General features: G+C 38.0%; 1 protein-coding gene across 1 annotated transcript; it reads left to right on the forward strand.

The window, feature by feature from the left end:
- The first annotated feature begins 17310 nt into the window (after positions 1 to 17310).
- STPG4 (sperm-tail PG-rich repeat containing 4) lies at positions 17311 to 116656 on the forward strand. Its single transcript, XM_053709347.1, has 7 exons — positions 17311 to 17534; positions 20593 to 20655; positions 23739 to 23990; positions 41176 to 41240; positions 45455 to 45509; positions 72356 to 72460; positions 116493 to 116656. Exons 1-7 carry the CDS (start codon positions 17319 to 17321, stop codon positions 116607 to 116609), a joined length of 873 nt encoding a protein of 290 aa, XP_053565322.1. The 5' UTR covers positions 17311 to 17318; the 3' UTR covers positions 116610 to 116656.
- The last annotated feature ends 27523 nt before the right edge of the window (positions 116657 to 144179 follow it).

The following is a 144179-nucleotide window of genomic DNA, read 5'->3' on the forward strand; positions in this document are numbered from 1 at the left end:
GTACTATTGCACCTTAAGTGGGTGAGACTCTGTGACAGAGGAGGATTCTGGAGTTGCTGTCAGACACGGAAGTCTTAGCCCGCCCTGGAAAGGAAAAAGGGGGCAGGAACTGAAGCGAAGCTGGCTATGCACCATGTGAGTTAAAAACAAAGTAGGGACACTCTGGATCTTGACATTAAAAAATAGGCATTCATGCATGTCTAGTTTAATTTTTTTAAAGTGGTTTTAAAAAAAGTTCAGTGTTTCACCAAAGCTCATTAAGCCGGGAAGAGTCCTGTCCTTGCAGCTTCCTGCTTTCTCTCTTATTGGAATTCCTTTTACTTCCAGTGATAGCTGGGATGAGGTTTGCAAAGGAAATACATGTGTACACACAAAGGAAAATAGTCCTTGCAATTAAAGGTGTTAGTGAAACATCTTGTAGAAGGATAAGCCCAATTAGTAGGCTAAGCCCAATTACTTTACTTTATACACCAATAGTATGTGTAGTCTGTTTATCTATGTTGGTGTCTGTATGTCTATCAACTTATGGCCAGCAGGCCAGGTTCTCTGCAGAATGTTGACTTGTGCAAGATAATGTATTTGCTGCAGATTCAACGTTACCAGTTTCATCTGAAAGTAAAAGGTGACCTGTTATGCTTTCAATGTTACTGTGCCCTCATGCCTCCTGATTCATCTGCCAGTGTTACTTGCTTCACATTTACTTGTTATACATGTTAATGGTAAAAGAAAATGACACATGGGGGCCCATATATCAAGCTCCGGATCGAGCTTGAGGGCCCATGTTTCTGGCGAGCCTGCAGGTTCGCCAGAAACACCAGTTATGAAGCAGCGGTCTAAAGACCACTGCTCCATAACCTGTCCTGACGGACACCGCCGCAACTCAACCCGATCGAGTATGATCAGGTTGATTGACACCCCCCTGTTGGAGGCCAATTGGGGGCGGCGTTGCACCAGCAGCTCACAAGAGCTGCTGGTGCAATACTGAATACGGAGAGCATATTGCTCTCCGCATTCAGCGAGGTCTGTCGGACCTGATCCGCACCGTCGGATCAGGTCCAATAGACCTTTGTTAAATAGGGGCCATGGCATGAGAACCTAGAGCAGTGAAGGGGGTAAGTTGCGCCGCAATGGGCAGCAGATGTAAATATATATATGTATATGCTTATATACATACAGTATATATTTATGTGTTAATATGTGTATATACACATATTAACACATAAATATATGTGTATATAAGCATATACATATATATTTACAGGGAACACACAGTTCCTCATAGACCACAATGTAAAGGCACTTTTCGGTGCGTTTTGTTTCTAACACCCCACACCTGCCAACTTTAACCCCTAAAAACTGCTTTGTGCAGGGTTTTTTTAAATAAAAAAATAAAATATATTTTAGTTACAACATAAGCCATTCAATTTATTAATAAAAATAATGACTCATAATATCGCATCTAATAAGATCTCATATATTTGAGTTTTTATAACTTTTGTGTGTGCAATTTTTTTTAAATAATTTTTATTAGATGGTGTTATTATGAGTGTAACTATAATTTGCAATGTATTTGTGATGTGTTTTGTGACACTTTTTTGTTTTACGAAGCAGTTAACCACAGCTCGGAGGATGCGATAATCATTCTAGCGCAAATCCCGATTGCATTCAAGCGATCACATTTATTTTCAACTTGTAATACCAGTGGTAAGCCAGACGAGCACAAACCCCTGTGATAAACCCCTTATCGCTTGGGCGCAAATGTTTGTGCTCCACTCGTAATCTGACCGTTAGTTGTTTGCTGCAGTTGTTTTTTAGTAAGCAAACTTTACCCTTCATTTGCCTTCTTTAGGAGAGACAATCCTGGTTTATTACTGGCCTAGAAAGAGCTATACAGTATCATTTAGTTAGAAAAACTTTTATAGTTTTGCAGTTCCTTATCTGAACACGTCTGCTAAGGCCAACTAGGGACAGAATATTGTAATGTTCACTTCCAAATCTCAGAACTGGAAACCCACAATTTTTATTCTGCCTGTTTTTCCTATAATTAAATTCTGAAAATTGTAGTTTTTCCAGTGACCCCAGAATGGCTGGAGTGCATATATAGGAATTCAGTTCCTATATACTTACAATTCTTTTATGTTATTTTATAGAACTCTGGTAAAGAAAAGAAGCAACTCTCAGAGAGAGATACGTAGTGGGTATACTCATTTAGGGTTTGTATATGTCTTTTATTTTATATTAAATGGATAAGCAAAACTGTTTTCTTTTATCTATCTGTAATGTGAATGAGGCAAAATGAGAGTAAAGGAGAAAAACAGACAGTAGGAAAACACTGCTTAGCAAAACGTATGTGACTCTTCCTTTTTTGCTTCGAAACTCAATGAAGCCTTTATACCTGTTTAATATTCACAATGAACAGTGCACAATTCCAAATGGGTAATTTAAAAGGATAGATAATATTACTGTGTCAGTGGCATATGTACATATGCTACATGTGACTAGAGGGTCAGGACTCAAACATCATGACTGCGCAGAGAGTTGACGGTGGTGTTTATTACATAATTGAGACTTCATTTGTGTCATACAAGCCACTGCTGACTCTTTGCGAAGATGTGGTGTTTGAATGCAGGTACACGGGGCACTCACAGCATATGTACATATGCTGCTGAAATACAGTAATAGCTTTAATTAGAAGCACATTTACTAATGAAGGTATATTGCTGAAATGCTACTATTTCAAATTTTAATACACCCATGCACATTTCAATTTGACCTTTGTACTCATTTAAGGTTAATGTATAAGTATATTATTACCACCAATGTGAACACTGTCAATCGTCCATGACACCTTAATGGAACTTAAAAATGATATGCTTGATTTTGTTAGTGTGTAGTTTTTCATTACTAACCCAAGAATTGCAGTTCCCAATCAGGAAACTGCTGGTGAGAGAATTAGGAGAGGAGGTTGCATGTACCCCCAATCACCTGCAGTGTCCTGCTCGAGAACAGCAATGTTTGCTGCAACCAATCAAGACCTTACCTGTGTGTTAGACCCTTTGCCAGGGTAAACGCGGAGTTAGGATCAGTAATACAAACATTACATGCTCCAATAGCCTCTATTTATCAAGGTCTGTTGGACCTGATCCGACAGTGCGGATCAGGTCCGACAGACCTCGCTGAATACGGCGAGCAATACGCTCGCCATATTCAGCATTGAACCAGCAGCTCACAAGAGCTGCTGGTGCAACTCCGCCCCCTGCAGTCTTTGTGACCGCTGCTTCATAACTGCTGTTTCTGGCGAGCCTGCAGGCTCACCAGAAACACGGGGCATCCAGCTCCATTCGGAGCTTGATAAATATGCCCCAATGAATCAAGTGACAGGTCGTGTAAGTTTTGCATTAGAATGTTCCTTTAATCTTCTTAGGTAATCTTAACTTTGTATATACTAAGGAAAAGTACAACATATAGGCACAAATTTATCTTGACACAGCTGAATTTCTTCACAGAGATTATACCAGGCCTTGCTCCACCCAAAATCACAGTTATTCCTAACAAATGGCCATTAGTTTTTGGGTTGGCTGACACAAATGTTTGAGTATGAATAGTAAATCTTAAAGTGACAGTAAAGTTCTGTGAACTTGTCCGGTTGGGATCACAGAAAGTGAGCAGCATCTGCCTGTGCAATGCCCCCCTGCGCACAATATCCCAATGGTGTGCGAATAATCCACCAGCCAAGTGCTGGCTTAAAGGTTTCCAAGCAGTGGTCTGATTACTACTGCTTCTTAACTATCAGCTGCAGGATTGCTCATGCACCTTGATAAATGGAGGCCTAAATGCACATGACTACGATAGAACATGCAATTTTAAACAACTTTTCAATTGACTTATTTGATCAAATTTGCTCTCTTGGTATCCTTTGTTAGAGAGTAAACCTTGGTAGGCTGACAGGAGCTCAGGAGCATACACATGTTTTTAGCAGTCCATAGCAGCACTGTTTGTAACTATGTATAACATTGCTCTATACTCTTTCTCTGCTGTTTCACTTAACTCTCTTCTGTTTTTCTACTCTCTCAACTTTTCTCTCTTCAATTTCTCTTTTCTCTCTCTCCCCAATCTTTCCTTCTCTTTCCTTCTCTCTGTTCACTTTCTCCACTCTCATCTTTCTTTCATGTTTACTCTCTCTACTCCCTCCTTTTTATTTTTTCTTCCATCCTCCTCTCTCTCTCTATATATCTTCTGTCTCCTTTCTCTGTCTTACCACTTTCTCATTCTCTTTACTTTCGTTTTTTGCTATTAACTCTCTCGTTCTCTATGAAGGGGCAGATCTGAGGTCTGATTTGGGCATGGGGCTGACAGAGTGGGTGCAGGTCAAGGTGTGTGAGCTTAGGTTTGATGGAGGAACTGGGTGGACAAAAGGGTTGGAAGTTCAGGGTTTCATCTGAGTACTATTTTGGGTATGTAGCTGACTTGGGTGTTTTAGGGCCAGGGTTTTTGCCAGCACCCTGGTATTTAAAAATTTAAACTGAGTTCCCTTCTGTGGAACTATATATATATATATATATATATATATATATTTAGAGGGTTTATCTGCACTCTCACAAACAAATGCAATAGCAACTATGGTGAAGGTAATAGAATAATGCAGGAAACAGATCGACCACACTCACTGGATTTAGCAGACAAAAAAACTGTTTTTTGTTTCATAGTTGACATTCCGGCATGCAAAAACCCCTACCTCAGACCAAAAAAAAAAAAAAGGTATTTTATTTTAGTCCGAGGAAGGGTTTTTTCCACCCTGAAACATCACCTATAAAATAAACATTCTGTCACAGATTCTCACCCACTTAAGGTGCAATAGTCCTATTTTCAGCTGACGGGAGCTAAATAATCCCAGAGCAAGCCACACAATTTATTCATAAAAATAATGACTTGTTTACCCTTCACTTTGGATTGACCAAGGTGACAAAATCCTCAACAACGATAAACAAAAGCAATTTCACTAAGTCAAGCAGATATCCTCAATAATAATAAACCCTCTTAAAAGGTTATTGTCCATTCCTCTAGAAGGCAACTTCATTGCCTTGTGTAAAAAAAGCTTTTTATAAGAGTTATTCGCCCATTTGTGAGTGCGCAATAAATAACCAGCCATTACAAGTGGCTGGTTATTGCTACCAATAGCTTGTGGTAGCAATTATCACTCAGAAAATTAACCAGACTGCCCCAACTGCCCCCAAAATAAAGGGTCTTTTAGTTTTTTATAGAAAAAAAATGTAACAGTTTTTTTCTTCATAAAAACCTAGGCAGTTTTTAGGGGTTAAAAGTGGCGGGTGTGGGGTGTTAGAAAATAAAAAAACGGCAGTGAAAAGTGCCTTTATATTGTGAAACTGTGTGCTCCCTGTAAATATCTATGCATATGCTTATATACATATACATTATATCATGCAGTGTCTCTGCATGAGAACGAGGCTCCCATTGGAGTCTATAGAAGCCCACTCTCGTAAGCGTAATGCTTCCATGCAATGCAAACGCAAAGTCGCATTTGCATTGCACCTAACTTGTAATACCAGCCCTAAATGAGCAATTTGTATAGTGCAGAAGTATCACAGGCTGTGCCTTGTTGTCTATTGTTTTGCTGCACAGCTACAGATTTTTAAAGACTGCAAAATAAATACTACTTTTAATTATTGCTTGCATCTATTTGATAATTCTGGCAATGTAGATTTTTTTTTAAATAACATAACATAATATTGAGAAATTTAAAAAAGTAAAAAAAAATAATCTTAGAAATGTGTGTGCTCTATTTTATCTTCTGTGTTCAAGATCTATGGGTATGTGCACATGCCCAAACTGAAGGAACATAAATATCCAGCAAATTTTATACTTTATTCTTACCAATACCTTTTTTTTTTTTACATGTTCTAAGGGGAAATACATAGAACTAGTCCCACCTGTTTATGGTACTCTGAGCTCACAACTCAGGTGTAATATATAATGTGTGCTTTTGCTATTAAATAAAAATAAAAAAACAACTATGAATACAGTATAAGATATACGGTCAATGTACAAGGATTATGCCAAAATAATTTTAAAATTATATCTCTCCATGTAGATGCAATATCTAAGAAACAGTCAAAAAATATATATATTTATGTAAGCGACAATCTTGTTTTTATATAGATACCTCCAAAATGTTACAGAATTATGTAAGAATATTAAAGGGCCACTGTAAGTAAATATTTTCTATGCCTGTTACTAACTAACTACCCCAAATACGCTTTTTATCAATAGCATTTCATTAACATATCTCTACCGTATATCAGAAATCTTGTCTGCAAATTTCATTGTTTTCCAAACCCACTCCGTGAGTATCCTTTGCTCTGTACCAATCCGTTTACAATACCTAGGTTTCAAAATGGCACTTTAAACACAATTTCATTGTGTTTATTTTGAACACGCAGTGTTCAAAATAGTGGGCAGGATAACGTGACATCATCGGGGAATAAAAGATATAACTTTTATAACGTTATGAAACTTCGTTTTGGAGAAAATATAGGTCAGTAGGTTTTAATTAATGTTTATTAACTTTAATATGTTAGTTGTTTGGCTTAAAAATTATAACAGAAAGTAATCCTTTAAGTAGTAAAAAAATTACATTTTTTTAAATAATATTTTAAGTCTATAAATTATTTTCTTATTTTATTTAGTTGTGCTTCTCTGGACTGTTTAAAGGGATATGAAACAGCACTCCATCTGTAAAAACAAATCAGAGTAAACATAAAAAGAAACAGATTGTATTAAAAAACAGCAAAGAATTTATGTGTTTTCTTGCAATATGAGCAGTTAGAATTTTCCTTTGTAGCCATTGCCCTCAGGAAGATTAGAGAGCAGACATCTATTGAACTCAAGCTGCATTCTGCCTTTTCTGAGCATGAGCAAAACAGACTTACCTTTCCTCTTGCATTCACTAAACATTAAGCCAGCTCAAGGTATGTTAGAAGATGTATTACATCAAGCTATATATACAAAAGGAAAAACGAGTAGCAGAGTATAATATCAGAAACCCTGATAGAGAGGAAAAGGTCCTACCTATTAGGTGGTCTAGGATGCAGACATGAGATTATTAAATTCAAGGACAGAAGAGAAGCATCCCTAAAGCACTCCAAAAGAAAAAAACACTTATAATCAAATGAATTAGGTCTCAACTCAAAAGACAAAAAGGAGGTTAAAACTTAACTTTTAATATCAAAAAGAGATAAAAATAGGAAATACTCATAAGAAAAACACCATTAAAAAATCTAAAAATCATTAGGCGAAGGCATGTGCGGTCAGGATAACAAATAAATACAGTAACAATAATTAAATACCTATCATAGAGACCCAAATATCAGACAAGTACAAAATGGCTAACTATCCCCATTGAAATGTGTAACACGAAATGACGAAGCACAAACTATGGTCTATCAGTGACTTATAAACCTCCCAAGGAAGCAAAATAGGATGGCGATCTGCTATACTCAAGTGTAACTCCAGTGCAATTATTAAAAAAATTCTGGGTTTTCCTGTACTAGTCTGAATACACAAAACAAATCAAAAACCATATTACCAGTTACATACGATATCCATAAAGACCCTTGGCCAGGACCTAACCATGCCAGAATGCCTTTGTTTATTGATTTTTAGCTTTTTCTTAATGGTGTTTTATCTTATGAGACTTTCCTATATTTTTTTTGTTATCTCTTTTTGATATTAAAAGTTAAGTTTAACCTCCTTTTTGTCTTGTGAGTTGAGACCTAATTAATTTGATTATTAGTGTTTTTTCTTTTGGAGTGCTTTAGCGATGCTTCTTTTCTGTCCTTGAATTTAATTATCAAGCTAGATATGCCTTCCTGTAGGAACCCCAGCCCCCTTGTAGGGCTGTGATTGGAAGTAAGTGACACTGCACAAATTAAGCTAAAATAAAAGGTAAAAATCCTTTTGAAGCATGAATACTATATTTTGCAATTATTTCTATTAAGTATAATCCACTGCTCAGTGCTTATTTTATTAGAAAAATGAAACGATGTTTTATATCTCTTCAATTTAACAACAGTTCATTGTAGTCATCAAATAATTCAATTCAAAAGATGGTAATACTCACATAGATTCATAATAGCCTACACTGGTAATCACATCTCATTATTCCCGCTGAGCTCTCATGTGTTAATGGCAAAGTTTGAACAGATAATAGTTGTCATCTCAAGAGAAAAAACAAACAAACATTGCTTAATAGCAGGCTGTAGCAGTTTCTTTTTACCATAATATACAATGCAGAATGCTTCAGGACTCAAATTATGGACCATGTGACGTAACAAGCTTTGACATCTGAAAAATAGTTTACTGAAAGAAACATTCTGGGCAATTGTCTTGACTATCCAGTTATGTCACACCAGCAAAATGCTGCAGGGATCTTTGTAGAGATACCATGTATCTTAGTTACTGGAGGAAACAGACAAGATTTCTGGTGGGATGAATCAGTGGATGGAAACTTTCAAAATAGTGCAGGATACAAAGGTAAGTGACACTCAATAAGTAAAATTAATGGCAATATACAAGCAAAGTTAAAACTAAGGAGCTGAATTATCAAGCTCAGAATAGAGCTTGATGCCCCTGTTTCCGCTCGAGCCTTCAGGATCGCCGAAATCAACAGTTATGAAGCAGCAGTCTTAAGACCGCTACTCCATAACTGGTCCACCTGCTCTGAGGCTGCGGTCTTTAATCCGCCCAATCTGATATGATCGGGCTGATTGATACCCCCTGCTAGCGGCCGATTAGCCGCAAATCTGCAGGGAGCGCATTGCACAAGCAGTTCACAAGAATTGCTTGTGCAATGATAAATGCCGACAGCTTATGCTGTCAGCATTTTTTGATGCGCGGTGGACATGATACACTACATTGTATCATGTCCATCCACACTTTAATAAATCGGTCCCTAAAGCTCTCTTATCTGGCAAAATTCTATAAAAGATGTTACAAGACCTTTTATGGATTCTTTTAAAGGCATATTTTACATTGGGAACACTCATTAACAGGAGTTTATGATATATGTTAAACTATAATAATATAATATAATATGTTTTATGGGAAGAAGAGACACTTTAAATATAATGATCAGTAAAATAAGCTGATGATTTCTCTCCACGCTGCCGAGTTTTTGAGAATCGGACCCTAAGGGCCTGATATTCAAAACCTCGCTGCTCAGGCAAGATATTCTAAGAAGTCTTGTCGGTACGGCGAGGCCCTTAAAAATTGATTTAGAAACAAAAATGATAGCTTGAGACATGTTTATGTTGCTATGTAGTGTTCTTTACGTGAAACAGAGACTTACATTACAATACAAGAGTTTGCGTCATTTCTCTCCATGTCTGGGAGGGTTTGAATCTCAGGCCCTAAGTGAGAAGAAATATTTATGGTTATTTTAAAATATTATTATTGATATAGATAAGCAAGGAGATTGTATCTTAGTGAATAAACAAATGCTTTTATTAATACAAAACTAACGCAGAGCTTTTCAGACTTAGCAAATGGATACCTGGTGTTTTTTTGCAGCAAGGTACTTATAAAACACTTCTGCTGATATGCTAACATCATAAAGCAAATGCAGTCTTATTATATTCACTATTAAAGGGACAGTCTACACCAGAATTTTTTATTGTTTAAAAAGATAGATAATCCCTTTATTACATATTCCCTAGTTTTGCACAACCAACACAGTTATATGAATACACTATTTACCTCTGTGATTACCTTGTATCTAAGCCTCTGCAAACTGCCCCCTTATTTCAGTTCTTTTGACAGACATCCATTTTAGCCAATCAGAGCTGGCTCACCTGAACTCCACGTGCACGAGCGCAATGTTAGCTATATGACACACATGAACTAGCACCCTCTAGTTTGTGAAAAACTGTCACAATGCCCTGAGAGAGGCGACCTTCCAGGGCTTAGAAATTAGTATATGAACCTCCTAGGTTTAGCTTTCAACTAAGAATACCAAGAGAACAAAGCAAAATTGGTTATAGAAGTAAATTGGAAAATTGTTTAAAATTACATTCTCTATCTGAATCATGAAAGTTTATTTTGGACTAGACTGTCCCTTTAACTCTATTTACTGCATATGGAATGTATACTGTAATTTCGCTTGATCTTTTTATTGCAATAAGATCTGATTGTTGAGGCAGAGAAAATATTAATAGAATATGATAATTCTGAATGGTAGCAGAAACAAAATAAATATGATATTAATGGACAGGCAAAGCAAGTTATGAATTAAGAGAACATAAGTACATTTCAAAGTGGTGTGTAAGAATTCATCTAGTTTTAAAGCATAGAACACAAAATCTATCATATAAATTTGGGCCCAATAATAAAGAGAAAAAAAATACAGGGCGTTATTATTTTAAGCTACTGAAAAGGCGACATATCAAAAACTGTTATGTTTGCAAGGATAGGTTTTAACATTAAAAGGATATGAAACCCCAAATTATTCTCTTGTAATTCAGAGCATAGAATTTTTTTTAAAAGTCTCCAACTTACTTCTATTATCATATTTTATTATTATTATTATTATTATTATTATAATACTTATTCTGCAGCGCTGTCCATGGATACAATTAGTTTAAATAAAACAATATAAGACTTGTAAGAGACAGGACAAAATTTACAAACACATACAGGAGGAATTGAGGGCCCTATTCCCGTGGGAACAATCTAGAAGGGTAGGAGGTTGAGAAACAGGAGGTGAGGACTGCAAGATTGAGAAAGATGTTAATACAGAGTTAGATGAGGGAAATGTTAGGTAAGTGAAATTAATTTATTATTGAGTTGGGTGGTAGGCTTCTCTGAACAGAAAAGTCTTGAGGGAACCTTTAAAGGAAGACAGATTAGGGCAAAGTCTGACAGCACGAGGGAGTTTGTTCCAGAGGGTAGGTGCTGCACGACATAAGTCCTGCAGTCTAGCATGAGAGAAGGTGATAGTCACGGATGCAAGGAGCAGGTCATTGTTGGATCTTAGTGGACGGGCTGGAGTATACTTGTGTATTAGAGAGGATAGGTAGAGGGGAGTGGCGTTGGTGAGAGCTTTGTATGTAAGGGTGAGAATTTTTAATTTAATTCTGCTGTGAATGGGGAGCCAATGAAGGGACTCGCAGAGAGGTGCAGCAGATACAGATCGACAGGAAAGGTGGATCAGCCTGGCAGAGGCATTTAGGATGGATTGAAGGGGGGAGAGACTGGAAAGAGGAAGGCCAGAGTGTAGGTTATTGCAGTAGTCAAGTCGGGAGATAACAAGGGAGTGGATTATTTGCTTTGCGGTGTCAGGGCTCAGAAAAGGGCGAATTTTGGAAATATTGCGTAGATGGTTGCGGCAGGATGTAGAAAGCGATTGGATATGGGGGACGAAGGATAGATTTGAGTCAAGTGTGACTTCGAGGCAGCGGACTTGGGGTGATGGGGAAATGATGATGCCGTCAACAGGGATAGAGAAGTCAGAAGTCGGCGTAGAGCTTGAGGGGGGGATAAGAAGGAGCTCAGTCTTGGACATGTTAATCTTTAGGTGGTGAGAGGCCATCCAGGAAGAAATACCAGATAAGCAGTCGCTGACATGAGAAAGGACAGAGGGAGAGAGAGCAGGGGTGGAGAGGTAGATCTGGGTGTCATCAGCATAGAGGTGATATTTGAAGCCATAACTGTTGATAAGTTTACCCAGCGAAGAAGTATAGATGGAGAAGAGTAGAGGACCCAGAACAGATCCTTGATGTACTCCAACAGACAGAGGCATATGAGAGGAGGAGTCGCCAGCAAATGACACAGAAAAAGACCTGTGAGAAAGATAGGAGTGAATCCAGGAAAGAGCAGTGTCACAGAGGCCAAAAGAGCTAAGGGTCTGTAGGAGGAGGGGGTGGTCAACTGTGTCGAAGGCAGCTGAGAGGTCAAGTAAGATGAGTATAGAGTAGTGGCCAATATTTTTAGCAGAGAGAAGATCGTTTGTAACCTTGGTAAGGACAGTCTCAGTTGAGTGTTTTGGGCGGAATCCAGATTGCAGTTGGTCAAGCAGGGATTTGGCGGACAGGAAGTGGGTTAGGCAATTGTAAACTAGTTTTTCAAGGAGTTTTGATGTTAGTGGAAGCAGTGATATGGGGCGGTAGCTTTCAGGAGAATTAGGGTTGAGGGAGGGTTTTTTGAGTATGGGAGTGACTTTTGCATGTTTGAAAGAAGATGGGAATGAGCCGATAGATAGATAGATAGGTTGAAGATGTGGGTAAGAGCAGGAGTGAGGGTGGAAGATAGGGAGGGTATTAGATGGGAAGGGATAGGATCGAGTGGGCAGGTAGTGAGGCGTGAGGAAGATAGTAAGGAAGAAACTTAATTCTCAGTGGCTGGATGGAAGATACAGAGGGTGGCAGAGGGAGTAATTGGGCCTGTTGTTGGAATATTGCAGGTTGGTGTTGGGATGTTGCTTCGGATAGTACGTGTTTTGTTTAAAAAGTAGTCTGCCAGGTCTTGAGCACTAAAGACAGACGGGGTGGTGGAGCAGGTGGGTAGAGGAGAGAGTTAAAGGTGTAGAAGAGTCGTTTAGGGTTTGAGGAAAGAGTAGATATGAGAGAAGAGAAGTAGGTTTGCTTGGCTAAGTGAAGGGCAGAAGTGTATGAACGAAGAATAAACTTATAGTGTATGAAATCAGGTTCAGAGTGAGTTTTCCTCCAGACACACTCAGCAGTACAGGAGCATTTTTGCAAATAGCGTGTTTGCTGAGCATGCCAGGGCTGTAACTGACGGCATGGTGTTTTGCGCAGCTGGGGAGGGGCAAGTGTGTCTAATGCAGAGGTGAGAGTTTTGTTATAGTGGGCTGTAGCGAGATCAGGGCAGGTTATAGTGGAAGTGTGAGGGAGGAGATTTTGAATGATGTTTGAAAATTGGAGCGGATCCACAGCATGTGTATTTTTACAGGTGTGGGGGCGGGATGGAGAAGTGGGTTTAGCTGTTGCATTAATATTATAGGTGACCAGGTGATGGTCTGAAATGGGAAAAGGGCGGCAGATGGTGTCAGATATAGAGCAGAGGTAGGAAAATACCAGGTCAATGGAGTGTCCATCACGGTGAGTCGGGAATAGGGTGGATTGTGAGAGACTGAAGGAGGATGTGAGTGAAAGAAGTTTAGAGGCAGCAGTAGCAGATGGGTTGTCAATGGGAATGTTGAAGTCCCCAAGAATTAGGGTTGGTATATTTGAAGAGAGAAAGTGAGGAAGCCAGGCGGCAAAGTTGTCAAAGAATTTGGGAGGTTGGTCCAGGAGGGTGATATATGACTGCCACTTTGAGGGAGAGGGGGGAGAATAGGCGAATACAGTGGACTTCAAAGGAGGAGAAGGAGAGAGATGGGATTGGAGGTAGGTATTGATAAGTGCAGGAGGAGGAGAGCAGGATCCCAACACCGCCGCCATGTTTCTCCCCTGGCCAATGGGTATGGCTAAAGTGAAGACCACCATGTGTGAGAGCAGCAATGGAAACAGTGTCAGAAGGAGATAGCCAGGTTTCTGTAATTGCTAAAAGGGTGAAAGCATTTGATATAAACAGGTCATGAATGGCTGTAAATTTGTTGCAGACAGAGCGAGAGTTCCATAGTGCGCAGGTGAAAGGAGTGTGTGGTGTGGGATGCATTGGATGGAAATGAGGTTATGTGTGTTGCTTTTAGTAAAGTTTCTATAAGGAGTGCGTGATTGGGTAATGGTGGGAATGAGGGTGGGCCCAGGATTTGGAGAGATTTCGCCTGATGCTAATAGCAGCAAGATGGAAAGTAAGAGTAGGTGAGAATGAGACTTATAGCAGTGGGGGTATTTCTGTGAGGTGGTGCAGTTTAGTGACATAGATTTTAAAATAGAAAGTAGTTCATGAGAGCTAAGGTATGAAGAAGAAAGGAGAAGGGTAAGGTATGAACATGTGAGCATGCCTGTGGAATAGACATGAGACTGTTAAAAGGAAAAGCAGTCCTGAAAACATAACAGAATGTTAAGTGCAAAAGATTGTTTTTGAATGGAAATATTTAGCTTGCCTCAAACCTTCTTCAACTCTTGTTCAATTCTTGTCTAATTCTCAGCGCTGCCACTTAAAGATGGTCACTTAGACAGATGGCAGAATCCATCAAACACAGAGGGTTTTAAAGGGACGTACCAGGAGTTAAAAACAGTGTAATCAATCCAGCAAACACAGAGGGTTTTAAAGGGACGTACCGGGAGTTAAAAACAGTGTAATCAATCCAGCAAACACAGAGGGTTTTAAAGGGACGTACCAGGAGTTAAAAACAGTGTAATCAATCCAGCAAACACAGAGGGTTTTAATGGGACATACCGGTAGTTAAAAACAGTGTAATCAATCCAGCAAACACAGAGGGTTTTAAAGGGACGTACCAGGAGTTAAAAACAGTGTAATCAATCCAGCAAACACAGAGGGTTTTAAAGGGACGTAGCAGGAGTTAAAAACAGTGTAATCAATCCAGCAAGCACAGAGGGTTTTAAAGGGACGTACCTGAAAGTAAATGAGAAATAGCAGGGTTAGATTCAGTAGATGTTAGGCTTAAATAAGTAGCAATCTGTGCAGTTGAAATTCTTGTCTAATTCTCAGCGCTGCCACTTAAAGATGGTCACTTAGACAGATGGAAGCATAGAGAGATGGAATTCTCTGCAAACGCTCAGGCCCCAGCTTTGTTCCCATGGTATTCTTTGTTGAAGAGATACCTATGTAGGCATCTGAAGCACTACATGACAGGCAATAGTGCTGCCATCTAGTGTTCTTGCAAAATGTTATGTCCTGGTGCTAGGACAGTGCAAACTAGTTTCACAATAGTGCTGAAAAAGGGAAACAGAAACACGAAAATGCAGTATAATAATAACAACAGTGTTTATTATGAACTTTTTGCAATAACATAAATCAGTAATCAGCTTATAAAGCAAGGCAGTGATTAAATTATAAGTGCATAACTTATCTTTGGGTGTCAGATAAGGTATTAATACAATGCAACAATGCTGAGAGTCATCGTTCAGTGGAACACAGGCAGATGCTGTATCAAACTTCTCTCTAAGATCTCTCCTGCCCCCTTCTCAGCAATTCTAATAATTAAACCACAATTTAGCAGGCTTTTCTAAAGTTATGTCAATCATATTATTTCATATAGCAAGCATTTAGCAAAAATAAGAGTGTTCTCATAACAATTGAATATTCTCACACTAGCGCGGTAGCACTATGTCTTTTGGAATGTGACATCCCAGTCTTTCTAGATAAAAAAACAGAACGGCAGAGAAAAATATAAGTTAACATTGCTTAAAGGCATTTCTCTTAAAGACATAAATGTGTTTTTATGTGATATATATATATATATACATATATATATATATATATATATATATATATACATATGTGTGTGTGTATGCATACTGTATATATCTGTTTATCTCAAAAGCAAAGTTTTAATATAAACTGCTAATACATGAACTGTTTGATTAATCATGTGTGCTAGAATCATGAAACATTTTCAATCCCTTACACAAATGGATAGCATTCTTGCAAAACTGCTGCCATATAGTGCTCCAGACTCCTGAGCTTATGTTCCTGCTTTTCAACAAAAGATACCAAGAGAACAAAGAAAATGTGATACTAGAAGTGAATTACAAAGCTGTTTACAATCACATGATCTGTCTGAATCATGAAAGAAAAAGGTTGGGTTTTATTTCTCTTTAAAACTAATCTATGGTACTGCATAGATTACTGTTTATGGTGACTGTTTCATTTGCCACATTTAAACGAGTTTCTTTCTTTTTGCCTTTAAAAAATAGGAATTTTAATATGTATTTTTAATGTATGGGCCTGTGAGGAAAAACATCACATAATAATTAGACATGTGTGTTTCGTTTTGTTCCGAATTTAAATTCGGACAAATTTGTCAAATTCGGAGATTCGGATCGATTCGAATTACCGTAGCACCGAATCTAACAAATAAATCCAAATTAGTTCGGATTTATTCGTAACATTCGGATGGCCATGGACTAATCAAAATTACATTAGTATTGTGCTGTATATTAGGTTATATCACTCTGCTATGGGTTACACCTCATATTACAGTACATAATACTAGTCTAAAACACAGCACATCCCACATAACACATACCGAACTTCTGAATTTACGAATCGAATCCGAACCGAATACATCCGAATTTATTCGAATCCGAATGAATCCGAACGAATCCGAAACGAATGCATTCGAATGTATCCGAATTCGAATCGATCTGAAATTGACATTCGACAACATCCGAATCGAACCGAAAAAAAAACAAATTTTTTCGCCACGCACAAGTCTAATAATAATAAAATGTCTACAAAACTGTTCACAAAGGTGTCATATTTTAATTGTGTGCCATATTTATTACAGAAATTGAGAGTGACTTTCAGTTAATGGGAGCAGTTAAACATTTATTTTATTTCAGTTTACACCGCAGGTAATAACAACTTTCGGCTAGCCGAAATGTACAAAAAAGGATATTTACCTCTACAAAGTGTAAAGTCACATCTATGACTAAGCGCTTGTATTAGTGCAAAACGCGTAAGAGAGGATCATGGGAAGGAGCTCATGTAAATACAACCATTCCTTTAAACGCTAGAGCATTTGCAGTGTGTGGTTCTGCAGCTTCTGGTAAACATCATGAACTTTGTAATCAAGCTTCTGATTATGACACACTAAGGATGGAGTTTTTCCATGAGATAGTTGTGCAATGGTCGATGAAAGTGATTTCTATTTTATTAATAGCTGGAAATGTGTCCACTCGTAATACTGTGTCATTTTATACACAAAATTGTGATATACCAAAATAAAATGTGATAATTAGTTAGACTCCAAAAATCTAGATTCTATATATTTATGATTTAAAGGGATATTGAACACAATTTTTTTCTTTCATGATTCAGATAGAGCATGTAGTTCTAAGCAACTTTCTGATTTACTTCTGTTATCAATTTTTCTTAGTTCTCTTGGTATCTTTATTTGAAAAAGCAGGAATGTAAGCTTACAGGGGGCGGCGTTGCTCCAGCAGCTCTTGTGAGCTGCTGGTGCAATGTTAAATTTAGCGAGGTCTTGCGGACCTGATCCGTACTGTCGGATCAGGTCCGCAAGACCTTTGATAAATAGGGGCCTATATGTGTAAATATATGGCAGCTTGTAAAGAAACCCTTGCTAGTGTTTAGCCACTGACTATACACATATTGTAATGATGTGTCTGTCTGGTCAACAGTTATCTCATGAAATGAAACCATTGCATCCAAAAGCACAAAGAAGAGTAAGCCAGGGCAGTCTTGGTTCTGAGAATGTGATGAATATGGATCAGTGGGATGTGACCCAGTTAGATATTTTACATAACTCCTCTTCTACTGCCACTGAACGCAGTTCTTCTGTTTCTGAGGACTCTGCCCAGACAAATACTGCTGATCTGCACCTGGGTGGAGCTTCTAACAAGATAAAGGTAAGAATATTATCATCTGTGTAGGATTCTATGGGGATTCCAATCTAGTCACATAGGTTAGAAATATGAAGGAGCTCAGGAGCTAGTGGGGTGATTAATTGATACTGTCAATGAAAGGTTAATCTTATGGTGACCAGTGATTGTTCAGCTGTTTACACCCAGAAGCTTGATCATAAAAGAAACTTGATCAGTAAAAAGAATTTATATATTAGGCTTTTAATAAGGAAATCAGTAAACTGACCTGTTGTCACAACAAAATATTAGATTATTACTTAGAAATGCTGTTTATATGGCCATTTAATGAATACAACGGGAGCAAGTTAATTTGTGACAATGCGTTTTATTTAAATACGTTTAAACACCTGGTATGTCAAACAAACATAAACTACATTGTAATTAAAAGATTTGTCTTAAGCAGGGTGAATAAATATCAATCACCTAGATTACAAGTTTTGCGCTAAATGGTGCAAAAATAACGCCAAAAAAGCTGCGTTATTTCACTCTTCATATCACTGCCATTACGAGTTACTGAAAAGCCTCCTTCTGCTGTGCATTAAGCTTCATACCGCACAAAAGCCGAGGGCTGACTTGATGTGCTTGTGCACGCTTTCCCCCATAGACATCAATGGGGAGAGAGTGTTAGAAAAAAAACTAACACCTGAAGTGCGGAATGGCGATCGCTATAACGCAACCCCATTAATGTCTATGGGGGTAAGAAAGTTACGTTTAAACCTAACACCCTAACATAAACCCCTAGTCTAAACACCCGTAACCCACCGACACTAATAAAAGTTATTAACCCCAATACGCCATTTCCCGACATAGCCAACACTATAATAAAGTTATTAACCCCTAAACCGCCGCTCCCCGACATCACCGCCACTAAATAAAATGATTAACCCCTAAACCTCCGTCCTCCCACATCGCAAAACACTAAATTAAACTATTAACTTCTAAACCTAACACCCCCGTAGCTTTAAATTAAAATTACAATATAACTATATTTAAATAAATAAAAACTTACCTGTGAAATTAAAATAAACCTAACAAACTATAAATTAACCTAACCTTACTATTCTAATAAAATAAAAAATACCAATTAAAAATCCTAAATTACAAATGAAAAAAAAACTAATCCTACGAAAAAATATAAAAAATCTAACATTACAAAAAAAAAATAAACACTAAAATTACGAAAAATAAAAAACACTAAGATTAGAAAAAATAATACACAAAATTATCAAACAATCAATTACACCTAATCTAATAGCCCTAAAAAAAATAATTAAAAAAAAAACACCCCCTAGCCTACAATACATAGCCTACAATAAACTACCTATAGCCCTTAAAAGGGCTTTTTATAGGGCATTGCCCTAAGTTAAACAGCTCTTTTACCTGTAAAAAATACTAAGTCCCCCCAACATTAAAACCCACCACCCAGCCAACCCTCCAAAATAAAAAACTTAACTCTAAAAAAACCTAAGCTACCCATTGCCCCGGGGCATTTGTATGAGCATTGGCTTTAAAAGGGCATTCAGCTCTTTTGCACTGCCCTTAAAAGGGTATTCAGCTCTTTTACAATTTGCCCAAGCCCTAATCTGAAAAAAAACCCACCCCAAAAAACAAAAAACTAGCACTAACCCCAGAATATCTACTCCCGGTTCCTGAATCCAGGCGGCGAGAAGTCTTCGTCATGAGAGAAAAATTTAGGATATCATGTCCCTTCAACCTAATAAACTGGAGATAGTTCACCTCCCAATAATTTCATAAGTGCTGCAGTAAATTCACACACTAAGGGCCAGATTATGAGTAAACCGCAAATTAACTCTTCCGCTTGAGTGATAATTGCGCTAGTAGTTAGTTTGTTGTAAAATGTGCATAAACCTCTTTCAATTTTATATAGAAGCATTTTTGCAATATACTTCCATTTTACTATTACTATTACGAGTTGAAAGTTAACTGTTTTCATTCTCGAGCTAACCCGACAAGCGCAAAAAGCTGAAGTTAGAATATCGCGTGAGCGTTCACGTATTCCCCCATACAAGTCAATGAAGAAAAAAAGTGGAAAAAAAACTAACACCTTACTCTCGCGCAAACCCGATCGCATATTCTAATTTGCGATAACCCAACATGAATGTTTCACAAAAACATATTCCCCTATGTGGAGAACATTGGAATGTGGAATATTTACAGTAAATACAAAGTTAAAACCTTTCATCTACTTAACTGCAAAGGTCGCTAATGCACTTCTATATATGCCTATAAATGTGTACATAAGTATTTATGTGTTTATATGTGTATATTTGTCTGTAAAAACATATATACACATATAAATACATATATTCATGTATCTCTATGTTAAAGCCCTTTGCCTGCCTTTTTTTTCTTCTAACACCTGAGATCTCATATCTTTCAGCTTTTATAACTTTGTGTGCAACCTTTTTAAAATATTTTTATTAGATGGTGTTAATATGAGCTTAACTGTAGTTGTTAATATATTATTGATGTGTTTTGTAACACTTTTTTGTTTTGCGAACCAACAAACCTTTTCTAGTGTAAATCACGTTTGAGCTTAAGTGAACGCATTTACTTTCAACTTGTAAAACCAGCAGTAAGCACGACAAGTGCAAACTCCCGCAATAAATCCCTTATCGCTCGGGCACAAATGTTTGCGCTTCACTTGTAATCAGACCACTAGTTGTTTGCTGCAGTTGTTTTTCAGTAAGCAAACTTCACCCTCTGTTTGCCTTCTTTGGGACAATCCCGGTTTATTACTGGCCTAGAAAGAGCTATCCAGTATCAGTATTTAGCAAAACTTTCATAGTTTTGCAGTTCCTTATCTGATCACATCTGCTAAGGCCAACTAGGGACAGAATATTGTAATGTTCACTTCCAAATCTCAGAACTGGAAAACCCACAATTTTTATTCTGCCTGTTTTTCCTATAATTAAATTCTGAAAATTGTAGTTTTTCCAGTGACCCCAGAATGGCTGGAGTGCATATATAGGAATTCAGTTCCTATATACTTACATAACATTTATTTTATGTTATTTTATAGAACTCTGGTAAAGAAAAGAAGCAACTCTCAGAGAGAGATACATGGTGGATGTACTCATTTAGGGTTTGTATATGTCTTTTATTTTATATTAAATGGATAAGCAAAACTGTTTTCTTTTAACTACAGTATATTTAATGTGAATGAGGCAAAATGAGAGTGAAGGATAAAAACACTAGGAAAACACTGCTTAGCAAAACTTATGTTCTTCCTATTTTGTTTAGAAACTCAATGAAGCCTTTGTACATGTTTAATATTCACAATGAACAGGGCACAAATATGTCATTTAAAAGGATAGAAAGGTCAAAATTAAAATGTGCATAATCCTATTTCAATTTTATATAGAAGCATTTTTGCAATATACTTCCATTTTACTATTACTGTGTCAGTGGCATACGTACATATGCTACATGTGACTAGAGGATCAGGACTCGAACATCAGCCTTATGGTGGTCATTGAGACTTAATTTGTGTCATAAAAGCCACTACTGACTCTATGAGGCCGATTTACCAAATGTCTATTGGACCTGATCCGACAGTGCGGATCAGGTCCGACAGACATTGCTGAATGCGGAGAGCAATACGCTCTCCGTATTCAGCATTGCACCAGCAGCTCACAAGAGCTGCTGGTGCAATGCCGCCCCCTGCAGACTCGCGACCAATCCGCCGCCAGCAGGGAGGTATCAATCAACCCGATCGTACTCGATCGGGTTGAATTGTGGCGATTCCTGTCCGCCTCATCAGAGCAGGCGGACAGAGTTATGGAGCAGCGGTCTGAAGACTCGCCAGAAACACGGGCCCTCAAGCTCCATCTGGAGCTTGATAAATGGGCCTCTTTGAGAAGATGTGGTGTTTGAATGCAGGTACACGGGGCACTCACAGCATATGTACGTATGCTGCTGAAAAACAGTAATAGCTTTAATTAGAAGCACATTTACTAATGAAGGTATATTGCAAGACATGCTACTATTTCAAATTGTAATGCACCCATGCACATTTCAATTTGCCTTTGTGCCCCTTTAAGGCTATTGTATAAGTATGTTATTACCACCAATGTGAACACTGTCAATCGTCAATGACGCCTTAATGGAACATATTCAAATGTAAAAATGATATGCTTGATTTTGTTAGAGTGTGTAGTTTTTGCATTACTAACCCAAGAGTTGCAGTTCCCAATCAGGAAGCTGCGGTTGAGCGAATCAGGAGAGGAGTTTGCATGTACCCCCAATCACCCGCAGTCTCCTGCTCGAGAGCACCAATGCTTGCTGCAACCAATCAAGACCTTACCTGTGTGTTAGACCCCTTTGCCAGGGTAAACACAGAGTTAGGATCAGTAGTAATAGAAACATTACATGCTCCAATGAATACGTTCATGTAAGTTTTGCATTAGAATATTCCTTTAATCTTCTTATGCAGTCTTAACTTTGTATATACTAAGGAAAAGTACAACATATAGGCACAAATTTATATTGACGCAGCTGAATTTCTGAGCAGAGATTATACCATAGCCATTAGTTTTTGGGTTGGCTGACATAAATGTTTGTGTATGAATAGTAAATCTTAAAGTTACAGTAAAGTAAAAATTAAGGGTCCGATTTAACAAAGCCTGGACGAACAGGGGTCACTTTTGTGAACTTGTCCGGCCGGGATCACAGAAAGTGAGCAGCATCTGCCTGTGCACTGTCCCCCCATGTGCATGATATCCCAATGGTGTACGAGTAGGGGATGTCAATCACCCCTGGCAAACATGTCCAGGATGATTTTATTCCACCAGCTAAGAGCTGGTTTAAAGGTTTGCAAGCAGTGGTCTGATTACCGCTGCTTATTAACTATCAGCTGCAGGCTTGCTCATCACATACGCATCTTGATAAATGTACATGACTCAGATAGACAATGCAATTTTAAATAACTGTTCAAATTTACTTATTTTATTAAATTTGCTCTCTTGGTATCCTTTGTTAGAAAGTAAATCTAGGTAGGCTGACAGGAGCTTAGGAGCATGACTGTGTATTTAGCAGTCCATGGCAGCACTGTTTGTAACTATGTATAACATTGTTATAAACATTTTTCCAAACATTGCTGCCCGATGACACGTGCACGCTCCTGAGGAAACCTAGGATTACTTTTTAACAAAGGGTAGCAAGAGAACTAAGCAAAATTGATATTAGAAGTAAATTGGAAAGTTGCTTAAAGTGTCATGCCCTACCTATTCTTTGTCTCACTACTTCTTCTTCTTCTCTCTCTCTCTCTCTCTCTCTCTCTCTCTATCACTGTATCGATATGTATACTGTGTAATCTATACACTTTGGCTAATATAGCAAATAAGAAACCAGGGAAGAGTTGAATGGTTGCCTTTGGGCCTGAGACTCCTCCTCTGTCACAGATTCTCACCCACTTAAGGTGCAATAGTCTTATTTCTGCTAAAGGGAGCTAAATAATCCCAGAGCAAGCCACAGAAAAATGTAAGCACCATGTGTTCCACACAGTGCGGGGTGATCACACAGCAAGACTGCTGAAAAGCTGGCATTAAAGGGACACTCAAGTCAAAATTAAACTTTCATTATTCAGATAGAGCATGCAATTTTAAACAACTTTCCAATTTACTTCCATTGTGCACAGTCTTTTTATATTTCAACTTATTGATTCACCAGCTCCTACTGAGCATGTGCAAGAAGTCACAGAATAAGCGTGTATGCATTTGTGATTGGCAGATGGCTGTCACATGGTACATGTATGCATTTGTGATTGTCTGATGGCTGTCACATGGTACAGGGGGAGTGGAAATAGACATAACTTTTAAAATTGGCAGGAAAAAAATCTGCTACTCATTTGAAGTTCAGACTAAGTGCTATTGCATTGTCTTATTATCTTGCATTTGTTGATTATGCAAATTTACTGTGTTGACTGGTCCTTTAAGTGTATTGTAGAAAGTGTTACTGCCCATTACTAGAGAATCTCACTATCCCTCTAACCAGACTGTGCTCCAGCTTCTCCTACCAACAGTAGCAGTGTTTACTGAAGTGTTTCTGTTCTCTGTCCAGGAGGAACATAGTTCCACCTTCAAAAATACTGCAGGAACTCCGTTCCCATGAGTTCCTACTGGACTTGACCTCTGCATGTAACTCAAAATGTCTAATTTCTTTTCCAAGGAATCTCCTTCTCCAGGAGCTTATGAAGTACGGGATTTTCTCCAGGATGCACAACTAAATCCTGTAAAACCAAGTTATAACTTTAAAGGACAAGGCAGAAAAAAGAAGCCAGACACGGGACCCTCAGGAGAAATGCTTTTGCCAGGGTGCTACAATATACCGAATTTTCTTTCTTTTTCTAAAAAGCTTCCAATTTCCTCTTCATTCAAGAATACATCAAGACAGATTGCAGTGGTTGGCTGCAAAGATAAGGTAACATGAAAAATACATTTGTTTGTATTAAATGTGTGTATATCTATGTATAAAACATTTTGGGCCCCCATACTTGGCTGAATTGATATTTATATCTTATTTTAGCTGCTGCTTTGGAACATTTCATATATACATAGTATCCCAGCAGCAGTTTGGGTGTTGTGACATCATCACATGGTGTGAGATGACATCACATAGCAATGAGGAAATGGCCCAAGACTGAGGCACTTTCTCGTTACCTGTGGTTTGGGGATCCTTTTATAGAAACTTTATCGTTGCCTATGCACAGCATAGATAAATGTGCCACCCCTGATGCAACACCAGCCACCAATAGAGATGAAGACTATACTATGAAAATAAGGGATCCCTTGTCTTCTCAGAATGCACACCAGGTAATTTATACATGCAGGACAGCTACTGAGAAGCCCATGGGGCATATGTATCAAGCTCCGTATGGAGCTTGATGCTCCGTGTTTCTGGCGAGCCTGCAGGCTCGCCAGAAACAGCAGTTATGAAGCAGCGGTCACAAAGACCGCTGCTCCATAACCTGTCCGCCTGCTCTGAGCAGGCGGACAGACATCGCCGGAAATCAACCCGATCGAGTACGATCGGGTTGATTGACACCCCCCTGTTGGCGGCGAGTCTGCAGGGGGCGGCGTTGCACCAGAAGCTCTTGTGAGCTGCTGGTGCAATGCTGAATACGGCAAGCGTATTGCTCGCCGTATTCAGAGAAGTCTGGCGGACCTGATCCGCACTGACTTTGATAACTTGGGGCCCATATCTCTCCCTCTTTATTTAAAGGGACACTAAAGTCACAATTAAAGTGATGTTAAAGGGACATTATACACTAATTTTTTCTTTGCATAAATGTTTTGTAGATGATCTATTTATAAAGCCCATAAAGTTTTTTGTTTTTTTAAATGTATAGTTTTGCTTATTTTTAAATAACATTGCTCTGATTTTCAGACTCCTAACCAAGCCCCAAAGTTTTATGAGAATACCGTCAGCTACCTTCTCCAGCTTGCTCCTGTTTGTGTAAAGGGTCTTTTCATATGCAAAAGAAGGGGGAGGGGGGGGAGTGTCTTATTTCCCACTTGCAGTGGGCTTTCCAGCTACCTTTTCAACAGAGCTAAACTGAGAGCTTCTAAGTAAGTTTTTAAACCATTTTATACTGGATTTTTATATCAGTATCTGTGCATCTTATTCTTTATAGTAGTGTCTATTACATGCAGTTATATGAAAATGAGTGTATACTGTCCCTTTAAACAGTAAATACATGTTAGGCATAATGATGTATTCAAAGCAAAGATTAACCTTACATTAATATATAGATGTGTTTTTAGTGTACATTTTGAAAATATAAGTGTAAATATTTAGTTTCTATAAAGTACATTAGGTTCTATAAAGTAAACGGCGCAGCCATGTTTAATATCCCTTTGAATTTTGATGATTCAGATAGAGCAGCAGTGGTTCTCAAACCAAGTGACCTCAAGGCCCAGTAAGTTTTAGCCGGATGTGTCCAGGGCCCTGTAGTGTATATATTTGTGTGTGTGTGTGTATGTATATATATTGTAAGTGGGGGAAGAAAATATAGCATGCAATTTTAAACTGCTTTCCAGTTGACTTCTATTATCACATCTGCTTCACTTTCTTGGTATTCTTTGTTGAAGAATTGTCCAGGAGATGCAATGCACTACTTAGAGCTAACTGAACACATCCTGTGAGCCATTTTTATAGATGTGCAGCCACCTATCACCAGAGACCTTCCAGCAGTGCACTACTGCTTCTAAACCTAGCCAAGGTCAACTTTCCAACAAAGGATTGGAACGTTTTTTAAAGAGAATTGTTATTGTTTAAAAAGATAGATAATCCCTTTATTACCCATTCCCCAGTTTTGCATAACCAACACGGTTATATTAATATACTTTTTACCTCTGTGATTACCTTGTATCTAAGCCTCTGGAGACTGCCCCCCTTATTTCAGTGCTTTTGACAGACTTGCATTTAAGCCAATCAGTGCTGACTAGTAGGTAACTCCACGGGCATGAGCACAGTTATCTATATGTCACACATGAACTAACGCCCTCTAGTTGTGAAAAACTGTGAAAATGCATCCAGATAAGAGGCAGCCTTCAAGGTCTAAGAAATTAGCATATGATCCTACCTAGGTTTAGCATTCTACTAAAAATATGAAGAGAACAAAGCAAAATTGATGATAAAAGTAAATTAGAAAGTTGTTTAAAATGCGGTTATAAGGGAGCAGTGCTGTGTATTAAAACATCTAATTAGGGAAAACACATGGAAAAAGACCCACTAAGTAGTACACTAATAGCACTCAAGAGTCAAAAAGAAGACATAAGTAAAATTACTAACAACAAGATATTAATTGTGTCAACTGGAATGAAGTACTTGGACACTAAAATTAAATTATGTATTCAAATTAAAATATAACTTTTATTAGGTTAAAACTTAAAAAGCAGGGATCTGAATTAAAATTACAACCTGGGGCAGGAACAGTGCCGAGAGCGGCGAAACATGTTAGGGCTTTGGTGAGGAGTCTAGGGAACTCCGGTGTTTTAGGTACAGCAACCTGGAGGCACGATTAGCGTGATCTTGTCTCTATTATATACAATATTCCGCTTACTTGATCTCTTATACCGCTGGCCTAAGGATAAATGCTCCTGGCTTATATAGTGGGTTTGAGATTTGAGACACTCTGGTTTGTGGGCTATTATCTACATACTGCGCCTTCAAATATAAGCCTATAGGTTTATAATACCGGATCATTGTTATGGTTTATACGTTTTAAAGGCATAATTACTAGCATTGTAATTGATGCTTAATTTAGATTTTTTTTATCTAATTTAGTATAAACATGTCACAGACATATTACGAGGCTCATTCAAGGAACCCAGGTTCAATAAGATGAGATGATAACAGCTGTGACTACAATCAGCTGGCATTTTAAACGTAACACTCCGTTTGGTCAGCCCCTACTCGCACATTGCGCTACAAATATATAAGCCTACAGGTCTATCTACAATATCTTATCTCTTATGATTTATATATTTTAAGTGCACAGTCACTAGCAGTGTATTTAAATGGTTAATATTTAAGCTGTGACTATATCATCTAATATTGGTATCCACTTGCTATTTGAAGCACTGTTTAAAGGGACATTCTAGTCAAAATTTAAATGCACACAGATGAATTACATTTTGGAATAGAAACATATTTACAATATACATGTATTGACAAAAATAATTCTAGTAAAAGTTATAACTGTTTTAGTGCTAACATTTTTCTCAGCATGTGCATGTGAAGCATAGCTAGATATTCTCAGTGCATCAGCATTTTAAATACTGCAGATGCTCAGAGAGCCAGTGGGGCTTGTATCATGTCAGCAATGTACAAATGGAGTCATTGTCAGATGGTACAAGCACCTTACGCTCAAGTGCTGTGCTTAAAATGCTGGTGCACGGTGCATACTTAAATACACTTTTGAAACAGCAGTAGCTTTTATTAGAAGCTTTTTTGCTTATACATGTCTATTATAAAAATGCTTCTATTCAAAATTGAAATGCACCCATGTGGATTCCAATCTTGGCTGGAATGTCCCTTTAAGCACGATATTACAACTATTAGTACATAAGCTCATGCTGCCTTTTTACTTATAACAGACACATCGTTAGATACTACAGGCTCTGTTTTTGTTTAATGCATCAGTTTTTGAGAGCATATTCATGAGCTATAATCGCAAGCTGTTGTTTGTTACTGTATGCACCAATCCCCTTTTCTACATAATATACCTTACTGTGCTAGAAATATTTATTGATATTAGCCTCATACCGAGTGCCCACCTCAATCTGGCTTTTCAGATATATTATATTGATATCTTTGGTGAGTCAGATAATTGGATACTTCTGTATAATCAGTCTTAGCGGAGAGAATCGCCACTGTTCCTGCCCCATGTTGTAATTTTAATTCAATTTTTAAGTTTTAACCTAATAAAAGTGATATTTTAATTTTAGTGTCCAAGTACTTCATCCCAGTTGACACAATTGATATCTTGTTGTTAGTACTTTAACTTATGTCTTCTTTTTGACTCTTGAGAGCTATTAGTGAATTACTTTGTGGGTCTTTTTCCACGTCTTTTTCCTAGTCTGATTTAAAACCTGGACACATACTTTTTCATTCCTCCTTTTTCTGATACTTGTTTTTCTTCTGAACTTTTAAATCTTTGAAGTTTCCTTTTCTTTCATGTAATTAGCAAGAGTCCATGAGCTAGTGACGTATGGGATATACATTCCTACCAGGAGGGGCAAAGTTTCCCAAACCTTAAAATGCCTATAAATACACCCCTCACCACACCCACAATTCAGTTTTTACAAACTTTGCCTCCGATGGAGGTGGTGAAGTAAGTTTGTGCTAGATTCTACGTTGATATGCGCTCCGCAGCAAGTTGGAGCCCGGTTTTCCTCTCAGCGTGCAGTGAATGTCAGAGGGATGTGAGGAGAGTATTGCCTATTTGAATGCAGTGATCTCCTTCTACGGGGTCTATTTCATAGGTTCTCTGTTATCGGTCGTAGAGATTCATCTCTTACCTCCCTTTTCAGATCGACGATATACTCTTATATATACCATTACCTCTGCTGATTCTCGTTTCAGTACTGGTTTGGCTTTCTACAAACATGTAGATGAGTGTCCTGGGGTAAGTAAATCTTATTTTCTGTGACACTCTAAGCTATGGTTGGGCACTTTATTTATAAAGTTCTAAATATATGTATTCAAACATTTATTTGCCTTGACTCAGAATGTTCAACATTCCTTATTTTTCAGACAGTCAGTTTCATATTTGGGATAAATGCATTTGTTTCAATCATTTTTTCTTACCTTAAAAAATTTGACTTTTTCCCTGTGGGCTGTTAGGCTCGCGGGGGCAGAAAATGCTTTATTTTATTGCGTCATTCTTGGCGCAGACTTTTTTGGTGCAAAAATTTTTTTCTGTTTCCGGCGTCATACGTGTCGCCGGTAGTAGCGTCATTTTTTGACGTTTTTTTGCATCAAAAATGTCGGCGTTCCGGATGTGGCGTCATTTTTGGCGCCAAAAGCATTTAGGCGCCAAATAATGTGGGCGTCTTTTTTGGCGCTAAAAAATATGGGCGTCATTTTTGTCTCCACATTATTTAAGTCTCATTATTTATTGCTTCTGGTTGCTAGAAGCTTGTTCACTGGCATTTTTTTCCCATTCCTGAAACTGTCATTTAAGGAATTTGATCAATTTTGCTTTATATGTTGTTTTTTTCTTTTACATATTGCAAGATGTTCCACGTTGCAACTGAGTCAGAAGATACTTCAGGAAAATCACTGCACAGTGCTGGAGCTACCAAGCTAAGTGTATCTGCTATAAACTTTTGGTATCTGTTTCTCCAGCTGTTATTTGTATTGCATGTCATGTCAAACTTATTAATGCAGATAAAAATTTCCTTTAGTACTGTTACATTACCTGTTGCTGTTCCGTCAACATCTAATTTTCAGAGTGTTCCTGATAACATAAGAGATTTTATTTTTTAAATCCATTAAGAAGGCTATGTCTGTTATTTCTCCTTCTAGTATACATAAAAGTCTTTTAAAACTTCTCTTTTTTCAGATGAATTTTTAAATGAACATCATCATTCTGATGCTGATAAATCTTTGTATTTGTTCAAGATGGAATTTATTCGTTCTTTACTTAAAGAAGTGTTATTTGCATTAGAAATAGAGGATTCTGGTCCTCTTGATACTAAATGTAAACGTTTAAATAAGGTTTTTAAATCTCCTGTAGTTATTCCAGAAGTGTTTTATCTCCCTGATGCTATTTCTGAAGTAATTTCCAGGGAATGGAATAATTTGGGTAATTTATTTACTCCTTCTAGACGTTTCAGCAAATTATATCCTGTGCCATCTGACAGATTAGAGTTTTTTGGGACAAAAATCCCTAAGGTTATGGGGCTGTCTCTACTCCTGCTAATGTACTACTATTCCTACGGCAGATAGTACTTCATTTAAGGATCCTTTAGATAGGAAAATTGAATCCTTTCTAAGAAAAGCTTACTTATGTTCAGGTAATCTTCTTAGACCTGCTATATTTTTAGCGGATGTTGCTGCAGCTTCAACTTTTTGGTTAGAAGCTTTAGCGCAACAAGTAACAGATCATAATTTTATAGCATTATTATTATTCTATAACATGCTATTAATTTTATTGGTGATACCATCTTTTGATATCATTAGAGTTGATGTCAGGTATATGTCTCTAGCTATTTTAGCTAGAAAAGCTTTATGGATTAAACTTGGAATGCTGACATGTCTTCTAAGTCAACTTTGCTTTCCCTTTCTTTCAAGGGTAAATAATCATTTTCGTTCCTTTCCTCACAACAAGGAACAAAAGCCTGATCCTTCATCCTCAGGAGCGGTATCAGTTTGGAAACTATTTCCAGTTTGGAATATATCCAAGCCTTATAGAAACCTATAGCCAGCTCCTAAGTACCTATGAAGGTGCGGCCCTTATTCCAGCTCAGCTGGTATGGGGCAGATTACGTTTTCTTCAAAGAAATTTGGATCAATTATCGTTCTTAATCTCTGGTTTCAGAAACATTGTTTCAGAAAGGTACAGAATTGGCTTCAAGTTAAGGCCTCCTGCTAAGAGATTCTTTTCTTTCCCGTGTCCCAGTTAACACAGCAAAGGCTCAGCATTTCTGAAATGTGTTTCAGATCTAGAGTTGGCTGGAGTATTTATGCCAGTTCCAGTTCTGGAACAGGGGCTGGGGTTTTATTTTATCTCTTCATTGTACCAAAGAAGGTCAATTCCTTCAGACCAGTTCCGGATCTATCATTATTGAATCGTTATGTTAGGATACCAACATTCAAGATGGTTACTGTAGGACTATCCTGCCTTTTGTTTAGCAAGGGCATTATATGTCTACAATAGATTTACAGGATGTGTATCTGCATATTCCGATTCATCCAGATCACTTTTAGTGTCTGAGATTCTCTTTTTAGACAAGCATTACCAATTTTGTGGCTCTACCGTTTGGCCTAGCCTCAGTTCCAAGAATTTTTTTCAAAGGTTCTCGGTGCCCTTCTTTCTGTAATCAGAGAATAGGGTTTTGGTATTTCCTTATTTGGACGATATCTTGGTACTTGCTCAGTCTTCTCATTTTCGAAGAATCTCATACGAATCGACTTGTGTTGTTTCTTCAAGTTCATGGTTGGAGGATCAATTTACCAATCAGTTCATTGATTCCTCAGACAAGGGTAACCTTTTTAGGTTTCTAGATAAATTCAGTGTCTATGACTCTGTCCTTGTCAGACAAGAGAAGTTAACATTGATATCAGCTTGTCAAAACCTTCAGTCACAATCATTCCCTTTGGTAGCCTTATGCATGGAAATGTTGGGCCTTAGGACTGCCGCATCAGATGCGATCTCCTTTGCTCGTTTTCACATGCGACCTCTTCAGCTCTGTATGCTGAACCAATGGTGCAGGGATTACTCAAAGATATCTCAATTAATATCTTTAAACCGATTTTACGACACTCTCTGACATGGTGGACAGATCACCATCGTTTAGTTCAGGGGGCTTCTTGTTCTTCCGACCTGGACTATAATCTCAACAGATGCAAGTCTTACAGGTTGGGGAGCTGTGTGGGGGTATCTGACGGCACAAGGGGTTTGGGAATCTCAGGAGGTGAGATTTCCGATCAATATTTTGGAACTCCGTGCAATTTTCAGAGCTCTTCAGTCTTGGCCTCTTCTGAAGAGAGAGTTGTTCATTTGTTTTCAGATAGACAATGTCACAACTGTGGCATACATCAATCATCAAGGAGGGACTCACAGTCCTCTGGCTATGAAAGAAGTATCTCGAATTTTTGTTTGGGCGGAATCCAGCTCCTGTCTAATCTCTGCGGTTCATATCCCAGGTATGGACAATTGGAAAGCGGATTATCTCAGTCGCCAAACGTTGCATCCGGGCGAATGGTCTCTTCACCCAGAGGTATTTCTTCAGATTGTTCAAATGTGGGAACTTCCAGAAATAGATCTGATGGCTTCTCATCTAAACAAGAAACTTCCCAGGTATCTGTCCAGATCCCGGGATCCTCAGGCGGAGGCAGTGGATGCATTATCACTTCCTTGGAAGTATCATCCTGCCTATATCTTTCCGCCTCTAGTTCTTCTTCCAAGAGTAATCTCCAAGATTCTGAAGGAATGCTCGTTTGTTCTGCTGGTAGCTCCGGCATGGCCTCACAGGTTTTGGTATGCGGATCTTGTCCGGATGGCCTCTTGCCAACCGTGGACTCTTCCGTTAAGACCAGACCTTTTGTCTCAAGGTCCTTTTTTCCATCAGGATCTGAAATCCTTAAATTTAAAGGTATGGAGATTGAACGCTTGATTCTTGGTCAAAGAGGTTTCTCTGACTCTGTGATTAATACTATGTTACAGGCTCGTAAATCTGTATCCAGAGAGATATATTATAGAGTCTGGAAGACTTATATTTCTTGGTGTCTTTCTCATCATTTTTCTTGGCATTCTTTTAGAATACCGAGAATATTACAGTTTCTTCAGGATGGTTTAGATAAGGGTTTGTCCGCAAGTTCCTTGAAAGGTCAAATCTCTGCTCTTTCTGTTCTTTTTCACAGAAAGATTGCTATTCTTCCTGATATTCATTGTTTTGTACAAGCTTTGGTTCGTATAAAGCCTGTCATTAAGTCAATTTCTCCTCCTTGGAGTTTGAATTTGGTTCTGGGGGCTCTTCAAGCTCCTCCATTTGAACCTATGCATTCATTGGATATTAAATTACTTTCTTGGAAAGTTTTGTTCCTTTTGGCCATCTCTTCTGCCAGAAGAGTTTCTGAATTATCTGCTCTTTCTTGTGAGTCTCCTTTTCTGATTTTTCATCAGGATAAGGCGGTGTTGCGAACTTCTTTTGAATTTTTACCTAAGTTGTGAATTCCAACAACATTAGTAGAGACATTGTGGTTCCTTCATTATGTCCTAATCCTAAGAATTCTAAGGAGAAATCGTTGCATTCTTTGGATGTTATTAGAGCTTTGAAATATTATGTTGAAGCTACTAAGTCTTTCCTGAAAGACTTCTAGTTTATTTTTTATCTTTTCAGGTTTTAGAAAGGCCAGAAAACTTCTGCCATTTCTTTGGCATCTTGGTTGAAATCTTTATTTCATCTTGCCTATGTTGAGTCGGGTAAGACTCCGCCTCATAGGATTACAGCTCATTCTACTAGGTCAGTTTCTACTTCCTGGGCGTTTAGGAATGAAGCTTCGGTTGATCAGATTTGCAAAGCGGCAACTTGGTCCTCTTTGCATACTTTTACCAAATTCTACCATTTTGTTGTATTTTCTTCTTCTGAAGCAGTTTTTGGTAGAAAAGTACTTCAGGCAGCGGTTTCAGTTTGAATCTTCTGCTTATGTTTTTCATTAAACTTTATTTTGGGTGTGGATTATTTTCAGCAGGAATTGGCTGTCTTTATTTTATCCCTCCCTCTCTAGTGACTCTTGTGTGGAAAGATCCACATCTTGGGTAGTCATTATCCCATACGTCACTAGCTCATGGACTCTTGCTAATTACATGAAAGAAAACATAATTTATGTAAGAACTTAGCTGATAAATTCATTTCTTTCATATTAGCAAGAGTCCATGAGGCCCGCCCTTTTTTGTGGTGGTTATGATTTTTTTGTATAAAGCACAATTATTCCAATTCCTTATTTTATATGCTTTCGCACTTTTTTCTTATCACCCCACTTCTTGGCTATTAGTTAAAATGAATTGTGGGTGTGGTGAGGGGTGTATTTATAGGCATTTTAAGGTTTGGGAATCTTTGCCCCTCCTGGTAGGAATGTATATCCCATACGTCACTAGCTCATGGACTCTTGCTAATATGAAAGAAATGAATTTATCAGGTAAGTTCTTACATAAATTATGTTTTTATACCCAACAGTCTCCTCTGTATATGGTAATAGTCCTTCATGAGCAAAGGCACTTAAAGGGATACTAAATTCAAAAAAATTTATTTAATGATTCAGATAGAGCATGCAATTTTAAGCAACTTTCTAATTTACTCCTATTATTAATATTTCTTTATTCTCTTGCTATCTTTATTTAAAAAGCAGGAATGTAAAGCTTAGGAGCCGGAACATTTTTGGTTCAGAACCTGGGTTACGCTTGCTTATTGGTTGGCTGAATGTAGTCACCAATAACCAATCACTATCCAGGGTGCTGAACTACATTCATGCTTTTTAAATAAAGATATCAAGAGAACGAAGAAAATTTGACAATAGGTGTAAATTAGAAAGTTGCTTAAAATTGCATGCTCTATTTGAACCATTCAAGAAAAAAATTGGATTTAGTGTCCCTTTAAATGGAAGTGTAGTTACTACTCAGCTATGTCTTGCAAATGACTAAGGCCTAGATTTGGAGTTCGGCGGTAAAAGGGCTGTTAACGCTCCGCGGGCTTTTTTCTGGCCGCACCATAAATTTAACTCTGGTATCGAGAGTTAAAACAAATGCTGCGTTAGGCTCCAAAAAAGGAGCGTAGAGCATTTTTACCGCAAAAGCAACTCTCGATACCAGAGTTGCTTACGGACGCGGCCGGCCTCAAAAACGTGCTCGTGCACGATTCTCCCATAGGAAACAATGGGACTGTTTGAGCTGAAAAAAAACCTAACACCTGCAAAAAAGCAGCGTTCAGCTCCTAACGCAGCCCCATTGTTTCCTATGGGGGAACACTTCCTACGTCTGCACCTAACACCCTAACATGTACCCCGAGTCTAAACACCCCTAATCTTACACTTATTAACCCCTAATCTGCCGCCCCTGCTATCGCTGACCCCTGCATTACACTTTTAACCCCTAATCTGCCGCTCCGTAAAACGCCGCCACCTACGTTATCCCTATGTACCCCTAATCTGCTGCCCTAACATCGCCGACCCCTATGTTATATTTATTAACCCCTAATCTGCCCCCCACAACGTCGCCGACACCTACCTACACTTATTAACCCCTAATCTGCCGAGCGGACCTGAGCGCTACTATAATAAAGTTATTAACCCCTAATCCGCCTCACTAACCCTATCATAAATAGTATTAACCCCTAATCTGCCCTCCCTAACATCGCCGACACCTAACTTCAATTATTAACCCCTAATCTGACGACCGGAGCTCATCGCTACTATAATAAATGGATTAACCCCTAAAGCTAAGTCTAACCCTAACACTAACACCCCCCTAAGTTAAATATAATTTTTATCTAACTAAATAAATTAACTCTTATTAAATAACTTATTCCTATTTAAAGCTAAATACTTACCTGTAAAATAAATCCTAATATAGCTACAATATAAATTATAATTATATTATAGCTATTTTAGGATTAATATTTATTTTACAGGCAACTTTGTAATTATTTTAACCAGGTACAATAGCTATTAAATAGTTAATAACTATTTAATAGTTACCTAGTTAAAATAATAACAAATTTACCTGTAAAATAAATCCTAACCTAAGTTATAATTAAACCTAACACTACCCTATCAATAAAATAATTAAATAAACTACCTACAATTACCTACAATTAACCTAACACTACACTATCAATAAATAAATTAAACACAATTGCTACAAATAAATACAATTAAATAAACTAGCTAAAGTACAAAAAATAAAAAAGAACTAAGTTACAGAAAATAAAAAAATATTTACAAACATAAGAAAAATATTACAACAATTTTAAACTAATTACACCTACTCTAAGCCCCCTAATAAAATAACAAAGCCCCCCAAAATAAAAAATTCCCTACTATTCTAAATTAAAAAAGTTACAAGCTCTTTTACCTTACCAGCCCTGAACAGGGCCCTTTGCGGGGCATGCCCCAAGAATTTCAGCTCTTTTGCCTGTAAAAGAATAAATACAATACCCCCCCCCCCAACATTACAACCCACCACCCACATACCCCTAATCTAACCCAAACCCCCCTTAAATAAACCTAACACTAAGCCCCTGAAGATCTTCCTACCTTGTCTTCACCATCCAGGTATCACCGATCCGTCCTGGCTCCAAGATCTTCATCCAACCCAAGCGGGGGTTGGCGATCCATAATCCGGTGCTCCAAAGTCTTCCTCCTATCCGGCAAGAAGAGGACATCCGGACCGGCAAACATCTTCTCCAAGCGGCATCTTCGATCTTCTTCCATCCGGTGCGGAGCGGGTCCATCTTGAAGCAGGCGACGCGGATCCATCCTCTTCTTCCGATGTCTCCCGACTAATGACGGTTCCTTTAAGGGACGTCATCCAAGATGGCGTCCCTCGAATTCCGATTGGCTGATAGGATTCTATCAGCCAATCGGAATTAAGGTAGGAATTTTCTGATTGGCTGATGGAATCAGCCAATCAGAATCAAGTTCAATCCGATTGGCCGATCCCATCAGCCAATCAGATTGAGCTCGCATTCTATTGGCTGATCGGAACAGCCAATAGAATGCGAGCTCAATCTGATTGGCTGATTGGATCAGCCAATCGGATTGAACTTGATTCTGATTGGCTGATTCCATCAGCCAATCAGAAAATTCCTACCTTAATTCCGATTGGCTGATAGAATCCTATCAGCCAATCGGAATTCGAGGGACGCCATCTTGGATGACGTCCCTTAAAGGAACCGTCATTAGTCGGGAGACATCGGAAGAAGAGGATGGATCCGCGTCGCCTGCTTCAAGATGGACCCGCTCCGCACCGGATGGAAGAAGATCGAAGATGCCGCTTGGAGAAGATGTTTGCCGGTCCGGATGTCCTCTTCTTGCCGGATAGGAGGAAGACTTTGGAGCACCGGATTATGGATCGCCAACCCCCGCTTGGGTTGGATGAAGATCTTGGAGCCAGGACGGATCGGTGATACCTGGATGGTGAAGACAAGGTAGGAAGATCTTCAGGGGCTTAGTGTTAGGTTTATTTAAGGGGGGTTTGGGTTAGATTAGGGGTATGTGGGTGGTGGGTTGTAATGTTGGGGGGGGGGTATTGTATTTATTCTTTTACAGGCAAAAGAGCTGAAATTCTTGGGGCATGCCCCGCAAAGGGCCCTGTTCAGGGCTGGTAAGGTAAAAGAGCTTGTAACTTTTTTAATTTAGAATAGGGTAGGGAATTTTTTATTTTGGGGGGCTTTGTTATTTTATTAGGGGGCTTAGAGTAGGTGTAATTAGTTTAAAATTGTTGTAATATTTTTCTTATGTTTGTAAATATTTTTTTATTTTCTGTAACTTAGTTCTTTTTTATTTTTTGTACTTTAGCTAGTTTATTTAATTGTATTTATTTGTAGCAATTGTGTTTAATTTATTTATTGATAGTGTAGTGTTAGGTTAATTGTAGGTAATTGTAGGTAGTTTATTTAATTATTTTATTGATAGGGTAGTGTTAGGTTTAATTATAACTTAGGTTAGGATTTATTTTACAGGTAAATTTGTTATTATTTTAACTAGGTAACTATTAAATAGTTATTAACTATTTAATAGCTATTGTACCTGGTTAAAATAATTACAAAGTTGCCTGTAAAATAAATATTAATCCTAAAATAGCTACAATATAATTATAATTTATATTGTAGCTATATTAGGATTTATTTTACAGGTAAGTATTTAGCTTTAAATAGGAATAAGTTATTTAATAAGAGTTAATTTATTTCGTTAGATAAAAATTATATTTAACTTAGGGGGGTGTTAGTGTTAGGGTTAGACTTAGCTTTAGGGGTTAATCCATTTATTAGAATAGCGGTGAGCTCCGATCGGAAGTTTAGGGGTTAATAATTGAAGTTAGGTGTCGGCGATGTTAGGGAGGGCAGATTAGGGGTTAATACTATTTATGATAGGGTTAGTGAGGCGGATTAGGGGTTAATAACTTTATTATAGTAGCGCTCAGGTCCGCTCGGCAGATTAGGGGTTAATAAGTGTAGGCAGGTGTCGGCGACGTTGAGGGGGGCAGATTAGGGGTTAATAAATATAATATAGGGGTCGGCGGTGTTAGGGGCAGCAGATTAGGGGTACATAGGGATAACGTAGGTGGCGGCGATTTGCGGTCGGAAGATTAGGGGTTAATTATTGTAAGTAGCTGGCGGCGACGTTGTGGGGGGCAGGTTAGGGGTGAATAAATATAATACAGGGGTCGGCGGGTTTAGGGGCAGCAGATTAGGGGTACATAAGTATAACGTAGGTGGCGGTCGGCAGATTAGGGGTTAAAAATTTTAATCGAGTGGCGGCGGTGTGGGGGGAGCTCGGTTTAGGGGTACATAGGTAGTTTATGGGTGTTAGTGTACTTTAGGGTACAGTAGTTAAGAGCTTTATAAACCGGCGTTAGCCAGAAAGCTCTTAACTCCTGCTATTTTCAGGCGGCTGGAATCTTGTCGTTAGAGCTCTAACGCTCACTGCAGAAACGACTCTAAATACCAGCGTTAGAAAGATCCCATTGAAAAGATAGGCTACGCAAATGGCGTAGGGGGATCTGCGGTATGGAAAAGTCGCGGCTGAAAAGTGAGCGTTAGACCCTTTAATCACTGACTCCAAATACCAGCGGGCGCCCAAAACCAGCGTTAGGAGCCTCTAACGCTGGTTTTGACGGCTACCGCCGAACTCTAAATCTAGGCCTAAATTATCACAATTAGGGAAGGAAATCACACGAAAACAATCAAGAGCTTAAAATAGCAGTTGGATACAACTATTAAACATTTCCATGCAGTATAAGAATGCTTTCAAATTTTGCCTCTCTCACATTTGTAATCATAAGGAACAACATGTATATCCCTGGGACTTTAGTTATTGAAAAGAACAATATCTGGGAGAAGGTGCTTTTTGTGGCAATCTGATTTATCATTGTTGTCCAGAGACAGATTTGCATTTAGCGCACATTTGATCGCTTCCGTTTTTAAGGGATAGGGACATTGGAGAGAAATCGAGCTTGTGCACAAATCTGATCTGAACAGGCCGCTGTTAGGATGAAATTTAGCCCCATTTTACAAAGATAAGAAAACATATTGTAGGCTCACCTGCTTCTGTCAAGGCAAACCCCATAGGAGAGTTCTACTCTGATGCTTTTCAATATGTTATAATATGTACATTTACCTTAAAGGGACAGTAAACCCAAAGTATTTATTTCATTATTCAGATAGAGAATACACTTTTAAAAAAAGTTTCCAATTTACTTCTATTATCATATTTGCTTCCTTCTCCTGTTATTCTTTGTTGAAGAGATACCTAGGTATGTAGCATGCACATGCCTGAAGCACTACATGACAGTAAATAGCGCTGCCATCTAGTGCTCCTGCTAATGTATAACATGGTTGCAAAACTGCTGCCATATAGTGCTACAGCCACGTGCACACTTCTGAGCTTACATCCTTGCTTTTCAACAAAGGATAACAAGAAAACCAAGAAAATTTGATAATAGAAGAATATTGGAAAGTTGTTTAAAATTGTGTGCTCTATCTGAATCATGAAAGAAGAAACAAATGGGTTTTATGTCCCTTTAATTGTGTTTGCAGCTTTTATTAAACCACTCTGTGAGACCAGGGAGAGCCCATTTGAGTGACAACCCTTGGACACCTTGCAGATGGATTTATGTGTCCTATTTCTCTGCACAGTAAACAGAAAATAGACATCTATAAAATGTCACCAAATATCCGAACCCCGTAAACAGAGCCAGAGATTCTTTTGTTGCATCTCTTGGGAAATATCTTGTGTTTAGCACCTTCAACTACCAATATTTATAAAATATTATGTGTTCATTCATTTCAAAAGGAGAGAACAGTATATGTTAATAATTGAGTATGTATACATATATAATATAGATATGTATATTAGAGATAAATGATAGATAGATAGATAAATGATAGATAGATAAATGATAGATAGAAAGATAGATTGATAGATGAATGATAGATTGATAGATAGCTAAATAGATAAATAAATTATTAATTGATAAATAGATAGATATATAGATAGATAAATAAATAATAGCTAGATAGATAGATAAATGATAGATAAATAATAGATAGGTAAATAGACAGATAACTGATAGATAGATAGATAGATAGATAGATAGATAGATGAATGAATGATAGATTGATAGATAGCTAAATAGATAGATAGATAAATTATAAATTGATAGATAGATAGATAAATGATAGATAGATAAGATAGATAGATAGATAGATAAATAATAGATAGATAAACAGATAGATAAATGATAGATAGATAGATAAGATAGATACATAATAGATAAATGATAGATAGATGAATGAGATTTATAGATAGCTAAATGATAGATAGATAGCTCGCGCGTAACTGTTAATGCGCCACTCGCAATCTGGTCCAAGAAATCAGTAGAAGAAAAAAATACCTTTGGTAAACTCAAATTATCATTTTATATTATGTATAGAAAATAATCCATGTAATTTAAAATTATTATTTCCCATGACTTATGTGCTCATTGTTTCTTATATTTAAATACCTTAATGTCCTCAGGATTAGCAAATGCAATTAATTTCTATTTTTTTTTTTTTTTTTAAAAGTACTTTATTTCTATGTATGTTCAGCATTTTTTGTTGTGCAAAAATTTTTCTAATAGTGCACTATGCAGAGAAAAGTCGGTTCTTTCTATTTAAAAAATTAAAAATACTAAACATATTTTCAATGTTAGCAGAAATACGAAATGTCATACAATCTATTGTTGCAATTGTAGTTGTAATTTTTTTTAAAAAAAAAAGAGTTATAAATGAATATTCAAATTTATATTACTTGACAGCTTTAGTATATGTTTCAAGTGTTATACCTTTTCCATATCATCTTTATACATCCTTTTTTTATCCAATTCACTTACTGGAAAGTACTATAACCTTCTGAGCCCATCATAACACTTCATAACACTTCAAAACACTTCTTTGGTGGTTGTAATAATTAGATATGTTGGATAAAGTGTCTTTAAACATGGGGAGATTAGAAAGATTTTCTTATAGTAAGATATGTGCTGACATATATTATCTTGTGCACTAAATGCAGACTTTGCTACTTTGTATTGCATTATCTTGTGCACTACATTATATGCAGACTTTGCTACTTTGTATTTCAGTGTGCTAACTTTGTCTATTTATATGATTTGCAGGAAATTAACACTGATCCATGTCAGTATGACCTCTCTGCACAACCAATAAAATATTTTTCTTGCAAGTAAGTATGTAATTCAGAACTTTTCTGATTTTATAAAACTTTGCAGCTGTGCCAAATCTGATTTGTGTTCATAGGATTTTAATGGGTCATTATAGTGTTAAAATGACATGCTCTAATCTGTGGTCTGTGGCTCCCAAGCAGGACTTTAAGTTTGTGTTTAACCCCCTAGCATTACAGCATCACTAGTGTTAAAATTAGACATGCTCTAACAGATCAGAAAATATAATTTTAACACTATAGTAGCCCTTTAAAGGGACATGAAACCCCCAACATTTCCTTGAAACACACACATTTTCTTTTTAATAATTCAGTTAGAGCATTCCATTTTTTTTTTAAATTCCAGTTTCCTTAGTTCTTGTCATATTCTTTGTTGAAGAGAATACATAGGCAGGTAGTGTGCACATGCCTGAAAAACGATGGGGCAGCAGTTTGTGAAATTAGCATATATCACAGTATTATTAACCGTTGGATGTTGGCTGCCTTACTATAATGTAATACTTGTTTAATATAAAAGGGTTGGCAGTGCACTATACATAGTGACCAATGACACAACCTCTCAGAGCTGTGTGCACTGTAGTTAATAATAAGCCTATTGTCCTGTATTCAGATATTTCTAAAGTTATCATTTTATAGTTTCCTACAAGTGGGCCATTTAGAAATGCTGTTCCCTTTAGCTGGTTTAATGCCATTTCTTGACAAAAAAGGGTAAAATCAAATTGGTCACATAGGGGCATTATGTAATAAAAAATGTTATATATCATAGTTATTTGCATCTAATTAATAGTATAAATGATGGAAATCCCCACGGAACAAACACTTCTGATTTCATCACACCAGTAAACTTTCTTAAATATACAAACAAGCCAAAGTTTTATGAAATACTAAAGCTGATGTGGTGCCACTCTTCAAAAAGGGAAGCAGGGATGATCCAGGAAGCTATAGACCAGTTAGTCTGACATCAATAGTGGGGAAGATATTTGAAGGGATTATAAGGGATTATATTGATGAGCATATTCGTGTAAACAAGATTATGAGTTCTAATCAGCATGGCTTTAGGAGAAATAGATCATGTCAAACTAATCTAATTAGATTCTACGAGGAAGTAAGTAAAAATATAGATAAAGGGGAATCAGTTGATGTGATATACTTAGATTTTGCAAAGGCATTTGATACAGTGCCACATGAGAGATTAATGCACAAAATTAAGGGACTGGGAATAGCTGAAAATGTTAGCTCATGGATAAATAACTGGATAAAAGATAGGGAGCAACGAGTAGCAGTAAATGGATCATACTCAGATTGGACAAAGGTAATCAGTGGCGTCCCCCAGGGATCAGTACTGGGCCCTGTTCTTTTTAATATTTTTATAAATGACTTGGAGCAAGGATTAAATAGCGACATCTCTATTTTTGCAGATGATACTAAGTTAAGTAAGGTCATTAGGTCAGAGCAGGATGAACTCTCTTTGCAAAGGGATTTGCTAAAATTAGAACTATGGGCAAGTGAATGGAAAATGAGATTTAATACAGAAAAATGGAAATTTTGGAAGTAAAAATAAGCAGGCTATGTATTTTTTAAATGGGACAAGACTTAGCCAAACACAGGAGGAAAGGGATTTGGGAGTAGTAATAGATAACAAGCTAAAGATGAGTGCACAATGCAGGGCAGCGGCTTCAAAGGCTAATAAGATACTAGCATGTATTAAAAGAGGCATTGATTCAAGGGAGGAAAGCATAATTCTGTCATTATATAAAGCCCTGGTAAGACCTCACCTTGAGTTTGGAGTGCAGTTCTGGGGACCGATTGCTAAAAAAGATATTGCAGAACTAGAAAAAGTTCAGAGAAGGGCCACAAAGCTAATAAGGGGATTGGAGAAATTAACCTATGAGGAGAGGCTAGCCAAACTGGGTCTGTTCTCTTTAGAAAAAAGGCGCTTGAGAGGTGACATGATTACTTTATATAAATATATTCAAGGCCCATATACAGAGATGGCAGAAGCTCTTTTTATTCCAAGAAAATTGGTTCTAACAAGAGGTCATAATTTAAGGTTGGAGGAAAGGAGATTTAATCTCCTGCAACGGAAACGTTTTTTCACTGTAAGAGCAATAAAATTGTGGAACTCATTACCAAAGGAGGTAGTGAATGCCAATACCATAGATACATTTAAAAATAGTCTGGATAAATTTCTGTATATAAACAAAATTCATGGATATGATTGCTAGTATTAAATGGGTCACATTTTAATGGGGTTATTTAAGCTTAACTGGAGCTTTTTGTAAGTATTTTAGATTTGTATAGGTTGAACTCGATGGACTTCAGTCTTTTTTCAACCTTATCTACTATGTTACTATGTTACTATGTTATCCATTCCTTGAAAAACAGCCATCCTAAAATCTGCCAATGGGCCTGCTATACCTACTTGCAAGTCTGAGCGTGGTTCTTGTTTACTGTCATGATTGATCACCTATCTGCACTCTTTTTTAAAGGGATATGAAACCCAAAAATGTATTTTATGATTGAAACAGAGCATACCATTTAAGAAAAGCTTCCAATTTACTTCTTTTATCAAATTTTCCTTGTTCCCATGATATTCTGGGATACACTACATGGCAGTAAATATGCATATGGATATCATTCTTGCAAAACTGCTGCTAAATAGTGCCCGAGACACATGCATACTCCTTAGCTTACGTCCCTGATTTTCATGAAATGTTACCAAGAGAACGAAAAAAATGTGATAATAGAAGTAACTTAGAAATTATAATTGCATGCTCAGTCTGAATCATGAAAGAGGCAAAGGGTAATTAAGTGGAGAGAGAAAAATTTACGTGACACTCGTGGTAAATGTTACTTTCCTAAATAAAGTTATTATTCACTTGTGGTATATATTAATTAAACTCTCAGATAGATGTGGCTTACACAGTAAAATATTACTTAGAGTAAAAGTTGACTTTAATGGACAACAGGTAAATAAAAAAAAAAGGTTAAAAACAAGAACAAGAGATAAAAATCAGGTTGTACAGTACAATAGTAAACTCCTAGGATTACATTAAAAAACCCTCATGGATCCATGGGGAAAAAAAATATAAAAACATGTACAGATATACACAGACTATAGCAATAGTAATAATGCACTTTGCTGCACTAAGTTTAAAATATATTATATTATTATATTATTATATAATAAAATGTTTCCATCTCCACTTAATTACCCTTTGCCTCTGTCTAGAGGCGCCTGGGAGATAACCACTTTAATAGCATTTACCTCCCTGGTGGCTACTAGGTACCACCACCCTTAGGCACATAGGGGTCTAGTTGGCGCGGGTCCAATAATTTGTTCCTATGAATCATGAAAGAACAATTTTAGGTTTCATATCCCTTTAAGCTTGTTTTCCTTAAAGGTAAGTTCCACCATGTTTGGACAATAGGTAAAAAACAACAACAGTATAACCATCATAAGCAAACAGAGGTGGGATGGTGAGCTCTATTCAGCTTATTACCTGCCCTGGGCTCTTCTTCTTCCTTATATCATATGGACCATATAATTTACTTGTAACTGGGGAAGGGAGTCCCACCTATCATAAATACTTTTTTCTTGATTTGTGGGATCTATACCACTCATAACTTCACACTAAAAGTTACAGGTGCGCTATCACTGGGTATAGAATGACAAAAGCTTTATGAAAAATAGAAATTGCTGTTTATTTGGTTACATATTGTACACTTAATAAAAGGGAAGCAAAGCCACAATTAGACTTCCATAATTTAATAAGAGCACATCATTTTAAACAACTTTACAATTTACTTAAATTCTCAAAATTGCTTCGTACTCTTGCATCCTTTGTTGAAGAGTAAAACTAGGTAGGGTTGTAAAAGTAGCGTGCATGTGTCTTTTTTACTTTATGGCAGCAGTATTTGCAACACTGTATAACACTGCTTATATGTTGCAGAACATTGCTGTCATAGTATGAAAGACACATGCACGCTCCTCAGCTCTTATAAACCTATTTAGATTTACTCTATTAACAAAGGATGCCAAGTGAATGAAGCAAATTTGATAGCAGAAGTGAACTGGAAAGTTGTACAAAATTAAATGCTGTGTCTAAATCATGAAAGTTTAATTTTGTCTTTACTGTCCCTTTAAATGTTTGTCAATTGTAAAATAAAATTTTATTATCCATTAATAAAAATGTTTTATAATATTCTTTTTGCAGGCAATTTATGTTTCGGTCTACAGTTAAGAGATTTCCATCAGCATGCTTTGCCCCTGTAAGTAATTCAATACCCCCAGCTCAGGCCATTGTTATGTGCTGATTTCTGCTAATTTATTTTTTACATCATACAGCTTTAAAATATTATACAAAAAAGAAGCAGCAATTCACAAATGGGCAAACATATCAACACTTAATTCAGAAAAAAATGAATATAAAAACCTAATTGTAGCATTTTCAATGGGTACAAATGGGCTTGGCCAATCCAGACTTTATCACGGTCTGACATGTTACAGCCAATTACCCATAACCATAGGCTGATAATCACTATTCCCCATCTCCATTTATGCATCTTTTAATACATCATTGTTATAAATATTTAAAGGTACAGAAGCAATGGACCCGATTACAAGTGTATATATACAGTATATGTGTGTATATATATATATATATATATATATATATATATATACACGCACACAAGTGTATATACAGTACTGTATGTGTATATATACTTATAATCATATATACATATACATACACTTGTATATATACACATATATATAAATACACGCACACAAGTGTATATATGTGTATATATACTTATAATCATATATACATACAAATACACATGTATTTACACATATATATATATATATATATATATATATATATACTCATACCCTTTCCATTCAAATACCTTGTCATATAGTATATGCCCTTTAACCTTTATAAAACTTTTTACATTATATTTATATATAAATAATTTTTTTATCAGATAGTGTATATATAAGTGTAACACTTTATTTTAATGTGTTTATGATGTGTTCGGTGCACATTTTAAAAAAACTTTTACTCTTTATGCTAGGTCTCTAACGCGCTAAGCTGACACGCGCACTTTTAGTTTGTCCTTGATCAAACACATTTACTTTCAACTTGTAATACACTCACAAGTAAGCGTGGGTGCGATATATGTTATAGTGACCCATGCTAACAACAACACACCACTTGTATTCTAGCCCAATATGTGCTAGCGATATTGCTAATATTGATTCAATATTTAATTTTACAATTGATCTATAAATGTAAACCAGATATTGACATATGAATAACCATATCACATATGTCCTCATATTACTCCCAATACAATACTCATCATCATGTCCTATATTTACCTAATTCTTATTACTGACCAAAACCAGAATTTCAAAATGAGGACAATTTTATAGAAACTTTTTTTCCTTATTTTCAATCGCTTGAAACTTGTTAAAGTTCATAAATAAAATATCCTGTAAATCTATTTAAACTTGATGGCTAAAGATATTAGTAAGTACATCTTTTTATACAAGGGGCAGACAATATAATTGACCAAATTCTCAATTCCCTTCCTGGCAACCTCACATGTTAAATAATAATTCTTTCAAAAGTAGAAACATCTTTTTAGTGGAACTCAATGAAGTGTTGAGCCATGGTAGAACAAGGATTATCATGTAACAAGCTGTGGGCTTGCTCAATTTATTGGATGTTGTCACGACCAAGCTTCTACATAGCACATGTTGGGTGTCCGCACTCTCCCTGGTGCACTACTTTGTGTTGGCTTTCAGGCGTGCTAATTCTGAGTATGGCGTGCTATTTAAGGCCTTCTTAGCATTCTCTCTTTGCCCGTGTATTGAAGTTACTTAAAGGTGCTCTAATTGTCTTTGGATTGCTACTGTGTTTTGACCCCTTGCCTAGACTTTGACTTTTTTTTTGGATTCTGCTTGTAACCTCTGATCCCTGGGTTTTCTTCAACTATTCTTTTGTATCCTGTCTGGTTTGGCCTCTTTGTCTGGACTGTACTATTCTTTTGGATTTTGATTTGGTACCTCTTTTGTTTGTAAGTGGCCGAACCTGCCTGTCTGACTACATCTTGGCCTATTACTACTGGTCATGTCCTGTGCTCCATCTGTTTTGCTGGGACCTTGTGTTTTACTTATTATTTCCCAACCTAAGAGATGTACATTACCTTACCAAGCCGTGATATATCACTAATCTTAGTTCTAGTGCCATGATCATAATTCCAACATAATGTTAGGAACACTGTGTACATGGGATTAAATCTTTGATAAAGGGAAAGCAAAAAGCATCAAACTATACTATGGGGGTTAGTTAGAAAGCTAAACTGTAAGTGCTTTTATACTTTTGTACAACAAAGGATGAATTTTAATGGACTTTTACTCTCCTCATAATATTTTATTTTGGGCTAGTGTGGATTGTGATTTATGCTTTGCCACTGGAACAATTTCTATCAGCTTTACAAATTAACAAGCTCTACGTTTGTTTCTATTATATTTAATTGTTTAAATTGTAACATGAGGCCTGATGAAATTTTCAACTTTCTTATAAAACTTGGGTACAAAATATTACCTAGGGTATGGAACTTAATTATCATACAATTTAGCTTCCCTCAAAGGAAAAATACTTATATTCTAATAAAAACCCTACTTCTCTCGGTAATTACTTCTGAAAGTTACTCTCTATGTTAGTGTGACATGTCAAGAAGAACTCAATAGAACATAGTCCTAAATCATGTTAAGTGGATAAATATATAGCTGTAACATCCACTGTAGGCCATCAGTAGCTTTCCTGTCACTTAAAGTAATCTGCAAAGTGCAACAAATCCTTAAATGTCTTTCAAGAAATTAGGTAGGACTAAAACTAAGGACTGTAAAAGACAGTCAACCTAATCAGATAATGGCTCCAATAATGAGCTGATGCAGACTATTGCTCTTCCTTTAACTGGTCTAGTACCTGTGGTAGGTTATGGAAAATAGGTATAAATGGGCATTTAATATGAATATAATTCATTGTGGCATAATCTACAAATCCCAAACTCAGGCCATCATGAAATAATTCTCAGTTCATAGCTGAAATGGTTAGTGGAATTGCAAGACAATGATGCTTTAGAATCTGTATCGGTCAAATGTCTAAGAGCTTCTGATATGTACTAATTTTTTATATATGATAACTATACCTTTATCTGCTTGTCTGATTACTATGGAGTCATTAATGTTTTAAAAATTCTATAACACTTTGCTCAGCAGGAGTTAGATTGCCATTGGTTTTATACATCTTTTCAGCTGAGTCAGTTAGGCCTCCTTTACACTCCTTTGAAACAATTCTAGTTGATTCCCTCTAGCTGAAGTAAGATAAAAAAATCAGATTTTGATCTTAAAAATCTAAATTTCTTAATTTAGTATTTGTAACACAGTCTGATTCAAAGTTTAAGGTATGATTAATAGTATAAAGTGCCACATGTACTACCTACTCATCTGCATTTGGAATGTGGAAAATACATTTTAGTTTCATGACATTCCAGATCCCCTCCTGGACCTCATGTATAACTCTATTTTTAAGGAGAGTTACCATATCCTTTATTGGCTCAGGAATGTCAACATTTAAAGTTATTTAATAGCATAATTTTTATTTCAATATTTTGAGCATGCCAAAGGGGAGGCTATTTAATAGCAAATATCTGTTTAGTTTGTTAGGATAACCCTGATATTTTTAACTTGAAAAGACATTTCTTAGCTTTTAATATCTAGCATTCACTGTGATATATTTGTTATACTCAGTCCCTTTTTAGCAAACATATCACAAATAAATTACTTGGCAAGGCCTTGGTAAATATACTGTGTGAAAGTATCAACTCCCTCCTGTGGAATGAAAATGGACCTTTGGGAGCTGTTAAAGGGGCGCAGGAGTATTTCTTCCTTTGCTGCATGTAAAAAAAAAATTGATTTTTTTTTTTTTAAATTTAATACAGATTTTGGTTTTCTGTATTTATGGTTGTGAGTTGTTAACCAATAAAACAATGAGAAACCTGCTTTTCAACAAGAGATCAAGTCATATGGTCTATTTGCACTTTGTTAGCTTCAAAACCAAAATATCATAAAAAAATAAACATTTTTGAAATTTTTAAATAGTGCTTTTTATATGCATAAGATCCCTGTCCCTGTTGCAATTATTATCAAGTCTCCCAATTTTGATTCAGTTACCATGGCAACACCAACTCAGACACAATGACCCTTTAAAACATTTTTTGTAAAATTAGATGTAAAAATATGGCTTATTTAAGGTAATCATAGCTAGTTTGTAATATAGATTTGTAATTAAAAAAGGAATTTCATAAAATTATGTTTGTAAACAATTTTTTAAGTTTAAAAAAAAAAGTATTTAATTATCCTTGGTATTAATGGCATTATGTACTTAAATAGGTTGCTGAAAATATCAGGTTTCCTCAGCTTCTGCTCATCAAGTCTAGTGTAATGTGTGCTTTAAATGCCACCACATAGAGGCAACTCCCAAGTTACTTAGAAGTTAAGTCAGCCACCCACAAGCAACTGGTATAGTACACAATCTAATATCAGCTAGCAAGAAGCAGATGGGTGGAATTCTCACATACCCACTTTTTAGGATAACAAAATAATGAAATTGACAGAATGGCAGCCAGTGCAGAGATCATAGAGCTCCTAACAGTATTGTGGGATTGTAACAGTTTTGGAGCTCTCCCCTGCTGTCCTTCCTCTGTTTTAACTGTCCCAGTTTCTCAAATTAAAGTAGTGACTGCCCATACTCGGCCCATGCCACCAACCAGCTAACCCAACCTATGGACTGCCACAACCCCTGTCAGTAATGGCTCTACCCATAAGACACACAGAACTCCACCCACAATCCTACCTCAAAGTGTAGGCCTCACAGTTCCAGAAGCCCTCAGGGATATGTTGAGATTATGGTGGGAGGTCAAACTAATGTTTGAGTTAAAGAGTGATTCATGCAGCAGCATTTGAGCCCTGAGTGTTACCATTGACCTTCATGTATGTTCTGCATGTTTGTCAGGGAATTGTGCAATGAGGCAGCAGCTGACCAGCACTAACTGCTATAATAGCCCTAAACCGCTGTTTGCAACTACTAAAGTGTTGGTATTGCTATTCATTTTTCAAGACCACAAACACTCATTTGTATGGGAAATATATATTTGTATACTGAAGATACTATCAAACAAAACATAATCTTATATTATGCCTTTAAATACAAATTATAATGTGCTTTCTTATAAGTATCAATGTGCTCCTCTCAGAGGTCTCCTTACTTATAGCTAGTGTCCTTAAACTTTACACTGTATGGCATCCTATTGAGTGTCTTATATTGCAGCTTCGGGTTTCTTTACAGAAGGAAACATAAATGGCTCTTTCTGTTCTTTAACAGTTTATTGCTAGACAAATGGTACATTGAACCATTATCCTGCCACTCATAGAAATGGGTTATCAATAACTTATCATTAAGTGACCTTTCATACAATGATTTGGAGTCATATATTCCTTAAAGGAATATTCAATATTAATCTTCCTTTAAATGTTTAATTAAAGGGACAGTAAAGTCCACAAAAAAAATATTTTTTTCAAATAGGGCATGTCATTTTAAACAACTTTCCAATTTACTTTTATCAACAATTTTGCTTTGTTCTCTTGGTATTCTAGTTGAAAGCTAAACCTAGGAAGGCTCATATGATAATTTCTAAGCCATTGAAGGCCGTCTCTTTTTTATTAGCTTTTCACAGCAGGGGAGAGCTAGCTCATGTAGGCCATATAGATAGCATTGTAATCACGCCCGTGGCTAGTGGCAGACACTGCACTAATTGGCAAAAATGCAAGTCAATAGATAATAACTAAAAGTCATGTGATCAGTGGGCTGTCAGAAGATGCTTAGATACCAGTTAGTCACAGAAGTAAAAAGTATATTAATATAACAGTGTTGGTTATGCAAAATTGGGGAATGGGTAATAAAGGGATTATCTATCTTTTTGAATAAAAACAATTCTGGTGTTGACTGTCCCTTTAAGGAAAATAAAACAATATTTTGCTGGCTTTTCTGTAAAATACTTCTGAACAGTGTGTTTTCAGTGCCTCCTATCAAATTTAGGGCTAGATTACAAGTGGCAGGGATTTTGTGGTTCTATGCATGCGTCAGATGTAGCACATGTATTACACGGTGAAAGTAAATGTGTTAACTGTTCGCTTGAGAGCAATTTAATTTAACACTCGCCTGGTTAGCATGACTTCATAGCTCTGGTTAAGTGTTAAACTCATTATACCAGCGCAACCCAATGAGCGCAAAAAGTTTACTTCTAGCACAATTAGCAATCGAGCATAAGCGCTAAATAGTGCTCCACTTGCAATCTGGCCCTTATTTTGCAAGCTTAATTCCTGATATAGAGCCAGATTACAAGGGGAGCACTATTTAGCGCTTTCTCTAGAGCGCTAATTGTGCTAGAAGTAAAATTGTGCTGAAGTTGAGTTGAAAGTAAAAAGTTTGTGCTCTTGAAACAGCCAGCTTGTGCGTGCGATATGGTTGCATTGAGCTCCATACCGCACACAATACAAGCACTGTTTTGACATGCTTGTGCACGCTTCCCCCATAGACATCAATGGGGAGAGCGGGTTAGAAAAAACCTAACACCTGCGATCATGGAATGAAAAGCTCTGTAACACAGCCCCATTGATGTCCATGGAGGAAAAAAAAGTAACTTTTAAACCTAACACCCTGACATAAAACCCTACGTCTAAACACCCTTAATCTTCCGCCCCCAACATCGCCGCCACCTACATAATGTTAGTAACCCCTAATCTGCTGCCCCCCAATATCGCGCTACCTAAATAAATTTATTAACCCCTAATCTGCCACTCCCGATATCGCCACCACTATACTAAAGTTATTAACCCCTATTCCCCTGTATCCCAACATCGCCCACACTATAATAAATCAATTAACCCCTATTCTACCACTCCCCGACATTGCAACAACTAAATAAAGCTATTAACCTCTGGCCTCCCACATCACTACCACTAAATAAATCTATTAACCCCTAAATCGCCAGCCCCCCACATCGCAAAAACATAAATTAAACTATATTAACCCCCTAAACCTAACCCTAACATAACCCTAACCCTAAAACCCCCTAATTTTAACATAATTAGAATAGAGCTAATTATTAACTAAATAATACATTTAAAACTAAATTCATACTTACCTGTGAAAAAAAAACACCCCAAAATAAAAAACCCTAATCTATAATAAACTACCAAGGGCCATTAAAAGGGCCTTTTGTAGGGCATTGCCCTAAAGTTAACAGCTCTTTTGCTAAAAAAGAAAATCAAACACCCCCTAACAGTATACATACCCCCACCCCCCAAACCCACAAAATAAAAATAAAGTAAAACCTAATCTACCCATTGCCCTGAAAAGGGCATTTGTATTGGCATTGCCCTTAAAAGGGCATTCAGCTCTTTTGCTGCCCATTAAAAATAAAACATGTCTATTCTAAAAAAAACAAAAACCCAAACTGATTTTTTTTTACACAAAATAACAAACGAATTATCACAAATTATAACAATTATTCCTATTCTAATACCCATTTAAAAAAAAATCAAACACCCCAAAATTCTATTGGCTGATTTAAATAGCCAATAGAATTTCAGTAGCTTTCATCTTTTTGGCTGATTTGAACAGCCAATAGGATTTCAGTAGCTCTCATCCTATTGGCTGATTTGAATTTCCAAAATCAAATCAGCCAATAGGAATGCAAAGGACACCATTTTTAATCGTGTACCTTGCATTGAAGATTCAGTATACAGCGGCGACCATATGAAGAGGATGCTCTGCACCAGATGTCTTCAGGATGGAGTCGCTCCGCTGGGGTAAAGATAGAAAATACTGCCAGGATGAAGATAGAAGATGGAGCCGCCTGCTGCCTGGATGAAGATGGAGCCGCCGGGATAAAGGTCCTTTGAGCGGGACTGGGTGGGTGGTGGGTTTTACTGTTGGGGGTCTGTATTTTTTTACAGGTAAAAGAGCTGTTTAACTTAGGGCATTTTAAGGGCTCATGGTAGTTTATTGTAGGCTAGGTTTTTTGTTTTTTTTTGGGTGGGCTTTTTTATTTTTATAGGGCTATTAGATTAGGTATAATTCAATTTTATTTTTCATAATTTAGCGTTTGTTATTTTTGTAATTTAGTATTTTTTATTTTTTGTAATTAGATATTTTGTAATTTTTATAGTAGTTATGATTTTTTTTAATGTGTAATATAGTTTATTTAATTTGTTAGTTAGTTTAATTTTAGTTTAATAGTTATATTAATTTAATTGTTAGTTTAAACTTAGTTTTTTTAATTTGACAGTTAAGTTTTAATTTTAATATAAAGTTAGGGGGGCGTTAGGTTTAGGGGCTACTAGTTTAACTTAGTTTATAGCGATGTGGGGGGCTTTCGGTTTAGGGTTTAATTTAGTATATTTCATTGTGGGGGGCTTGTAGTTTAGGGATTAATAGGTTTATTATAGTGGCGGCAGTGTAGGGTTAATAACTTTAGTATAGTGGGGCGATGTGGGTGGGCTGCAGATTAGGAGTTAATTATGTTTAAATAGTGTTGCAATGCGGGAGGATGGCAGTTTAAGGGTTAATAACTTTAGTATAGTGGTGACGATGTCGGGGAGCGGCAGAATAAGGGTTGCAATTTTTTATTAGTGGCAGCGATGTCGGGAGCGGCAGATTAGGGGTTAATAACTTTTTTTTTTTTTTAATTATTTTTATTGAGGCAAAGTAAAATACAATTATGTACAATGATGAAATCAGATCAACAATACAGGGAAATACCAACGAAAAGAAAAACCAGCATCAATAACAGAAGACCCGGCAATCATTGATCATACTTCATTCAAAATATATCGAAAATGTGTCAAAATAAAACAGTAATCAAAGCCTCTTGTTTTTGTTTTTTTTATGCTTTGTGAATAATGTTCTGCATCTTGTATCTTCAGACTAGATAATAGCAAAAATTCAATTCAGGAAAACCTGGTCTAAGTATAGAGAGGGGCGCGGGGAGAAGAAAAGAGAGAGGGAGAGAAGAGAGAAAAAAAAATAAATAAAAAAATAAAATAAAAATAATAATAATTCCCACAGACCCCCCCCATTTAGAAGGAACCTAAAAAGTTATTCAAAATCTAGTTGTTACCATAGTCCTAATATGACTATTTCTGAGTATCTAAAAGGGTATATTAGTTGATTTATTTCTTCTGGAGTAAATATTTTAATAAAGGCTGCCCATTTTTTTAAAAATGAGATTACTTCCTTTTCCGAGGTTAGAGATACGTCCATTTGTTCAATAACACATTGTTTTTTCATAAAATTTTTAATTTCTTGAATACTAGGTATTGAGGAATCTCTCCATTTTCCAAAAATTAAATTCCTCGTTGCCAGAATTGCCCCATTCCTAATTTTTTTTTGCTCCAAAGAGGATTCTGCTAAGAATACCACCCCTGCCAGCGAGAGAGAGAAAGTAGGAAGCTTCAATGTATTAATTAGCCAAAATTCTACCTTTTTCCATAATTGCCTAATCCTCGGGCATGACCATATCATATGGACTATATCCGCAGCTGGAAGAGAACACTTAGGACAAACATTGAAGTCATAATTATGCCATTTGAACCCTTTGAGCGGAGTATAATATGTTCTATAAAGTAGTTTAATGTGTGACTCCCTCCAGTTTGTGGATAGTGTAGTCTGAGCTAAAATATCTATAGAATTTTCCACCTGTTCTGTCTCAATGTCTAAATCTGGTGCTAATAGATTCCACTTTTGAGTTATCTGTTGAAGATTAAGTACCCCATCTTGACTTATCAACAGGTCATACCAGCACGATATAGATGATAGTTCGTTTTTAGCCAGAATGGGCCAGTTATCTAACTTTCCCCACGACCATGACCATCTGAACTTCTGTATTAACGAAAATAGATAATGCCTAGCTTGAAGATAAGCAAAGAAATCTTTATTGCTTAGATCAAATTCCTGTTTCAACCTTTCAAAGGTTTTGATCGATGCAGTACCCTGATCTATAAATTGAGACATAAGAAAGAGACCCTTTCTCTGCCAAATTTGAAATACTTGTGCTTGAATACCCTCCTGAAATTCTGGATTGCCACATAGTCCTTGAAACTTTGGAATAGTTAAATCAATATCGAGTTTGCGTCCTAATTTTTTCCAGGCTTGTATGACCTTATATATTGATTGAATACCCCTCACTTTTTTTGGGATTAACTGTGTCGGGCAGTGAATTAAAGCTGAGGGATTATAGGGAAATATAATGCTCCTCTCCAAACTATTATTAGTAAAATAATCCTTATTTAAGATCCAGTCTATTGCAATGCGCGAGAGGAAGACCAGGTTATATTTGTTAAGATCCGGAAGAGCCAATCCGCCATACCTCTTAGGAAGGTGGAGTTTATTTAAGGAAATTCGAGGTCTCTTGCATTTCCAGATAAAGTATCGCAGCGCCCTGTTTAAACTTTTCCAATCCCTGACTTTTAGCGTCACTGGAATATTTTGAAGAGGGTAAAGAATTTTAGGTAATAGAATCATTTTAAACAGAGCAATGCGCCCCGATAAGGATATTGGAAGCTTTTGCCAGCTTAACATATATTCTTTAATTTTGGCTAGGATGGGAGAGATATTGAGATTATACCATTCTTGTGGATTTGATGAAATATAGATCCCTAAGTATTTAAGATGGCTCAGCACCTCCCTAAATGGTGTCTTGTCAATTGAAAGCTCATTCTTCCTTACCCACAATATCTCTGACTTAGAAACATTTAGCTTATAGCCTGAAAAGGAACCAAATGCATTAGTTATCGAGATCAATCTCGGAATGTTGACTGCTGTATTGGACATATAAATTACCACATCATCAGCATATAAAGCAACTTTTGGTTCAACTGAACCAATCCTTATCCCTTGTATCCTCTGTCTAATTCTAATAGCCAATGGCTCAATCGCTAAATCGAATAAGAGTGGTGACAGAGGGCACCCCTGCCTTGTGCCCCTTTGTAAGTTGATTGGGTCGGATTCCAGTTTATTAATAATCAGTTTAGTTGTGGACTTAGAACAAAGGTTATTAATGAAAAGAGGGAAATTATCCTTAAAACCAAACCGCAATAAAGAATCAATAATATGGTGATGAAAGACCGAATCGAACGCTTTTTCTGCGTCTAATGCAATTATTGCTACGTCAGATTGATTTTGGGTTGTGGTTTCCGGGCAATTGTGAAAATAATCAAGAACTAAGCATAGTTCTCTGATCTTGGCTGCTATATTGCGCCTAGATATAAAACCTGCCTGATCTTTATTAATAAGATCCCCTATCACTTTTTGAAGTCTTTTAGCCAAGATTGATGTCAATAACTTGTAATCCGAGTTAAGTAGTGCTATAGGTCTATATGACTCTTTATTCAGAGGATCTTTCCCCGGTTTCAAAATTAATGTTGTTATCGATGCTGTAAAAGACATGGGTATAGATTTATTATCGACAAAGAAGTGATTAAATACTCTTCTTAGATGGGGTATTATAGTTGGGACAAGGAGCTTGTAAAACTCGTTAGGGAGAAAGTCTGGGCCAGGTGATTTATCTAAATGGGCTTCTTTAATTGCCAAGGTAATTTCTTGATCAGAGATAGGGGCATTAATTTTACCTACTGCCTCTTCATTTAAAACTGGATGGTCCAGTCCTTCCCAGAATAGCTCTGAAACTTCTTCATCTGATTCCCTATGTGAGTAGAGATCTCTATAATAAGTGAAAAAAACTTCGATAATTTCCCTAGAATTTTGAAGTATGGATCCTTGTTCTGAGAGTGAGTCGATAATAGAGCTTCCCTGTATGTTCTTAACTAAGTTCGCCATTAGTTTACCTGCCTTATTTCCATGCCTGTAAAATTTAGCTCTCATTTTATAATCCTCTTGGATTGCAGTGTGCAGTAAAAAATTGTCTCTCTCTCTCTTAGCAGAGGTGTATCTCCTCCAATTTATTGATGTTGGTTGGGATATATATTTACTATGACTATTGGTTAGTGCTCTCAAAACTTCGTTCTCTCGAAGAGCCGCCTTCCGCTTATAATCTGCCAAATAAGCAATAATTTCCCCCCTCATTACAGCCTTACCAGCTTCCCATAATATATTTGGATCATTAACAGTGTGAGCGTTTAAAGTGAAAAATTCATTCATTTTGGCATTCAGCCATGTCTTGAATTTTATATTTTTTGTTAAAAATTTGGGGGGAAAAAATCGTCGTGTAGTAGATTTTTTTCCATTTAATGGTATTTTTAGTATAATTGGAGCATGGTCAGAGACAGTGATATGCATTATTTTTGATGTTGTCCCAATTCTTAATAAATTCTCGCTTACTAGAAATAGGTCAATTCTGGAAAAGGATCTTACACTCTTAGCCTTACACGTGAACTCCCTTTGATCCGGGTTGTGAACTCTCCAAATGTCTTTGAGGGCTAAGTTTTTAAATAAAGTTTTAAACATTTTGCCTTCAAGCTTATCTCTTTTGGCCATGCTTTTAGTGGATTTTTGCCTGTGTCTATCTATCTGGACCCTGGGGGTCATATTAAAATCCCCTGCTATGATTATATAGCCTTCACCTACTTGTAATATTTTAGTTTGGAGATTTTCCCAAAAACTTCTTTCAAAGTTATTCGGGGCGTAAAGATTGCATAGCGTGAAAATTGAGCCAGCCATTCTTATTTTTAGAATCAAAATTCGGCTTTCGGGATCTTTATATTCTGCCAAAATTTCGTGCGGATTTTTTTTACCTAGCAGAATGGCTACACCCCTCTTTCTGCCTATGCTTGGTGTAAAAAACACCTCGTCTACCCACGAGAACTTCAACTTTTCGGATTCTTCTGCACTTAAGTGTGTCTCTTGTATAAATGCGATATCAGAGTTAAGTTTCCTTAATTGGGAGATTATCAACTTTCGTTTCATTGGGGTTGAGACCCCTCCAACATTCCAAGAAGATAAAGTCAACCTTTTTATGTTAGACATAATTTAACCCTTTTTTTCTTGCTGTTCCCTTCTAAAGAGATGGAGAGAGAAGAGAGAGAAAGAGAAAAAAAAAAAAAAAAAAAAAGGGGGGGGAGAGCCTCCCCTCTCCCCTAGTGTTCTCCCCGCGCCAGTCATCTACATGACAATGCTTATTCGATACTAACGCCTGACGAGTACTAGTAAAAATAGTGGAAGCCACCGAGTACAAGTCACAGTTATATATTAACAATATCATCAAACAATTCAGATTTAGTCTACCAGACAATTAAACCAGTAACTCAAATTACTTGGCAATTTTTCCTACAAAAAACTTTTCTGCCTCTGAGGCAGTGTCAAAGAGATATATCTGGCCCTGAAATTCTACTTTCAACCTAGCTGGGTAAATAACCGTTGCAGTGAAACCTTCCTTAATCATCCGGCCACAGATTGGGGAGAGCTCCCTTCTTTTCAGGGAGGTTTCATAGGCAAAATCTTGAAACACTAAAATTTTGTTCCCATCTAAAAAGATAGGAGCATTCTTGCGAGAAAATTGCATGACCTTGATCTTATCCTGAAAATTCAAGTATTTCACGATTATAGGTCTAGACCTCAATCTGTCACCGTTTGATAGGGGAAGTCTCCCCAATCTGTGAGCTCGCTCAACCATTAGGGGCAAAGTTTCTTGGGGAATCTTTAAGAGTTGAGGTAAAACTTCAGCTGCAAACTGGACTAGATCTGTGCTCTGAAAGGTTTCTGGGACCCCAATTATTCTAATGTTATTTCTTCGAGATCTATTTTCTAGGTCCTCGATCTTATTCTGAAGGGCCTTGAGAGTTGAAGAATGTGCCTGTAGTTTGGTATCATTTGTGACCGAGTGATCTTCAAGGTCAGACACCCTTTGCTCTACTTCTTGAATCCTTATTGAAAATTGCTTAACTTCCATAGATAGTGTGTGCAGATCTTGCTTTATTTCCATTCTAAGTGATTCAAATTTGGGGTTCAGAGCTTCTAAGATATATTTTACAATTATTTGTGAGTTAATAGCCTCTTTTGATTTTGTGACGGGGTCTAATTCTGAGTGTAATTCAGCTGTGGTTTCAATTGAATTTGTATTCCTCTTGTCTCTGGGTCTGGAAGCCATGGTTGGTGAGAAATTTTTAGTGTGTGTGGGTGGGTTTAAAAATGTATCCATAGATAAGTACTAAAAAAAGGGGGAGTAGTTTGTGCAACAATCAGTGAAGAAGGGAGGAGGAAAGAAAAAGAAAAAAAAAAAAAAAAGGGGGGAGGGGGAAAGAGAAAGAGTGGGGGAAGAAAGAAGGGGGAAAAGAATAGGACGTGAGAGTGAGTGTTTGTGGGGAAGTGAGGTGGGGAATTGTCTGTGAAGGGAAGTGAGGGAAAAAAAAAAGGGGGGGGGAGGAGGGAGGGGAGAACCCCTCAAATGACCAGTGTCTAAAAAAAAAACAGTGTTAAAGCCAAGGGTTCACAAACCCAGAGATCAATAATTTTTTTTTTTCTTTTTTTTTTTCTATTTTTTTTTCTGAAGTTCAATTATATGGTCCCTCTGCTTGTAAAAGTAACTCAGTGCCTGGTCTTAAACCTAATAATTAGCCTCTTTGCTTATTGACGCTCTTCATAAAGGTTCAGATCTAGACAATAGCCCTAACTCTTTTTTATTTACAAATACATTTTTACTTGTAGATAATCTTGTGTGTACAGCTTGCAAGAGGTGACAGGGCTAGCACCTCTTGGGAGTATGGGAACTAGATACTTTTTAATTAAAGTGTAGTGGGTTTTACAAGTGGATACCTTTGCAACTTATTTAGATTGTTGCCTTTACAATTTTCACTTTTATACCATGCAATATTAGTGCCCCCTTGTAAAATAGCATTATGTAATAACTTTTCAAGTATATAAGTGTCTTGAGGTTATTCAACATGCAATGGACATTAGTAAAAAGCTGTTAGTATAAGCTGTGTGCTGTCCTTTTAGTTGCAAGCTATTAATGCAGTATGCCTATTGGGGCATGCAAACTATAACCAGGTCAAGTTAGTATAAAGCAAACTGTAGCGTATTATTTATAGCAAGTTTACAACCAAGTTAATCAGCCTTATATTTCAAAAAATACTTTCTCTAAAGCCGTTAGTACATTGGTAACCATTACCAGAAAGAATTAATGCTTTCAACTCAAATAGCTTTAGGTTGTTTACATGCAATTCCCTTAGCTCCAGTTAATGTGTCCAGGTATTCCCCAAAGCTTCAGGTGCTATGAGAACAGAGTTTTAAGCCCCCAACATCTGCAAGTCATTTCTTAGCAATAAGTGCGTCCTGTCCGATGTGTGAAAAAAACACACCAATTAAGAGTAAGCTCTGTTAGTGTAGAACAGTCTTTAGCAAGCTTGTTTAGGGCAAAGTCAAATGTAAGTTAATAAGCGTTGGGTTCAGACTAGGGGAGCTATTGCAATAATGATAGTAAGCAGTACTTATCTTTTAGTTCCTCAAGTTCCGTGTGGTGTAGTTGTAGTTTCTCAGGGTCATGCAAAATCAATTACCCGCCTACTTCAACGCTGTTCAGGGCCAGGTCAGAAGCGATACCTTGTGCCTCCCCAGTATGGGAGCCGGCTCCTTGGAAAAAAGTGAGGGCTGCACAGGTGAGAAAAAAAAGCAGCTCTTCACAGCAGCTTAACACGGATCCGGGATAACAGCCTTCCTTCAAGCTGCAGCCTTTACTCCAGTGCGGTAAGCAGCCAGTTCTCCGTCAGTCCGGCCGTGCGTTGCCTTGCCTCCGCCTTCTCTGCGTACACGCTCGATGGCCTTTGACAGGTATGTGTGCCGCAGAGGACCTAATTGAGAAGAAGGTGTTCTGTATCTCTGGGCGGCAGAAAAGCCGGTAACTTGACCAAAATTCCGGTGATGCCTCCTGTGTTATTTTTAGGCTGTCTACCCCCCTCACGCAGCACCGGTGGGAGGGGGGGACTGCCTTTTGATATCCTCTTCTGTGTGTGACCTCTCTGCGAGATGGTCTTCGTGAGGTTCACCACACCGTATAGTAGTCTGTAGCGCTAGATTTCAACAGCGCTGTATGAGTTCCTCCAGTGATGTTTCTGCTGGTTGCGATATTCCCCCCACGGCTGCTGGGGCACCTGGCGCGTATTCTACCGCCAAAGGTCAGGGGTTAATAACTTTAATATACTATTTGCTATGCGGAAGGGCCTCGGTTTAGGGGTTAATAGGTAGTTTATTGGTGTTTAGTGCACTTTGTAACACTTTAGTTATGAGTTTTATGTAACAGTTTTGTTGTGTAAAACTCATAACTACTGCTCTCAGATGGCAGTACGGATCTTGCCTGTATAGGCTGCAACGTAAGCTTATTAGCCTGAACGCAAAACTCGTAAAGGCTGCGCTATGGAAGTCCCATGAAAAAACTTCATTTTTATGAGTGCGGGACTGACGTAGCGTTACAGGCTAAAACACGAACGCTCAACTTGTAATCTAGGTGTATGTGCAGAACATTGGAATGGGAAATATTTACAGTAAATACACAGTATAACACTTCATTAAATATGAATACTACATAAATATGCTTTTACATGTTTTTTATCTACTTAACTACAAAGGGCTCCAATGCACTTATATATATATATATATATATATATATATATATATATGTGTATACATATGTACGTATGTGTTTATATGTGTATATATGCTTGTAAATACATATATACACATATAAATACATAAATACATATGTGCACATACGTATATATATATATATATACAGTATATATATATATATATACAGTATATATATATATATACTGTATATATATACATATCCATCTTTAGACAATATATATGTATGTATCGCTATGTTAAAGCCCTTTGCAAATTCTTTTTTGAATATTTTTTATTACATGGTGTTATTATGAGTGTAACTGTACATTGTAATGTATTTTTATGTGTTTTGTGATCCTTCTTTGTTTCGCAAAACAGTGAACCAGAGCTCGGAAGTTTTGGTAATCATTCTAGCATAAATTGCAATTGCACTTACTTGATTGCGCTTACGCTAAACTCATAATACAAGCGCAAGTTAACCTGCGCGCAAACGATTGCGAAAACCAGAGCGCAAATATTTGTCCTCCACTTGTAATCTAGCCAATAATGTCCCTAAGTTGTCTGCCTAATATAGTTGATTAGGGCATCTTGCCTCTCACACAGTGGGTTGGTGGCATTGTAACTCCACTTTTCTTTCCCTCTTTGGGTTATAGGAATCTAACCCTATATTTACATAGGTTGGACATCCACCTAAATCTTCAACGATCCCAGAAATATTATTTTTTATACTGATTATTAATATCAGGGCTTTACACATCTAGGTGGTCCTAAAATGTTTCTTTTGGTTCCTGAGTAGGGATGGGCGAATTTTTCACAACATTCTAAAAATTAAACGAATTTTAATACGTTTGTTCGTTTTGAATTTCGAATGTTTGTACAACATTCTAAAAATGTTTAATGTAATAGTATTTCTCATTTTAAATGTAATATTCTATTTGAATTTATCTAAATATTTGATATGAATTATGCAATATTCGAATTAGAAAAATTTGTATATTTTTAATAGTATTTCAAATGCTTTCTTTAAATGTAATATTCGATTTGAATTATGCAATATTCGAATTCGAAAAATTAAAATGTATATATTTGTAATAGTATTTTTAATGCTTTCTTTAAATGTAATATTAGAATTATGCAATATTCGAAATAGAAACATTCAAATTGATATATTTGTATCTATTATGTATCAATTTAAAAAAATTGAAATTTCGAATGTGGACATTCAATCTAATTATGAACATTCGAAATTGAAAGTGACATTCAAAAACTGTAAATAACATTCGATTATAGAATTTTTAAGAATATTTGTTCTTATGTAAATCGAATTTATACAGTAACATTCGTTCTAACATTCGAATTAGAATATTAACACATTCGACCATCCCTTATCCTGAGCTTGTCAAGACATCGCCTAAACATAAATCTTAGCAATCAGTTATATTTATTGTAGTTGGAAATGTATTTACAGTGCTTACTACAATCCATAAAATAGGTGGTGAAGAGTTACTGTATATTTATTGTTCGTAGTTTTAAGGAAAAATGTGTATTTTTTAAGACTGATTCTTTATGATAGGGCTTTATAAATCCAGGGAGTCAGTGCTCTAACATTTTGCTTTTTAGGGGTTTCTTCTACATAAATTACTAAATACAAACCTTGACTAAGATTGACTAGTAGCTGTCCTCTCTTACTTTTATATAAATATGTCAATCACTGCTGTGTGTGTGTTGACAAATTTGAAAATTTTAATCCAAAAATGTAGGAGCAAGAACTATGATTTGAGAGATGTGGCTCCCTGGATTTGTAACCCCCATTAGTTTTTACATTTATATATTTACATGCTATATAAAAGCACTATTCTTTTCCAGTGAGTACTTGAAGGATAACAGTGTTTAAAATATTACTCCACTGTATTAGGTGAAACCCCTAAAACATACACTCATGTAAATATTAACCAAATTTGATCATCTGTACCACTCAAAATATCAAATCTTATGTACATGTTGAAATCCTAATCAAAATAATAATAATAATAATAATAATAATAATAATAAAAAAAAAATGAAAAAATATGATGCAGCCAGCCTACATTTCCCTCCAAATAGATTAGTGCTGCTTTGATGATTATTATAGTTTTTTCCTGTTATCATATGCAATATTTATTCTACAATTAACCAAAGATAATAGTGTTCAGTTGTGAATTGCATACAAAAACATTCTGACTTTTATATTTTTGAACATTTTTTTCTTTGGCATTACTCTTTGCAGTATTGTTATTATGTTATGTCTGTTAAGTATGTATAGTAAGAAAATTGTTATATCTTCTTTGGTGCAAGTTTTTTTTTATATTTTGTTAACATATTAAAATATTGTTTGTAAAAGGTGCGAAAAATATCAAATTCAGTAATACAACAATGCTAGTGTGGCAGGGGCAGATCTCTGGGCTCAGTATAATTTGGTGCAGCAGCTGCAGCAAAACATGGAGGGTGGGTGAAGCGTGACCCTGGACTCCTTTTGCCTAGGGACCCTGTGGATAATCAGTCCACCTCTGTGGTCTTCAGTTTTTATTTAAATTTAGCAGTTATGAGGACTAGGAATATTCTAAAAAAGAAGTAACTTATTTTACAAGTCTGTGCTGGGATCTTTACGAAACCAGGATTAAAGGGACACTGAACCCAAATTTCGTGATTCATATAGAGCATGCAATTTTAAGCAACTTTCTAATTTACTCCTATGATCAATTTTTCTTTGTACTCTTGCTATCTTTATTTGAAAAAGAAGGCATCTAAGGTTTTTTTTGGTTCAGAACCATGGACAGCACTTGTTTATTAGTGGGTGCATTTATCCACCAATCAACAAGAACAACCCAGGTTGTTCGCCAAAAATGGGCCGGCATCTAAACTTACATTCTTGCATTTCAAATAAAGATACAAAGAGAATGAAGAAAAAGTGATAATAGGAGTAAATTAGAAAGTTGCTTAATATTGCATGCTCTATCTGAATCACAAAATAATTTTTTTGGGGTTCAGTGTCCCTTTAAGCCATTATTCTTGGTATGGAGTCTTAACCCACATACTAATAGTGAGGCTTTGATACAATGTGGACCAAATATAGGGTGTCCTAATGCTGTATTTCTTCTGTATCATACCAGAAGAGTCTACTAAATGCCTGCTTACTCCTCACTCTTACCCACATGGTTATCTCTTGGCACCAGAAGTATAACTAGGAATCCTCTCTATAATATTGAGTTGTCATCCCAAGGAACAAAAAAAACACAGGTTTCCTTGGCTATAGCCACTTCAGATCCTAAAACGACCTTTAGGAAATAATTGATTCTCAACAGAGAAAAGACATGTGTGGAGCTGGAATTTGAATAGTTAGTTCTATTTTTAGTGATGAAATAGCTTTATTTCACCGGACTACGTGATACATTGTAGTAGATTTATCTCAAACCCTTAAATATTGATATTATTATCAATAATTTATCAAGCTCCAACAAATTCTGCAAAAGACATGGCAGAGATATAACTTTTGTTTTTCAGTTTATTGTAGGGACAGGAAAAAAAATCCCTATAAGTTTAAAAGAAGCAGAAGAAGAAATAGATAAATAAATTAACTGATAGGTTTAAGTTTAACCTAAACCTTAATTTGAAAAACTATAAAACTTTTTTTTTTTTACTTTTATTTTGTTTTAATGTTAAAGCTCTTGAAACTTGACTATAGTAACACAAAACTCATCTAAGCAGCTAAGCTTTTTATTCAAGTAGCAGTAGCAGAAAATTGTTTTCTTCTGATAGAACATTAAATTGAGCCTTTCATAGTTGCAAAGGCAGTTGGATTCCCCAAAGTAATGAGTTCAAGATGAATGCTAATGCTTTTTATTATTATTATTTTTTATTTCTTCTATTGAAATAGAAACTGAAGAGGAAATTGTATTTTCAGTGTATGCTTCAACCTTTTACATCTGAAATAGATTTAGATAATCACACGGGACTACTATTTTGAACAATTAATAACTTCTCCACCTGACAGTGATATTATCTGTTTAACCCCTTAGTGACCACAGCACTTTTCACTTTTCTGACCGTTTGGGACCAGTGCTATTTTTACATTTCTGCGGTGTTTGTGTTTAGCTGTAATTTTCCTCTTACTCATTTACTGAACCTACACATATTATATACCATTTTTCTCGCCATTAAATGGACTTTCTAAAGATACCATTATTTTCATTGTATCTTATAATTTACTATAAAAAATATATAAAATATGATGAAAAATTGAAAAAAAAAAAACCCACTTGTTTTAACTTTGACCCCCAAAATCTGTTACACATCTACAACCACCAAAAAACACCCATGCTAAATAGTTTCTTAATTTTGTTCTGAGTATAGAAATACCCAATGTTTACATTTTCTTTTTGCAAGTTATAGGGCAATAAATACAAGTAGCACTTTGCTATTTCCAAATATTTTTTTTTTCAAAATTAGCAATAGTTACATTGGAACACTGATATCTGTCAGGAATACCTGAATATTCCTTGACATGTATATATTATTTTTTAGTAGACAACCCAAAGTATTGATCTCGACCCATTTTGGTATATTTCATGCCACCATTTCACCGCCAAATGCGATAAAATAAAAATAATTGTTCATTTTCACAAACGTTAGGTTTCTCACTGAAATTATTTACAAAACACTTGTGCAATTATGGCACAAATGGTTGTAAATGCTTCTCTGGGATCCCCTTTGTTCAGAAATAGCAGACATATATAGCTTTGGCGTTGCTTTTTGGTAATTAGAAAGCAGCTAAATGCTGCTGCGCACCACACTTGTATTATGCCCAGCAGTGAAGGGGTTCATTAGGGCGCTTGTAGGGTTAATTTTAGCTTTAGTGTAGTAGACAACTTAAAGTATTGATCTAGGTCCATTTTGGTATATTCCATGCCACCATTTCACCGCCAAATGCGATCAAATAAAAATGTTTTTTCACTTTTTCACAAACTTTAGGTTTCACACTGAAATTATTTACAAACAGCTTGTGCAATTATGGCACAAATGGTGGTAAATGCTTCTTTGGGATCCTCTTTGTTCAGAAATAGTAGACATATATGGCTTTGGCGTATATGACTTTGGGGTTAATTAGGTAGCTTGTAGGGAGCTTGTAGGGTTAATTTTAGCTTTGGTGCAGAGATCAGCCTCCCACCTGACATATCCCACCCCCTGATCCCTCCCAAACAGCTCTCTTCCCTCCCCCACCACACAATTGTCCCCGCAATCTTAAGTACTGGCTTTTTTTTTTAAATATATATTCTGCCTTGTAGGATCCCCCCTTAGCCCCCAACCTCCCTGATCCCCCCCCAAACAGCTCTCTAACCCTCCCCCCTCTACCTATTTGCAGCCATCTTGGGTACTACCCGTACCCAGTTTACCATATAATTAGCTTTTATTTTTTAAATAAAAATAAAAAACACAATTTTTCTGTAGTGTAGCTGCCCCCCCTCAATAACCTACCCCCACCCCCTCCCAGATCCCTTAAATACAATTTCCCCCCCCCCTCCTCTCTCCCTCACAGTTTGTCTCATAGTGTAGCATTCTTACCCGCTACCCCTCTGCTGAATATCGTCCAGCGATGGCAGCCCACCCGCCTGCCTGCAATGGCTCCCACCCACCACGATCGGCACCATTGCTGGCCGATGCAGAAAGGACATCAGATGCCTATTTTTTTTTATTGTAGGATGCCTCAATATCTAAGCATCACTGCAATAACATGAAAGTGGCTGGAAGCGATCAGGATCGCTTCCACCACTTGAAACCCCTGATGACGTACAGGATACGTCGTTGGGTGTTAATAACCATTTTTTGTAGGACGTACCCTGTACGTCATCGGTACGTCATCGGTACGTCATCGTCGTTAAAGGGTTAAAATACTATGTGCTTTTAGTATTGCTTTTTATTATTAAAGAAAAATTCTGTTCTTAAAAAGATATGCTGTAAATTAATTAATACATATACATTTTGCATTACTCATTCTATCTACAATATGTGCTTAACCCATGCATAAGCTTACAGATTTTGAACAGGAAATCACTGGTGCTCCTGTTTGCAAGACTGATGGTGTCAGAGCAGGTCTTTACCTATGTTTAAAGGGACATAATACTCATATGCTAAATCACTTGAAAGTGATGCAGCATAACTGTAAAAAGTTGACAAGAAAATATCACCTGAGCATCTCTATGTAAAAAAGGAAGATATTCAGTTCACCAAAGTAAGTGCTGTGTAAACAGATATACTTCAGCTGCTGTAAAGGAAAAATTTAGACATATGCGATTCGCTTCGTCCGAATTTCGTTTTCGTCTGAATTTTGCCTTATTCAGTGATTCGAATGCATCCGAATTTCCGAATCGGCACCATAAATAAACTCCCAAAAAATTTCTGAAAATTAATAAATCAGTTTCTGAATTTTCGGGTCAAATTCTTTATTCATATTCGGAATTTTTCATTGTTCTAATCTAAACCGCAGTTTCCCCACATCGCCGACACTAACTAAATCAGTATATAAAGCTATTAACCCCTAAACTGCCATTCCCCGACATTGCCAACACTAAATCACAAAATAAACCTATTAACCTCTAAACTGCCGTTCTCCGACATCGCCAACACTAACTAAACCTATTAACCCATAAACCACAGTTCTCCGACATCGCCGACACTAACTAAACCTATTAACCCCTAAACCACAGTTCCCAAACATCGCCAACACTAACTAAACTTATTAACCCCTAAACCACAGTTCCCTGACATATCCGACAGTAACTGAAACACTAAATAAACCTATTAACCCCCAAACCGCCATTCTCAAACATCGCCAACAGTAACTAAACCTATTAAGCCCTAAACCAACGGCCTCCACATTGCAACAACCTAAATTAAACTATTAGCCCCTAAACCTAACACCCCCTAACTTTAACATAATTAAAAAAGACCCAAATTAAAGTTACAATTATTAACTAACTACCTTTTTAAAAATAAATACAAACTTACCTGTGAAATAAAAATAAAACGTAAGCTAGCTACAATATAACTATTTACTAACTACATAGTTAAAATAATTACAAAATTACCTGTGAAATAAAAATAAAACCTAAGCTTAAACTAATAAAACCTAACATTACTAAAAATAAAAAATCTGAGATTGCTAAAAAAATTAAAACTACAATTACAAAAAATAATAAACACTAAAATTACAAAAAATAAAAAAAATACCATTACAAAAAAATAACAAACAAAATTTTCCAAAATAATAAAAAATATTCCTATTCTAATACCCCGTTTAAAAAAAAAAAACTACCAAGGGCCCTTAAAAGGGCCTTTTGTAGGGCATTGCCCTAAAGTTAACAGCTCTTTTGCAAACAAATAAAAACAAACACCCCTGAACATTACAAATCCCCCCCCAAACCCACAAAATAAAAAAAACCTAACTAGAAAAACCTAATCTAGGTTTGTATGGGCATTGCCCTTAAAAGGGCATTTAGCTCTTTTTCGGCCCATTAAAATAAAAAAGCCCTAATCTAAAAAAAAAACCACCCCAAAAAAATAAAAAGAATACCTAACACTAACCCGAAAATCAGTACACACAGTTGCTGAAGTCTGGCAAAAGATCTTCATCCCAGCGGCGAAGCATCTTCATCCAGGTGGCTCCATCTGTATCCATCGCGGGACCGGCATCTTCTATCTTCATACCAGTGGAGGCAGAGCGGTCAGTGGATGAGTGGAGGTCCAGGCGGAGGTCCAGGCGGAGGTCCATCGGTCCGATGTGAAGGTCCTCTTCATGAGATCGTCCGCCGCACACTGAGGATTCAATGCAAGGTTCCCATTTTATATTGGAGTACCGTTGCATTCCTATTGGCTGTAAATTTTTAATCAGCCAATAGGAATGGGAGCTGCTTAAATCCTATTGGCTGATTTAAACAGCCAATAGGATTTAAGCAGTCCTCATTCCTATTGGCTGATTTGAAAGAGAAAAAATGTTTTTTTGGGGTGTTTTTTTTTTAGATTAGGGCTTTTTTATTTTAATGGGTCAAAAAAGAACTGAATGCCCTTTTAAGGGCAGTAAAAGAGCTAAATGCACTTTTAAGAACAATGCCCATACAAATGCCCTTTTCAGGGCAATGGGTAGATTAGTTTTTTTAGTTAGGTTTTTTATTTTGTGGGTTTGGGGGTGGGGGGTTGTAATGTTTGGGGGTTTGTGTGTTGTATTTTTTTCTAGAAAAAGAGCTGTTAACTTTAGGACAAGGACAATGCCCTACAAAAGGCCGTTTTAAAGACTATTGGTAGTTTATTATAGATTAGTTTTTTTGTTTTTTTTTAAACGGGGTATTAGAATAGGAATATTTTTTATTATTTTGAATGATTTTGTTTGTTAATTTTTGTAATAGGATTTTTTTTATTTTTTTAGATTAGGCATTTTTTTATTTTTAATGGACCGAAAAAGAGCTGAATGCCCTTTTAAGGGCAATGCCCATACAAATGCCCTTTTTAGGGGAATGGGTAAATTAGGTTTATTTTTATTTTGTGGGTTTGGGGGGTGGGGGTTTGTAATGTTAGGGGTATTTGTTTTTATTGTTTTGCAGAAGAGCTGTTAACTTTAGGGCAATGCCCTACAAAATGCCCTTTTAAGGGCCCTTCGTAGTTTATTATAGATTAGGTTTTTTTAATTTTGGGGTGTTTTTTTTTTGTTTGTTTTTTTAAAAACCGGGGATTAGAATAGGAATAATTTTTATTTTTTTTGGATAATTTCGTTTGTTATTTTTTGTAATGGTAGGTTTTTTTTAATTTTTTTGCAATTTAAGTGTTTATTATTTTTTGTATTGTAGTTTTAATTTTTTAGCAATCTTAGGTTTTTTTATTTTTAGTAATGTTAGGTTTTTTATTTTTAGCAAAGGTTTTATTAGTGTAAGCTTAGGTTTTATTTTTATTTCACCGGTAAGTTTGTATTTATTTTTTCTTTTATATCAAGAAATTCTGTTCAGCTGTGGAATTGATTATGTATTGTTGTACAACTTAGGGGGAAGCAGTAACCCCTTCTACATGCACCTAATATGTATAGAAGATTGGTGAATGACTCTTTTAGTGCTGTGCCAAGATTCAAATTCATGATATTTTAAACAGATTTCCAATTTACTTCTATTATCAAAGTTGTTTAGTTGTCTTGGTATTTTCTATTGGAGAGTAAACCAAGGTAGACTGATGTGAGCTCAGGAGCGTGTGTCTTTAGTATTCTATGGGATCAGTGCTTGCAACTATGTATAATATTGTAATTAACATTGTTCTAAATGCTGCTGCTAAAAGGCTAAAACAAGTGCACACTCCTGAGCTCACCTAGGTTTAGTTTTCAGCAAAGGATACAAAGTAAACAAAGAACATTTGATAATATAAATTGAATTGAAAGTTGTTTAAAGTTGCATGTTTTATCTAATCCTAAAAGTTTCATTTTGACTGTCCCTTTAACCTTTTTTCATGCAAAAAATAATATTTTTAAATTGTGTTCTTTCTTGTTCATAAGATAACATTTTCCCTTTAACCCTTTAAGGACACAGCTTTCTGTTTGCTCAATTGTTTTATGACGGAAAAATTCCGTCATATGTCCTTAAGAGGTTAAAAGGGATTTAAAACACTAAATATATGCTAGATAGAATGATGCATTCAGAGAAAAGATTAGTCGGAGAATATGAAGATTTATATTTTTAAAATTTCATTAGCCTTTTTTAAATAGGGACACCCCCGACACCATAAGTTTTAGTGTCTATAAAACAATAGTATATGCCATGTTGTAACTTAGGTTACCTTCTCTGCTGTGGCCAATTAGGGGCAGTTTTAAATAGGTCACTAGAGTGTGCAGCCAATGGCTGTGTGGAATATAACAGGGTTTTGCACTTTTATTTTTAACAGGAACTGAAAAGTTCACAATTTCAGAATTGAATGACTGGAAAAGGGGACAAAATAAATAATGAAAGTGTATTGCAAACTTGTTTTTATATATACAATTTATCATTTTATATTACCATCTCAAAGTGTTTAATGTCCCTTTAAACTATTGCCTTGCAAATGTAATAAAACTCTTACTTGATTATCTGTGCATCGTCTCTAATAATAGGCCTCTTATATGCAATCTTTATACACTCAAAGGCAATATTTTATTTTCTGTATTCAAATCAAGATTTATATTCATCTGTAAATCTACTCTATGCATTCGACAGTAAACTAATTTAATCATACTTTCCTTACCAGTTTGAATTCCTTAAGCTATATTGATTTTACTATTTATAGTGTTTGTTCCATAGTCACATTAGATTAAATGATTAAAATGTAATTTTTATCAATTTATTTCTATTTTTATATTAGAAAGATGGACCAGGACCAGGCGATTATCATCTGAAAAATGATCCTTCTGGTGGTATCTCATCTTCTTTCAAGTCAAAAGTGCCAAGATTTGTACCATTTATTATTGTAAGTAAAAAAAAAAAAAAGAGAGAGTTGCTTGTATGGAAATCTGGATCTAAATATTTATGTTCAAGTCCTCCACGTAACCTCATAACATTCAAAATGAATTAAGCCACCCTTCCTTGTAATCAGCAGTTTGTTTAATTTAAAAATGTATCTAATATTTGGTTAGACATTTGATTCCTTTTTTTGTTGTTGCAAAAAGTAAAACAAAAAATGTTTTTTTTTTATTTTAATGAAATACAGGTTTAGTAAACCTCCTAATATTTCCCAGATAGTTTCTGGAACCTGGAGGCTAGGGGCTGAGTCTGTGAGACCAGTAAGTTTGTAGTGCAGAGTAGGTGTCTCTGAAACTTTGTATATACTAACGAGGGGCATTCTCTGTATTCTAAAGGCATTGTACAGGAATTTTCACATAAACCACAGTACAATGAATATTCACAAAGACTTATTTTACTAAAATACTATAACAGCATAGTATACTATCTTCATTTTAATTAAAGTGAAGGTCCATTTTGATGAATTAGTGCCCGGTTTTTAATAAACCTATTAAAAACAAGGGCACTTTAAATCATCAAAATTGACATTTCGCTGTTTTCTTCAAAAACTTACCTTTTAATCCTGGCAGCTGCTCCAGCAGTTCCTCCGCCCGTCGCAAGCCGTCTTCGTGGGTCCAAAATGACGAATCCAGCTTCCTCCAATCACAGTGTTGCATCAGGCCAAGATTCCCCCGGGAGGAAAGCTGTGATTGGAGGAAGGCTGATTCGTCATTTCTGACGTCTGCAGAGGCTTCCGACGGCCGGGGGAATAGCTGGAGTGGCATTCTGGATTAAAAGGTACATTTTTAAGAAAACAGTGAAATGTCAATTTTGATGAATTAAAGTGCCCTTGTTTTTAATAGGTTTATTAAAAACTGGAAACTAATTCATCAAAATGAACCTTCACTTTAACTCATGTAACTCTCTGCAGTATACTACCCTTATTTTTCAAAACGCCTGTAATCTGTTAATTGCTGGAACACTCACTAGTGAAACTCAACCTTATTTAAGGGAGAGGGTTGAATCTTTTCTTGTGCTACTCAATTATTTTTTCAGGCTCATTTAAAGGGACATTAAGGGCCAGATTACAAGTGGAGCGGTAAATATCATTAGTGATCCACTTTGTAATACCAGCGCACAATAATGTGGGCTGGTATTACAAGTTAAACGCAATGCGAATGCAAGCTCTTCTATCCTCTTTCTGATGCTGTCACAGACGGCATCAGAACCTTGCACAGTGAAGGGGGTAAGTAGCGCAGCGATAGACAGCATTGTAAATTATATATTTATATGAATATATACATATATATTTATGTGTTAATATGTTTATAGAGTTCCCATAGAGACCGCAATGTAAAGGCACTCCCACCAACTTTAGATCCCAAAAACAGCCGAGTGCAGTTGTTTTTAATTAAAAAAATATATGCTACTTTTTTTTTTTTAATTAAAAACTACAATGCCCTCTATTTTGAGGGCATTTGGGGCACTTTTAGAAAATTAACCAGAGATCAATCACTGGTTAATTTTCTGAGTGCTAATTGCTACCGCGAGGTCACGGTAGCAATAACCAGCCACTTGTAATGGTTGGTTAATTATTGTATTATTGCAAATTTGCCCATTTTTAGGAGTGCAATAATTTAGCATAAGTATGTGTAGTAAAAATGTTTAAATGTTTAAATTTTTATTTATTTCCCCTTTTCCTGTAATTTTACTCTGATCATGCACTTTCCAATCGTTCTGGGTTTGCAGTAATAAGCATGCCATGTTAAAACCTAGGTTTCCCCTTATCCAATCACTTTTGATGAGGAACATTAGGGACACATATAAAACAGACAATAAAGTGTCCAAATACTTAACCGTGCAAACAATGGCTGAGGGTAAACCCTGTTAGGGGAAACCATGTTTTATATCTGTTCCTGATAGTCCTCCACAAATAAATTAAAGGGATAGGAAAGTCAATTAATCTGATAAAGAATGTAATTTTAAGACACTTTTAAATTCACTTCAATTTTCAAATATACTTTGTTCTCTTGGTATCCATTGTTCAAACAGAATATATACATATCCTACACTATTCTGGTAAAAAAGAAAAAGCGCAAATCCGTTTCAGGTGATTTATTAATAACAAATTCAAATTAACAAATGCTTACTTACACATAAATAAGCATTGACATGCTCAGGAGATCCCCCTCTGGTAGTTCAACTAGAAATTGCAACCACAGGCACAAGTTTGTTTATTTACAGGTGGCGCTGCACTGGAAACAACAAACGGCAGCTCCGCACAGTGTCCCTGTATCAGCGTCCGGATACAACCACACTAGAGTCCTATGTAGGCAGTGACTTGAACAGACACCGGAAGTACGTCACCTGGTGTATTCCCCTTAGCACCTCTACGCGTTTTATTCAATGATGGTCAAACTTCTTCAAGGAGGATTTCAACAGTGCGGATGTTTGTCCATAGGTGTGTGCACCTTTTAAACCTGTCCGTTCCTGGATATTGTCCAATAACGATCCTGTGCCCCGGTTGCCTCTGTGGGAAAATTTCAGTGATCTCTATTTGATTGACAGGTGCATCATCCAATAGAGACTGCCCTATTGAGTCCTACACAGGACTCCAGTGTGGTCGTATCCGGATGCTGATTAAGGGACATTGAGCGGAGCTGCCTTTTGTTGTTTCCAGTGCAGCGCCACCTGTATATCCACACACTTGTGCCTGTGGTTGCAATTTCTAGTTGGACTCCTGAGCATGTTAATTTGCGCTTTTTCTTTTTTACCAAAACTTTTTTTTTACCAAAATACCAAACTTAAAGGAGCTGCATCCGGTTTTCAACCAATTATTATCTCATTTATGGACTAAGTATCATTTTTTATTTATTTATTATCTTTTAATATCTATTTTTATTATGACATTTTTTAATAGTGTATGCATTATATGGATTCTATTTATATTTTATGACTCCTCATCAGTAGTTTATTTTGTATTGTTTTATATATCTGTGTATATTATTGTTACATGAATTTATGGGCTTGGGGTATATATTGAATTAGGCTTACTATATTTTAGGGGAGTAAATTCACTGGGGCACTAATTTGGGTATTGATTCAAGCGCTGATTTAATCTTTGTGTGACATATCCTACACTAGTGGGTGCTAGCTGGTGATTGGTGCCTGCACACATTTGCCTCTTGTGATTGGCTCACTAGGGGCGAGATTACATATGCGGCATCGCCGGCAAAAGCCGGCATTGACAGTTTTTTGTTGGGTATTGCAGTCACATATATGGTGCTGCATATAAATGCGGCGCGTATATTTCACCCATTGCCCGCTAATTTTACTCCCATAAACTAACATAGAACCGCATTGCAAATCGGTATCACATATTCAGCGCAATGACTTACGCGGTGAAAATGGTGAAATTTTACTCAATTTTCACTGCATTTTTCACACAAAGGCAGGTACAGCAAGCCTTGCGCTGAAAATGTGAGCACCGTAACTCCCTGGAAGTATTAACAAACACCTAACGCATGCGCAGTATCTATCTACCTGTCAACTACCACCCCCACTGCAATAACTAGTAAAGTGTTTAACCCTTAATCCGCCAACCCCCACATCGCAATATGCCTAATAAAAGTATTAACCCCTAATCCGCTATCTCCCCACATCGCAAAGTAACTAATTAAGCTATTAACCCCTAAACCGCCAACTCCCCACATCGCAATAAACCAAAATAATCTATTCATTCCAAAATCATCAACCCCCTACAATGCAAATAACTAATTTAATTACTAAGCCTCCTAACCTAACACCCTCTAAATTAACCCCAATTACCTAAAATTAAAAAATAGTAAATTAAAATTAAAATAAAAAACCTAACATTACTTTAAAAATAAAAAAAACTATTATAAAAAATTTTCCCCCCCTTCTTCCAAAATCTCCACCCCCAATATCTCTATAACTGTCGACAACTCCATCATTACCCCTACCCCGCACGCCCAATGTCTCGGGATCACATTCGACTCAGATCTTTCCTTCACTCCTCACATTCAGTCATTGGCTAAAGCCTGCCGCTTCCACCTTAAAAACATCTCTAAAATTAGACACTTCCTTACACAAGACACAACTAAGATTTTAATCCACTCTCTCATTCTTTCCCACCTTGATTACTGCAACTCTGTCCTCTCTGGTCTCCCCACCTGCCACCTAGCTCCTTTACAATCCATAATGAATGCCTCTGCCAGACTCATCTTCCTTACACGTCGCTCTTCATCTGCTGCGCCTCTCTGCCAATCCCTTCACTGGCTTCCTCTTGCCTCTAGGATCAAACACAAAACTCTCACTCTGACATACAAAGCCCTCAACTGCACTGCTCCCCCCTACATCTCCGACCTTGTCTCCAGATACTCTCCCTCCCGTCCCCTTCGCTCTGCTCATGACCTCCCTACTCTCCTCCTCTCTTGTCACCTCATCACACTCCCGTTTACAGGACTTCTCCAGACTGGCTCCCATCTTATGGAACTCTCTGCCTCGCTCCACAAGACTCTCTTCTAGTTTTAAAAGCTTCAAGTGCTCCCTAAAGACTCTACTGTTCAGGGACGCATACAACCTACGCTAACCTTTCCTAATACCAGTTCCTCTCCTCCACTGCAATCCCCTGAACCCTCTTAGCTTGTAAGCCTAATGGTCCAGCTGTTAGTAGATCACCTTCTTAAGAGCTGACTACAACAGTGCAACTATTGGCAGGGCCCTCTACCCTATAATTGTTTTGTTGTACTCCCCCTTTGTTTATAGCGCTGCGGAATCTGTTGGCGCTCTACAAATAACCGATAATAATAAAAAAAGTCTAATATTAAAGAAAATAATAAACCAAATTATCAAAAATAAAAAAATTAAACCTAATCCCTAAAAATCACTAAAAAAAGTATGGACATTGCCCTTGAAAGGGCATTCAGCTCTTTTACTGCCCTTAAAAGGGCATTCCGCTCTTTTACAAGCCCATTAAAACACTAATTTAAAAAAAAATAAAAAATTTTTTTAGCTACTGAAATCCTATTCAAATCAACTAATAGGATTTCAGTAGCTCTAATCCTATTAGATGATTTGAATTTTTCAGCCAATATGAATGCAAGGTACCCCATATTTAACCCTTTGAGTGCTAAGCACTTTCCCACCTGGGTGCTAAGATTTTAGAAGTTTTTTTCTATTTTTTGAACAGACCACTGTTAGGCGATTACCTTTCCAATGGTGGGTCTTGGGGGTCTGTAGCTGCTTAGATGCCTGAGATACAGGCTTCTAAGCAGCATGCCCCCTGCTCCTATACTTAACATTGTTAAGTATAAATAAAGTTGCGCAGTGACGTCATCACGTTATTGCGCGTGACATCACCACGCAAAACGGGAACCTCCGGCGATATCTGTCAATCTACAGGCACGATCGCCCAGATCTCCCTCAAAGTGGAAAGGGCTAGTGACGGCTCTGAGCGGGCATTAGCACCAGAGTGGGAAACTCTGTGATGGCTCAGAGCCGTCATTAGCACTCAAAGGGTTAAACGGGTATCTTGCATTTCATCTTCAGTGTGCAGCAACGATCGTACGAAGAGGATCTCTACGCTCGATGGCTCCGTGGTCACCTCTGCTCCGCACCGGCTTGATCCTGGATGAAGATAAAAGAGGTCGCCGCGCTTGAAGAAGATATCACCGCCTCCAAGAAGACTTCACCACCTGGAAGAAGACCTTCTCAGTCGGACTTCAGGAACGATGAGTACCTATTTTTCAGTAGTTTGGCGGTATTTAAAAAACTGCTGATCTACTGGGATTTTTACGCACAACCATCTCTAGGGTTTACAGAGAATGGTTTGAAAAAGAGAAATTATCCAGTGAGCAGCAGTTGTGTGGACGACAATGCCTTGTTGATGTCAGAGGTCAGAACAAAATTGGGCAGACTGGTTTGAGATGATAGAAAGGCAACAGTAACTCAAATAACCACTCATTACAACCAAGGTATGCAGAATACCATCTCTGAATGCACAACAGGTTGAACCTTGAAGCAGATGGGCTACAGCAGCAGAAGATCACACCGGGTGCCACTCCTGTCAGCTAACAAGAATAAACTGAGGCTACAATTTGCACAGGCTTACTAAAATTGGACAATAGAAGATTGGAAAAATGTTACCTGGTCTGATGAGTCTCGATTTCAGCTGTGACATTCAGATGGTAGGGTCAGCATTTGACATAAACAACATGAAAGCATGGATCCATTCTGCCTTGTATCAATGTTTCAGGCTGGTAGTGGTGTAATGGTGTGGGGGATATTTTCTTGGCACACTTTGGGCTCCTTAGTACCAATTGAACATTGTTCAAATGCCACAGCCTACCTGAGTATTGTTGCTGACCCTGTCCATCCCTTTATGACTACAGTGTACCCATCCTTGGATGGCTACTTCCAGAAGGATAATGCACTATGTCACAAAGCTCAAACTATCTCAAACTGGTTTCTTGAACATGACAATGTGTTCACTGTACTTCAATGGCCTCCACATTCACCAGATCTCAATCCAATCGAGCACCTTTGGGATTTTGTTGAACGGGAGATTCACATCATGGATGTGCAGCTGACAAATCTGCAGCAACAGCATGATGCTATCATGTCAATATGGACCAAAATCTCTGAGTAATGTTTCCAACACCTTGTTGAATCTATGCCATGAAGAATTAAGGCAGTTCTGAAGGTAAAAGGGGGTCCAACCTGGTACTAGCAAGGTGCACCTAATAAAGTGGCCAGTGAGTGTATAGATATTTGCATATTATTGTCAGACTAATCCTTGTTTTTAATCTATAAATACAGGGTATATGTATCATGTTTCTTTAAGGTAGCATTCATTCTTTAACTTAAAAACAAAACAAAAAAAATATCATTTTATATTGTGACTTGTATAAATATTTATGAATGCTAAAAATGTATTTTCTAAGTAAAATAACCAAGAATCAAACAATGAATCCGACATCTCAGAAATCATTCTAAAATGACTGCCAAGAAATATTTAGGAATTTATATATTTTTATTTGGCTGTTGAGACACAGGAAATCCAATCCATCATTCACAGCTGTTTCATGGCTTATCACCTTATTAAAACGTAGGTACGTTCAGCTGCTTTGCAGTCTCTCCCATTTCCAACAAATGCAACACAACACAAAGGTCAATCCCTTTAAACTAGTGGCTTGAAATAATGTTGGCAACGCAGCAAGTGTAAATTCTTGCGTCTTCCACTGTCTTAGTGACAATCACATAACTGTTAAGCAAAGGCACTTAGAAGCTTATGGTATTCTGTATGAATGGGATAAATAGGATTAACTTCTTATGGTCCAATTTGACAAAAATATGTTTGAGACTTAAGAGATTCTAGCAATTTATATGCATTATTGTTTATACCATATTTCTCGTAAGGTTAAGTTATACCTAACATGCAAAAAAAAAATCTACTTCTGTTCTGTTTCAATATAGGAATTCACACCAAGTATGTATGCAAAGTCAGTGATCTCCAGAGTGAACGATAATATTTCTTAGGTACATTTAGGTGTGTTTTTTTACTCTCTATAATATAAAATATGACATCCATCTATATATATATAATTTATTTATTTAATGAAATACATACATTATACTATTATCAGGGTGACCATATTGCCGCTTTAAAAAGGGACACATATGAAAAATACATATGTCAGGGTTCTTATACAAAACATTTCTATAAACAGCCCTGATATATGTATTTTTCATATGTGTACAATTTGGTCACCCTAACTATTATGCTACATTGCCTATATTTATTAAAGGTACATGAAACACAAATTTGTTTCATGATTAATAGAGTGTGTGATTTTAAACAACTTTCCAATTTACATCTATTTAATTTTCTTTGTTTTCTTGGTATCAATCATTGAAAAACATAACTTGGTAGGTTAAAGGGACATTATACACTCATTTTTTTTCTTTGCATACATGTTTTGTAGATGATCTATATATATAGCCCATAAAGTTTTTATGATTTTTTTTTAAATGTATAGTTTTGCTTATTTTAAATAACATTGCTCTGATTTTCAGACTCCTAACCAAGCCCCACATTTTAGGAGACTACCGACCGATATCTACTCCAGCTTGCTTCTGTTTGTGTAAAGGGTCTTTTAATATGCAAAAGAAGGGGGGGGGGAGTGTCTATTTCTTTCATGTAATTAGCAAGAGTCCATGAGCTAGTGACGTATGGGATATACATTCCTACCAGGAGGGGCAAAGTTTCCCAAACCTTAAAATGCCTATAAATACACCCCTCACCACACCCACAATTCAGTTTAATGCCTATGTTGAGTCGGGTAACACTCCGCCTCAAAGGATTACAGCTCATTCTACTAGGTCAGTTTCTACTTCCTGGGCGTTTAGGAATGAAGCTTCGGTTGATCAGATTTGCAAAGCAGCAACTTGGTCCTCTTTGCATACTTTGACTAAATTCTACCATTTTGATGTGTTTTCTTCTTCTGAAGCAGTTTTTGGTAGAAATGTACTTCAGGCAGTGGTTTCAGTTTGAATCTTCTGCTTATGTTTTTTCATTAAAATTTTATTCTGGGTGTGGATTATTTTCAGCAGGAATTGGCTGTCTTTATTTTATCTCTCCCTCTCTAGTGACTCTTGAGTGGAAAGATCCACATCTTGGGTAATCATTATCCCATACGTCACTAGCTCATGGACTCTTGCTAATTACATGAAAGAAAACATAATTTATGTAAGAAACTTACCTGATAAATTCATTTCTTTCATATTAGCAAGAGTCCATGAGGCCCGCCCTTTTTTGTGGTGGTTTTGATTTTTTTGTATAAAGCACAATTATTCCAATTCCTTATTTTATATGCTTTCGCACTTTTTTCTTATCACCCCACTTCTTGGCTATTCGTTAACTGAATTGTGGGTGTGGTGAGGGGTGTATTTATAGGCATTTTAAGGTTTGGGAAACTTTGCCCCTCCTGGTAGGAATGTATATCCCATACGTCACTAGCTCATGGACTCTTGCTAATATTAAAGAAATGAATTTATCATGTAAGTTCTTACATAAATTATGTTTTTTCCACTTGCAGGTGGGCTTTCCAACTACCTTTTCAACAGAGCTACTAACTTGAGAGCTTCTAAGTAAGTTTTTTAAACAGTTTAATACTGGAGATTTTTATATCAGTATATGTGTATTAATTCTTTTATAGTATATAAATAATAACATAAAAATTAATAATTAATAATAAAAATAATAATATATATAACATGACGTTATATCAAAATTGGTGTATACTGTCCCTTTAATGAGCAGCGGTGCATTACTGGGAGCTAGCTGTTGATTGGTGGCTGCACATAAAATGCCCTCTTGTCATTGGTTCACCAGATGTGTTTAGCCAGCTACCAGTAGTGCATTGCTGGTGCCATAAACAATTTTAATCGCTAACCTGCGCTCAAAGTAAAATTTTAAAATTGACGGGTTAGCCACACGCATTACAAAATGAAAGTTAAAAAGTAGCACTATAGTGAAAGTCCAATGGTTGGTAACTTCAGGACATTAGATATCTGGACCATGTTAAGTTCTTCACATAAGGGCCGGTTTATGATGCTGCAGCATGTTCCCGCGAGCACTCAGGTGCAACCGGAAACATAAGTTAAGAAGCAGCAGTCATAAGACCGCTGCTCCTTAACTCGGTTCCGCCACCTCTGAGGTTTCGGACAGCAATCATCCCAGTCGGATACAATCAGAATGATTGCCTCTCCCTGCTAGCTGCTGATTGGCCGCGAATGTGCAGGGCCGGCATTGCACAAGCATTTCACAAAAAATGCTTGTGCAATGATAAATGCTGACAGCGCATGCTGTTGGCATTTATCGATGTGCGATGGACATGATATGCAACAGCCGATCATGTCCTCCCGCACAATGATAAATTGGCCTCATAGACTTCAATGGGGGATCGCTATTTAAAAAAAAAAATAGCTAACCTATCACTCATATACATTAGACCCACAGCTATAAAGCAATAAATATAAAGGTAGTTATGAATACTTTACATTCCAATGTTCTTCATATAGAAGAAAAATATAATTTATGCTTACCTGATAAATTATTTTCTTTCCTGGCATGGAGAGTCCAATAATCCATTCAATTACTAGTGGGAAGTCAACTCCTGGCCCCCAGGTGGAGGCAAAGAACACCCCAGCAAAGCCTCAAGTATCTCCCACTTTCCACAATCCCCAGTTCATTCAGCCGAGGAATCATGGAAAGAGAAGAAGACAAAAAGGGTATAGAGGTGCCTAAAAATTGAGAAAATTACAAAAAGCCGTCTTGAAATAAAGGGGCGGGTCGTGGACCTCTCCATGCCAGGAAAGAAAAGAATTATATCAGGTAAGCATAAATTATTTTTTCTTTCCAATGGCATGGAGATTCCACAAATCCATTCAATTACTAAGTGGGAACCAATACCAAAGCTAGAATCCACAGAATGGAAGGGAGGTATACACAAGACAGGCAAGCCTAAACAGAAGGCACCACCGCTTGAAGAATTTTCCAAAAGAAGCCTCAGCTGAGGCAAAAAACATCAAATTTGTCAAATTTGAAAAAAGTATGCAATGATGACTAAGGTAGGAATCCTAATTTAGTACTGAGGACCGCCTTATCCGAATGAAAAAATAAGATAAGGAGAGTCCACACTCTAGAGCCAAAAGCTCTGAAACTCTACGGCAAAATAAATAGCCAGCAGAAACAAAACCTTCAAGGAAAATAACAATATCAACAGAATGCAACAAGGCCCATTTATCAAGCTCCGTATGGAGCTTATGGGGCCCGTGTTTCTGGAGAGTCGGCAGAAACAGCAGTTTATGAAGCAGCGGTCTAAGACAGGAATCGACTACATTCAAACCTGATCGAGTACAATCGGATTGATTGACAACCCCGCTTCTGGCGGCCGATTGGTCCGCGAGTCTGCAGGGGGCGGCGTTTGCACCAGCAGCACTTGTGAGCTGCTGGTGCAATGCTGAATACGGAGAGCGTATTGCTCTCACCACATTCAGCAAGGTCTTGCGGACCTGATCCGCACTACTGTCGGATCAGGTCCGCAAGACCTTTTGATACATAGGCCTCATAGGCTCAAATGGAGCCTGCTGCAGAACTTTGAGAACCAGTTTAAGACTCCAAGAAGGAGCAATTGACCTAAACACAGGCCTGATTCTAACCAAAGCCTGAAAAAAGATTGAACATCTGGCAAAATTGCCAGACGCTTCTGCAGAAGAATCGACAGAGCCGAGATCTGACCCTAGGGTACTAACTGATAAGCCCTTCTCCAGGCCTTCCTAAAGAAAGGACAGAATACAGGAAATTCTCACCTGACTCCAAGAAAAACCCCTAGAACTGCACCAATGAAGATATTAACACCATAATTTATAATAAATCTTGCAAGGGATGAAAATTTAAAGTCTGACGACCCTGGGGTCTATCTTATCCTGTGGTAAGAGAATTCCTTTCCCACCAGTAACGGTGAAAATTATCTCAGCCAGACCTGGGCCAAATAATTTCTTACCCTTAAAAAGGTAGAGACATTTGGGCATATTAATCAAGCATCCGTAATGGAGCTTGATGCCCCATGTTTCTGGCGAGCCTGAAGGCTTGCCAGGAAACACAAGTTATGAAGCAGCAGTCTGAAGACCACTGCTTCATTACCTGTCCGCCTGATCTGAGGTCGTGAATTGACGAATACGATCGGGTTGATTGACACCCCTTGCTAGCGCTCGGGGAATCTACAGGTGGCATGAATCTGCAGGGGGCGGTATTGCACCAGCAGTTCACCCTGATCTGCTGCAATGATAAATGCCGAGAGCATATTCTGTCAGCATTTATTCGATGTGCAGCGGACATGATCCTCAATTATCGGATCATGTCTGCTCACACAATGTTAAATCGACCCTAGAAGCTTGGATTTGGAAGACACAATCCGCAGAACAAAACCTTAACCAAAGGGCTCTGCGGGCTCGTATCGCAAAACTAGATATCTTGGCTCCCAGCCTGACACTTGCATACTGGCATCACAGATAAAAGTATTAGCCAGCTTTAAAGCCTTGATCGTATCCTGAATCTCATACTATCGTAGTCTCCTCTGAAATTAAATCAGACAATGAGTCACACACCATTAAGAAGCTGCACCAGCAACTATTCTAAAAACTAGAAACTGGTTGCCACTGCAAAACCTGATGAAGAAATTTTTTCTTAAATAACCATCCAGTTTCTTATTCATAGGGTCTCTAAAAGAGGAACTATCCTCAAGAGGAATATTTCTCTTAGCTAAGGTAGATATAGCACCCTTTACTCTAGGAACAGTGAGCCAACAGATCTTGCACTGAATCAGCCACAGGAAACATCTTTTAAAACACAGGAGATGGGTTAAAAGGAACACCCGGCTTCTCCCATTCTGAGAAATATGTCAGACATGCAATCTGGAACAGGAAAAGCCTCCACAGATTTAGGTTTGCCATCAAATACTCTATTCAGTTTATTAGCCTTTTTAGGAGCCTCTGTAATTGTTTCAGATGTCAGAATTTGGAGTGTGGCCAAAGCGCCTAACTTTAACGGAGGCTGGGTCTGATTTGGATATAATTGGATAGTCATATTCAAATGATTTTATACATTTATTAAATTGTTGAGGGTAAAATTCTACGGATTTGCAGAGCCTGTACAATTCAACAAAGCTTATACATACACTATTCATAAAAACATGGATCCATGTACTTAATACAATGTTAAGATAATTTGTTAACAGTGCTTAAAACAATTTACAATCGCTCAGCCCGATTACGAGTTTTGCGTTATGGCTGCCCTCGCTGCTAACCTGCAAGTTATTTCCCACCGCTCACCTTTAACATTGCTGGTATTACAGGTTTTCAAAAACCTGGCATTTGTGGGCAATATGGCAGCGGTTGAGCTCCATACCGCACACAAATACCAGGCTCGCTGTGAGCTGCTTTTACGTGCTCGTGCACGATTTCCCCATAGACATCGAATGGTGGAGAGCCAGTTAAAAAAAAAAAGGCCTAAATTTATGTTTAAACCTAACACCCCTAACATAAACCCAGAGTCTAAACACCCCTAATTCTTCCGCCCCTGACATCGCCGCCACCTACATTACACTTATTAACCCCTAATCTGACGCCCCTGACATCGCCGCCACCTACATTACTCTTATTAACCACTAATCTGCTGCCCTCAACATCGCCGCCACGTACATTACACTTATTAACCCCTAATCTGCCGCCTCCGACCATTGCTGCCACCTACATTACACTTATTAACCCCTAATCTGCCGCCCCCAATGTCGCCGCCACCTACCTACACTTATTTACCCCTAATCTTCCACCCCCAACGTCGCCCGCCGGCCACTATATTAAAGTTATTAACTCCTAAACCTCATGGCCTCCCACATCACTAACACTAAATAAAATATATTAACCCCTAAACCTAAGTCTAAGTCTAACCCTAACTTTAATATAATTAAAATAAATCTAAATAAAAATTACTATTATTACCTAAATAATACCTATTTAAGACTAAATACTTACCTATAAAATAAACCTAAGCTAGCTACAATATAATAGTTCCAATCAGCCAATAGAATGCAAGCTCAATCCCCTATTGGCTGATTGGATCAGCCAATATGATTGAAGCTCAATCCTATTGCTGATTGCATCGGAATTCAAGGGACGCCATCTTGGATGACGTCATTTAAAGGAACCTTCATTCTTCAAGAACCATCGAAAGAAGAGGATGTCCGCGCCGGATGTCTTGAAGATGGAGCCGCTCCGCATTGAAAGGATGAAGATAGAAGATGCTCTCTGGATGAAGACTTCTGCCCACCTGGAGGCTGGAGGGATGACTTCTTGCTGCTTGGATGAAGACTGTTCCCGGCTTCGTTGAGGACTTCTTGCCGCTTGGATGAAGACTTCTCCCGGATGGATGAGGATGGATGTCCGGTCTTCAAAAACTGTAAGTGGATCTTCGAGGGGTTAGTGTTAGTTTTTTTTAAGGGTTTATTGGGTGGGTTTTATTTTTAGATTAGGGTTTGGGCAACGTAAAAGAGCTAAATGCCCTTTTCAGTGGCAATGGGGAGCTTAGGTTTTTTAGGTAGGTTTTTATTAGGGGGGGTTGGTTGTGGTGGGGTAGTGGGTTTTACTTTTGGGGGTGTTTGTATTTTTTTATTACAGGTAAAAGAGCTGATTTATTTGGGGTAATGCCCAGCAAAAGGCCCTTTTAAGGGCCATTGGCAGTTTATGTGTAGACTAGGGTTTTTTTATTTTGGGGGGGGGGGGGGCTATTTTTATTTTTATAGGGCTATTAGATTAGGTGTAATTAGTTTAAATATTTGATAATTTCTTTTTTATTTTGTGTAATTTAGTGTTTATTATTTTTCGTAATTTAGAGTTTATTATTTTTTGTAATTTAATTTATTTAATGTTAGTGTAATGGTAAGTTTTAGTGTAAGACAGGTTAGGTTTTATTTTACAGGTAAGTTTGTATTTATTTTAGCTAGGTAGTTAGTAAATAGTTAATAACTATTTAATAACTAATCTACCTAGTTAAAATAAATACAAACTTACCTGTGAACTAAAAATAAAACATAAGCTAGATACAATATAACTATTAGTTATATTTGTAGCTAGCTTAGGTTTTATTTTACAGGTAAGTATTTATTTTGTTATAAATAGGAATAATTTAGGTATTAATTGTAATTTTTATTTGGGAATAATTTAATTATGTTAAAGTTAGTGGGTGTTAGGGTTAGGGTTACATTAGGGTTAGGTTTAGGGGTTAATAACTTTAGTATAGTGGCAGTTATTTGGGGGGGCAGCAGATTAGGGGTTAATAACAGTAATCTAGGTTGCGGCGATGTTAGGGACAGCAGATTAGGGTTAATAAGTTTTGTAGGGTGGCCGAACGACATTGGGGCAGCAGATTAGGGGTTAATAACAGTAATGTAGGTTGTGGCAATGTTAGGGACAGCAGATTAGGGTTAATAATATTTAACTAGTGTTTGCGATGCAGGAGTATGGCGGTTTAGGGTTAATATGTTTATTATAGTGGCGGCGATGTCCGGAGCGGCAGATTAGGGGTTAATAATTTAATTTTAGTGTTTTGCGATGCGGGAGGGCCTCGGTTTAGGGGTTAATAGGTAGTTTAAGGGTGTTAGTGTACTTTTGTAGCACTTTAGATATGAGTTTTATGTTACAGCTTTGTAACATAAAAGCCATAACTACTGACTTTCAGTTTACGGTACGGATCTTGTAGTTATGGGCTGTACCGCTCACCTTTTTGGCCGGACAGGCAAACTCGTAATACTGACGCTATGGGAGTCCCATTGAAAAAGGACTTTTGAAAGCTGCGGTAGTTTCGTTGCATGACGGTCAAAAAAGTGTGCGGTACAGCTATACCTGCAAGACTCGTAATAGCAGCGGTAGTGAAAAAGCATCGTTATGAAGCATTTTCACTCATAACGCAAAACTTGCAATCTAGCCAAAATGTCTGAAAACAATACTAATAATAAAAAGTTGGACAACAATAATTAATGCTTGACAGATTGCAGTTCTCGGCAATGATTGGCAATAACTAGAAGATCAATTCTTCCTTTAATACTTTTGGTTAGATCATATACTGTATTAAGCTCATCTGCGTATCAAAATGAAAAATGATGAAAAAAGTGACGTGGGTTAAATCTGTGATTAAAAAATTGAAGAATATGAAAACTTGTCCAAAAAATAAAAATATAAATATAAACAATAAAGTGTCCTGTTGTCCTGCACCTTGGTATTTCTGTGTCCTGCACCTTAATAATCCGATACAGGGATATAAAGTTATACAGGGAAAAAAGTGATATAAAAAGTGATGATCAAATTGATAAAAATACAAAATTAACTCTGTGGTGTGTGGACAGTGTCAATGATCGCCTTGGTGTGAAATAAGTAACTGGTGCAGCGTAATACCGCTGAAAACCTTAATGTACAAGTCACTTGGAGCAGCGTAGTCTCGCTGATAAATTAATGTGCACAATCCCCAATTTTATTGCTTAGTGCTTAGTCTCCCTGTAGATTGTATGAGAAATCCCTCTGTGAAGTGTATGGGTAATCCCTCTGGTTAGTTTACAGATAACAAACTACCCAGAAACAACAGGGAGAACACAGGAGCTCCTATGTTTTCCCTGTTGTTTCCGGGTAGTTGTTTGCATTTAAATTACATTGCATGTTTCAAGGTATTTAACCAGGAAGGACTCCAATATGTACATATATATATATATATATATATATATATATTATATATATATACTGTATACACTGTGTGCAGAATTATTAGGCAAATGAGTATTTTGACCACATCATCCTCTTTATGCATGTTGTCTTACTCCAAGCTGTATAGGCTCGAAAGCCTACTATCAATTAAGCATATTAGGTGATGTGCATCTCTGTATTGAGAAGGGGTGTGGTCTAATGACATCAACACCCTATATCAGGTGTGCATAATTATTAGGCAACTTCCTTTCCTTTGGCAAAATGGGTCAAAAGAAGGACTTGACAGGCTCAGAAAAGTCAAAAATAGTGAGATATCTTGCAGAGGGATGCAGCACTCTTAAAATTGCAAAGCTTCTGAAGCGTGATCATCGAACAATCAAGCGTTTCATTCAAAATAGTCAACAGGGTCGCAAGAAGCGTGTGGAAAAAACCAAGGCGCAAATAACTGCCCATGAACTGAGAAAAGTCAAGCGTGCAGCTGCCAAGGTGCCACTTGCCACCAGTTTGGCCATATTTGAGAGCTGCAACATCACTGGAGTGCCCAAAAGCACAAGTTATGCAATACTCAGAGACATGGCCAAGGTAAGAAAGGCTGAAAGACGACCACCACTGAACAAGACACACAAGCTGAAACGTCAAGACTGGGCCAAGAAATATCTCAAGACTGATGTTTCTAAGGTTTTATGGACTGATGAAATGAGAGTGAGTCTTGATGGGCCAGATGGATGGGCCCATGGCTGGATTGGTAAAGGGCAGAGAGCTCCAGTCCGACTCAGACGCCAGCAAGGTGGAGGTGGAGTACTGGTTTGGGCTGGTATCATCAAAGATTAGCTTTTGGGGCCTTTTCAGGTTGAGGATGGAGTCAAGCTCAACTCCCAGTCCTACTGCCAGTTTCTGGAAGACACCTTCTTCAAGCAGTGGTACAGGAAGAAGTCTGCATCCTTCAAGAAAAACATGATTTTCATGCAGGACAATGCTCCATCACACGCGTCCAAGTACTCCACAGCATGGCTGGCAAGAAAGGGTATAAAAGAAGAAAATCTAATGACATGGCCTCCTTGTTCACCTGATCTGAACCCCATTGAGAACCTGTGGTCCATCATCAAATCTGAGATTTACAAGGAGGGAAAACAGTACACCTCTCTGAACAGTGTCTGGGAGGCTGTGGTTGCTGCTGCACGCAATGTTGATGGTGAACAGATCAAAACACTGACAGAATCCATGGATGGCAGGCTTTTGAGTGTCCTTGCAAAGAAAGGTGGCTATATTGGTCACTGATTTTGTTTTTGTTTTGTTTTTGAATGTCAGAAATGTATATTTGTGAATGTTGAGATGTTATATGGTTTCACTGGTAAAAATAAATAATTGAAATGGGTATATATTTGTTTTTTGTTAAGTTGCCTAATAATTATGCACAGTAATAGTCACCTGCACACACAGATATCCCCCTAAAATAGCTATAACTAAAATCAAACTAAAAACTTCTTCCAAAACTATTCAGCTTTGATATTAATTAGTTTTTTGGGTTCATTGAGAACATGGTTGTTGTTCAATAATAAAATTAATCCTCAAAAATACAACTTGCCTAATAATTCTGCACTCCCTGTATATATATATATATATATATATATATATATATATATATATATACAGGTAGCCCTCAGTTTACGCCGGGTTAGGTTCCAGAAGGAATGGTTGTAAATCGAAACCGTTGTAAATTGAAACCCAGTTTATAATATAAGTCAATGGTGGAAGTGAGGGAGTTAGGTTCAGGCCCCTCTCAAAATTGTCATAAGTAACATCTAATACATTATTTTTAAAGCTTTGAAATGAAGACTTTAAATGCTAAACAGCATTATAAACCTAATAAAATATTCACACAACACAGAATATATAATTAAACTAAGTTAATTGAACAAAAACATTTGCTAAACAGCATTATAAACCTAATAAAATAATCACACAACACAGACTTTACTTGCAATTTTCTGCAAACAGTTCTTTTTATGCATTCCTTACTGGACTGATTCTAGACAGGAAGATCTTGTTCCTTTGAAATCTGCTCGATAGCTCAGGTCTAGTTAAACTGATTAATTTCAGCTTGCTTGGCTTGCATATCTTTGCTGCAACACAAGCGGACAGTTCCACCCTACTGGGTATTTTAATCAATTGCACTGCTTCTCAATGCTTTTCAATAGCAGTCACATGACTGAAAAAAAAGGTTGTTATTCTGAAACGGCGCAAATTGAACCGTTGTAAACCGAGGGCCACCTGTATATATATATATATATATATACATATATATATACACAGTATGTTCATATGTATATGTTTGTGTGGGTGTGTGTGTATATGTATGTTTATGTGCACATAAATGTACATGTATACACATGTCTACACATATATATATATATTTCTTTCATGTAATTAGCAAGAGTCCATGAGCTAGAGACGTATGGGATATACATTCCTACCAGGAGGGGCAAAGTTTCCCAAACCTCAAAATGCCTACAAATACACCCCTCACCACACCCACAAATCAGTTTTACAAACTTTGCCTCCTATGGAGGTGGTGAAGTAAGTTTGTGCTCGATTCTACGTTGATATGCGCTCCACAGCAGGTTGGAGCCCGGTTTTTCCTTCTCAGCGTGCAGTGAATGTCAGAGGGATGTGAGGAGAGTAATTGCCTATTTGAATTCAATGATCTTCTTCTACGGGGTCTATTTCATAGGTTCTCTGTTAATCGGTCGTAGAGATTAATCTCTTACCTCCCTTTTCAGATTGACGATATACTCTTATTTATATACCATTACCTCTGCTGATTTTCGTTTCAGTACTGGTTTGGCTTTCTACAACATGTAGATGAGTGTCCTGGGGTAAGTAAGTCTTATTTTCTGTGACACTCTAAGCTATGGTTGGGCACTTTTTCTAAATATATGTATTCAAAACATTTATTTGCCTTGACTCAGGATGTTCAACATTCCTTATTTCAGACAGTCAGTTTCATATTTGGGATAATGCATATGAATCAATCAATTTTTTTCTTTCCTTAAAATTTGACTTTTTCCCTGTGGGCTTTAGGCTCGCGGGGGCTGAAAATGCTTCATTTTATTGCGTCATTCTTTGCGCGGATTTTTTTTGGCGCAAAATTTTTTTCTGTTTCCGGCATCATACGTGTCGCCGGAAGTTGCGTAATTTTTGACGTTTCTTTTGCGCCAAAAGTGTCGGCGTTCGGATGTGGCATCATTTTTTGGCGCCAAAAGCATTTAGGCGCCAAATAATGTGGGCGTCATTTTTGGCGCTAAAAAATATGGGCGTCACTATTGTCTCCACATTATTTAAGTCTCATTATTTATTGCTTCTGGTTGCTAGAAGCTTGTTCACTGGCATTTTTTTCCCATTCCTGAAACTGTCATTTAAGGAATTTGATCAATTTTGCTTTATATGTTGTTTTTTCTATTACATATTGCAAGATGTCCCACGTTGAAAACTGAGTCAGAAGATACTTCTGGAAAATCGCTGCCTGGTGCTGGAGCTACCAAAGCTAAGTGTATCTGCTGTAAACTTATGGTATCTGTTCCTCCAGCTGTTGTTTGTACTGTTTGTCATGACAAACTTGTTAATGCAGATAATATTTCCTTTAGTACTGTTACATTACCTGTTGCTGTTCAGTCAACATCTAATACTCAGAGTGTTCCTGATAACATAAGAGATTTTGTTTCTAAATCCATTAAGAAGGCTATGTCTGTTATTCCTCCTTCTAGTAAACGTAAAAAGTCTTTTAAAACTTCTCATTTTTTCAGATGAATTTTTAAATGAACATCATCATTCTGATTCTGATAATGGTTCTTCTGGTTCAGAGGATTCTGTCTCAGAGGTTGATGCTGATAAATCTTCATATTTATTTAAAATGGAATTTATTCGTTCTTTACTTAAAGAAGTCCTAATTGCATTAGAAATTGAGGATTCTGGTCCTCTTGATACTAAATCTAAACGTTTAGATAAGGTTTTTAAATCTCCTGTAGTTATTCCCAGAAGTTTTTTCCTGTCCCTAGTGCTATTCTGAAGTAATTTCCAGGGAATGGAATAATTTGGGTAATTCATTTACTCCTTCTAAACGTTTTAAGCAATTATATCCTGTGCCATCTGACAGATTTAGAGTTTTGGGACAAAATCCCTAAGGTTGATGGGGCTGTCTCTACTCTTGCTAAGCGTACTACTATTCCTACGGCAGATGGTACTTCCTTTAAGGATCCTTTAGATAGGAAAATTGAATCCTTTCTAAGAAAAGCTTACTTGTGTTCAGGTAATCTTCTTAGACCTGCTATATCTTTAGCTGCAGCTTCAACTTTTTGGTTAGAAGCTTTAGCGCAACAAGTAACAGATCATAATTCTCATAGCATTATTATTTCTTCTTCAACACTGCTAATAATTTTATTTGTGATGCCATCTTTGATATCATTAGAGTTGATGTCAGGTATATGTCTCTAGCTATTTTAGCTAGAAGAGCTTTATGGCTTAAACTTGGAATGCTGATATGTCTTCTAAGTCTACTCTGCTTTCCCTTTCTTTCCAGGGTAATAAATTGTTTGGTTCTCAGTTGGATTCTATTATCTCAACTGTTACTGGAGGGAAAGGAACTTTTTACCACAGGATAAACAAATCTAAAGGTAAATTTAGGTCTAATAATCGTTTTCGTTCCTTTCGTCACAATAAGTAACAAAAGCCTGATCCTTCACTCACAGGAGCGGTATCAGTTTGGAAACCATCTCCAGTCTGGAATAAATCCAAGCCTTTTAGAAAATCAAAGCCAGCTCCTAAGTCCACATGAAGGTGCGGCCCTCATTTCAGCTCAGCTGGTAGGGGCAGATTATGTTTTTTCAAAGAAATTTGGATCAATTCCGTTCACAATCTTTGGATCAGAACATTGTTTCAGAAGGGTACAGAATTGGCTTCAAGATAAGGCCTCCTGCAAAGAGATTCTTTCTTTCCCGTGTCCCAGTAAACCAGCGAAGGCTCAAGCATTTCTGAAATGTGTTTCAGATCTAGAGTTGGCTGGAGTAATTATGCCAGTTCCAGTTCTGGAACAGGGACTGGGGTTTTTATTCAAATCTCTTCATTGTACCAAAGAAGGAGAATTCCTTCAGACCAGTTCTGGATCTAAAAATATTGAATCGTTATGTAAGGATACCAACATTCAAAATGGTAACTGTAAGGACTATCCTGCCTTTTGTTCAGCAAGGGCATTATATGTCTACAATAGATTTACAGGATGCATATCTGCATATTCCGATTCATCCAGATCACTATCAGTTTCTGAGATTCTCTTTCCTAGACAAGCATTACCAGTTTGTGGCTCTGCCGTTTGGCCTAGCTACAGCTCCAAGAATTTTTACGAAGGTTCTCGGTGCCCTTCTGTCTGTAATCAGAGAACAGGGTATTGTGGTATTTCCTTATTTGGGCGATATCTTGGTACTTGCTCAGTCTTCACATTTAGCAGAATCTCATATGAATCGACTTGTGTTGTTTCATCAACATCATGGTTGGAGGATCAATTTACCAAAAAGTTCATTGATTCCTCAGACACAGGTAACCTTTTTAGGTTTCCAGATAGATTCAGTGTCCATGACTCTATCTTTGACAGACAAGAGACGTCTAAAATTGATATCAGCTTGTCGAAACCTTCAGTCACAATCATTCCCTTCGGGAGCCTTATGCATGGAAATTCTCAGTCTTATGACTGCTGCATCGGACGCGATCCCCTTTGCTCGTTTTCACATGCGGCCTCTTCAGCTCTGTATGCTGAACCAGTGGTACAGGGATTACACAAAGATATCTCAATTAATATCTTTAATACCGATTGTACGACACTCTCTGACGTGGTGGACAGATCACCATCGTTTAGTTCAGGGGGCTTCTTTTGTTCTTCCGAACTGGACTGTAATTTCAACAGATGCAAGTCTTACAGGTTGGGGAGCTGTGTGGGGGTCTCTGACAGCACAAGGGGTTTGGGAATCTCAGGAGGTGAGATTACCGATCAATATTTTGGAACCCGTGCAATTTTCAGAGCTCTTCAGTCTTGGCCTCTTCTAAAGAGAGAATCGTTCATTTGTTTTCAGGACAGACAATATCACAACTGTGGCATACATCAATCATCAAGGAGGGACTCACAGTCCTCTGGCTATGAAAGAAGTATCTCGAATTCTGGGTATGGGCGGAATCCAGCTCCTGTCTAGTTTCTGCGGTTCATATCCCAGGTATAGACAATTGGGAAGCGGATTATCTCAGTCGCCAAACATTACATCCGGGCGAATGGTCTCTTCACCCAGAGGTATTTCTTCAGATTGTTCAAATGTGGGGACTTCCAGAAATAGATTTGATGGCCTCTCATCTAAACAAGAAACTTCCCAGGTATCTGTCCAGATCCAGGGATCCTCAAGCGGAAGCAGTGGATGCATTGTCACTTCCTTGGAAGTATCATCTGCCTATATCTTTCCGCCTCTATGTTCTTCTTCCAAGAGTAATCTCCAAGATTCTGAAGGAATGCTCGTTTGTTCTGCTGGTAGCTCCAGCATGGCCTCACAGGTTTGGTATGCGGATCTTGTCCGGATGGCCTCTTGCCAACCGTGGACTCTTCCGTTAAGGCCAGACCTTCTGTCGCAAGGTCCTTTTTTCCATCAGGATCTCAAATCCTTAAGATTGAACGCTTGATTCTTAGTCAAAGAGGTTTCTCTGACTCTGTGATTAATACTATGTTACAGGCTCGTAAATCTGTATCTAGGGAGATATATTATAGAGCCTGGAAGACTTATATTTCTTGGTGTCTTTCTCATCATTTTTCCCTGGCATTCTTTTAGAATTCCGAGAATTTTACAGTTTCTTCAGGATGGTTTGGATAAAGGTTTGTCTGCAAGTTCCTTGAAAGGACAAATCTCTGCTCTTTCTGTTCTTTTTCACAGAAAGATAGCTAATCTTCCTGATATTCCATTGTTTTGTTCAAGCTTTGGTTCGTATAAAACCTGTCATTAAGTCAATTTCTCCTCCTTGGAGTTTGAATTTGGTTCTGAGGGCTCTTCAAGCTCCTCCGTTTGAACCTATGCATTCATTGCACATTAAATTACTTTCTTGGAAAGTTTTGTTCCTTTTGGCCATCTCTTCTGCCAGAAGAGTTTCTGAATTATCTGCTCTTTCTTGTGAATCTCCTTTTCTGATTTTTCACCAGGATAGGGCGGTGTTGCGAACTTCTTTAAAATTTTTACCTAAGGTTGTGAATTCCAACAACATTAGTAGAGAAATTGTGGTTCCTTCATTATGTCCTAATCCTAAGAATTCTAAGGAGAAATCATTGCATTCTTTGGATGTAGTTAGAGCTTTGAAATATTATGTTGAAGCTACTAAGAATTTCCGAAAGACTTCTAGTCTATTTGTTATCTTTCCGGTTCTAGGAAAGGTCAGAAGGCCTCTGCCATTTCTTTGCATCTTGGTTGAAATTCTTTAATTCATCATGCTTATGTCGAGTCGGGTAAAACTCCGCCTCAAGGATTACAGCTCATTCTACTAGGTCAGTTTCTACTTCCTGGGCGTTTAGGAATGAAGCTTCGGTTGATCAGATTTGCAAAGCAGCAACTTGGTCTTCTTTGCATACTTTTACTAAATTCTACCATTTTGATGTGTTTTCTTCTTCTGAAGCTGTCTTTGGTAGAAAAGTACTTCAGGCAGCTGTTTCAGTTTGAATCTTTTGCTTATATTTTCAGTTTTTTTCTTTATAAGATTTAAACTTTATTTTTGGGTGTGGATTTTTTTCAGCGGAATTGGCTGTCTTTATTTTATCCCTCCCTCTCTAGTGACTCTTGCGTGGAAGATCCACATCTTGGGTAGTCATTATCCCATACGTCACTAGCTCATGGACTCTTGCTAATTACATGAAAGAAAACATAATTTATGTAAGAACTTACCTGATAAATTCATTTCTTTCATATTAGCAAGAGTCCATGAGGCCCACCCTTTTTTGTGGTGGTTATGATTTTTTTGTATAAAGCACAATTATTCCAATTCCTTAAAATTTATGCTTCACACTTTTTTTCTTATCACCCCACTTCTTGGCTATTCGTTAAACTGATTTGTGGGTGTGGTGAGGGGTGTATTTGTAGGCATTTTGAGGTTTGGGAAACTTTGCCCCTCCTGGTAGGAATGTATATCCCATACGTCACTAGCTCATGGACTCTTGCTAATATGAAAGAAATGAATTTATCAGGTAAGTTCTTACATAAATTATGATATATATATATATATATATATATATATATATATATATATAAATGAATGAAGAGAATGCACTCTCTGGATTTATAAATCACCAAACTTTACTCCGATGTTTAGAGTTTTTCACCCCTTCCTCAGACAACCTCGAAACGTCATGGAGTAAGTTTGGTGATTTATAAATCCAGAGAGTGCGTATGAATATTTTTGAGTGTTTGTGAGAGTGCTACAATTTCCACATATATATATATATATATATATATATATATATATATACACACACACACACACATAATAGCCTTCCCCAGTCAGACACCTAGTCATATACCATATCTATTTTAGCCCATGTAAAACATTTTATTTTAATGTGCTTATGATGTGTTTTGTGAACATTTCTTTAACCCCTACAGTTTATGCTATTATATATTATAAAGGTAGTTATGAATACTGTACATTCCAATGTTCTTCACATAGAAGAAAATGTTATTTTTACATAAATTATATTGCATGTTTCAAGGTATTTAACTGGAAAGGACTCCAAAATGTACATATACATATACATGTGCGTATGTATATGTTTGTATGTGTGTGAATATATGTGTATATATTTATGCTCAGGCAGCCCACGGCAGAACGCTGTTTTGCTGAGAGGTGACGTTTTCACCTCTTAGCCAATAGCCATGTGGGGAGAATCCAGCTTGGTGCCTGCTGGAATGCATGGCTATCTCCACCACAATTTGCTATTTGCTAGTGGTGGAAACGTCATCTCTTAGGAAAACAGCATTCTGCCGTGGGCTGCTTGAACAGCTCTGTGCGGGGAACACTTGAAACAAATAAAGGAGCTTTCAGCATGAAGTATTTTATGCTTCATGAATAAAACTCCCCATTATTGTTCCAATGATCAATCCTAGCGTTTCATCAAATGCTAGGATTGACAATCACTTTAAGGAATCCGGATTATTATTGTTATGTGTGTATGTGTAAGGATGTGGATAGATATATATATATAGAGGCAGCAAAAGGAAAGGCACTCGACGGGTCTTTTAAATATAAAATCATTTATTTCAAGTGATTTTATATTTAAAAGATTTGTTGAGTGCCTTTCCTTTTTGCTGTCTATTAAAAATTTTGCGTAAGTGCACCACGGGCAGAATATAACTTATGAGTTATCGTGAGTGCTGTACCCTGGCTGGACTTATATATATATATATATCTATATACACATACATGTATGTTTATTCTTTTAGTGATTACATAATCAGTGACAAGCACAACTTTATGTGATATTTAATCAAGATACAGAGGTACTGATACTTATTCTATTCAAAACAGTAATTGTTTCCCTTCATTTTGTGCTAATCCCAAATCCTGTGATTACTTCAACTAGAAAAGGATCAGTTACAAGCGCCAATCTGTGTGATGTTTAATTAAGATACAGAGGCCCTGAGACATATTTCCTGTATTTCTTCCAAATGTGGTAACACAATTCCATAATTATCCCTGCATTTTGTGCTGATCTAAAAACATATAATGGATGTAAATGTCACATCTTGGGCCTCCCTCCCCCTACCTAGTAATTTATCTGCAAACATGCAACTCTTTATCCAAAAGAGATCTTGGAGTATTTCCCCTAGTAGATTATTCATTATTACTGAGGTTAGTATTTGTAGATATAAAGGGACACTAAATAATCATGCACATATTCAACATGGTGGCATCCATGACTAGAGGTAGGTGGGGACTAACTGCAATATTATGCTTATAAAATGTATTTAGGGCTAGAGTGGAGCACTAATTATCGTGTGCCTGTTTAAATAACCAGCCATTACAAGTGGCGCTCTGAAAAGTATCCATAAATCAGATCTCTGGTTAATTTTTAAAATATGCCCCAATTGCCCCCAACATACAGTATTAAGTTCCTTAATACAATGAAAAAAAATTGTAGCATCTTTATTTTTTTTTAAATAACTGCACAAAGCAGTTTTTAGGCATTGAAAGTTAGGAGATGTGTTGTGTTAGAAAAAAAACAGCACTGAAAAGTGCCTTTACATTACGGTCTATGGGGAACTGTGTGCTCTCTGTAAATATACATGTATATACTTAAATTCATATATATATGTGTATAAATATGTGTATATACACATATACATACATAAATATACATGTATATACTTGTCTGCTTACCAAAATAAATTCAAGTTACAGTTAAATAATGAATATGCAGTCTCTCATCTTTAATTTGAGGGTTTTCACATCCAAATTGGAGGAAGGGTTTAGGAATTACAGCTCTTTAATATAAAGGCTTGGATGTCTACAGAAGACAACAATGGTGGGTGATCGTAGTATGGTACAGAGTAAAGAAAAACCCCTTCACAACATCCAGCCAAGGCAAGAACACTCTCCAGGAGGTAGTCATATCATTATCCAAGTCTACCATAAAGAGAAGAATTCACAAGAGCAAATACAGAGGGTTCACCCCAAGATTGCAAACCATTCATAAGCCTCAATAATAGAAAGACAAGGTTAGACTTTGTCAAAAAATATCTAAAAGAGCCAGCCTAGTTCTGGAACAGCATTCTTTGGACAGATGAAACTAAGATCATCCTGTACCAGAATGATGGGAAGAAAAAAGTATGGAGTAGACTTGGCATGGCTCATGATCCAAAGCATACAATATTATCTGTAAAACACGGTTAAGGCGGTGTGTTGGCATGAGCATACATGGCTTCCAATGGCACTGGGTCACTAGTGTTTATTGATGATGTGACAGAAGACAGAAGCAGCCGGATTAATTTTGAAGTGTATAGGGATATATTGTCTGCTCAGCCAAATTCAGCAAAGTTGATTGGACGGAGCTTCAATTTAGAGATGGACACTGACCCAAAACATACTGCAAAAGCAACAAATTAGTTTTTTAAGGTAAAGAATTGGAATAATCTGCAATAGTTGAGTCAATCACCTGATCTCAACCCAGTTGAGCATGCATTTCACTTGCTGAAGACAAAACTTAAGGCAGAAAGACCCACGAACAAACAACAACTAAAGGTAGCTGCAGTAAAGGACTGGCAAAACATCACAAAGGAGGAAATCCAGCGTTTAGTGATGTCCGTGGGTTCCAGACTTCAAGCAGTCATAGCCTGCAAAGGATTCTTGATAAAGTATTAAAAATGAAAATTTTATTTATGATTGTGTTAATTTGTTCAATTACATTTGAGCCCCTGAAATAAGGGGACTGTGTATGAAAATGGTTGTAATTCCTTAACGTTTAATAAGATATCTTTGTTCAAGCCCCTGAATTAAACATGAAAGTCTGCACTTCAATTGCATCTCAGTTGTTTCATTTCAAATCCATTGTGGTGGCTTACAGAGCCAGAATTATGAAAACTGTGTCAGTGTCCAATTATTTACGGACCTAATTGTATAAATTTAAATTTGCTGCCCATCGATGTGCGACTTACCCCCTTTGCTGTGCTACGTTCTCATGCCGTGTCTCAATGGGAGCCTATGGAAGCGCGCTCTCATGAGAACAAAGCTTCCGTGCAATGCGAATGCTGGTATTATGAGTGGAGCTCTCCACTCATAAACTGGCCCTTAGCTTTTAATGTCCTGTTAAATTAGATACGGTAATTAGATAGGTATGGATTTAAGCTGAGGACACCAAATTCAAGCAGATTGTATTATTGTTTTTGTACCTGAAAATGTGTATTTTAAGATGCAATACATTGCTTTTATGTAAAACTATTTTGTCACGCCAGACAAATCGAGTCTTCTCTGTAAGTCAGAATAGCTTGTGTGCAAACATGCATTTTTATATTTAGTTTAAATGTTGCTTATAATTAACTTAGTGGCAATTCTAGGCGGGAACCAAGGATACAAAACACCCCCTTCTATTTTGCACTCCTATTGGGGGGGGGGGGAAAGGAGGGTAAAAGGGTAAATGTTATTACTCCCTGCCCCTGTACTTTTAGGCCTACAACTGCCTTACCACAACCCTAGACCACTGACTTCTGCCTTCAGAATACATGCGGTTCAACCTCCCCCTGCCCTGACCCTGCCATTGAACACCTGTGACTCCCCCCATAATAAGGTTTCTGGAACCGCCACAAAATAATGTTATATTTGACAGGTGTTGGTATTTTTCACATAAAGTTTTCTGGAAGTGACTGGGATGCACAGTTAGCTGTGCTTAAGGTAGCATAAACCATAAATAACCCACTAAACTGAAAAGTTCTTTATATGTTTATTTTATTATGTTTGTATACCACATGCTGAACAATACATAGCTGAACAATGCAAGCAGCTAACAACATTTTATCTTTACCATTTCCTTCATGTAAGTGGCAAGAGTCCATGAGCTAGTGACGTATGGGATATACATTCCTACCAGGAGGGGGCAAAGTTTCCCAAACCCCAAAATGCCTATAAATACACCTCCCACCTCACTCATACCTCCGTTTTACAAACTTTGCCTCCTTTGGAGGTGGTGAAGCAAGATGTGCTTGATTCTGCAGTGAAAGGCGCGTCTAAGCATTTTGAAGCCCAATTCCTCTCAAAGTGCAGTGTTTGTCTGAGGGATGTGAAGGGAGTATTGCATGATGATACAATGTTTTCACCTATGGGAAATCTATTCTAGGGCTCTCTGTAAATCGGTCGCAGGGATTCATCTGCTTCCTCCCTTTAGAGATTGACATTATACTCCTCTACCATTACCTCTGCTGATATGTTTCAGTACTGGTTTTGTCTGCTATATGTGGATGAGTGTCTTCTGGTAAGTATATATCATTTTTTAAGACACTCTAAGCTATGTTTGGCACTTTATATTATAAAGATTTTAATATATATTGCATATATTTGCAATGAGTCAGGTCTGTGTATATTTCCCTTTGCAGTCTAACATTTTCAGCATGGAGATTATGTTTATGGTATTTAGGTATTTTTTTCTTACCTGGGGTTCCAGTTAGTTGTAACTTGGAGTCTGCTTTTCAAAATTTTCATGGGCAAATTAGGCTCACGATAACTCAAAATGCTTTTTATTGCGTCATTTTTGGCGTGAAAATGTTTGCTGCGAAGTTGCCCCTGTCATGACGTGAGTCGCGCAATTTTTTGCGTCTTTGTTGACGCAAATTTTTTTTGGTGTGAAGTCGCGCCTGTTATGACTCGAGTTGCGTCATTTCGTTGTGTTAGCTTTGGCGCCAAAAGTTTTTACTTCTTCATTTGCATCATCTTTGTTTTGCGTCATTCTTGGCAACAAAATTTGTTATATTAAGTTTCTCCCTCTTTTGCCCGCTGCTCTCATTTTTTTTATAGAGGGCTATGATATTTGCTTTTGCTTTTACTTTGTATAAGAATTTTATCATAAACATTTTTTTCCCATTCCTGAAACTGCTATTTTGAGGAAATTGGATATTTTGTTTAAATGTTATTTTATTCTTTTTTGTTACATTTTGCAAGTTTAAATCATTTTGTAAGAGTCCCAACTTTCAAGATGGTGACTATAAGGATTATTCTGCCTTTTGTTCAGCAAGGTGTCATGTGCACAATAGACTTACAGGACGCTTATCTTCACATTCCGATTCATCCAGACCACTATCGTTTTTTGAAATTCTCTTTTCTAGACAAGTATTACCAATTTTTTGCTCTTCCGTTTGGCCTAGCGACAGCTCCAAGAATTTTCTCGAAGGTTCTCGCTACCCTTCTATCTGTAATCAGAGAGCAGGGTATTGCGGTGTTTCCTTATTTGGACGATATCTTGGTACTAGCTTAATATTTTCATTTAGCAGAATCTCACATGAAACAACTAGTGTGTTCTCTTCAAAGACATGGTTGGAGGATCAATTTACAAAAGAGTTTCTTGATTCCACAGACAAGGGTCATTTTTTTAGGTTTCCAGATAGATTCAGTGTCCATGACTCTTTCTCTAACAGACAAGAGACAAATGAAGCTGGTTTTAGCTTGTCTAAACCTTCAGCTTCTATCATTCCCTTCAGTGGCTATGTGCATGGAAGTTTTAAGTCTCATGACTGCAGCATTGGACGTGATCCCCTTTGCTCAATTTCATATGAGACCTCTACAGTTTTGCATGTTGCACCAATGGTGCAGGGATTATACTCAGATATCACAGTTGATATACTTAAATCCCAACACTCAACTCTGTCTGAATTGGTGTTTAAACCATCACCTTACTATTCAAGGGGCCTCATTTGTTTTTCCTTCTTGGACTGTGATCTCAACAGATGTTTGGGGGTCTCTGACAGCACAAGGGGTTTGGAATCCTCAAGAGGCAAGGTTACCAATCAATATTTTAGAACTTTTTCAGAGCTCTTCAGGCTTGGCCTCAATTGAAGAGAGAACTTTACATTTGTTTTCAGACAGACAATATCACAACAGTGGCATATGTCAATCATCAAGGAGGGACTCACAGTCCTTTAGCAATGAAATAAGTATATCGGATACTTTCTTGGGCGGAATCCAACTCTTGTCAAATATCTGTGATTCATATACCAGGCGTAGACAATTGTGAAGCAGATTATCTCAGTCGTCAAACTTTACATCCGGGGGAGTGGTCTCTCTATCCAGATGTGTTTTTTTCATCTTGTACATATGTGGGGTCTTCCAGAAATAGATCTGATGGCCTCTCATCTAAACAAGAAGCTTCCCAGATACCTTTCCAGGTCCAAGGATCCTCAGGCAGAGATGGTGGATGCTTTAGCAGTTCCTTGGTTTTACCAACCTGCTTACATTTTTCCGCCTCTGGTTCTTCTTTCAAGGGTGATCTCCAAGATTATAATGGGACAATCTTATGTGTTTCTGATAGCACCAGCATGGCCTCACAAGTTTTGGTATGCAGATCTTGTCCGAATGTCCAGTTGCCACCCTTGGCCACTTCCTTTAAGGCCAGACCTTCTGTCTCAAGGGCAGTTTTTCTATCAGCATCTCAAATCTCTAAATTTGAAGGCATGGAAATTGAACGTTTAGTGTTTAGTCATAGAGGTTTCTTTGACTCAGTGATTAGCACTATGATACAGGCTCGTAAGTTTGTTTCAAGGAAGATTTATCATCGGGTTTGGAAAACCTATATTTCATGGTGTTCCACTCATGATTATTCTTGGCATTCTTTCAGAATTCCTAGGATTTTACAGTTTCTTCAGGATGGTTTGAATAAAGGGTTGTCTGTAAATACTTTGAAAGGACAAATCTCTGCTCTTTCTGTCTTATTTCATACAAAGATTGCTAAGCTTCCTGATATTCACTGTTTTGTTCAGGCTTTGATTCGTATCAAACCTGTTATTAAATCTATTTCTCCTCCTTGGAGTCTCAATTTGGTATTGAAGATTTTACAGGCTCCTTCTTTTGAGCCTATGCATTCTCTGGATATTAAATTACTTTCTTGGAAAGTGTTATTTCTTTTGGCTATCTCTTCTGCTAGAAGAGTTTTTGAATTGTCTGCTCTCTTTTGTGAGTCTCCTTATTATTATTATTATTATTATTATTATTATTATTATTATTATTATCAGGTATTTGTAGTCCTTATCTGATTTTCCATCAAGATAAAGCTATTTTGCGGACTTCGTTTTAATTTTTGCCTAAAGTTGTGAATTCTAACAACATTAATAGGGAAATTGTTGTTCCTTTCTTGTGTCCTAATCCTAAGAATACTCTTGAAAGGTATTTACATTCTTTGGATGTGGTAAGAGCTTTGAAATATTTTGTTGATGCTACTTAAGATTTCAGAAAGACTTCTAGACTATTTGTTATTTTTTTCTGGTTCCAGGTAAGGTCAGAAAGTCTCTGGCATCTTGGTTGAAACTTTTGATTCACAAAACTTATTTGGAGGCGGGGCAAACTCCACCTCAGTGAATTACAGCTCATTCTACTAGATCAGTTGCCACTTCTTGGGCTTTCAAAAATGAAGCTTCAGTTGATCAAATTTGCAAAGCAGCAACTTGGTCTTCTTTTTTGATGTGTTTGCTTCTTCGGAAGCAGTCTTTGGTAGAAAGGTTCTTCAGGCAGCTGTCTCAGTTTGATTCTAGTGCCTTTGATTTGAGTTTTTTGAAATTTTTAAGAAAACAATAATTTTTTTTGGATTTAATTTCTCAGGGAATATAGCTGACTTTATTTTATCCCTCCCTCTATAGTGACTTGTGCACTTCCACATCTTGGGTATTATATCCCATACGTCACTAGCTCATGGTCTCTTGCCACTTACATGAAAGAAAACATAATTTATGTAAGAACTTACCTGATAAATTCATTTCTTTCATAGTGGCAAGAGTCCATTTGACCCATTCTATTTTTGTGGTTATGATTTTTTGTATAAAGCACATTATTTTCCCAGTTCCTCTTTTTGTATGCTTTTTACTTCTTTTTTTACATCTCACTACTTGGCTATACATTAAACTGAGGTATGAGTGAGGTAGGAGGTGTATTTATAGGCATTTTGGGGTTGGAAACTTTGCCCCCTCCTGGTAGGAATGTATATCCCATATGTCACTAGCTCATGGACTCTTGTCACTATGAAAGAAATTAATTTATCAGGTAAGTTTTTAGATAAATTATGTTTTTCAAGTGTTAGTAAAAGCATACTGGGAACAGATATCAAGAAAGAGTCAAATATAGTATTCTTGTACGGTGACTCATTTCCTTCTCTGCCTTCCTTACATGAAAGTTCAATTATATTTATTTCCGACTCATTCCGTGTAAGTGTCAGATGCTCCTGTACAAGAAGGGAATGTAAAAATCTATCTATCTTTCTATCTTTCTTCTATCTATCTATCTATCTATCTATCAATCTATCTATCTATCTATCTATCTATCTATCTATCTATCTATATTTAGCTATATATCTATCTATCTATCTATCTATCTATCATCTATCTATGTATTTATACATTTTCTTTCTATTATCTATTTGTCTAGCTATACATTTTCTATCTCTCAATCTATTACCTATCTATTTATCTATCTATGTATCTATCTATCATTGTGTGTCATATTTATGTGTCATATGGAATATGACAAGGTGCAGGAATGGAACGGGCTCAAATGTGTATACTGTATGTGTGTTTATTTGTTTATGTGTCTAAATATTTTTTTAAAAAATATTAAAAATGATTAAACATGCTGTAAAATATATAGATATATTCTATGGATTATGTAGAATATTCTCAGTATGTTGATTGTTAATTGATAAAAATTTGCATTTTTTCACACAGTGAACAGTAGTGTGTGTGTGTGTGTATATATATATATATAAAACCCCAATTCCGAAAAAGTTGGGACAGTATGAAAAATGCAAAAAAAAAGTAATTTGAGAATTGAATTCATCCTGTACTGTATTGAAAACACATTATTAACACATTATTTAATATATTTAGTCACCAATCAGCAAGCGCTACCCAGGTGTTGAACCAAAGATAGTCCGGCTCTTAAGCTTACATTCCTGCTTTTTCAAATAAAGATATTAAGATAACGAAGAAAAATAAATAATAGGAGTATATTTAGAAATTTGCTTAAAATTGCATGCACTATCTGAATCATTAAAGAAAAAATTTGCCTAGATTATGAGTCTTGCGTTAGGGTTAAAAAGCAGCATTGGCCAGTCCCAACGCTGCTTTTTAACGCCCGCTGGTATTATGAGTCTTGAAATGACAGGCTCACTGCTCATTTTTTTGGCCAGACTCGGAAATACAGCAAATCCACTTACGTCAATTGCGTATCCTATATTTTCAATGGGACTTGCATAGCGCCGGTATTACGAGTCTGACCAAAAGTGAGCGGTAGACCCTCTCCTGTCAAGACTGATACCGCATTTAAAAGTCATTAGTTAAGAGTTTTACACTACAACGCCGTAGCATAAAATTCTTAACTAAAGTGCTAAAAAGTACACAAATACCCATAAACTACATATTAACCCCTAAACCGAGGCCCCCCCTCACATCGCAAACATTAAAATAAATATTTTAACCCCTAATCTGATGAACCGGACATCGCCGCCACTATAATAAATATATTAACCCCTAAACCGCCACACTCCCGCATCGCAAACACTAGTTAAATATTATTAACCCCTAATCTGCCGTCCCTAACATCACCGACACCTACCTACATTTATTAACCCCTAATCTGCCGCCCCCAACGTCGCAGCCACTATATTAAATGTATTAACCCCTAAACCTAAGTCTAACCCTAACCCCCCTAACTTAAATATAATTACAATAAATCTAAATAAAATTACTATAATTACCTAAATAATTCCTATTTAAAACTAAATACTTACCTATAAAAAAAAACCTAAACTAGCTACAATATAACTTATAGTTACATTGTAGCTAGCTTAGGGTTTATTTTTATTTTACAGGCAACTTTGTATTTATTGTAACTAGGTAGAATAGTTATTAAATAGTTATTAACTATTTAATAACTACCTAGTTAAAATAAAGACACATTTACCTGTCAAATAAAACCTAACCTAAGTTACAATTACACCTAACACTACACTACAATTAAATTAATTACCTAAACTAAATACAATTAATTACAATTAAATAAAATTATCTAAAGTACGAAAAAACCAAACACTAAATTACAGAAAAAAATAAAATAATTACAAGATTTTTAAACTAATTACACCTACTCTAATCCCCCTAACAAAATAAAAAAGCTCCCCAAAATAAAAAAAGCCCTACCTTACACTAAATTACAAATAGCCCTTAAAAGGACATTTTGGAGGGCATTGCCCCAAAGTAATCAGCTATTTTACCTTGTAAAAGTACAAATACCCCCCCAACATTAAAACCCACCACCCACACAACCAACCCTACTCTAAAACCCACCCAATCTCCCCTTAAAAAAACCTAACACTAACCCCTTGAAGATCACCCAACCGGGCAGAAGTCTTCATCCAACCGGGCAGAAGTGGTCCTCGATATGGGCAGAAGTCTTCATCCAGACGGCATCTTCTATCTTCATCCATCCGGCATGGAGCGGGTCCATCTTCAAGACATCCGACGCGGAGCATCCTCTTCATCCGACGGCCGACGACTGAATGAAGGTTCCTTTAAGTGATGTCATCCAAGATGGTGTCCCTTCAATTCCGATTGGCTGATAGAATTCTATCAGCCAATCGGAATTAAGGTAGAAAAAATCCTATTGGTTGATCCAATCAGCCAATAGGATTGAGCTTGCATTCTATTGGCTGATTGGAACAGCCAATAGAATACAAGCTCAATCCTATTGGCTGATTGGATCAACCAATAGGATTGAACTTCAATCCTATTGACTGATTGCATCAGCCAATAGCATTTTTTCTACCATAATTCCGATTGGCTGATGCAATTCTATCAGCCAATCGGAATTGAAGGGACGCCATCTTGGATAGAGTCACTTAAAGGAACCCTCATTCAGTCGTCGGCCGTCGGATGAAGAGGATTCTCCGCGTCGGATGTCTTGAAGATGGACCCGCTCTGCGCTGGATGGATGAAGATAGAAGATGCCGTCTGCATGAAGACTGCTGCCCATCTGGAGGACCACTTCTGCCCGGTTGAATGAAGACTTCTGCCCATCTGGAGGACCACTTCTGCCCCATTGGGTGAAGATGTCTCACGGTAGGGTGATCTTCAAGGGGTTAGTGTTTTTTTTTAAGGGGGGTTGGGTGGTTTTTAGAGTAGGGTTGGTTGTGTGGGTGGTGGGTTTTAATGTTGGGGGGGGTATTTGTAAATTTTTTTTACAGGTAAAAGAGCTGATTACTTTGGGGCAATGGCCCGCAAAAGCCCTTTTAAAGGCTATTTGTAATTTAGTGTAGGGTAGGGCTTTTTTTATTTTGGGGGGCTTTTTTAATTTTGTTAGGGGGATTAGAGTAGGTGTAATTAGTTTAAAATCTTGTAATTATTTTATTATTTTCTGTAATTTGGGGGGGGGGGTTCATACTTTAGATCATTTAATTTAATTGTAATTAATTGTATTTAGTTTAGGTAATTAATTTAATTGTAGTGTAGTGTTAGGTGTAATTGTAACTTAGGTTAGGTTTTATTTTACAGGTAAATGTGTCTTTATTTTAACTAGGTAGTTATTAAATAGTTAATAACTATTTAATAACTATTCTACCTAGTTAAAATAAATACAAAGTTGCCTGTAAAATAAAAATAAACCCTACTATTAGTTATATTGTAGCTAGCTTAGGGTTTACTTTATAGGTAAGTATTTATTTTTAAATAGGAATAATTTAGTTAATTGTAGTAATTTTATTTAGATTTATTTAAATTATATTTAAGTTAGGGGGGGTTAGGGTTAGACTTAGGTTTAGGGATTAGTAACTTTATTATAGTGGCGGCGACGTTGTGGGCGGCAGATTAGGGGTTAATAAGTGTAGGTAGGTTGTGGCGACATTGGGGGCGGCAGATTAGGGGTTAATAAATATAATGTAGGTGTCAGCGATGTTGGGGGCCACAGATTAGGGGTTCATAACTATATTTTAGGTGGCGGCTGTGGCCGGAGCAGCAGATTAGGGGTTAATAATATAATGCAGGTGCCGGCGATGTCGGGGGCGGCAGATTAGGGGTTAATAAGTGTAGGATTAGGGGTGTTTAGACTCGGGGTTCATGTTAGGGTGTTAGGTGTAGACATAAAATGCATTTCCCCATAGGAATCAATGGGGCTGCGTTAGGAGCTTTACGCTGCTTTTTTGCAGGTGTAAGGTTTTTTTTCAGCCAGCTCTCCCCCATTGATTCCTATGGGGAAATCGTGCACAAGCACGTTTTACCAGCTCACCGCTAACGTAAGCAGCGCTGGTATTGAGGTGAGATATGGAGCTAAATTTTGCTCTCCGCTCACTTTTTTGCGGCTAACGCAGGGTTTGTAAAAACCCATAATACCAGCAATGTCTGTAAGTGAGCGGTGAGGAAAACTGCTCATTAGCACCGTTCAGTATTTCTTTAATCCTACTAGGGACTGCATGTGTTCCCTCAATCCTGAGATTGCTTAAGAGGATATGAGAAAGTGGTAGATAATTCCATATGTGGCAGACATGTCAATTTGTTACTACACTGTGGAACTAAGTCTCCACACAGCTACGTTCTGTTTTAGAGTAATTAGCTTCACTGTTACATCAACTACTTTTAATGCCACAGTCTCTTCAGCAATTAAAGTTTCCATAGCAAATTACAACTCAGTAATTATAATTCACCTTTACTGTGATAAGTTTTTCTCTTGTGTTATCTGTTTATATTATGCAACAGTTTATTAACACAATGAAATCATCAACAGATTCCAATTCATAATACCAATGAAGAGGAGTGTATGGCTCACTGTATTTTTATTTTAGCTCTAGAGATGTTTCTATATTTAGTAAGTCTATTATATTTTTGGACATTCTATATTTTCATAGCTAATGTTTTTCATGTTATGTAAAAACCAATGAAAAAATGGTATACTGAAGACAAATAGCTATCTATCATCTATCTATCATCTATCTTTATTATATATATATATATATATATATATATATATATATGTACTGTATCTCTCTCTCTCTCTCTCTCTCTCTCTCACGAAAGCAATATTTAATGCTCCACTTGTAATCTAGCCCATAATCATATATACAGATATATGTATAAATATATATTTAAAAGAACATTTTCTTCTATTTGAAGAACATTGGAATGTAAAATATGCAAAACTACCTTCAATTTGAGGGCACTTGGTCTAAGGTGGTGTCGGATTAGCGCACTAGTGATAAATGTTAGGTTTTTTTTTCATCAGCGCACTCTATTAAAGTCTATGAGGAGAAGACGCTAACACGATCACGATATCTGAAGTCCTGAAGATAGCGCACGTTGGGTTTAACTCACACGGAATCCATTTGCTTTCAACTTGTAATACGGGTGGTAACCTGTGCGACGTGTGCGTGTTAAAAGTTTACTTCTGGTGGTGTTTGCAATGAAGCACTAAATAGCACGCCACTTGTAATCTAGCCCTCAATGTTTTTTTCAGATTGGATCATTACCAAGGGTTTTTTGTACACGTATTACTACAGGGAGTGCAGAATTATTAGGCAAGTTGTATTTTTGAGGATTAATTTTATTATTGAACAACAACCATGTTCTCAATGAACCCAAAAAACTCATCAATATCAAAGCTGAATATTTTTGGAAGTAGTTTTTAGCTTGTTTTTAGTTTTAGCTATTTTAGGGGGATATCTGTGTGTGCAGGTGACTATTACTGTGCATAATTATTAGGCAACTTAACAAAAAACAAGTATATACCCATTTCAATTATTTATTTTTACCAGTGAAACCAATATAACATCTCAACATTCACAAATATACATTTCTGACATTCAAAAACAAAACAAAAACAAATCAGTGACCAATATAGCCACCTTTCTTTGCAAGGACACTCAAAAGCCTGCCATCCATGGATTCTGTCAGTGTTTTGATCTGTTCACCATCAACATTGCGTGCAGCAGCAACCACAGCCTCCCAGACACTGTTCAGAGAGGTGTACTGTTTTCCCTCCTTGTAAATCTCACATTTGATGATGGACCACAGGTTCTCAATGGGGTTCAGATCAGGTGAACAAGGAGGCCATGTCATTAGATTTTCTTCTTTTATACCCTTTCTTGCCAGCCACGCTGTGGAGTACTTGGACGCGTGTGATGGAGCATTGTCCTGCATGAAAATCATGTTTTTCTTGAAGGATGCAGACTTCTTCCTGTACCACTGCTTGAAGAAGGTGTCTTCCAGAAACTGGCAGTAGGACTGGGTGTTGAGCTTGACTCCATCCTCAACCCGAAAAGGCCCCACAAGCTCATCTTTGATGATACCAGCCCAAACCAGTACTCCACCTCCACCTTGCTGGCGTCTGAGTCGGACTGGAGCTCTCTGCCCTTTACCAATCCAGCCATGGGCCCATCCATCTGGCCCATCAAGATTCACTCTCATTTCATCAGTCCATAAAACCTTAGAAAAATCAGTCTTGAGATATTTCTTGGCCCAGTCTTGACGTTTCAGCTTGTGTGTCTTGTTCAGTGGTGGTCGTCTTTCAGCCTTTCTTACCTTGGCCATGTCTCTGAGTATTGCACACCTTGTGCTTTTGGGCACTCCAGTGATGTTGCAGCTCTGAAATATGGCCAAACTGGTGGCAAGTGGCATCTTGGCAGCTGCACGCTTGACTTTTCTCAGTTCATGGGCAGTTATTTTGCGCCTTGGTTTTTCCACACGCTTCTTGCGACCCTGTTGACTATTTTGAATGAATCGCTTGATTGTTCGATGATCACGCTTCAGAAGCTTTGCAATTTTAAGAGTGCTGCATCCCTCTGCAAGATATCTCACTATTTTTGACTTTTCTGAGGCTGTCAAGTCCTTCTTTTGATCCATTTTGCCAAAGGAAAGGAAGTTGCCTAATAATTATGCACACCTGATATAGGGTGTTGATGTCATTAGACCACACCCCTTCTTATTACAGAGATGCACATCACCTAATATGCTTAATTGGTAGTATGCTTTCGAACCTATACAGCTTGGAGTAAGACAACATGCATAAAGAGGATGATGTGGTCAAAATACTAATTTGCCTAATAATTCTGCACTCCCTGTATAAGGAAAATATACACTGTAGTAGACACAGTAAAGTATTTTGTGTAAATAGAGAAAAACAATAATGTATATATGCAAATATAATAGCTGTATTTAAGGTGTAAATAAATTGTCTCACGAAATAGGACAGATGTAATATGCCTAGAAGACATAGGGGCATATTTATCAAGCTCTGTACGGAGTTTGATGCTCCGTGTTTCGGCTCGCCGGAAACAGAAGTTATGAAGCAGCGGTCTAAAGATATACGATCAGGTTGATTGAACCCCCTGCTAGCGGCCGATTGGCTGCGAATCTGCAGGGGGCGGCGTTGCACCAGCAGTTCACAAGAACTGCTGGCGCAATAATAAATGCCGAGAGCGTATGCTGTCGGTATTTATCGATGTGCAGCGGACATGATCCGCAATATCATATCATGTCCGCTCACACATTAATAAATAGGTCCCCTGACCTTTAAAGGGTTAATAATGTGACCGATCTGTGGAACAAATGTTCTAATTTTTCAGCTTATGTTTACCGTAGCAGGACCCCTTAGTTAGTAGCAGGACCCCTTAGTTACCAAACGGATATGCTGCTGTTTGAATAACACTGTACACTAGATTTTTCCTTGCATAAATGTTTTGTAGATGATCCATTCATATAGCCCATCTGGGAGTGTTTTTGTAAAAATGTATAGCTTTGCTTATTTTTTAAGAACATTTTGATTTTTAGACTCCTAACCAAGCCCCACAGTGTCAGATGTATACGCGCGTTTACAGACTCCTGCAGGCTCCTGTTTATGGGGGATATCTATCAAGCCGTCAACTGTGTTGCATTCGCTGGCATCAATACGCTCGCCTAACATCGCCTAACATTGCACCCGCGTATCTCAATACGCTCTCCTTATTTATGAAAAAGCAGGGAAAAAGACTCACCCCAAGTACGGGGCGATGAGCATCGGACTGTTGTTAACTAGCAGTCATCGACCTTGCGTCTATTCTGCTTTTTCCCAACTTTATTCATACCCTGTCGCTAAACGCCGCCACTATACCAAAATGTTTAACCCCTATCCCACCGCTCCCCGACTCCGCCACAACCTAAACAAAGCTATTAACCCCTAAAAAGTCAGACCCCCACATTGCCAAAAACTAAATTAAGCTATTAACGCCTAAACCTAACAACCCAATAACTTTAAATTAAAATTACAACATCCCTATCTTCAAATAAATTTAAACTTACCTGTAGAATTAAAATAAACTATATTAATTAACCTACCCTAACTATTGTCCTACAATTAAATTAAACTACCAATTAAATAAACTAAATTACATGTTAAAGAAACCTAACCCTACTAAAATGATTTAAATATACTATTAAACATTATTAAAAGTACAAAATTACCACAAAAAAACAACTAAGTTACAAAAACAAACACTAAATTACGAAAAATAAGAAATCACATTATCAAAGATAAAAACAAATTACACCTAATCTAATAGCCCTATCAGAATAAACCCACCCCCCTCAAAATAAAAAAACCCTAGCCTACAATAAACTACCAAAGGGCCTTTTGTGGGGCATTGCCCCAAAGAAATCAGCTCTTTTACCTGTAAAGGAAAATACAAACACCCCCAAACAGTAAAACCCACCACCCAAACAACCAACCCCCCCAAATAAAAAAATCTAAAATAACCTAAGCTCCACATTGCCCTGTTCCAATCAGCCAATAGGATTGAGCTCTCATCCTATTGGCTGTTCCAATCAGCCAATAGAATGAGAGCTCAAATCCTATTGGCTGATTTGAACAGCAAATAGAATGAGAGCTGCTCAAATCCTATTGGCTGATTTCAACAGCCAATAGGATTTTAGCAGCTCTAATTCATATTGGCTGATTGAAATATTTCAGCCAATAGGAATGCAAGGGACGCCATCTTGGATGGTGTCACTTGCATTGAAGTTCCAGTTTACGGCGGCGACCGTATGAAGAGGATGCTCCGCGCAGGATGTCTTCAGGATGGACCCGCTCCACGCCGGATGGATGAAGATAGAAGATGCCGTCTGGATGAAGACTTCTTGCCGCCTGGATGAGGACTTTTCCAGATGGATGAAGATGGAAGTGGCTGCCCAGATGAAGACTTCTTGCTGCCTGGATGAGGACTTCTTCAGATGGATGGATCCTTCAAGAGGGACTTCAAGAACTGTAAGCGGATCGTCGGGGGTTAGTTTTAGGTTTTTTTAAGGTTTTTTTTGGTGTGTTTTATTTTTAGATTATGGTCTGGCCATGTAAAAGAGCTAAATGCCTTTTTAAGGGCAATGCCCATACAAATGTCCTTTTCAGGGCAATGGGGAGCTTAGGTTATTTTAGATAAGTTTTTTATTTGGGGGGTTGGTTGGTTGGTTGGGTGGTGGGTTTTACTGCTGGGGGGTGTTTGTATTTTTTTTTTACAGGTAAAAGAGCTGATTTTTTGGGGGCAATGCCCCACAAAATGCCCTTTTAAGGGCCATAAGTAGTATATTGTAGGCTATGTTTTTTTATTTTTGGGGAGCTTTTTTATTTTGAAAGGGCTATTATATTAGGTGTAATTCTTTTTTTATTTTTTATAATGTGTTTTTTTATTTATCGTAATTTAGTGTTTGGTAATTTAGTACTTTTAATAATGTTTAATAGTATATTTAAATAATTTTAGTAGGGTTAGGTTTCTTTAATATGTAATTTAGTTTATTTAATTGGTAGTTTAATTTAATTGTAGGATAATAGTTAGGGTAGGTTAATTAACAGTTTAATATAGTTTATTTTTTATTCTACAGGTAAGTTTAAATTTATTTGAAGATAGGGATGTTGTAACTTTAATTTAAAGTTAGCGGCTTGTTAGGTTCAGGGGTTAATAGTTTATTTTAGTTTATGGCGATGTGGGGGGCTGACGGTTTAGGGGTTAATAGGTTTAATTAGTGGCAGTGATGTGGGAGGCCAGAGGTTTAGGGGTTAATAGGTTTATTCAGTGGCGGCGGTGGCGGGGAGCGGAAGGATAGGGGTTAATAACTTTATTTAGGTTGCGGCGATGTTGGGGAGCAGCAGAATAGGGGTTAATACATTTTATTTAGGTGTCGGTGATGTCGGGGGTGGTAGATTAGGGGTGTTTGGACTCAGGGTTTATGTTAGGGTGTTAGGTGTAAACGTTACTTGTTTTCTACCATAAAAATCAATGGGTTATATTTCTTTGTCTTGCAGCATCGAACATAAGCTTTCGCTGCTTCCCATTGATTTCTATGGTATCCGCGGCCTCCAGGGTGGTGGATTGAAAACCAGGTACGATGCGAGCGTACCTGTTAAAAGTTTAATAACTTGGAAAATCTGTCAGATAGAGCAGAATTTGTATTTGGAACATCTGTAATGACGTAAGCATCGATCTGCGTCGGATTGAGATCGGCGGATCGTATGTAACGTCACAAATTTCAACTTTTGCTGGTCTGTAGGCTTTAATAACTAGGTCGGATCAATCTCGCACCAATTACGATGCAGAATTCCGGCGTATTTGCGGTTGACAGCTTGATAGATAGGCCCCTATGTTATCTGTCTTTTCATATTCAGGGAAGGGGGAGGTGGATAGTGTCTGCTCTATTTGTTTACCCAGCCCCTTTCAGTGGGTGTCCCAGACTACCTCATTAACAGTGCTAAACTGGGAGCTTCTAAGTAAGTTTTTAAAAGGTTTTATAACGGATTTTTAGATCAGTATCTGTGCATATTCTTCTTTATAGTAGTGTCTATTACTTGCAGTTATATGAAAATTGGTGTATACTGTTCCTTTAACTCTTATGCCTAATACTTATTTTCTGTTTCAGAAAACTCCTGGCCCTGGAACATATGAACCAATGCGACAACTTCCAAAACTACCACCCACAGTTACAAAAATGGGTCGTTTGCATGGCATTTTCTTCAGAAATTCTTTTGAATTTTAAATTGGGAGTTTGGGTAAAATAATAAAAACTTCACTTTTATTTGTTCAGTTTTTTTTTCTTCTTTTTTTCTAAAATGCTGTAAAATTATGAATCAACCAGTGGACCAGAAAGTGAATTAAAACAAAACACTGACATTTATAATGAGTTAAATATAGATATTTGCTAATCATGTTTGATGTCATAAAATATGAAATCCTGCTACATCAAGAACTAACAAACTCTTAACTGCAAAATGCAGACACAATCTGTATATCCATTTATAGATTTTTAGAGCTTAAAAAAAATAGATTTTAGTTTTCACATTCTAATCTATCCATAGCAACAGAATACGGGTAAAACTCAAAATACGGCACTTCATACATAGCTATATCATAAGTGGTGCACAAACGTTGGCGTGCGCGATATAAAAATATTGTGCCCATGTTAACTTGCGCTTGTATTGCAAGTTGAAAATGAACGCAACCGCACAAGCGCAAACTAAATTTTGTGCTTGTCAGGTTAGAGCGAATGAAGCCCACATGTGAAGAGTTAGGGCTAAAAAAAGTTGCAGTAAACATAAATACATTAAAATTAAGTCTTACACTCACATATACAATATCTACTAAAGATTATTAATATAATATTAAATAAAAAGTTATAATGGTTAAAATGTATATAGAAACATAGAAACATAGATATTGACGGCAGATAAGAGCCATAGGCCCAGCAAGTCTGCCCGATAATACCTAACAGTATAAACTTATCTAGTTTGTAGGATAGCCTTATGCTTGTCCCAGGCATTTTGAAAGTCCCACATAGTGTTTGTCATTACTACCTCTTGAGGAAGTTTATTCCATAAATCAATCACTCTTTCTGTAAAGAAGTGCTTTCATAAATTACTCCTGAATCTACTACCCTTTATCTTGAAATCATGACCCCTTGTTCTTGAATTTTCCATTTTATGTAAAATACCCACAGCCTCAGTGTACTGTCCTCATTAACTGATAACTAGACAGCTAGTTAACAAACCAGACAGAAATAGCTTTGTGTTTATTCCAAACTGATTTTACTTCTGAATAGTTATTTTTGTAAAACTGCAATACAATAAGAAAAGTTGAAATTACAATATGTAGTTACACGTGGTGCTTGCAATACATACAATAATACATGTTTCTAACACAGAGAGCTTACATTTAATCCTTACAGCAAATAGCAATGTAATTCAAATGTACAATGAACTCTTAGCAAACAACAAATAACTTACAGGCATATGTATGTTTATAGGCAAATGTGAAGAGCTGATTTCCATGCTTCTTGAAGCTAAGATGGCTGCTGAGAAACTGAAAGTAAACCTTTTTATTAACAAACTTTATTAACACTTCCTGTTTTATTCTTGAGAGGAACCAAGCTGTAATTGCAACATGAAACCACCAGATGTCATCAACATGAACATAATAAGCATATAATAGACAGAACACTCCCCGCCTGGTATAAACATATACCACTATTACATGATCTATAAATTATTATTAAATTCAACCAGATAACTTTTTACTTTGAAAAAGAACAATCAAATCTGACACAGGTCTAAGGTATACTTTTGCAGTCTCTTGTTTAATGATTTTGACCTCTACCATCACCACTAGGAATGGCTTTTACAATAAGACTCATTGTCCATCCATAGCGCTTTACTTGAGAGTCTTTCAACAATACAAGATCTCCTTCTTGAACGTTTTGTTTCTCTTTCCATTTTCTATATTTCCATGTTTGGATACATTTGATAGTCACTGTTTCAGCTTGCAAGAAATCTAAGGAATGACATAACCCTTTGCAGCAATGCCAGCCTGTACACAACTCCTTTTGAGTGCTGCTGGAAAATGACTTAGCAATGTGAATAAGTGTTGCTATACCTCTCACAAGGGACTTCCACTTTGAGAATCTGATAAATCTATGTGAGTCTAACTGGCATTCATACACTTCAGTTATTAAAGCTGTCACTTCAGGTCTGATCTCACTGTCAGAATCTGGTTCAATGGGGTCAAATACTTCAGCTTCAGATTGATCACCAGAATCTGCCTGATGTAAGAAATTTGGGCCTGAGGACCAGTTGGTATGTTTTAGGTGAGCTGCCTGAATTGGTCTAGTACCATGATCTGCTGGATTCTGACTGGTGTTAATATAATGCCACTGATCTGGATTAGTAGATTTTCTAATATGAATTATTCTGTTTGAGACATATACATGAAATCTCCTACAAGTATTGTGAATATAACCTAACACAATTTTGCTATCAGTGTAATATTTAACTGCATAAAGTTCAATGTCCATTTCTTCAGTAATAAGTTCAGCTAGCTCAACTGACAAAACAGCTGCACATAATTCTAGATGTGGCACTGTATGGGCTGGTCTTGGAGCTAGTTTAGATTTGCCCATAATAAAGCCTACATGACATTGACCGCTAATGTCTATGACTCTGAGATAAGCTACAGCTGCTATCGCTACAGTAGAAGCATCCGAAAAAACACATACCTCCTTTCTTACTGTGGACGATAGTGACACTGGCACATAGGGTCTGGGAATACTGAGATCTTCAAGATGGATCAGGTCTTCTGTCCATGCTCTCCATTGAGCTTCTCTATCTGGTAAGAGTGGGGAATCCCAGTCACATTGGTCTGTTGAGAGTTCTCTGACTAAAGATTTACCTTGCATAGTGATTGGAGATGCAAACCCAAGTGGGTCATAAAGACTGTTTACTGTAGCCAGGATACCTCTCCGTGTGAAAGGTTTTACCTCTTTAGACACTTGAAAAGTGAAACTGTCGGTCTGTAAGTTCCAACTTACTCCTAAGCTCCTTTGGAGGGGTAGAGGATCGACACCTAAAACAAGGTCCTTTAGATCTTTAGCTCTGTCATCTGCAGGAAATGCTTCCATTACTGGACTTCTGTTGGATGCCACTTTGTGTAGCTTGAGATTTGATCCTGCGAGCATGTCCTTAGCTCTCTGCAGGAGACTGACTGCTTCAGCTTCAGTAGGCACAAATGCGAGTCCATCATCTACATAGAAATTCCTCAAGATAAACAGTTCTACATCTTCGCCATACTCACTTTTTCCTTGCTTTGCTATTTGTCTTAGACCATAAATGGCTATGGCTGGGGAAGGGCTGTTCCCAAAGATATGTACCTTCATCCTGAACTCTGTAATTTCTTTGTTAAGGTCATTGTCACGAAACCAAAGAAATCTCAAATAGTTACTGTGATCTTCTCTAACCATGAAACAGTAAAACATTTGTTGTACATCAGTGGTAATTGCAACTTGCTCTTTGCGGAAACGTAAAAGGACACCTAGTAGTGTATTATTTAAATCAGGCCCACTGAGGAGTGTGTCATTCAGTGAAATGCCTTCAAACTGAGCACTTGAGTCAAAAACTACTCTGATCTGTCCTGGCTTCTGAGGGTGATAAACACCAAAGATTGGTAGGTACCAACACTCCTCACCTGCTTCCAATGGTGGGGCAGGTTCTGCTTGGTCATGGTCAAAGATCTTTTGCATAAAGTTAACAAAATGTTCTTTCATTTCAGGTTTTTTCACAAAGGAACACTGTAGAGCAAGTAGTCTTTTCTGGGCTTCTGTTTGGTAGTCTAAGACGAGGTGAGCGAAATGGTAGGGGTGCTACCCAGTAATTTGTTTCATCAATAAACATCTCTTTTTCAACTACATCAAGGAACATACCATCTTGAATAGACATAGCAGGTTTGTCATCGTTTGGAGTAGTAACAAACACATTATCATCTAAACTGCCCAAATTGTGAGTTGCAGTTCCTAAATAACACAATGAGGGGGTGTATGACTGTTGTTTACAAGCATTAAAAGTCTCTTTTACCTGTATATAGCTAGTGCATGGGCTGAACAGAGAAGTGCGTCCACTAGGCAACACATTTGTCTTGAAAGAGTTCACATCTGCTGGTCTATGAGCTCCTCCTAAGCATACTTCCCCAACTATGACCCAACCTAAGTCTAAATGTTGTGCATAAGGACTGTTGTGAGGCCCATTAATCTGCTCACGTACTTTGTGCACCTTCAGAATGTCTCTTCCTAACAAGAGAAGTATTTGTGCGTTAGGGTCAAGTGCTGGGATCTTGTCTGTTAAGGATTTCAGATTAGGGAAATGCTGTGTAATCTCAGGTGTTGGAATTTCTGACCTGTCATCAGGTATCATGTCACATTCAATGAGTGTGGGGAGTTTTATGTGTGTTTTCCCATCAATAGACTGAACAGTGAAGTTGGATACCCTACGCCCTGTTTTCTCTGTAATGCCTGAGCATGTTCTTAGAGTGTAGGAAAATGTTTCACCACTAATGTTAAACACATCAAAAAACTCTGATTTGGCTAAAGAACGGTTACTTTGATCATCTAACACTGCATACATTTTTACAGAACAGTCAGGTTTGTTAGAGGGATATACAGTCACTAAACAAACCTTGGAACATGATCTGGGCCTTGTCCCTTTCCCGCATACCTCTGTACACTTGGATACAATAGTGGGTGGAGTAGCTTCCTCTTGCTCCCCGCCTTGCTCTCTCTTTGGTAAAGGAGTCTCTACTGCCCAGGGAGCTGGACCTGGATGCAAAGCTGAAGTATGCTGGTCACTGTTGCATTCTCTGCATCTTATGTTATTTTTGCAGTCTTTGGCAATGTGTCTGGTGGATGCACAACATCTAAAGCAGATAGAATTCTCCTTCAGGTAAGCTTTATGTTCATCAATGTGCTTGCTTCTGAACCCATGACACTTTGACAGTGGGTGTGGTTTATTATGAATTGGACATGGACTGTCTGGTTCCATGGATTTCCACGAAGGGCTTTTCACCTGTGGAGTTGCATTAGTAGCTGACACTTCTGTCTTTCTTACTGACACCGTTGGTCTGTTGCTGTACCTTGTTCCTGACTTCTCTGTATTTACTGTAACTTGGTTGCTGCATGTTGAGAATATGAAGCTTGGATCATTTCTGGTCTTTGCTTGGTTGACAATAAATCTGGTGAAGAAACTGAATGGTGGAAATGAGACATGATGGTCTTCTTTGTACTTGGAACCTTGAAAAATCCACTTTTCTTGCAGGCTATATGGAAGTTTTTCAATAATTGGTTTGATGCCACGAGCTGTGTCTAGGTATGCCAGTCCTGGCAAAAAGCCTCCTGTCTTAGCTGCATTCACCTCCAACAACATGTCACCAAGTTCTCTTAACTTTATGTTGTCTTTGTTTGAGATTTTGGGGAAGTTTTCTAGCTTCTTTAACAGTGCATTCTCAATAGCTTCAGGGCTGCCATAACATTCTACTAGTCTCTGCCATACCATTTTAACTCCATCAATTGGGTTATGAACATGCACTGACCTGATTCTCTTAGCCTGTTGAGATGACTCTGGTCCAAGCCACATAGTCAAAAGATCTAGCTCTTCTCTGGCTGTAAGATTAAGATCTCTGGTGACACCTTTGAATGATGTCTTCCATGCCCAGTAGTTCTCTGGTCGATCATCAAATGTTAGTAGCCCTGTACTCACTAACTCTCGACGAATCAGGTGCTTTGCTAGGTCAGTAGTCTCTGAAGTTCCTAATGTGCTATTTCTGAGGGGGGATATGTGAGAGTCCATATAATGTGATGGATATTGTGGATCAGCATAGCCTCTGCTTTCTTGGAAGCGCACTCTTGGTGTAGAGACATTTGCAGTGTCAGTCTGGGAAGGAGGGTGCAAGTCAGGAATACTTTGAGTAGACTCTAAATATGTTGAGTCAGGAAACTGTGGCATTATGCTGGACATATGTTGGATAGGAGCATGCTCTGTTTTATCTTGGTCTAGAGCATGGTTCTGTACATACTCACGAGTCCTTTGTGCTTAATCATGGGTAGTTATTTCTGCAAAATCTTGAAGTGGTTCCTCTTCTAGTTCAGCTGCTGCTTCATAGACTGCTGCTTCTGCAGATGCTGCAACTGCTGCCCTTTGAATCTTTAGCACATGCATATTAGCTTCTAACTCTGCCTTGCATTGCGCTGTTTCAGCTTCCATATCTGCTTTGCGCCTAGCTGCTTCTGCTTTCATATCTGCTTTGCACCTTGCTGCCTCTGCTTCCATATCTGTTTTGCGCCTAGCTGCCTCTGCTTCCATATCTGTTTTGCGCCTTGCTGCCACTGCTTCTAGTGCTGCTTTCTGCTTTATCATGTCTGCTTCTTTTTCAGCATAAGAAATTTGTGCCTGGGCTGCTTGCGCTTTAGCACGGGCTCTGAGTCCTGCAGAACTGGCTGATGATCTGCTGGAGTGCATTGAATATTTAGAGCCAGAGGCATAGGATCTGGTCTCTAAAGTTTGCTGCGTCATATCAACATTCTTATCTTAGTTCATAGTGATCAGGTTAAAGTAGTGCAATATTTTAAATGCAGTTCTTGTGCAAATTATTTTTACTGCCTTTCACTTTAAATTGCAGGTCTTGTATGTTTGCTTGTTATTTACTGCTTTTTACTTTAAAATGCAGCCTTTGTATCTTGCTTGTTATTGCTTCTCACTTTTCAATGCAGCTCCTATATCTTCCCCTGATATAGCCTGCTTTTTACTTTACAATGCAGCTCTGTATCTTCCCCTGATATAGCCTGCCTTTTTACTGTACTGTCCTCATTAACTGATAACTAGACAGCTAGTTAACAAGCCAGACAGAAATAGCTTTGTGTTTATTCCAAACTGATTTTACTTCTGAATAGTTATTTTTGTAAAACTGCAATACAATAAGAAAAGTTGAAATTACAATATGTAGTTACACGTGGTGCTTGCAATACATACAATAATACATGTTTCTAACACAGAGAGCTTACATTTAATCCTTACAGCAAATAGCAATGCAATTCAAATGTACAATGAACTCTTAGCAAACAACAAATAACTTACAGGCATATGTATGTTTATAGGCAAATGTGAAGAGCTGATTTCCATGCTTCTTGAAGCTAAGATGGCTGCTGAGAAACTGAAAGTAAACCTTTTTATTAACAAACTTTATTAACACTTCCTGTTTTATTCTTGAGAGGAACCAAGCTGTAATTGCAACATGAAACCACCAGATGTCATCAACATGAACATAATAAGCATATAATAGAACACTCAGCATACTTGAAAGTTGCTATCATATCACCTCTTTCCCTTCTCTCCTCTAAGCTATACATATTTAGGTCATTGAGCCTATCCTGGTAAGTTTTATTTTTTAGACCATGTACCATTTTGGTAGCCCTCCTTTGCACAGATTCAAGTTTGTTAATATCCTTCTGAAGATATGGCCTCCAGAACTGCACACAATACCCAAAATGAGGCCTAACTAATGATCTATAAAGTGGCATAAGAACCTTACTATTTCTGCTGCAAATACCTCTACCAATACATCCAAGCATTCTGCTAGCCTTACTCGCTGCATTACTACATTGTTTACTAAGTTTAAAATCATCTGAAATAATAATTCCCAAGTTCTGTTTCTCATCTGTAAAATATGGTATGTGACAAGGTTTTTGAATGGAAAGGGCTATAATGGATATGTACATACATTACATGTGTATGTATCTATATACATACATATATACACATGCATGATTTTTATTTATTTATTCTTTGCAAAAAAAAAACTAGATTTTTCTGTGTAGCAGCCTCCCAATCTCTCCCCTCCAAGCGATCCTTTTCTAGGGCCTTACTCTTACAATTTTCACCCAGTCTCCCGGTCTCAGTGTTTCTGCACTGTAGCGGTCCCACCATTGTCTGCCCCCTACAGCTTATTCCCGACTGCTCCAGCCCCCCTTCCAGTAATGGGCCGCCCACCCACCTCCCACAACACCAACGATCAGTACCACCGCTACCCGATGCAGAGAGGAACACAGAGTGTCTCTCTCTGCATCAGTCTCTCTGCACTGCTATGTCTGCACTGCCCCACTCGTGGGGCATGCAGAAATAGCGCAATCTCTAATTAATAGCTCAATCTCTAATTATATAACCATAATATAGATTAGAAAAATCCGACATATTAAATTTGAAGGCGACAACATACAAATTTATGCTGATCTGAGTACTATCACGTTAAATAGAAGAAGAGACGCTAAATACTTAACCACACACCTACAAGAATTAAAGATACCATATAGATTTTTTGCTTAAAGGTGATACGTGGATCACAGGTCACCATATACAGGACACCGGATGACTTGGACTCCTTCCTCAAGCAACTCAATATCCTGCATCCGACTTTGCCTTCCCTCAATCAGTCTACATATGCGAGGGACTATCATCCTCTACATGATCCAAAACCTCAAAGAGCCACCTAGACCAAAGTAAGCAAGAAAGATCCAAACATAATGCCAACTCTCAGGCTATTGACTCCAGACCTACATGACCCTTCCCAACTGTCTTAAAAAAAAAAAAAGGGTTTGTTTTTAGGCTGGGTAACATTCGTTGATCCACCAAGCACAGGTAATGTACCTGGAGAGACTCTCTCGTCGATCCCCACACTTAAGTAAGTTTGTTCCACTTTTAAATATATAATAAAAAAAATAAAAAATAAAATATCTACATGCATCTCGTCAAAAGGTTAATTTGTTTATAAGACTCTAACCAAGAACTTTAATATAACTCGACTAGGACTCTCAGTCTATCTTTCTATTATCTGTATATAAAAAAGGAAGCAGAAAGTACCTTGCAGTTTGCATTATGTTAGCGAACCAAGATGTATCCCCCTCATTTTAGTTTTAATATATTGTACATGGATACATGTAACTGTATTGTTATTGAATTTGTTTTTGTTATTGCTACTTTAATTGTATACTCATGGAGTTTTTCATTATTGTTATATTATTGTGAACAGCACATTCAGTCCCCTCGGACACAGAATCTTATACAAAATAAACCCCCAGTATGTACTGACATAGGTAATTGCCTTAGATTGATATGCTCCCAAATTTATACACCACATGGCTACGAACATAACTGAAACCATTATATATCATGGGTCAGCACAACCCCACACACTTTAAGCAGAAATAAGCAACCCCCTCCAGCGCAATGACTTCCAATAAATTAAAGATCCTTACGCAAAACACTAAAGACCTCAACTCCTCAACAAAATGATAAATAGCCCTCAACTGGTTCCACGAGCATAAAAACAAAATAATTTTCGTACAGGAAACCCATTTCAATAGAAATGCCGAACCAAAATTTTCCTACAAACATTACCCCATTAGCTACCTTAACTCACATACAAATCAGAAAAGAAATGGAGTAGGCATACTACTACATAAATCGTTACCGTTCCACATACTCAATAAACATTCAGACTTAGAAGGCCGTTACTTATTCGTAGTAGGAACTCTATTTAACAAACCCATCACTGTAGCAAACATATATGCTCCCAATACAGGTCAAGCACGCTTTTTTAAATGCTTGACCAGAGAATTATTGGAGGTAGCTAAAGGAACTATAATTTTAGCAGGGGATTTTAATATTGCACTGAATCCCACACTGGATTGTTCACAATCAAAAAGCTCTCAATCCCTGAAAACTCTCAAAACGAACACACAGTGCCTCCGCTCTGTAACTCTTCTAGATGTCTGGAGAATCCAACATCCAACCCAACAAACATACTCTTTCTTTTCAAACCCACGTAAACATATTCCAGACTGATATTGAACCAACACCCTGGTCGGACCATTCCTCTACCTCGCTATACCTAGAATGGTCTGAACAGCCGACCACAGATTTCTGTTGGAGATTAGACAACACTCTTTTATTCCAACCCCAAATATTAAACAAAATCACAAAAACACTGGAAGAATACTTCCAGCATATCCAATCCCCACAATCATCCCCGGGAATAATTTGGGAAACACACAAGGCGGTTGTTCGAGGAGAATTCCTCAAACAAAAAACCATCCTACCAAATCATACAATACTGAATACCTTCACCTGTTAAACCTGCTTCGAGACACAGAACATGCCCACATGTCAGATCCAACCAACAAGGAGTATTTCACTAGATTACAAAAAGTAAGAAACGGCTTGAATAACTTATTAAATAAAGATCAGGCCCAATGCTAGCTAGAGCACTTAAAAAAAAACATATATGCATTACATACATAAAATGACCACCCCCAATAACACAGAGACCTTCAATTGCAAAGAAATCGCAAACACCTTTAGCACTTATTACCAAACCCTGTACAATATCCCACATAAGGATCATCAATCTAATCATTCTCACATAGATCAATACCAAAAAGACGCGCACCTACCGCAGATACCGGACCCTTTAGTCAAATTCCTAGAAGATCCTTTCACAACACACAAAATTATGGGAACAATTAAAAGCTTTCCTTCCCAAAAAAGCCCAGGTCCCGATGTCCTATTACCTACTATAAACAATTTCAACAGATTCAAGCATTGCCTATGGCAAACCTATTTAACTCACTAGATGAAGAGAGTCACCTCTCACCCCAACTATTAGAAGCACATATATCGGTCATCCCCAAAGAAGGGAAACCCCCATTGAACCCAAACAGCTATCGTCCAATATCATTACTAAACGGGGATATTAAAATATATACGCAAAAGTACTATCAACAAGGTCCTATCAACCCTCATACATGTGGACCAAGCAGGCTTTGTTCCGCTCAGGGAGACCAGAGACAACACCATTAGAGCATTACGCCTGATGGAATATGCTACCTCTAAAAATATACCCACTGTCCTGGTCTCCACTGACATGGAGAAGGCATTTGATAGGCTTAATTGGACATTCCTTAAAAGAACACTACACCATTTTGGCTTTGGCGACACAATAATTCAAAGAATATTCCAACTCTATTCCAGGCCAACAGCGAGAGTTAAGGTTAATGGAGTTTTATCTAATAGTTTCCCTATAGCAAACAGTACAAGGCAAGGGTGTCCGTTATCTCCCATCCTTTTTGTACTAATGATAGAAGCCCTAGCCTTGCACATAAGAACCAACTCAGAGATCAAAGGGATCACTATAGGCCCAAATGAATACAAAGTTTCCATGTTTGCTGATGATGTCCTACTAACACTGACCCCCCCCCCCCCCCTTTAATCATTACCAACACTATTGACAGACTTTGACACTTTTGGCAAACTATCTAATTTTTTAATCAACAAACAAAAATCAGAAATCCTAACTATCTCACTATCACAGAATGATTTTAATACTCTTAAGGCCACATGTCCATATAAACCCCAAAGCTCTCATTTGAAATACCTAGGAGTACTATTAACCCCTAAAATATCACAACAATTTGACTCCAACTACAAAACACTACTAAGCGCCACCCAACATACATTACATACCTGGTAAGATAAACCATTTTCCTGGTGGGGCAGAATACAAGCAATAAAGATGACAATTCTCCCTAGAATACTTTACAGTTTCCAAACCATACCCCTCACACTACCTAAATCCTTTCTCCAACAACTCCAAAAATCTATTAACACCTTCATATGGAATAAAACAAAACCTTGTATCAACGCAACAACCATGTACCGCCCCCTCGGAAGAGGAGGCTTGGGAGTACCGAAACTAGAAACATATTACCACTCTATAGTTCTACAACACATACTTGATTGGCATAGCAAAACAAAAGCAAAGGCCTGGATTTCATTGGATTCCCAAATTCTTAGATCCCCTACACCCGGCTCTATTTGCTGGATCCCTTAACACCTCAGACCCATACTATGCCACAAATCACCCTTATATAAACACATATTCAACACTTGGGACTATCTAGTTAAGCTTTCGCCAAAGCTCTCCACACCACAATCACCAATTACTCCAACTTCATCAAATATGGAATTCACAGGTGGATACAAACCAATAGGGAAGACAGTAGCTACCTGGGACCTCCCCAATTCAGTTCCCATTATCAGCCTGTTAGAACAACAAAAGATAAAACCACTAAATAAATTAGTAAACGTTTTGAGTAGAACCTTTACATCGTGGCTTAAATACTCGCAATTAAGCCATTTCATCGAGAAACAACCAATTTAAACACAACATTATTTAGGTCCCCGACACATTTTGAGCAATTGTGTCTCTAACCTATGCCCATCAAAGGAACTCTCTCACTCTCTAAAAATATACTCGGTGCAGTCCAGTTAACCTCACTCCCAACATACATAATCAACTGTCAACTGTTAGAATTACACTTAGAGGAGAAAGACTGGAATTTTTTTTATAACAATACCCGTAAATCCTCAACTTCAATGCGAATACTAGAGAGGAATTTTAAGATACTTCTTCATTGGTATCTAACACCAGCTAGGCTTCATAAAATATACCCTTCCTCTTCTCCGAAATGTTGGAGAGGCAGTAAGGAACCAGGTACAATGGCACACATGTGGTGGCAATGCCCCAAAATTATCCCCTTCTGGAAATCAATTGAACAAACACTTCAAAAACTGACAGAAACAGATTTCACATTAACACCGGAGGTAGCCCTGTTAAGTAGTAGCCCAAACTGTAAATGTAAAATACGCTCTACACTAATACAAATTAGCCTAAATAGCGCTAGACTATTGGTAGCCCGAAACTGGAAGTCTGTGCAAATACCTACATTATAACAATGGCTACAAAACATAAAATAAATCTTACCTTTAGAGAAATATGGTTATTATAAACACAGCAAACTCTCTTTTTTCCTAGATGTCAGATTTTATTGGGAGTCTTTAGTAAACCCTTATGATACACCATCATAGGACACAAGATCACTGATTCTTGACACTTTTTACTCCATTTTCCCCAGTACACGTTGAAGGGTCCTCTAAGCATATAAACAAATGTTAACATAATGAATATTCTGCTGACAAATGAATCTGTTGTAGCCAATACCCAGTTCACATGTTTATTTTTACTGTTCTTTTCTTTTTGTTTCTAATTGTGTTGTTCAATTTAACCAGTTTAACTGTTTATACAACTTCTGATTGCAAAGGGCATGCCATCTACGAAAGGACGCTGGTAATCTTGTTTAATGATCCCTTGCAAAATAATCTTTTGTGAAATTGTCTTCATTTACATTTGTATGTATGCCTAAAATTAAAAAAAAAAAAAAAGAATAATTAGTTATTTACAAATAAAAATTTAAAGTAAAAAGTACTAAAATATATGCTAGTTTTTTATGAGGAACATACACAGGAAGAAGAAAGCATAATATTTTTATAAGCAATGAAGTCTACATGGAATTGGATATTATTTTTATTTCAATAATGAAGGTGCAGAATATATGCAATTCAAAAACTGCCATGTAGAGGGATATTTATCCATGTTCCATTCTTGTATTTTCCGTGTTAATCTTTAAAACCAGAACTCCTGCCATAAATATCAAGTTCCACTTGACTGAATGTTTTCGCATATATCCAAAATATTGATGCATCAAGTCAGTATAGATGTCAGCACAAGAGAAGTGACAAAAACCAGTGTCCTCTACTCAAAGACAGCCGAGGTCAATCAGAGGTGATACCCTGGTATATTTTATGACCTATTTTTATCACACTTATATGATCGAGTGATGAAATATGACAACCATGTCAAAATTAGTATCAAACTAATCCGGACCGGCAACCATCATCTTCCAAGCGGCATCTTCTATCTTAATCCGATGAGGATCGGAACAGCCAATAGAATGCAAGCTCAATCTGATTGGCTGATTGGATCAGCCAATCGGATTGAACTTGATTCTGATTGGCTGATTCCATCAGCCAATCAGAATATTCCTACCTTAATTCCGATTGGCTGATAGAATCCTATCAGCCAATCGGAATTCGAGGGACCCCATCTTGGATGACGTCCCTTAAAGGAACCGTCATTCTTCAGTTGGACGTCGCCGGATTAAGATGGGTCCGCGGTGGAGGTCTTCAGGATGGAGCCGGTCCTCATCGGATGAAGATAGAAGATGCCGCTTGGAAGATGATGGTTGCCGGTCCGGATCTACTCTTCTTCCCGGATAGGATGAAGACTTTGGAGCCTCTTCTGGACCTCTTCAGCCGCCGGATGATGGATCCCCAGCCCCCGCTTGGGTTGGATGAAGATTTTGGAGCCAGGACCGATCGGTGAACCTGGTATGGTGAAGACAAGGTAGGATGATCTTCAGGGGCTTAGTGTTAGGTTTATTTAAGGGGGGTTTGGGTTAGATTAGGGGTATGTGGGTGGTGGGTTGTAATGTTGGGGGGGGGGGGTATTGTATGTTTTTTTTACAGGCAAAAGAGCTGAATTCTTTGGGGCATGCCCCGCAAAGGGCCCTGTTCAGGGCTGGTAAGGTAAAAGAGCTTTGAACTTTAGTAATTTAGAATAGGGTAGGGCATTTTTTATTTTGGGGGGCTTTGTTATTTTATTAGGGGGCTTAGAGTAGGTGTAATTAGTTTAAAATTGTTGTAAGATTTTTCTTATGTTTGTAAATATTTTTTTATTTTTTGTAACTTAGTTCTTTTTTATTTTTTGTACTTTAGTTAGTTTATTTCATTTTAGTTATTTGTAGGTATTGTATTTAATTAATGTATTGATAGTGTAGTGTTAGGTTTAATTGTAGGTATTTTATTTAATTAATTTAATGATAGTATAGTGTTAGGTTTAATTGTAACTTAGGTTAGGATTTATTTTACAGGTAATTTAGTAATTATTTTAACTATTTTAGCTATTAAATAGTTCTTAACTATTTAATAGCTATTGTACCTGGTTAAAATAAATACAAAGTTACCTGTAAAATAAATATTAATCCTAAAATAGCTATAATATAATTATAATTTATATTGTAGCTATATTAGGATTTATTTTACAGGTAAGTATTTAGCTTTAAATAGGAATAATTTATTTAATAAGAGTTAATTTATTTCGTTAGATTTAAATTATATTTAAGTTAGGGGGGTGTTAGTGTTAGGGTTAGACTTAGCTTTAGGGGTTAATCCATTTATTACAGTAGCGGCGAGATTCGGTCGGCAGATTAGGGGTTAATAATTTAAGTTAGGTGTCGGCGATGTTAGGGAGGGCAGATTAGGGGTTAATACTATTTATTATAGGGTTAGTGAGGCGGATTAGTGGTTAATAACTTTATTATGATAGCGGTGCGGTTCGCTCGGCAGATTAGGGGTTAATAAGTGTAGGCAGGTGGAGGCAACGTTGTGGGGGGCAGATTAGGGGTTAATAAATATAATATAGGGGTCGGCGGTGTTAGGGGCAGCAGATTAGGGGTACATAGCTATAATGTAGGTGGCGGCTCTTTGCGGTCGGCAGATTAGGGGTTAATTATTGTAGGTAGCTGGCTGCGACGTTGTGGGGGGCAGGTTAGGGGTTAATAAATATAATATAGGGGTCGGCGGTGTTAGGGGCAGCAGATTAGGGGTACATAAGGATAACGTAGGTGGCGGTCGGCAGATTAGGGGTTAAAAAAATTACATCGAGTGGCGGCGATGTGGGGGGACCTCGGTTTAGGGGTACATAGGTAGTTTATGGGTGTTAGTGTACTTTAGAGTACAGTAGTTAAGAGCTTTATGAACCGGCGTTAGCCCAGAAAGCTCTTAACTCCTGGCTTTTTGCTGCGGCTGGAGTTTTGTCGTTAGAATTCTAACGCTCACTTCCGACACGACTCTAAATACCGGAGTTAGAAAAATCCCATTGAAAAGATAGGCGGCTTGATTTAGAGTTTTGTCGGTAAGGACCCGCGTAGCTAACGCTGGCTTTTTTCTGGCCGCACCATAAAAATAACTCTGGTATTGAGAGTCCACAGAAAGGCTGCGTTAGGCTCCAAAAAAGGAGCGTAGAGCATATTTAACGCAACTGCAACTCTCGATACCAGAGTTGCTTACGGACACGGCCAGCCTCAAAAATAGACTGCAAGCTCAATCTGATTGGCTGATTGGATCAGCCAATCGGATTGAACTTGATTCTGATTGGCTGATTCCATCAGCCAATCAGAATATTCCTACCTTAATTCCGATTGGCTGATAGAATCCTATCAGCCAATCGGAATTCGAGGGACTCCATCTTGGATGACGTCATTTAAAGGAACCGTCATTCGACGTTCAGTCGTCGGCCAGGATGGATGTTCCGCGTCGGAGGTCTTCAGGATGCTGCCGCTCCGCTCCGGATGGATGACGATAGAAGATGCCTCTTGGATGAAGACTTCAATCGGATGGAAGACCTCTTCTGCCCCGCTTGGATGAAGACTTCTACCGTATGGAGGACCTCTTCTTGCTCCGCTTGGATGAAGAATTTGGCTCGGCTGGGTGAAGACGACTCAAGGTAGGGAGATCTTCAGGGGCTTAGTGTTAGGTTTATTTAAGTGGGGTTTGGGTTAGATTAGGGGTATGTGGGTGGTAGGTTGTAATGTTGGGGGCGGTATTGTATGTTTTTTTTTACAGGCAAAAGAGCTGAACTTCTTGGGGCATGCCCCGCAAAGGGCCCTGTTCAGGGCTGGTAAGGTAAAAGAGCTTTGAACTTTAGTAATTTAGAATAGGGTAGGGCATTTTTTTATTTTGGGGGGCTTTGTTATTTTATTAGGGGGCTTAGAGTAGGTGTAATTAGTATAAAATTGTTGTAATATATTTCTAATGTTTGTAAATATTTTTTTATTTTTTGTAACTTAGTTCTTTTTTATTTTTTGTACTTTAGTTAGTTTAATTCATTGTATTTATTTGTAGGAATTGTTTTTAATTTATTTATTGATAGTGTAGTGTTAGGTTTTATTGTAGACAATTATAGGTATTTTATTTAATAAATTTATTGATAGTGTAGTGTTTATTTTACAGGTAAATTTTTAATTATTTTAACTATTTTAGCTATTAAATAGTTCTTAACTATTTAATAGCTATTGTACCTGGTTAAAATAATTACAAAGTTACCTGTAAAATAAATATTAATCCTAAAATAGCTATAATATAAATATAATTTATATTGTAGCTATATTAGGGTTTATTTTACAGGGAAGTATTTATCTTTAAATAGGAATAATTTATTTAATAAGAGTTAATTAATTTCGTTAGATTAAAATTATATTTAACTTAGGGGGGTGTTAGTGTTAGGGTTAGACTTAGCTTTAGGGGTTAATACATTTATTAGAATAGCGGTGAGCTCCAGTCGGCAGATTAGGGGTTAATAATTGAAGTTAGGTGTCGGCGATGTTAGGGAGGGCAGATTAGGGGTTAATACTATTTATTATAGGGTTAGTGAGGCGGATTAGGGGTTAATAACTTTATTATAGTAGCGCTCAGGTCCACTCGGCAGATTAGGGGTTAATAAGTGTAGGCAGGTGGAGGCGACGTTGAGGGGGGCAGATTAGGGGTTAATAAATATAATATAGGGGTCGGCGGTGTTAGGGGCAGCAGATTAGGGGTACATAGCTATAATGTAGGTGGCGGCTCTTTGCGGTCGGCAGATTAGGGGTTAATTATTGTAGGTAGCTGGCTGCGACATTGTGGAGCGCAGGTTAGGGGTTAATAAATATAATATAGGGGTCGGCGATGTTAGGGCAGCAGATTAGGGGTACATAAGGATAACGTAGGTGGCGGTCGGCAGATTAGGGGTTAAAAATTTTTAATTGAGTTGCGGCGATGTGGGGGGGCCTCGGTTTAGGGGTACATAGGTAGTTTATGGGTGTTAGTGTACTTTAGAGTACAGTAGTTAAGAGCTTTATGAACCGGCGTTAGCCCAGAAAGCTCTTAACTACTGACTTTTTTATGCGGCCGGAGTTTTGTCGTTAGATTTCTAACGCTCACTTCAGCCACGACTCTAAATACCGGAGTTAGAAAAATCCCATTGAAAAGATAGGATACGCAATTGACGTAAGGGGATCTGCGGTATGGAAAAGTCGCGGCTGAAAAGTGAGCGTTAGACCCTTTTTTGAGTGACTCCAAATACCGGAGGTACCCTAAAACCAGCGTTAGGAGCCTCTAACGCTGGTTTTCACGGCTACCGCCAAACTCCAAATCTAGGCCAGGATACGCAATTGACGTAAGGGGATCTGCGGTATGGAAAAGTCGCGGCTGAAAAGTGAGCGTTAGACCCTTTTTTGACTGACTCCAAATACCGGAGGTAGCCTAAAACCAGCGTTAGGAGCCTCTAACGCTGGTTTTCACGGCTACCGCCAAACTCCAAATCTAGGCCATTGTTTGTTAATCCTTGAACCCACTGAGTAGCTGGACTGTTTGAAACTGGGTAAGGTGGAAAGGGTATTTCTGTGTTTTAAAAAAAATGCTTTTAAAACAAATATACTTCAAAATGATTGTGCTCCTTTCTAAATGGATGTACCCTCACCAGACAATAAGAGGTATACAATTGTGTTGACAAACAATAATTTGCTCATATCCGCTTAAGGGCTAGAATATGAGTGGAACGCTATTTATGTATTTCTAACTGCGCTCGACTTTGGATAGTGTGCATATAACAAGTTGAAAGGAAAAAGTTTTTACTCGCATGCTAACCAGACATGCGCAAAAAGAAGAAGTTACAATATCGCAACTGCGGTAATGTATTGTTCCATGGAGCGTGAAAAGTGGAAAAACACTAACGCCAACAAATCGCACAAAACTGATTTCATTTTCTTTTTTTTTTTTTTTTCTTTTTTTATTGAGGAATAAACAACAATTACATAGCTGATGGAAATTTGTCATACTAACACAGAAGTAAATACAGTATAAAATACAAGGAAGAGTACAAATGTAGATGTAGTTACAGTGCGCGCCCCACACAAGTAAAAATAATATTGGTGGGTGGGGCGGAGCTAACCGCCATCAAGAGCAGACGTGCAGAAGGGAAGCTCCTGACACTTTGGATATAAAAGTGCATTTTAAGCGTACTAACTGCCTACATTTTGGGGTAATTTTACTGGACACCCTGCTGGGGCAGTGACCCTTCACTGATAGACCAAGAGAGGGGAGTTTTGCAACTATTTTTTGACCCCGGACGCCTGTATAGACTCGGCTGTCGCTTGGCCGTCACTCGGCATTTCTATAAGGCCCTGCAAGTGCTCCGGAGGGTCGGGGATCCGCTCCGGAGCAGAAGATTACTGCCTTTCTACAAGCTAAGAGGTTGGTTTGCCTCCTGCATATTCATCCGGGGTCTTCGTCCCCACATCCTCCAACCCCACTCCGCCTGTGTCCCACCTCCCCGCTGAAGCATCGTCTATGGTCACATAGTTTGCCACGCCGAGCAGCCACAGGACCCAGCACAGACTGCAGCAAGCGGACTCCTACCTTCCCTCCCGGCGTTCCCGAGTCCTCACGCACCTCTCACACTTTTGGCGCGAAGTTCGGCCATCTTGCTGGAGGCCCTCCTATCGCGGAGCGGTGCGGCCTTGTTTTGAGAGAGGAGGAAGTCCGGTGAGCGCTGCCGCCTGCGGCTTTTGCCTGATTGCAGCCCCCTGATCAAGCCGAAGCTGCCTCTTGATTTCTCTCCGACTGACGAGGCACAAGAACCACGACCTACACATCCGAAGCGGAGGCCTCTACATCCGGCCTGAGGTGGGGTAAGATAAGGAGGGCAAGTCTGACATACTAAGGGTACAACCTGCTTGGGGTTTATCTGTGTGGGCCACCTACATATTTGGTCTCCCCCCATTATCTCTGAGGCCTCACAATACCAGGACAGATATAACATTGGGAATCCAGAAGGCCTCTTCATATATCTGCAGGGCCCATATAATCCGCTGCTATTTCATAACGGAGTCTTTAGGTAGCCTCCTTTGCACAAGCATCTAGCCTGAGGAGAAAAATAGATCTAGCCTTAACATTCCTCAGTACATATCCCAGCACTGTTAACCCTGCAATAAACCGGACTATAGCCTATCTGTGTCCCAGAGACTGTCACAGCTACTACCCCCATCTGCCCACAGGTCTAGGTGCATGATAGAGATAAGCTGGGCTCTCCATCTTCTTGGGATCTTGAAACACTCACTATAAGTCAGAACCGGACCCTATCATATACCAGGAGCCCCGTCTGACCCCTTCTGTGGTCTTTAATCATACAGGCTCATTAATAATCTTTTCTGCAGATTTGTTCCATTACGAATTAGCCTTAAATACCTCAATCCCATTCTCTGAGTAATGACTTAGGACACTAAGTACTTTACCCTTTGTTTTCTATTTAGCTGCTGCGTCAGCCAAATGTTCTCTATTGTAAACAGAGTGGAGTGTATTTATTTTTACTGAGTTGTTACTGGTGTGTGCCGCTCTTTGGTTTATGAATACTGAACATATGAGATAGTTATACTAATTACCTTTGCCTTTTCTAGACACCAAGATACCTATCAGGATTTGTATAACATACTGACTAACTTTCAGGTTTACCTATCACGCCAGCACAACATACCCCTGGCCAAACACATCTAAGCCAGCCTAGAACTAGAACACTCTCCTTTACTACACATTCACATAGAACTTACCTCTCTCACCTCCAATATACTGACACACACTCCTCACGCACACTTAGGCTACACCACACTGCACTTTCATTAGCACAGACTGTAACTCGCCCCATTTCTCACACACGTGATTCAAGAGAAACACCAGAATATTTGCTGAGGCCCACTCTGGCCATTATTGTATTGCATTGTATTGGTTTTCATTTAATAGGTGAACCCCAACTGGCCCCCCCTTTCCGGCCCTGCTTGTCTGGGCTGGTCACTTCCCTCTCCCCTTTTCCCTTCCGTAAGGTCGTACCCCCTATTCCCGGGCCAGAAGGGGACTTACCACAATTTTACCCATAAATTTTGGAGTGAATTTGCCTTTGACCTGTGTCTGGGGGGTCTCGCCGGCCCTCGCCCCCCGGTGGCGGCCTATCCTTTTTTGCAAACTGGACCTGTGGTCATTTAATCCCTAGTAGGGTGGCCGTCATGGAGGGGTAGGGGTCGGGGAGGCCGTCTGGGCCCCTCTCTGTGTACTGTCTAATGTGATTACTTGCTCATGTCCTTATTTTTGTAACCCCCTGTGAATCTAACCTCTGGTGCCACTACTAATTTACCTGCCCTGTGTCCGCTTTTGCCTCACGGATTCTCCTTTTGCCACAATCTCAAAATGCCTCATACGATCAGACGAACCACTAAAACACCTGGTTCGGTGAAAAAAACGGTGATAGATCACTTCTCTCTACCACGCAAGGAGCTGGAAGATGACTCCAATGATGGCCTGAGTGGGTCGGAATCTCTGGGAGATGGTTCTCAGCATGATGCTCTGTCAAACCCCAGGTCTCAGCACTTCATTACTGAGGATACCCTTCAGAAGATGCTCATTAACCAAACTCGCTCCATCACCAAAGAAATTCAAAAAAATCACGCCAAGCTCAAAAAAGACATTTCGGAAATAGGTGAAAGGGTGGACTCTCTGGAAAGGCGGCAGGATGATATCGTTACGGATCAATCCAACCTCTTGGCCTACTCTGAATCTTTGGCTGACCAGCTGAGTCAGCTCGAGTTTAAACTGGCGGATGTTGAGGATAGGGCCCGCAGAAATAATATAAGATTTCGGGGTATACCGGAAGACATTACACCAACAGACTTACAGGGTTTTCTCCAAGAGCTCTTTGGTAGCCTGTTGGGTCCTATGGAGGGCCTAACTTCCACTATTGAAAGAGTTCACAGAGCTCTACGCCCCAGGTCCGTCTCGCAAGAAAAGCCAAGAGATGTTATAGCATGTTTTCACAGTTTCCTCTTTAGAGACAAGCTGATGCAGGCCGCCTCCCGTAAGCCTCAGTTGCCGGAAAAGTTCCAAACCATCCAGCTTCTCCCCGACTTGTCGGCTCACACCCTACAATTCAGAAGGCAGTACCAACCAGTCACACTGGCTCTCAGAAATGCTGGCATCAGATACAGATGGGGATACCCGTCCAAGTTGTTAATTACAAGGGACAATCAAACCCACATAATTTCTTCACTGGCCCAGGGCACTGTATTGCTGGCACAGTGGGGTCTTACCAAAGGAGACACAACGGAACCCATTCCCATTAAGGCAAAATTGAGGGCTACTGCCCCAGAATGGACTGCTAAGGATCAGCGCTCCAAAAGGCAAAAAACGCAGCAGACACAGGACTCTCTGGGTCCTCAAGACCCCTCCTCTTGAATGTATGGCACCATTGGTCAACAACAGCATTAACCTGTCATCATGACCTAACATAGGGCCCATTCTTTATGGAGGGTCCTACTTTATGTGCATATTTGCATTACCAGTGTTTATATATGTCTTCTAATACTATATGGGATCAACCCAGCATAGGTCGGCCCACGTTGGGTCTAAAGTTACAGTTAATATTATAATTTTTTCCTTCTTGTATTTCATGTGCATGTTTGCATTACCAGTGTTTATGCATGCTTTCTAATTCTATATGTGGTCAACCCAGCACAGGTCATTCATCTCTAAATGAATAGGCATAGTATTACCTCCACCCTTTAGATAGCACAAGAATTTATTTTTTCTCAACATGCTATGACTGATTTTATACTTACCTAGTCTGGATGCTTCGTACCTTACTCAGGTTTGTTATGGTTGTATGTACATTTCCATTGCTGGTTTCACAGGTTTAATTTATGTTTATAGATTTCTTTGTATCCTTCCCGTGTGCACAGAGGGGGGCCGATAGTTTCGGCTCTCTCTCTGTTCCTATTCCTAGCTCCCCCCCCACATAGGTAGCCCACGCCAGGGTTCCACATAGGTGAACTATTTTCACCTCATTTCCTATCACAACACCTCTGAACTGACTTCTTATCCTAATTTCCCCCCCTAACCCCCTCTTTTCGTTTTCCATTCTATCTCCTGTCCCCAGGCCACGGCCGTGAGATGGTGCACTCTTTAAAGGTGCTCACACATAATGTCAGGGGGCTTAACTCCCCCTTTAAAAGGAGTCTTTTGTCTCGTGAACTTAAATTTCACAATCCTGACGTAGTCTTCCTGCAGGAGACTCACTGGCAGTCGGGCGCCACTCAATATTTTCACTCCCGTTCCTATAAAGTCCTGGAACACTCACCCTTCTCCAAAAAAGCTAGAGGGACGGCCATCCTGCTTCACAACAGGATCGCCTACGAGCAAATTTACGCACTTACTGACCCTCAAGCCAGATATACAATTCTGGTTTGTAAACTGGACCATGTTCTTCATACATTGGTCTCCGTTTATCTCCCCAACTCCCGGCAGCCTGCATCTCTCCGTACTATTTTGCAGACGCTTGATACGATCAAGCAAGGAAGGGTCTTGATCGCGGGAGACTTCAACATGACATGGGAGCCAACTCTCGACCGCAAACAGCTTCAAGCTGGCAGTAAACCTTCACAAGAGACATATGTCTCTGCCCAATTTAGGGCAGTAATGTCACAATTTGGATACTTCGACATTTGGAGAAGTTTACATCCCAACGATAGGGACTTTACTCATTTCTCTATCCCCCATAAAACTTACTCCCGGCTGGACTACATCTTTTGTCAGGCTGGGTCTTTGGACTCGGTCTCCTGCTCCAGTATCCCCCTCTGTTCCTGGTCAGATCATGACCTTGTAACGGCAGGGCTGTTCCCCTCAGATAGAATGCCTAGTAAATCCAATTGGTGCCTCCCTAGGCACATTTTGGCCGACATCCCGTTCAGAGAGGAATTAAGACGGGACCTGACTGAACTGTTAGTTTGTAATGACAACGGCCAGACCTCAGACGATATTCTCTGGGGCGCGATCAAAGCAACTATCAGGGGCCTTATCATTCGCAAACAAGGAGCACTGAGAAAGCGAGCGGGCCTTACCCTTGCGCAGGCACACGCAAAACTCAGATCCTTGGAATCCCTAAATCGCGCTTCCATTAGCCTCGATGTAGCAGCGCAGATTGCTACAGTTAAGGAGCATATCAACCTCCTAGAGCTCCGCCGCACACAAACTAATCTCAGCAAACTAAAACAGTTATACTATTACAAAGGTAATAGACCTGACACTATGCTTGCTAATAGGCTCAGGCATAAGCATAGTAACTCCCGCATTTCCCAGATCAATTATAATGGCAAGTTGCATAAGAGGCCCTCTCAGATTGGAGAATGTTTTGCTGACTTTTACTCCAAACTTTACAATATCGAAAATTCGGAGACTCTCACCCCAACTACTAGCCAGGATATCAGAGACTTCCTGGCCTCCGCTAACCTCCCCACTCTTACTACAGAGCAACAAGACTCTCTCACAGCCCCTTTCTCTTTGGCGGAGATTAAGCTAACGATAAAAAATCTAAAACCCTTCAAGGCTCCAGGGCCTGACGGCTTTTCTGCCCAGTTTTATAAGGTATTTGTCATGGAACTATCCCCCTACTTGCAGAGGTTCTTTACCTTAGCAAGTGATGAAGGTTCCTTGAAGGAGGAATTCTTAAAAGCAGCCATAGTCACTCTGCCAAAACCAGATAAGGACCCTTCGTCCTGTGCAAGCTACAGGCCAATTTCTTTAATTAACGTGGACGTGAAGGTTTACTCTAAAATTCTTGCCAACCGTATCAGCAGGCTTCTTCCGCACCTTATAGGTCCGGATCAAGTAGGGTTCATTCACAGGCGCGAGGGGCCGGACAATACTAGGCGTCTTGTTAATATTGTGTGTGAATCTACCAGAATGCAGAAGCCTTTCTCGGTTATCTCTTTGGATGCCGAGAAGGCTTTTGACCGCATCCGCTGGTCCTACTTGTGGGAAACCCTCAAAACCTTTAACTTCCCTCAGTCCACATGCAGGGCTATCCAGGCGCTATATTCTGCCCCGTCGGCTGCTGTTAGGGGTCTTGGCTTTCAGTCTGACCCTTTCAACATCTCCAATGGTACTAGACAGGGGTGCCCCCTGTCTCCGCTGTTGTTCGCCCTTGCGATCGAGCCCTTGGCTGCCCATATCCGTGACGATGCGTCCCTTCCAGGGATAATGCTCTCAGGCACTCTGCAAAAAATTGCACTATTCGCAGATGATATCACAATCTTCACTGCGGACCCCGGTAGAGCTGTCCCCAGACTGTTGGATGTTCTGAAGACCTTTGGTGACCTCTCATTTTATAAATTGAACACTCAAAAGACAGAGATATATTGGTGGGGATACCCCCACAATTACATTAACAGTTTAAAGAAAAGGTATAACTTCAAATGGTCACAGGAGCAGGTCACACATCTGGGGGTTAGAATATCTAACAATGCCTCAAAAATGGTCAAGGATAATTACATCCCCTTGCTGACAGAACTGAGATCCTTAAAAAATGCTTGGGATCACAAGTCCATCTCATGGATGGGGCGTATAGCCTCTATTAAAATGTCTTTCCTCCCTAAGCTCACCTACTTGTTTAGGTGCCTTCCCATCAGAGTCCCTATGCCACTCTTGCTACAGTTCCAGAGTGAAATAACAAAGTTTATTTGGAAGGGCTTGACCCCCAGGATAGCTCAAAAAAATCTGAAATTTCCTATACATCTAGGAGGCCTGGCTTCCCCTTCTGTGGTAAAATACTACGAGGGGGCCATGCTTACCCACATCTCCCAGTGGGGAGTTCTTCAGTCCCGTGATAAATGGCGCGAGATTGAACAGGCCTCTTTACCCCATAATGTCCTGCTCAAGGATATTATTTGGACTCCTCCGCACAGTCGCAGAATTTTTGGTATCAGCAATCTAGTCATCACAGAATGCCTTCAGGTCTGGGACAAGATCCGGCATCGCCAACTAATTGCCCCCCACCCTTCCCCTATCACTTCGGTGGCTGGTCTGCTCTCTGGGTTGGCGGATACTCACCCGAATATATGGGCCAGACTAGGGATTCGGCGGATCTCGGACTTCTGGTCCGCATCACAGCCCGATGGCTTTATAGACCCAACTCTCCTGGGCTCCCCTGGGGATATTCCTCCGGTCCTCTTTTTTGAAACTATCAGGATTAAAAGTCTCCTGAGAAGTTGGGGTTTTCTCCCCACCACCTCTCGTCAGTCCACCCCGTGGGAGTCTGTCTGGAAGACGGGTCACAGACTTATCCGGCCATTATCGTTCCATTACGGGACTCTTGATGGCACTGTCCCGCCTGAAATTGCCCCGCACTTGCAGATCTGGGATGCTTTATTGCATTCTCAAATCTCGGTAGACGCCTGGCAAAGGGCCATCCTTCTGACGAAAAAAACCCTCCATTGCATCACTATGTTCGAAACTTATTACAAGGTGATTTCTCACTGGTACCTGGTTCCCACACGCCTAGCAAGGATGTACCCAGGTGTGTCGCCTCTTTGCTGGAGGAACTGTGGTTTGCAGGGCACCATGCTCCACATTTGGTGGGAATGCCCTAAAATTACTTTCTTATGGTCTCAAGGTTTCCGCGCCCTTACTGATTTTGGAATCAGAATTCCGCCTGGCCCGACTACTGCTTTGCTCCACCTGGGCTTACAGGATCTACCTAAGCATCAAGCTATCTTCAGTACCTACTTATTGGCCTCTATTAAGACTAATCTGGCTAGGTCCTGGAAAAAAGAAAAACCCCCTTCATGGAACGAGATTGAGAAAACCATGGCCTTCTTATACACCATGGAAAAGACTATATATTTTGACTTAAACAAACTGGATATATTCGAACTTGCTTGGGCCGATTGGAAAGACAAGTTTGATACTTCCTGGAGCCCTCCTGTCATGTCCTAAAGCCTACAGCCTGACTCTTCTTGATCTATCTACCATCTTTCCCCATTTTTTCCCTCTCCTCTTCTATGCTCCCCCCCCTCCTTCCCCCTCCCCCTTCCCTAGACTTTGTTCTGATTCCAAGACATGTGTTGTGTTATATAGGTTCCTTTTCAGATATCCCATTTGTCCTCAGACTAATGTGAGATGTCATCTCTCCACCAGGGGAGTCCATCTAATCTTATTAATATTGTATTGTTTCTCATCTTTGGGACCCCTGGCTCTATTTGTAACCATATACTCCTGTATGCCATTGATGTTTGTGTTTGGGACCTGCGTGTCCCTCATTGTTACTTCTATAAGTTTGAAAATAAATAAAAATCATTTGGGAAAAAAAAAAAAAAAAATAATATTGGTGTATTGTCATAACTTCATAAGAGACAACAGTATGCAAATCTTAAGAGAAACCTCATTTTTTATAAGAATATATACCTCCTAATGTACTAGGAGGCCACTTTTGGACCCTGTTATGGTTTAGTAATTTTTAATGGAGGGAATGTGGGTTGGTCTTTAGCCACTTTTGGGCTTAGAATTATGAAAACAAGCTTTTGTACAGTGATGGAAACAGTTTAGCGTCACTTGTAGTATGCAGAGCCAACTATAGGACAATATACCAGACATGGACAATAACCCCTAATACTGACTATATAGATAATAACAAAAGAATGGCTGTCCATGACCTCCAGCTCTAAATAAAACTATACACTAACGACTGTGTAACAGTGATGGAGATAGATAGCTCATTGGGATATAGTGCACAGCAGGGCAGTGTCAATCAGGATGGCATAGTCTGAGCAAAAGTCTAACTAAGGATGATGTACCACAAGTAATTAGCAAGATAGGTCTCCAAATACAGTTATGCAGAAATAATAGGTGACTACCTGTAGTTGTGCAGTAAAAAGAAGGGG

Source organism: Bombina bombina, chromosome 4, assembly GCF_027579735.1.
Source record: "Bombina bombina isolate aBomBom1 chromosome 4, aBomBom1.pri, whole genome shotgun sequence".
NCBI classification, from domain to species: domain Eukaryota; kingdom Metazoa; phylum Chordata; class Amphibia; order Anura; family Bombinatoridae; genus Bombina; species Bombina bombina.

What these genes read in the sequence shown, in the direction of transcription:
- STPG4 (XM_053709347.1), top strand. Translation starts at nt 17,319, where the DNA reads ATGAAACCATTGCATCCAAAAGCACAAAGAAGAGTAAGCCAGGGCAGT. An exon ending in GGTGGATGTACTCATTTAGG is followed by an intron (nt 20,656 to 23,738) that starts GTTTGTATATGT and finishes TTCTTTTCCAAG; the next exon opens with GAATCTCCTTCTCCAGGAGC. An exon ending in ATAAAATATTTTTCTTGCAA is followed by an intron (nt 41,241 to 45,454) that starts GTAAGTATGTAA and finishes TTCTTTTTGCAG; the next exon opens with GCAATTTATGTTTCGGTCTA.